This window comes from Delphinapterus leucas, chromosome 6 (assembly GCF_059928025.1).
Source record: "Delphinapterus leucas isolate spDelLeu-1000000601 "Yukka" chromosome 6, BTC_Dleu_Yukka2, whole genome shotgun sequence".
Lineage (NCBI taxonomy): Eukaryota > Metazoa > Chordata > Mammalia > Artiodactyla > Monodontidae > Delphinapterus > Delphinapterus leucas.
The window spans coordinates 29,652,661-29,796,839 of NC_143134.1; the positions used below are offsets into that span (position 1 = coordinate 29,652,661).

General features: G+C 49.1%; 1 protein-coding gene across 1 annotated transcript; it reads right to left on the minus strand.

Annotated features, from left to right (window-relative positions):
• Positions 1 to 82,405: 82,405 nt before the first annotated feature.
• On the minus strand, positions 82,406 to 86,381 carry GADD45G (growth arrest and DNA damage inducible gamma). The gene is made up of 4 exons (XM_022560682.3): positions 86,203 to 86,381; positions 85,840 to 85,941; positions 85,498 to 85,711; positions 82,406 to 85,411 (listed from the first exon to the last, which is right to left on the minus strand). The coding sequence occupies exons 1-4, from the start codon at positions 86,253 to 86,255 to the stop codon at positions 85,301 to 85,303; spliced, it is 480 nt and encodes a 159-aa protein (XP_022416390.1). The 5' UTR covers positions 86,256 to 86,381; the 3' UTR covers positions 82,406 to 85,300.
• Positions 86,382 to 144,179: the final 57,798 nt, after the last annotated feature.

Below are 144,179 nucleotides of genomic sequence, written 5' to 3' on the forward strand. Positions count from 1 at the left end.
GGCCACCTTCTTCCCCCCAAACAAGCCATGTTACTCCTAATTCTGCCTTTCATGATTCAACCCTCCCCTGGGGAGTTTTGCCATGTGAAAATGAGCATTTCACCCAACACAGTCCACTTAGAAACTGCACAGGAATGCCAAAGACACATTTCCAATGTGGAAATGAGGGCTAAATTTTTCCACAAAAGCTAACTACATCCTTGATTTATAGGCAGTGCTTTCCCACAGAATCTTCCCTGGGGACAGTTCAGCAAATGCATGTCAGCTGAATGTTTTCCAGATCTTCTTCTGCAATATTCAATGTTCTGTTGCTCCCAAGATGTCTTTGAAAAATAATCAAAAAAGCAATGGACGTCCTTGCCACCAAAACGTATACAAGAATGATTTTTTAATTTCAAAAAAAAAAATCTCTCTGAAAATTCTGTTTCATTTGGCAAAGAGGGAAAAATCTTTTTAGCTACAGAATACACACATGCATGTTAAATTTCTCAAATACTTCTTTCCCAATTGTTTGGCTTACATATTTTCTTTTACAAAACTGACCTACTTTCACAATTATTAGCATAATAAGGTTTCAATTCACTAATGGTTGTAGACTTTCATTTCACCAAGTTTACTGTAGACATTAAAGAAAAATGAGTCCAGAGAATCAAGACATTTGAGATTACCGGAAATCTATTAAAGAGCATAAACACTGAGCCCAGGTCCTCTGCCCCAGCAGGGATAAAATGAAGAGTCATTGAATGAATCTGCTGTTTCCCACATTGGTCCTCTGAAGAGTCGGCACCTAAGAAGGGGAGATGCAGACCATGCAGGTGGAGAACTCAGGGAGGTCAGGAGACAGGGAGGTGAGGGTAGACCAAGGGATGCAGCTGCAGCCCTGAGATGCTCACCTCGACCACAGTGGGACCATTCTCCTCTTCAAACACAGCAACTCCCATGCAAACGGGAGCTAAAACTTATGTAAACTGTAAAGTCCATTGTGCAATGAAGGGGACCAGCCTGCCCCTCTCAAGAGCAGAGTCGCCACATTCAACCACTGTTCATGGTATGAGTTAGGAATTGTCATAGCCTATACCAGAAGCAAGTTCTCACCAATGCTTTTGATCCAGAAAGACTTGGCAGAAAAAGCCTCGCCTGCAAGCCACTGCTGACGAAAGCTCGTGGCAGGGTTCCCAGAGGAAGCTCTTTCCCAGTCCCGGAGAGCCTGACAAGATCTACAGTCCCTGCCTCTGTCCTTCCCATGAAGTTCTCACGAAGTCAGCAACAGCCACACAGCCTCTTCTCACCCTTTCCAGTCCTGTCCTCAACCCAAAAGGGCAGAGACATGGAAAGCTGCTGTCCTGTGTTTGCTGGATCAGTGAGCTCCTTGTCCTGCCCAAGGCACCGGCAAAAGAGGGAGCCTGGTGGGGGCCACAGAGCCATCCACCCTGAGCCTGGAAACAGAGCCTAATCATGCAGCCTGGGGTTCACTAATGAGAAAACAGTCTCCAGAAAATAAATCAAAAAGGTAAAATGAATAGTAAAGGTGAAAAATCATCTAAATGTACAGTAAGAGAGTGGTTGGGTTAATTACGGTACATCAATCTAATGACATAATAACAATTGTAAGATGCCACAATTCAAAATAAGCAGGAAGACCATGAACTTGGAAAAGCATGTAGAATATTGCAAGTAGAAAATAATACAAAATGATATTATTCTATGATTATAAATTCTATTTTAATTTTCTTTATATTTCGACAGGTGATTGATACATGGTAGTTCAAAATGCAAAAGACATACAAGGATACATGGAATAGGCAGAGAGCTTCCCCTGTTGCCTTGGCAACTGTTTGTGCCCATACACTATGAGCATCCTGCCTGGTTTATGTGGTACATACCAATCAATGATGAGGATGAACCATGGAGTAGGTAGTCACCATACAGGGACATTTGAGTTATTTCCAATGTTTCGCTTTCCATACATTGATGTCATTTTGCACAAGTCTCTCTGCAGTAACTAGAGGTAGAATTGCATTTGTTATTTTGATAGAGAATGTCAATTTCACTTCTCAGATTGTGCACCAATTTACACTCCCACCAGCCCTATATGAGAACGTCATATTTCCCCACACCAAGGTTATCACATTTTTTTTTATCTCTGGAACTTCAGTGTAGTTCAATGTTTTTTTTTTTGCATTTTTTTTTTTTTGCGGTACACGGGCCTCTCACTGTTGTGGCCTCTCCCACTGCGGAGCACAGGCTCCGGACGTGCAGGCTCAGCGGCCATGGCTCACGGGCCCAGCCGCTCCGCGGCATGTAGGATCTCCCCGGACCGGGGCACGAACCCGCGTCCCCTGCAGCGGCAGGCGGACTCCCAACCACTGCGCCACCAGGGAAGCCCTAGTTCAATGTTTTAATGTTACCGTTTCATTGAACTTTGTATTGAGGCATAACACACATGCTGAAGACTGAAGAAAGTGAATATACAGAATCTAACATACTTGCTTCTTTCCAGGTACTACCCACATCCCACCCAGCCCAAGTTGACCCAGTCACATGGTATCAGTGCTTCTGAAATGTTCTAGAACCATGTCATTGGCTACCATGTGGACCTTCCATGACTTGAATGAAGATAAGCCCCAAGACCCTTCACTTGCCCAGGCCACCCACATATTCAAGGAAATTTGGCAATGGAGAAACGTCATGTTTTCTCTTAAATTTGACAAAGTAAGGCTCTAAGTTTACACCTGCTGACTCTTCACATCCCTCCTCCCGCCTAGCATGTGTCATCAGCTTTTTGTGTTGTAACTTTATAGACTTTTATGCAGTGGCCCCCAAATCATATAAACATCAGGCCTGCAAAACCTGGACTCACCCACTTCTCCTATCCAGGAAGCACCAACTAGCATTCTGTATGGATACCAAACTCTCACAATAATCCACATACATGTCACAGTTTGTAGATGTCCACTAGGTCAGCCCAGAACCAAAATCACTCCACAGCATGCAACAAAATCAGGGAAAGGAAGTCTGTGGGAAAACAGGGCCAATTCTAGCCTGTATTTAGTCATCCAAGACTTAGGCAATGAGCTGAGTGGCCATCCACAGGGGTAAACCCATGCAGTCTCACTGAAAGCCCTCACTAGTCTCCACTGCCCACCAGCTCTGAGGGCAGGGTGAGGGGGAGGGGCAGGACGAACCAGACCTCCAATCTGGTTAATCCAGGTGGTGGCCTCACCTCCAGTACACAGACAATCAGGCCTGGAGTCTGCACAAGCGGCGACCCCACGCTTGCCCACACCTGGCACCTGGGCAGCCACCATTGCCGTGGGGACCTCAGGGCAGAGCTCCCCTCCAGCCAGCCAGCTTGCTCAGTCCCATGGGACTGTCCCAACACCAAAGCATGGCCTAAGAGCAATGACATTTTCAGGGTTTTCCCAAGAAAGGCTAGTCAGCCTCGCCTGGGGAAATTACAGAGCCATCCCTGGGATGCACTGAGTACAAACAGCTTTGCATTTTCTGCCCCTGATCGCTTACCACACACATTTTACCACTTCCTGCTCCCTCCAGCATCACACTAAGAGCCTCTTTCATTTCAGTGACAATAAAGGAAGTTAGAAACAGGGCAGAGGGGCAGCCCAGCACTCTCAACACTCTCAGATTCCATTTCCAACCTTCACACCTAAAAAATGCTAGAGAACTTTTCATGTGCAGTTTAGAGCATGGAAAAGTCAACCGTCAGAATATTCATGGCCTTTAGCCCAAGGCCCAGAGCTATGGGGAGATAGAAATATGCTCAGCGTCTCCTAAGGGGGTTACTGAAGAAATTCTAGAATTCTAAGCCTTCTGATTCCCTTTCAAATGACATGAAACCATTGCACCATTGGAGACTCTCTAAAGTTAGCAAATGTGAAGAGTCAGCGTAAAATGCAAATGATGAATATTGTCTCTCAGTTTGTCCCCAGTGGAAAGATTGCTTTCTAAAGGTCACATTTCTGACAAGGAGTAGCTCTCTGTTTTCTAACCAGAGACGTATCCAATGAATTCAATTTTTTTTTTTAAGTTTCCAAGTCCATTTAATGTGCAAATGCTACAGAGCAACTGTGGCCCATTGTAAATTGTGCTGTAGGAGTCAAAATGGATTATTTCTGAAGTTGAGAATATTTGTAAATGACGAGCAGCCAGGTGGATATGTGTGGAGAAGGAGCCAGAGATGGATACTTACAACCTCTATGGCAACTCCCCCGGCACTCTGAGGGCCACTCCTGAGACTCTGGAGAGTGACATGGGCATATCAGGGACCTTCCAGCTAAGAAAGAAAGTGGTGAAAAGAAATGTGCATGAACAAACAAATGTGAGAGAAAACTGGGAGGTCCTTGCATCCAGCTCTGAGTGAAGAAAGAAGACAGGAGTCCACAGGGAAGGGAGTGAAGGTCTCAAGCCCAGAGCCTGTGGTTTACCTGGAAAGGATGCACAGGCCTAGTGAGGCTTGGGTGGAATTTGACGAAGGGTTGGAAAGGATGGTGCTGGAGGATGTTAGGTAACAAGGCAACTTGTACCCAAAGCTCCACATATGGGGACACGTGAATCCTGTGGATAAGACGGTGATTCCGGTCATTTAAAGTGGGTGGAGTGGAGCCAATTACATCTTAGAGCACAAGAAGGGAAGGGCCATATCAAATGCAGTGAAGGGCAACTCCTATCTCAACCCAGTTCCCAATGGCCGAGAAGACACCACCCTACAGGGTCGGTATTGTCTATTGTCACTGGAGAAAAGACCATGGAAATGGGAGTAAAGTGTGGGTTTGAGAACATGACTATTGACTTCCATCAGGAGTGTGTGGGATGAGGGGGTGATATGGAGGGTGTCTAAGGCATGTTTAGAACCTGAGGGTAGGAGGGTGGGCCTGAGAAACACAAGTTATTAACACACTCAGCTACAGATGTTCCAAGAATCCAGAGCATATGCCTGGGAGCCAGCTGGCAGTTTCTTTGTAGACCCACACAAAAGCAGTTAATTGCCCAGTTTACCAAACGTAAAACCCACGGTGATGACTGTGTTTAGGGGGACATCCTCGACCTTGTCCATTCAATTGGTCATTAATTAAGAACACATCGACTTTTTTGACAGGCACTGCTACACATGTACAACACAGCCCATAACATTAAAGAGTCTCCCATTAGAAGATAAAAATCATGCAAATGGAAGTCAGTAGACAGTAAGGATTTTTCCCTATTCCAATTTGCGTCCACAATTCGAAAGCTGGCTTTTGTCTTTATCAGGAGTGTCCATCTAGACCAGAGCATCGTGGCTCAGTGTGGTCTGTAGAGGAGTAGTACTGGGAGCCTGTGTGACATGCAAACCCTTGGGCCCCACCCTGACCTGCTGAGTCAGCATCCTCATTCCTGCAAGATCCCCATTAGTCATGAAAGATGCTTGTCCCATGGAGACACCCATGCTTCCCCTGCCTGGAAGAGAACAGGAAGCTAGCTGGGGTGCTTCAGTCCCAGGTGCCCCCTTTCCCAGGTCCCTGACAGCAAGGCATGAGCAGAGACCTGCTCCCAAGTCCAGTCCAGCTCTTGCCGCCACAGGACCCTCACGCTGAGCTCCAAGCGGGGCCACAGCTGCCCACCTAGGCTGTTGCTGGTCATCCAGGCACCTCACAGGATGGCAAGGAAAGTTCTCCTTTCAGAACCTTCTCTGGAGCTTTTCCCCAACAATGGGCTCCATTAGCCCACCCTTGGGTCAAAGTAGCTAATGAGCTTTCCCCATGAATCTCCTGACAGGCCTCTCCTGAGCCCCAAGACACTCATTCGCCCAGGCTCCAAAGGGCAGCTGGGCTCCGGCTCAGCAGCCCGCTTCTGGGTGCCCTTTTGCATTTGCTGTGGGAGCAGAGACGACTAGTAATGCAAACTGATGACCCGTCTCTAAGCAATGGGCATCTGGCAGTCACAGGCAGCTGAGTGGTTACCTGCAGGTGTGCTGAGCTCCTGGGCATCACCTGGGCAAAGAGGAAAGAGGAGATCACCAGCTAAGTTCCATGGGGGCCCAGATCCAAGTGATGGGCACTGCATGGCGTGCAGCATGCACAGTTCACATCCTGTGGCTGGGGTGCTGTAGACGGCTCCCAGGGCTCTGCTGAATTTGAAGAAGGCAACTTAAAGTAAAACATGTCACCTCAAAATAATTTTCTCCAAATTTGGGGCCTTTGACCATAGCTCCCCATCCCCAAAGAGACCAAGGATTCAGATTAAGCTCTTTGATTTCCCCTCACTTTCCTCAATAATACAGTCCAGTATTGTTTAAATCAGTGATGATTTTTGACCAGGGCTTTAAAATGCACTCAATTATTCTAAAGTGCCAAATGTAAAACTTTCAAGTCTTTGGAGTCAAATTAAACTTTATTCACCTTAATTACAAGACTGTGAGCCACCCGTGTGCATTTGGAGGTGGGGGGATGAGAACATTTCAGAGCTGCTCATGCGCTGTGTTCTGGAAACTAAGCAAACCAGCAAACTCTGCAGGTCCCTCCTTGTCCATGTGGATTTTGTTCCCAAATGCTGAGATCCATGATGAGCTGTGCTGTAGGTAAGTAGAGACCTTATAAGCCTGATTTGGGTGGGCCCGAGGATACCAGGATCTTCTCTCATAGTCCCACTGCAGTCACCAATCCTGGTGCAGATGAATTTAGGGACACCTACCAGTTGCATCGCATCCACATGCAATGAGCCCAGCCAGACCATCACCTACATCAGTGGTTCCCAAAGTGTGTTCCCTGGGCAACAGCATCATTTGGGGACATGTAGAAATGCAAATTCCTGAGCCCCTGCTCAGACCTGCTGAATCAGGGTCTCCTGGACTAAGGCCCATGGAACTTAGCTGGTGATCTCCTCTTTCCTCTTTGCCCAGGTGAGTTTTAACAAACTTCCAAATAGTTGCAAGCCTTGCTAAAGTGTAAAGACCACCAGCCTCCATCATCCCATTTCATCCTCCATATACTTTTGTGATTCAGGTGTCTTTTAGCCCAGAGAGAATAAAATGAGGCTTAGAGTCAGGGTTCTCCAGAGAAACAGAGTCAACAGGGCATGTATAGAGAGAAAAAGAGACTTATTATAAGGAATTAGCCCACAGGATGGTGGAGGCTGGTGAGTCCAAACTGTGCAGGGCAAGGCAGCAGGCTGGAGACCCAGGAAGAGCCAATGGTTCCAGCAGGCTGGAGACCCAGGAAGAGCCAATGGTGCAGAAGAAATCCAAAGGCCATCTGCTAGAGAATTCTCTCTTGCTTCAGGGAGACTGGTCTTTTTATTCTTCGACTGATTGGATGAGGCCCACCCACATTGAGGAGGGCAATCTGCTTTATTCAGTCCACTGATTTAAATGTTTGTCTCATTCAAAACCCTCTCACAGAAACCCTAGGTTAATGTTTGCTCGAGTATCTAGGCACCCCATCACCCGGCTGGGTTGACACTCAAAATTAACCATCACAGCTGTCCATGTACCCAGCCAGTGGGGGTGCCAGGATTGGATTCTGGGAAAGGTGGCTTGGCAGCTGCTGCCCATGACACCTCTAGCTGTTCAAGTGGTCCCCTTTCTTCTTGGGGTGACAAAAAGGCACAGCTTTGTACAAAGGTCCCAAGCTGTGCTGGAGGACAAATCAAACCACAGCCCTCTCTGCCATGTGCCAAAGGTAGGGTCCTGCTCTCTTCAGCCCCAGAATCCCATCCTGAGGAAGGGGAGAACACAGGGGTCCAGACTGGAGCCAGGGGCTGATTTGCCTCTTATTTGCATAAATTTGCATGTCACCTCCCAGTGCATCCACCCTAGTTGAAGTAAAGAACCCTGAAATGCAGCTTAAGATTAGACTGGAGGCTCTGCCTGAGGCCTGGGTTGAGCAGGTTGATTACATCACTCCTCGGGAGGAAGGCCAGGGGTCAACGTTCCACTGGATGGCCGCCTGTGCATAGATCACCCCTCACTCTCCATAACCACAATAAAGGGGTTCTGGGCACCCCTTTCTTCTCCAGTTTCCTCTGATGTGAGCTCACACATGAGACAGCAAAGAAAGTCTGAGGTTCTTCACTAGAGGCTGTCGCTTGGTAACCCCCACCAAACAAAGTGCATCCAGCCAGCAGCCCCGTGCCCTGATAAGGGTGGGCAGTGGCCAGAGCACAGGCTGCCATGAGCCCTGATCGCTCCAGACCTGCACACACTCCCACGAAGGCATCCCTCCTGCCTGGCAACAGAGTCCCCTCCTCAAGTCCTTTCCCACACCCTCCCTGCACACAGACTTTCCTCCCTGGTAAACAGCACACCCAGCCCTGTCTCAGGAGGCAGAAAAATGATAGTAGGGAATTCTCTCCCTAGTGACAACTCACCTTCTGCCCTGCCAAGAACCGAAAAGGAAATGGAAATCGGTGCATCTACAGCTATTTCTGATGGTTAATTTTCTACCCCAAACTCATACCAGATCTGCACCCCGATGTCCCTCGCCCTCCAGCTCATGCAGCTTTCATCTCCCACCCCCTGGATCCTCGCAGGTGTCCTGTCTGCTTGCACAATCCTGTTTGGTGTGTTTTTTGGGCTGGCTGCCTGGAAGCAGGGGGCAGGTGGCGATAAGAACAGTAAGCCCGCCTCTCAGAGTTGGGTGCCCACTCCTTTCTCTCTCCACATCATCCCCATCCCATCCAAGTTCTCCATCCCCCCTCCAAAGCTTTGTTCTTGGGCTTTCACTCCTTAATCCTCTGAATCAAGAAGAAGTTTGCCCATTTTCATCTTTCACCCATATTTCATACCATTTTATCCTCTTCATCTCATCCATGCTCACATCTATTCAGTTTTCTGCTTGTCCTTCCTTTTTTTTTAAAAAAAAAAAAAAAGGCTCACCCACTCAGCTATAAAAAGAAATGAAATTGAATTATTTGTAGTGAGGTGGATGGACCTAGAGTCTGTCATACAGAGTGAAGTAAGTCAGAAAGAGAAAAACAAATACCGTATGTTAACACATATATATGGAATCTAAAAAAAAAAAAATTGTTCTGAAGAACCTAGGGGACAGGACAGGAATAAAGATACAGACATAGAGAATGGACTTGAGGACACAGGCAGGGGGAAGGGTAAGCTGAGACGACGTGAGAGAGTGGCCTGGACATATATACACTACCAAATGTAAAATCGATAGCTAGTGAGAAGCAGCCACATAGCACAGGGAGATCAGCTCAGTGCCTTGTGACCACCTAGAGTGGTGGGATAGAGAGGGTGGGAGGGAGACACAAGAGGGAGGAGATATGGAGATATATGTATATGTATGGCTGATTCACTTTGTTATACAGCAGAAACTAACACACCACTGTAGAGGAATTATACTCCAATAAAGATGTTAAAAAAGAAAAAATCCAACCACCCTTCTCTTACCTACTCACTCCCTTAGTTTTTCAATATAGTTTCTCTCTCCGTTAAATCAGGCCACCACCTGTACCATCATCCACTGATACAACTATTTTCTTCTTTTTTGACCATTTTGACTATAAATTTCTGCTCGAGAAACTGACCAAAGATCACCTCCAACTCCATCTGACTATGGCCCTGTAGACCTCCTTGACTATTTTTCTAGTGTTGTTCTCATGTGCAGCACTGACCCATTAACTCTGTCAGACCCCAACTCTGACACCCCAGTCTCCCTTGTTTTAATGATCAATATGACTGCCTTAATGACACCTGCTGGGATGAGAATTAATCATCTTTCGGTCAGTATTCTGTGACAGGTATTATATCTCTAGCTTTCCACTTGGAGTCTAAGAGAGGAGTAAATCTCTTTCTAGTTTTAGACACAAATTCTATTTTCTTCTTCAACTCAAAATCCCCAGTGATGCCCATTTGACCCCAGGATAGAGTTCCAAATTCCCAGGGCTCAGATCTGCTGGCCACTTCATCCGAAGTGTGGCCCACTACTCTCCAACGTGAATGTTGACTAAGTACTAACCTATTGTCATTCATTTGTATTTTTAGTCAACTCTTCCATAAGTGCATCTTGTCACCTCAATGAGCTTGAAGATCCTAGTGTCCAGAGCCGTATTCTCATTTACAGCATATGCTGCACAGTGTGGAGCACACAGGGAAATCTCAGTGTGCCCTGTTGAATGAGATACTGGATTTATAAATATTTGATGAGCCTGGGCTGACTTCAGTGGATGACACAAGAGGATTCATAAAATACTGCCACTCATTACGGCAGTATTCTCCCAAAATATTTTATTTGATTGATAGAACCACAAAACCAAAGAGAAATTAATGATCCAGAAGAACCATCAAGAGTGTAGATGCTCCCTTCTCTGGACAGGAAAGAAGCCATCTCAGTAAAGCTGTTGCCTAGGCAAAAGAGAAGTCAAAACCAGAAAAGTATTTAACAGTAACCACAGTTTAAGGTCAGTCCTCCGTCCTTGTACTTTATCAAATTCTGCCCTGCCCAGTGACAGGAAACTTCTGGAGAGCTTTGAATTCTTTACAAAAGGCTTAAAAATGGATTTGGTCTTCTTAAACTCCTAGGATCTGAATTTTATCCTTTTTCATTTTCTGCTTTCTTCACTGTAGATAAAAATATCTAATTTTTTAGGAGAATGTTTCTTAGACTTCCCACAAACACTGCCTGTGTGCTGGATTATTTGAGATATGTTTTCTGCAGCTGCTTTTGATGGTTAAATGTCATATAGGTCTTCAGTCCCATAGTATTTTGTAGTGAAAAATCTATGACCTTTTGAGATACTGAAAGAGATTTGGTGCTGTAGTAGTTTGAAGAAGCTTACAAAAATCTTGGTAGGATGGATGGATGGATGGATACATGGAAAGATGAGAGGGAGGATCTGTAGATGGGGGTGGGTGGATTGATGGTTGCTGGAAGGAGGAATAGGTAGATGTATGACTAGGTGGGTGGGTGGATGGATGGATGGATGGATAGGTGAATGGATGGATGAATTGATGGATGAGTGGATGGGTAGATGGATGGATAAAAGGCAGGATGAGTAGATGAATGGGTGGATGAATGGATGAGTAGATGAGGAAGGCAGAAAAAAGACAAGGAGTGATGGGGGAAGGAAAGAGGAGAGGAGAGGAAAGGAGAAGAAGTCAGATAAGCTGGTCACATTCACAGTTAATCTTGGTCTATCTTGGTTGATCAGCCCATCCCAAGCAGTACAGTCTCCATGCAGTCAGCAATCTTTCTCTCCTGCTATCAGCACAATTGAGTCAACTTTGACTCAGTTCTTAGAGTTGCTATTTTGAGAACTCATTAGCGGTTTGAATTTACAAATCCTGTGGTTTTACACCTAGCTACAGAGGTCAATATTTATAGCATGCTAACAATGTCACACACTCATGGAATTTCTCTCAGCCAAACCTCAAATCCCAGATAAATATGTGACTAACATTAAATACATTCTGCAGGTTCAAACAATACAAATGAAGACAAAGTGTAGACCAGTAGGTGTCCAAAGGAAAAATAAATTAAGCAGAATCTTACTTGAAAGCAATTTTGCAACATAGCGTTTTTAAAATGTTTATATATGTTGACCTTGTAATCCCCTTTCTAGGAATATATCCTAAGGAAATTATCAGGAACTAAGATTTATATTGTAAAAAAATGTTCACCTCAGAATTTGTCATAGTAACGTATATTGGAAACAATCCAAATATCCAATGTTAGGAGAATTATTATATAAATTATGGCACATAAAATAATGGAGTATAATACAGTTATAGTCTATTTACAAAGGAATCTGATGTCATCAGTAGGTGTTTACAATACAATCTAGCATTTAAAAGAGAAAACATCAAAAAATATATACATAGTAATTATTTAAGAGAAATTACCATATTGAAATTTGAAAAATGCCAACAATGAGAATCTTAACTGGTTATATCTCAGTAGAATTGTGGATATTTTTTACTACTTTTCCTTTTTCTATATTTTCCAGTTTTCTACAAAGACAGATTTTTTTATTATTATTTTTATGAAGTTCACAGTACATCACTTAATAAAAGAAGAGCTTATGATGAAAAGGCAAGAGTCTTGCACCCTGTACCCGCCCTCCTCCCAGAGGAGAACCATGGAAGAGTTCTGGTTTTCAGTCATCTGTGATTGCCTGTGGCTTATGCATCTGTTTTCATAAGTCATCAGCTTTGGGTAATGCGGGTTGGGTTTCCAGTTGAACAATGAGGTTTGTAACTTATACTACCTTTAACTATTCTGCCTCTACCATTGCTAACTTCTACTACCCTCTGGTCCCAATGTCTGGTGCTTACACTTAGTATTTTAGTTATTTTATTTGTTGCCTCTGGAACCCGAAGACTATTCCTAAATGCGTATTTCTATTTCCATCAGAGCTTCCAAAAGTAACTCCTGGCATCTTGCTTTATAAGATCAGAATAACAACTCTCCCACCCTCTTTTCCATCCTTCTTTTTCACTACTTTTTACTTGGACATTGTCCATGTTATTAACATTTACCATTTTACTTTAGTGAAAAACAAGTAACCACTTCGGTATTTATTATTTCTAACAATTAAAAACCAACCAAGTGTTGTCTGTATTATTGTAACTATAAAACATTGTTCAGTTCTGCGCCAAGCAGTGCCAACTTCGGATGGGCGTCCTTCTCTGCAGAACCCATTTCACACACTGCAGGCTGGGGACAATATTCCTAGCATTGAGGTCAAGTTCTCATTTCTTATAGCTCTTTATGGCTTCATCTCATGCCACTTTTTCACTTATCTCATATTTGTACCACAACTTTCTCTGGGAGCCTACTGTTTTTCTCCTTGTGACAACTGTCTTGATTATTGTCTCAAAATTGTTCCAGGTTCAGAATCACAATGTCTCATCTATTGGGCCCTTTTTTTCTGGACATCTCTTTCCAAGGCCTTGTCATTCAGGGATCCTTCAACTAATCTTTGCTCAGGAGGTGTGCGCAGCTGGGGCTGTGCCCTGGGTGGAAAGGCGGCTCCTCTCAGAGGACCTCTGCAGAGGGCAGGGGGCCTAGGGTATTCTCATTCTACAAATGGGGAGGAATGCTTGTTCCCCAGGACATTTTGGGCTCCAGGAGCACTCACCTTCCTTTGCTCCCAAGGCCCTTCTCAGCGTCTTCCCAGGAAGCACAGAGGGCTGAGACCAAGGTCATGTGAGCTCACACTTGACATCTCTCTCTACCTGGCACATCCAGCAAAGTCAGCAGGACCCAGGAGCATCCAGCAGCCCCGCTCCTGTCAGGCTTTGCACCCGTGTCTCCACTGGTCACCACCTGAGGCCACCTGGAAGAGGATGGCCTTGGGCAGGGCAGCAACAGTAGCAGAGGTGATGCTGTGGTCATGACAGCTGAAGGCCCTCTGCTGACCACATTTCCTGCAGCTGGGACAACAAGTCCTTCCCTGAAGGGAGCCTAGGAGCACATCCCAGGGTCACCGCAGCTTCCAGTACCTGTCACATCATCACAGTCACAGTAAAGTCTTCCAGGCTATCTTCATTCGTGACTTTATTTACCAAGTGAGAATAGGCCTGAAGAAACATTGTCACCCAAAGAGCAACTTTGTCGTGGGCCTCAAAGAGAGATATGAGGAAATGCCCCTGCAGTGGAATTGCTTTGGGAAGTGTATGGGTCCCAGGTCTAAACCACAGTCCCAGCAGTCCCAGCTCTAACCCACCAGGCATCCACTCTGTGGAGGCGGCAGCACAGGGGCCCCTGGAGCAGACAGGGCAGGAGGGCCAAGGGTTCCCCAAAGGGAATCCTTTGTTCAGAAGGCACACGGCCCTCAGAGGTGGCACAAATCAGAATTCAAACTTGAATCAGTCTATGCAGAGTAAGGGCGAGACCACAGAAGATTCCGTGTCTGCTCTACCTGGGATAAATTTCCACAGTGGCCAGGTCCCTTCATGGGGAGAGAGGGAGGTGGCAGGGAAAGGCTGCCAGCTCCCTGGGGGTGAGCTCCTGCCCAGGAAGGCACCTCCACCAGGGGTGGCGGGAGGGGATGTCACAGTGTCTGTCTGAGCGTTCTGTAAGAGGCTGAGCAGAGCCAGCTCGGTGTGAATTAATGGAATCGCATGGAGTTAGAAGTAGGAAGAAGCAGCATTTTATCATCCTGTCAAAAAATAATAATGTTCTTGAGGCTTCTGTGAGTCTTGGTGAACAGAAAAGCATACATCCTCCTTTTCTCTGCAGATCGACAGCTAGATCCAGCACACCAGGTAGGTGGGGAATTCCATCTCAGGAGTCACCGGTCTCCCCCTATCCTGCCCCAGAGTTTGCCTGAGTCTCTGAGTTTCATCCAGGGCCAATCCGTGGAGAAGCCCATCAGAGGTCACCGGTAGCCATGTCCCGACATATGTGGGCCCCCAGGCCCTCTTGCCAGGTCCACTACTCTGCCGGGCTGGACAAACCCTCTATGGGCCTGGAGGCCTAAGGTGGAGCACCCATGCCCACCAGATCCCCAGGCATCACCAAGGGACAGGGCACAGGCCTCCTGACCAGGGACACACAGACAACCCTCCCTGATGTCCAGTGTCAAGGAGAGACCCCCAAGTGCCCCCCCCACGCCTGTCTGTGGGTATAAGCAAGTGTGTAGGAGGAAGGAAATCACAAAGGCAGAAGTATGTTTAACTCCATCATGAAATCCCCAGGTCAGGTCAGATAAAAAAGATTTATTTTTGATGCAGGGAAATAATGCATAAAGGCATTCGTACCATGTGTGTCTGCCTTTTGTGTGGAATGAACGCATTATCCCCATGACTGGGACCACAGAGCCATTCTTCGGTGCCTGAGAAGGGAAGCCTGGGCCAGCTCCTGTGGAAGGACAGCAGTCTGAGCCATCCCTTAGGCCCGCAGATCCAGGGCCCCCTGGAGGGCCCCAGCCTGGGTCTTGGTTCATGTGCATGGATCAGTGGGGCCAGCTGCCCATTCAAGACGAGCTCATACTCTAGAGAGGTCAGCTCAAGAAACGCTTCTAAGGGAGAGGCAGACACTGACCAGCAGCCCCCTGGGACTCCTCTCTCCCCTGGCTCTCAGCCTGAGCCAGAGCTCCTACAGAACTTTTAGAACAGAATGTAAGCATTTCACTTTGTCTGGAGGGCTCTAAAGCACCAGGATCTGGCCTTAATCAAACAGCACAGAAGATCCACCCCTGGCATTCTCCGGACACCATCCTGTTCCTGCCAAAAGCACAGTGAGAAGCCTGCCCTTACCCCCCACCGTCCGGTGGGTTCTGTCCCCCAGGCTTCCTGGGCCCCATCCAGCTGCCAACAGATAGGCTATACCCAGAAGAGGACAAACCGTCTCACCCAAAAATTTATTATGCAATGACAGTAAAATGTACTACATGCAAAAGACTTTTCTTAAAAAACAAGTATCGTGGGAAACACTGAATATTATGTTACTGCCTATGCTGTATGTTCAAATACTTAATTTTCCTGGACATAAGTGCCAGGAAAGTAAGTAACTTGTCTCTCCTGAAGAACTGCTCTGCCATTTTTTTCTTAAATTCAGAGCTGGCACTTTTAAAAACTTCTCACTGCTGAGAAATTGGAGTTAAATGTTAACTCAGTTCCAGTATCTACTTTATCTCAGGTTCCTGATGTATTCATTTCACTTCCCCACTTTTCTACTAAAGTTACCCAATTTCCTTGATTTTATTTTAACCTCTTGTGTGAGCTGCCAAGGCACATGCCATCCCTTTGAAAGCAGGAGAGAAATTAAAAGTAAATAAGCGAAGAGGCACTTGTAAATAAGCAAGCACAGGGCATGGCATTTGTGTCCCATCGTATGAGCAGGCCTAGTGGACAGCCAATATCAGGAGATGCAGAAGAACTCCTGGGCCATCTAGTCTTAAGTGTCCACTAGCCGTCCAGGGAAGCATTTGGTTTCCGGATCTGGGAGTGGAAGCAGTTAATAGTAGGGAATACCAAGTATTCTGACTATCTCTCTGTAAAAACCACCCCAAATCTAGTGTCTTAAAACAACCACAGTCATTTTCTGATTTCTCAGTTTGGGAGGGCTCAGCTGAGCAGCTCTGGCATAGGCCCTCAGCAGCTGTAGCCAGGCGGGGGCTAGAGTGTCTGGGGGCTGGCCAGGCCCTCATCATGTGGTCTCAGGCCTCCACCTGTGCTCACTCCCACCGGCTGTGTTGTGTTTCCTTACAACATGGCGGCACAAGATGGTAGGATTTCCTGCATGTTGGCTCAGGGCTCCAGTCCTCAAAAAGAGCCTGGATTCAAGGGGAGGGGATGGAGACTTCACCCCTCGATGGGAGGGGTGCCACAGAACAGATGGACATATCTGAAAACTGCCACACCCACACCCTGGCATGCAAAGTTCTGCTGGCCCCAACTGGAGCCATTTCATCTCTCCTGCTGCCCAGGGAGCATCTGCTGCCCAGGGAATGTGCCTCTATGGAAAGGCAGAGCTGGAGAAGAAAAAAGTGCCACACAGACCCCTCTCAGAGCCCTGCCAGCCCCTCGCCCTCAGGCCAAGCATATGCCAGGCTGCTGGCTGGAATCTCTGTGCCAGAGAGAAAGGGGCTGCCCATGGCACCGCTGCCCCCTCCTTTGCCAGGAGCATGTTTAGCTTTTGCTTTCCTGAGAACAATGGAAAACTAGAGTCTAATTAGCCTCTGGCTCTGAGGCTAAGAGGACAGCACAATATGTGCTTTCTCACTGGAAAAAAAAAAAAAAAAAAGCACAGGAGCCAATTTTCTACTCTCAGACTCATGCCTTTTGCTGCACATGCTGGAAATAGTACCCTCAGAGGCTGTGCTGGTTTGTGAGGACCTTGACACTGTGGGCTGGATGAAAGTGAATGAAGGGATTTGGGTACCCTGTGGGCCACAGAGAGGACACCATACCGAAGAAACGAGTGTACACCTCCTTGGGGGCATGGCTGAGCAGTTGCAAGAAAGTCTGCACCTTCTTTGAGTGTTGCCAAGGCTTCTGTTCCGGGCTCTGTCTATGCCGGACATCCCCGGGGCCTCTCTCTCGGCCTCCCAGGCCCCGTGCCCCAGACAGCCCAGGCCCAGTTACACTCATCCCATGCTGGAGCCAGCTTGCCTGCCCACACAGGCCACTCCCAGCATGTCCCAACGCTGAGGCCCGAAGCAAAGGTCTCAGCTTCTGCAGCTCAGAATCCCACAGCCAATGGAAAACGCAGGAGCAATGCAAGGAAGGAGGCGACACTTCCGCACCTCCCAGCCATCTCTGCCACCTCTGGGGGACACCACGTGCTGATACAACTGCCATGTCAACTCTCTAAGACCTCCCAGGAAGGTTGGAGGGAGGAGAACACAAGAGATTTGGGCCACGAGCCTTAAGCCACACTCGAGCCAACTGCAGCTGCGCCCTGGGTCGCAGGGTGGGTGGTGAGCGTGTGCTATGACGGGCTGCCTCCTTCACTCTGCTTTTCTTAGGGTTCCTCTTTGCAGGCACTGCACACACAGAGTCCACGCACACGCGAAACACATGCAGCTCCCGCTGTGTCGCCATGTGGTGCCAAGGACCATTTCTGGGCAGAGTTTCTTTCTTTCGGGTCCTTCTCTTATGCCGCACAGGGATGACACTACTCAGCCTCTGGGAGCCACACGTGGTTCCAGGCACTGAGCAGGCAGCCCGTGAGATCATGGCCCCTGCAGAGCAATGGGCTATTCCTGTCCCCAGCCCATGGATGAGGAGACTGAACAGAAGAGAAGTAACTCCAGGTCTTCGAGTCAGCCGACGCCTGCCCTGCCACCAGCCCGGCTGGCTGCAGGACCATGGCTGAATTCTGTCTTCGTGAGTTGTGTCTGTTACTTTTTATTGAGCACACAGACTCTCTCCAGGGCTATCAGCACAGCAAAGCAGAGCTTTCAGGTGGCACAAACGTCACAGGACAGAGAAGGTTTGAATTCAGACAGACAAGGCTGTGCACGGAGTCCGCCTAAGGGAGCTTTGCCATGTCTACTGTGCTGAAGAGTGCAATACTGCTGCATCTGAATGGAGGGGCGTGTCCCCCCCCCACATCCTTCGGGACATCTGGGCTGGAGGCAGGGCTCTGTCCCGGACCCCTACACTGGGGCTCCCTGTGGATCCCTGGTGGCGGGCAAGCAGGGGTCAGCCGGCCTCACCTGCCGCCCAGGATGCCAGAAGCCGGTGCCTCGCAAATAAGCCCTCACTCCAGCCAACGTTGTCACCAGCAGCTGGTGCCTTTGTGCCGGAGTTCCCTGGTGTCCTGTGACCCACCAAAACCCCTGACACCCTGCATCCCTCCCTCAGCCTCTGAGAAGGATGCCCGTGCTGAGGTAGCAAGAACACCACTGCACAGAAGTGGCCAAGCTGCCCACCAGCCCTACGCAAACCTGCTTATCACTCAAGCCACCCGATTCCCAGAAGCAGAATGAAGGACAGGGAAGGAGCTTTCTTTGCTGGCCTTTCCTTTTCCTTAAAATTTCCAGGGACACACAGCCCTTTCCAGTGGTGTAGGCAACACCTCAGCAGGAAAGGTCTGCACGCAAACCCAATGTATTCTGTGACATTACAAGCTGAGGGTTTGAAGTCTCTCAGAGGAATTGAAAATGACCTTATCAAAGTAGCAGAACAACGTTTTCCTTGTTGATAACTTTTATTTCTTTTTCAATTTGGTAAACTACAGTCCCACTAACTGCCCTATACTTAAAGTTCAACCCTACTTGCCTCCATAGACCATTTTCAAATATATTTCATATACATGAGATTAAGTTTTGCATGAGATGCCATTAGGAATGCACCGAGCAAGCACCCCTTCATCATCTGGACTGATGTGGACTGAATGTTCGTGTCCCCCCAAAATCCATATGTTGAAGCCCTAACTGCCAGTGGGATGATGTTTTGGAGGTGGGGCCTTTGGGAAGTGATTAGAGTTATATGAGGCCATGAGGGTGGGGCCCCCATGTTGGGATTAGTGTCCTTATAGGAAGAAAAAGAGACCAGAGCTTGCTCTCTCTGCTACATGAAGACACAGTGAGAAGCTGGCTGTCTGTAAGCCAGGAAGAGGGCTCTCTCCCAAACCCAACCATTCTGGCACCCTCTTCTTGGACATCCAGCCTCCAGAACTGTGAGAAATGAATGTTTGTTGTGTAAGTCTACAATGAAGACTAAGACAGGACTTGAGGCCCAATCAAGGGACCGCATCCTATCATTCATTGTGCTCCCCCCAGCAATGCTTCAATTGCCTTCCTGTGTGGACAGAGCATATTTCCATGGTTTCAGAGCAGGCAGACAGGCTACGCAGATGCCTTCAGAAGCGTTCATTTCTAAAGAGTTCACTTTGAGACAGTACCCTTACGGCTCCTCCAGATACTCCTAGACGTTTCCTCCACTCTCCAAGGAGCTGGGCGGGTACACATCTCATGGCCACTAACCCAGGCAGAATAATTGGTGGACCAGCTAAATTCACCTGTTGTGGAAACATTCCTGCTGCATCTGACATTGTGTAAAAACGCATACAGGAAATGACAGTTTTATACTGCCCTACACATTCTGAACAGAAAGCAAAAATAATGCCTGTATGTCCCAGAAACCCTACAAGGAAGAAGTGATTAAAATTCCATCACTAAAATCAATTGAGAGGAAAGGGTCTGAGAAGCCTTCTTGCAGGGCTCGTGCTCTGTACCAGCACTAACATCGGGCCCTGCTCAGTGAGGTTTAGGGGGAAACCTCTGGGTTCTGTATCGCCAAGACCCATCCATGCATGACAAAGATGCCTTGTCTCCTTAACCGTTAGCGACTGAGAGCATGTGCTTTCACAACGTGTCCCTTGCAATACACACTTCATTGTTGCCACGTGTGCCTTGGCGCTAAGCAAGGGTTGGGATGGGGAATTTAAAGGACACAAGGCTCTCAACATCAGCCTTCGTGTGATGAAGGTTCAAGCCAGCATGGCCCCACGCCTGACCCTGCCCTCAGGACCACTCCAGGCACGGTGAGTGCGGGTGTCACATCCCTGCTCTTTTTTTTTGTTTGTTTTTTGTTTTTTGTTTTTTGCGTACGAGGGCCTCTCACTGTTGTGGCCTCTCCCGTTGCGGAGCATAGGCTCCGGATGCGCAAGCTCAGCAGCCATGGCTCACGGGCCCAGCCGCTCCGCGGCATGTGGGATCTTCCAAGACCGGGGCACGAACCCGTGTCCCCTGCGTCGGCAGGCGGACTCTCAACCACTGCGCCACCAGGGAAGCCCCCTGCTCTTTTTAAGAACATAGCCAGGTCTCTGAGACCAACCTTCCAGGACCCCTTTGCAGCCCAGAGTGCACATTCAAAACCGCTAAAATAACTTATTAAAGCACAAGGTTGCCAGCTTCCCGCTCACCCACCCTCAATGATTCTGATGTAGGTGTTCTGGGATGGGGCCTGGGCATTTCTTACTCTCCAGGTGATACAAATGTATAGGCAGAAGTGAGAAGCAAAACAGCAAAAGTAGTTAAGCTTAGCTTAAACTTAGTAGGAGGGGCAGTTAATTGAATTTGATAACGTGGTAATGACTCAAAGGATGGAGGGGAAAATGTACCTCAGATGCACCTCAGAGACAGCACCTCAGCTGTAGCTCTCACATGGGGTGCACGGGGACATCCCTGGGATGGGTTTCCTCCCTCTGACTCCCCGGGGAACCCCACTCATGTCTACGTCTACATTTGGCAGCCGGAGGCCTCCGTCCTCCGCCCCCGGGAGACCTTCCCACCCAGTGACCTGCCAGCCTCCCATGGCCACAGTCACCCGTGCTGAGAGGCCCCAGGACTGTGGACTTTCAGTGCACCTGGGCGGGTGCGAGAGGGACCCCTCAGTCTCTGTGTCCCTATGGCCTGTCTTTCCGTCTTAACATCTGTATCTGGGCAGAATCTCAGATTAGAGGAAATTGGCAATAGTATAAAGAGCTACCATAGCACCTTCAAGCGGGTTTCCCAGATGTGAGAGATACCACTCTATCCTTCCTTCCTCCTCTCTCCCTCCCTTCTTCCCCCTCTTTACCCTCTCTCCTTCTCTCCCTGTCTATCTCTCTGTCTCTGTCATTCTCCCTCACTCTCTCCCTCCATAACACACACACACACACACACACACAATTATTTTTATGAATCATATGAGAGTCAGTTGTAGGGGTGATGCCCTTTGCCCCTATATACTGTGTATTTCCTTAAAAGGCAGGGGCAACCACAGTACAATCACAAAACTCTGGAAATTAACCCGATGCAATGTTAAGTATCTAATCTGCAGACCTCACTCAGATTTTGCCAGTTGTTTCAACAATGCCGTTTATAGCAAAGAACAAAGCAGAGTGTGGGTTGCACTCAGCGGGCAATCTCTCTGGCATGTCCTCAGAATTTCTCTGCCTTAGGATGACTTGAGAAATACGGCCAGGCTTTCTGTAAACTGTCCTCAGTGCGGTTTGTCTGTTTCCTCTTGGTGAGCTAGAGTAAGCTATGCCTTTGGGGCAGGAATATTTCAGAAGTGAGGCTGGAGTGCAAACCCAAGGACCCTCACCCTTGCACCACCACCACACCCCGAGGCTTCAAGGCACGTGGGAAGCCCTGAGGTCATTCCTGCTGCATCTTTCTTTCCGTGGTGCCCGTGGCCGAGCCTTTCCCAAGACTTTGCGGATAGGCCGTGCGCTCTCTCATGGTTAAACCCTTCGCATCATGCAGGGAGGACCACGCACCCCTCCAACGCACTGTTTTGTCCATCCATCACCAGTCAGCAAGAGGAAACAGCCATCGGGGAGTGTGGGACGTCCCACCTCGGGGGTGAGCCACAGTGCCCACCGTCCGCGGGCCTGCTTGCCTCCCCAGCAGTCATCTGTGGCTTCTTGGCTATGAAGTGTATTTAATTTAGCCTGGTACATAAATTAACATCCACACAGCCTGCAGCAAAGGCCTCCCGTCGTGGGCTCCGGCTGGAACTGCATCAGCCCAAGTCGGGGGCGGGCGGGTGCGTGCCGAGCTGGACACTTAAGGGGCCAGGGCTTCTGCACCCGCCGGGTTGGGCCCACGATTGTTATGTAAACACAGAGCCCAGCGCGGGGTGGCTGGCCCATCTGCTCCGAGGCACACTTCGTGCTGCCGCGTGCACTAATCATTTTCCATCCTCTTAGGTGAAAACTTGGACAATGTAAGGGCTCTCAATCTCCTTTTCATTTGCAAACGAGTCATTTCAGCTAAGCGTGGCCCCCTATTCTTCTCCCACATTTGTGTTTGTGAAAAGAACCGTCTCAAATTTCTGCAGCAGGAGCAGCTGCTGCGAGGCCTCTTTTCACTCAGCCAGGTCCCCCACCCAGCCCTCTGCCCCCTCCCCCCTCAGCCCTTTTGTCTCTGGCAGAGCCAGCTCCCCCTCTGACCCCTGGCCAACTCGGAGCCTCCTCCTTTGTCAGCCTCCCCAGACAAGTTTCACCCTAAATCAAGCATTGTTTGGGCTCCTGAGGCCAGCACGTGCCCATATCCCCTAATCTTTTAATTTCACCCCAGGAAACAGCAGCTGTTAGTGATACCCAGCTGTCGCGGGGCCTGCTGCCGGCCCTGGAACAATGACGGAGGAGGAGGGAGGCTGCAGGCTGCAGTAATATGTACATCTCCCCTCGCTTTCTTCTTAGGGGTGGTGTTTTTTCTTTTTGCAACAGTTGGCAGCACGTGCTGTGAAATGCCAGGAAAGCCCCCCTCCCAGCACCGTTTTTGTCTAAACCCGTTCACTGCCGCACTCTTTGGTTTGCACTTGGGCTCTGGAGGACCAAACCTTCCGTGTCAGAGATCCCCGGCGTGTGCCATGGTCCCTTTGCTGCAAAAAATGATCATCTGATAAATTACAGGGCAAGACCCTGAGTGGGAGACAGAGGCTGCACCCTCACAGCGCATGAGCCACGCTGGCATCCTCGGCGGGGGTTGGGGGGCGGCAGCTCAGTTGCATTAATGCTTTTCAGGAGTCACGGCAATAGGTCTGATGTGGGGCAAGTGTTCCCCACACACGTGTGACAGGAAGACACAATGGTTCCCTGGAAATATATACCACTGAGGCCGACCAAAGCGAGCCCAGGACTCTGAAGGCAGGGCGGTGAGGGTGTCCAAAAAGGCATTTCTGGGGCACCCCATCTCTGCACACTTGATTTTGTGGAGGCCTTTCTCTGGACACACCTGCACCCCAGGAGCCTGAGCACTGAGGAATGAGGATTCAGGAGACCAGCCACTGCCCTGAGCTACCAGGTCACCTCCCTGGTGCCCAGCTTGTGAAAGTGGGCGTCAGAGGGACTCTCCACAGAAGCACTGCCCCATCAAACTTCCTGCGACCACAAAAGTGTTCTCTCTTGGCACGGTCCAAGACAGCCATTGAACACTGAGAAGCTAAATTTTCAATTTATTTCAAATAACTTCAGTGTGAGTGTCCACGTGTGGCTGGTGGTTGTTGTGTGGGGCAGCAGAGCTCTGAACTGTGGGTTCTCAAACACTCTGTTGCGTCATGTGAGCAGCAGAGCGTACAGATGCCTGGTCCTATTTCCTGGGTGTTCAATCTCATTCTCAAGGGTGCAGCCTAAGTACGGGGATCTTCAAAGCTCCCCAGGGGGATAGGAGGGGGAACAAAGTGGGAGGCCCCCGCCTTAGACCGTCTTGCAGCCAGAGTCTGGGCTCTGCAGGGAAGGACGGTGCATTTCAAAGGCACCTGCCTAATTTAGCCATAAACAGAGCTCTCTGAAATACAGAGGGTTTTAGAAAGAATTACCCAGTTTGTAGGCTCCTCAAAGTAGGCTGCAGCTCCCCATCTCCCTGGTCACTGACTTCTGACCTTGCTCTACCTGCCATGGTCGAGGTTTCAGGGCTGTCCCGGATCCAAAGTTTCAAACAAACCTGTCAGTGCAGAGCAAACAAATGCCCAGAGGTGACTGGTGCAACCACAGGCTGGTGTGGGCCCCTTCCACCCACTGGATCTCACCTGGTGGGGAATTGAAAGACGCCGGCAGAAACCCGACCCTGGCCAGAGCATATGGTGAGCTGCACACCTGTCTGACGTGGCACCTGCTGGGCCTCCCAGGGCTGTGGGGCGGCGGGCTCAGGTGCCCCAGGCCACCGGCAAGCGTCCGACTCATTTGCATACTCGACGTGGCCACATGCCTGGATGCCGGGCGGCTCTGGCACAGCATGCCACTGCTTTTAAGTCTGGAGAAAGCCATGCACTCAAACCACAAAGCCAGCCGGCAGCCGTGCACGTGCTCCCATTTCACCACGAGAGCCTCTGCCCACAAAGTGAATGTCATGGATTAGGAAGCTGTAGAGGTCGGAACTTGGCCATTGAAAGGGCAGTGGCCGGTGAGTCATCTCCTCGACTTTTGTCCTGCAGCCCCCCTACGGTGGAGGCCGAATCTCCCCTGGGAGAGCTGGGCACAGCCAACGTTCGTGTAACTCGGGACAGGGTCCCAGTAGCTTCTGTTCTCTGATATCTCCTTTTCAGATAAGAAACCCGTCTATTTTGGATCCATCTGTACAGCTAAGCCAAAGGGACAATAGCCACGTGTTGGTAAATTATTACCTGACACTGTTCCTGAGGGCGGTGATTGCACACCACGGTTAAGCTCTCAACTACCCCCGCAGAAGAAGTGAGCTCTCTTGCTGCCATGTGAGCCCTTCTTGCCCTTTTGTGCCCTCAACTGCACCAGCAGATAATAAGAAGGCCAAGTGGAAAGGGCCATTTCTGATGGCTCTTCTTCCTGTAGGACCTGGCCCTCAACCCAGAAAGAGTTAAAAGTCAATGTAGCCTGAGGGCACTCAAGTCATCCGGGCACCTTGCCCTGCCGCCTCTCCTCTCAGGAATTGAGGGCCAAGCCTCTAACCCACCTCAGGCACCCGGGCCATCTGTCACAGGCACGAAGACAACCATGTGCTTGATTGAGGTGGGGCTTGAAAAGACACAGAAGCCAGGATGTGTGGCAACCAGGCCGGGTCCCCAGTGGAAGGGGGAGGTGCCCCATAAAATATTTCGCCAGACCAGTGGCTGCAGTGAAGTCTGGGAAGGGTGACCTGCCACCCCCGCCGGCTCTTCAAGTCAGAGAGATTGAGGCTTTCCTCCTCGGCCCTCCGCCAGCAGGGGAGGAAAGGTAACAGGCAGGCACGTTGTAAGGCCATTAGCAAAGAACAATGGGAAGCTGAAAGGGTAACCTAGTGAATAGAAGAATGAAAGTTGGCTTGTGCCAGCAGCAGCGGGGTGAGCTCATTATTCCAGACAGCAGATGGAGGGTGGCCCGGTTGCAGGGCAGAACTCCCGGCTGCCGGGCGGAGGAGGCAGGAGCTGACAGTGGGCGCCCAGGACCCCTCCCATCATCGCGTTGCCCTTCCTCCCAGAGCACAAGTGGTGAAGGAGAAAGCTGTATTCTCATCATGTTGGTTTCAAGGCAACCCACTGCACACCCTCGCCTGCCCCAAGAGCCTTCATGACCCTGGGCATCTTCACTCAGCTAGGACTGCCTGACACCAGCCAGCGGGCCACCCCCGCCCTGAGCAATCTAACCACGGGGGAGGAAGTGCCCAAGGAAAGGCAGTCTCACATCCTTCAGCCCAAAGTTTTGTTTTCAGCTTTACACAAGTGGCTTTCACTCAAACAAGTCATTTTTATGTACAGATGGAAGCTGAGCCTGCTGAGACCCCAGGGGGAGATATTGACTAAGGAACATGACATGGTGGTATGCACACGAGGATGTGCACACAAGAGATGAGCACGCTGGCTGCGTACTTTCACTCCCGGTGACATCTGCAAAACTATGGAAGGGGCACCTAGTTGCCCTGGATCTCCTTTCCACAGAAAGGTGCACCTTAAACCTGGCCACATGGAAAGGCTGCCTTGGTTTTGGATGGTAGATAGTCCAAAGGAGGAGCCTGAGATGTCCTCTCCTCCTCCTTGCTTGCCTGCTCTCAAATCTCAATCCTCCTTTAAGCTCCTGCTACCGGATGGCCCAGAGGAATCGTTTGCTTCTTAGAATTGCAGTGCTCAGGTTTGCACCACTGAGTGTCCACTCTGCTACAGCCTCTTCAGCCAAAATTGAGCACAGACCTGGGGTCAGCTCTCTACTACGTCTGGACAACCAAAATCCTTTTTGGGGTGGGGTCTGCACTTCAGCTCCTGAGCAGGCAAGACTCCAGATGTTTGATCAGCTTCCTCAGTCTCTGTGCTGGATAAATATCATTTCAAGGAAACATTTCTGTGAACTTTCCCATCTTAATTCAGCCTATTGCTTAAAAAGCAGTCATCCTGAATAAACATGCGTACTAAACACACACCAAGGGCTGCATAAAGAATGCAAGTACAATTGACAGTTTTTCTAGATTAAGGGTTAACGACTACGACTTTTTCCAGGGGGATCCTCGTAACCCACTCATCCAATAAAACTTGTCATGTGCCACATGGCAATACACCCACAAATGTTGGTGGCGGCTTCCTGACAAATGCAATGCTGGCATCAGCTTGCTTCTGTTCCCTCAGTGTCTTAATTCCTCCAGCAAAGCAACACGGAGCAGTGTCCTTTGTGCACCTTACGTCTGTATTACGGTGACTTCAAGAGCTGCTGTAGACAGCAGGCAGAATCTATGTGAATTCTGCAATGCTGGTTACCCATCAAATTCTGCCCAAAATGGTTTCATCTAGATTTCTCCTTCTTAGCACTGAGTATTAAAGTAGCACAAATTCTTTGAAAAAGAATTAACAGCCGTAGAAGAATATTTTTTAAAAAAAATCAGTCTCCTGAAGATGATAAGAACCTTTCCAATTTGGAGAAATTCTCTTTTACATCACCTGTGTAAGTTTCCTAGTGTTGCTGTTACAAAGTACCTCACACTGTGTGGCTTACACAAGAGAAATGTATTTTCTCAAAGTTCAGGAGGCTGGAAGTCCAAGACCAAGGTGTTGGCACGATTGATTTCTTCTGAAGCTGTAAGGGAGCTCCAGGCTCTTCCCCCAGCTCCTGGTACTTTGCCAGCAATCCTTGTCATTCCTTGGCCTGTAGATTCATCACCTCAACATCTGCCTCCATCTTCACACGGCATCTCCTTGTGTGCATGTCCAAATTCCCCTTTGCTAATAACGATACGAGTCATATTAGGTTGGGGGCCACCCTAATAACCTCATTTTATCTTGATGGCCTCTATAAAGACCCTCTGTCTAAGTGAGATCCCATTCTAGGTACTGGGGGTCAGGACTCCAACATATGAATTTATGAGGGACACAAATTGACCCCCATCGGTCTGTCCCTGTGGTTGTGTCTAGATAAGGGGTGAAGCGGTCAATTCAAACAGGAATACTTCTTGTCTGAAGGCAGACCCTCAAAGCCAAAGAGTTCTGGGTGAGTCTGGCCTCCAGGTGCTATCCTGGGAGCTGCCTCCCCCCACCAAGGGCAGAGGAGGTGGGGACCAAATGCTGGGTCATCCCCCACCCACCCACTCTCTACCATGGGGGAGAGTATGGCTCACACCTCCCAGACCCAGGAGCCACTGGAGACTCTGATTCTTGCATACCTGCACACCTGCACACCACCTTCTGCCTCACCTGCAGCCTCTCCCGGCTGCTCTGCTCTCTCTCCCAGGGATCTCCCTTTGGGTTTCCTGAGCACTCCAAGCTTTCTCCTCCCAGAGGCTCCACAGTCATTTCTCGGCCCTGGCACATCCCAAGACGGTGCCCTCTCATTTTTTCAGGGAAGCTGACAGCAGGTTTCCCCTGGCCTCTAACAGCCAACACGCATCCCCCATCCCTCACCTTGTATTACTTTCCCCAGTGTATCTGTCATCTCACCTTACATTGTTCCCTGACCAGCTTCCTGAGGGCAGAGGATGTAGGCACCTTGGTACTGTTACCTCCGGGGTCTAGGGTGATGCCCAGCACAGGCTAACAAGCCAGACTGAAGGAAGGGACCCATGGGATTGTTGCCCCACCCCTCCCCCTACACTTCTTTTCTATTGGTAAATGTCATTGGATGAGATACTTTTAATCATTCTGACTTCTCCTCATGAACTTATAAAGGCCCTAAGCAGTCCTACCAGATGGCCGGTCCCTTTCCAAGCACATGTCTCCTTGGGACCCCACCACCAGTTTCAAAAGACCTCTGACTTCAGGCTCTAGCTCCAAGTGTCCCACAGGGCCTCTTCCTGCAACCTTTCCTTGGCTGAGTTGCTACTTCGATGTTCTTTGTCTACACAGGTGATGCTGTTGGTGTCCCAGGCATGGGTCTCTGTGCACATTGCTCTACAGCACACCAAGAGCACCTGGCTGCATGCACCTGGAACTCTCCACCCAGGCTCTCCTTAAGCCTCAGCTCAGTTCATCTAAGGATGCCAGGAAGGTAAAGCCTTGCTCAGAGTAGCACTGGGGCGAGACAAGATGCTCAGAAGAAGAAAGGGATGGGAAAGGAGTTATGAGCTAATTATTGCTCACAGAAGGAAACCAATAAAGGGTTTCAGTAAAAGAGGAGACTAAAGTATTATATAAAGGGATTCTTTTTTGCACATGTGTCCAAGCAGTTGTCATACAATCCCCTCCAGACCACCATCCCCACCACCATCACCATCATCATGACCACCGTCATCACTACCACCATCGCTATGACCATCACCACCACCGCCACCATCACTGTCACCATCATCATCACCACTATCCTTACCACCAATCTCATCGTATCTTATCTTTAAAATGACCATGCCAGGCGTCATTTTAAGTGCTTTATCTAAATTAGCTCACCTAATCCTCCTTACAGATTTCCAATGCACATACTAGTATCTGCATTTTACAGGTATGGAATCTGGAGCACAGAGGGTACATTGACTTATTCAAGGTCACACTAGCGGGAACTGGCAGCCAGGATTTGAACCAAAGCAGTCACGCTCTGGGATCTGTGCCTTTAAGGGATATTCAGATAGGCATTGCTTTCAATAGCAAAAGCCTGAAAACAATCCAAATAATTCCTACAATGGAATACTATGCAGCAGTGGAAATGATTGGGCGACAGGTCTATGCCTCAACGTGCATGAGCAGAAAAAAGCAAATCACAGGATTTATACAATATGATTTTATTTGTAAAAGTTTCAAAAACTGGCAAAATTTAGCAATCTATTGCTGAGCAAGACTTCCATAAACAGTAAAACTTTAAACAAAATGAGGTAACGATTAACAGAATTCAGGTCAGTGGTTTCTGAAGCTAAAGTGAGAAAAGGAGTGTGCAACACATTCTACCATTAGTCTGGGCCACCCCCCAGGCGTATGGTGTTTTTCATTATTGTTCTTTCTAGTGTACATATAAATTAGACTCGTATGTACAGTATATTTCAGATTTATTGTACACTTCTTAATCTCCAACTGGAAAACAGAAAGTATGATGAGGAGTTTCTAGACCCTTGATTCCGGCCATGGAATCTTTCCAGTAGGAAACCCCCTTCTCAAAATGTCTTCTGTGCTCACAAGGGTGTCACAAACCCAGAGCTTTTCCCTCAAGTCAGCCCCTGAGATGACTCTCCAACCCCAGATGCCTCTGGTAAAATATCTGTAAGCTGACGCTCAACCATGGACCTCAGATATCACTTCTCATTATTTTTGTTTAAATTAGCTTAAAGGTAACTCTAGGCCCCGTCTGTCTGAGGGTGTAGGAAACCCAGTCTCAGACTCATTGGGCCTCAGACAACCCCAAGGCCTGGGTGACCCCTTCCGCCAGGACCATGGGTTGTCACAGGCAATGGCAGACGCCCTGCAGCCCCCGCTCAAGACGCAGGGCCAGTCAGCATCCTCCCTGGTGACGTCACACAGCCCTGCCTCCGGGCCCTGCGTAGAGGGCAGCTTCTCCCTCGAGGATGCCCTGTCACTGAGCGCGGCTTCCACGAAAGCCCGAGAAGGTTGGTCTGGGCCCCAGAGCTCTGCTGAGAGGGGAAAGCAGTATAGGGACCTCAGAGAGACAAGCACAGCTTGACATTGTGACAAATGAGCCACCCCTTCTCTGACCCCATACACTTCTGGCTCACGTGCAGACATGTTCTAAGAGCTCAGTGGCAGCACCTATCCCAAAGTTGGCACGTAGGTGGGCGATGTTTTTACTAAATGCATCAGGTGCAGGGTCACCTCTAACCCATGCCCTTCCCCGTCCTTTCTGCCCTTGCAGGCGCACCCACCCTCCCCCACCCTCCCTCCAGATCATCGAGGGGATGATCCACCTGCCCCACTGGCCCCGGGGCTCTCCAAGCTCTCCTTCCCTGAGAGCAGCCACAGCCTGTCCCCGGGTCCCCTCACCTCCCACCTGCGGTGCCTCCCCCTCTGAGTCCACTATCAGCAGCTACTGACCGTTTCAGGCGCTCTTGGCTGAGAGGAATGATGGGGGAGGGGGGGTGCGCTGCAGCCTGAGCGCTGAGAGCTCAGCCCTAGCCTCCCTGCCCCCAACCTGCCTGCCACGGGCAAGAGGCCATCTGCTGCTGCAGCCGTGGAGTGGCAGCTGGGCCGCTTTCAGCAGAGGCCCTGAGGAGGGGGCTAATCTAGGGGTGACTTTTGACCTCACCACCATCCTAAGGCTTGGAGAGAGTACACACACACGCACATGCACACACACACACAGTGTGCCGGCAAAACCCAGGTCTGACTTTCAAGTCTAGTTATGTCAACTGGGTCTGTTTTTTGCAGATCTGTAATTCTTTTTTTTTTTTTTTTTTTGCGTTACGCGGGCCTCTCACTGTTGTGGCCTCTCCCATTGCGGAGCACAGGCTCCGGACACGCAGGCTCAGCGGCCATGGCTCACGGGCCTAGCCGCTCCGCGGCATGTGGGATCTTCCCAGACCGGGGCACGAACCCGTGTTCCCTGCATCGGCAGGCAGACTCTCAACCACTGCGCCACCAGGGAAGCCCAGATCTGTAATTCTTTACCAGTCATTCGAAATCCAGAAAGCTCTGAGAACTGAAAATTGCTTTGTAACTCATTTGCAGACAAAGTTCAACCTGAGTGGGTGGATGTGAGGCTTTATTACCCTGCTGAGTTTCACTACAACATATTAAGGCATTTGCTCTTAGGATGCTGCCAGCACTTCACTGGGGTGGTATGTAGTTCATGGCATGTGCACAGCTGAAAAACTGGTTCCGATCCCAGCCCACATGCACAGGGAAGGGGCCCAGCACCCAGGAAGGCCGGGGTCGCAGTGCAGCCTCACTGCCTTGCCAACTTGCTGGGCGTGCTTGTCACTGGTCAGGTGAGGGGAGCAGAAAACCCACCGAGGAACTGGGACCCAGGTACAAGTCAAGTCATATTTGCTCCAACCTGTCTTTCAAACAAGAGAAGGGGATGTGCCCACAGGCTGGACAGAAGACCCTAGAAGACACAGATGGAGGCCTCCAAATGCCGCTGGGTCTTGTGAATCCTGCTGACTCGCTGCATGGCTGCCAAGGGCCCCTGGGGGCCTGAATTCCTCGTCCCAGCCCTTTGATGACCCTCCAGATGCACGCACACAAACACACATATATATGCACATGCATACAATCATACACGCCAACATGCGTGCACACTCCCACACATGGGTCCACACCTTTACATGCTGGTGCACACAAACGCACATGCACAGATGCACACACACATATCTTTCATATCAGATTTCCCCAGGACAGCTGTCTGCTGGATTCCGCAGTAACCAGTGGTAGCCTGCACTCAGATTGCTCAACTTAGAATCCTCCGGAAAATGGACATGACGAGATTGTAAATGAACAAGGTTTCCCAATTGTTCACCAAACCTGCCAGAATTTATACAACCAAAGGGAAGATATTTGGCAAAGGGGCCTCCTGGGAGGGCCCTGTGCTTACTTCCGGGATTCTTTCCCAAACGGTGTTGGAACCCTCTCTTGGAACTGTTCTCAAAGCTGGTTGTGGAGTCAGCAAAGAAATCCAGCTCCTCCCATACCTGCTACGAGGAGACTGAAGCAGTCACCCAGGTTGGGTGGTTGTTTAAGACCAGCCTGCTCCTTATAGCACATGAAGGCCCTCACCTCTAAGAGAGGGACCCCGGACCAATCAGGAAGTGCTCCGGGTGCTCTTATGTTTTCCTTCTGAAGCATTGGAAAGAACCCAAGGGTTCAACAGGCCTCTGGGTGCTCACTGGACGGTGCCAGCTCACCTTTCCCATTTCCCGTCCTGCCATCTTACCGCCCTGTGTCAACACACATTCCAAACATCACTGAAAAGTCCCAGGGAACCACATGTGTCGGCCCTGGCTTGGGGTCTGCCCCCCTCAGAGCCCAGGGGCCCACAAGCCCCCCTTAGATTCAGCAATAAGCCTTCCATGCAAACCCCTGATGTGGCTGGGCAAGCCACAGTCAGAGCTGGCCTGGATGTCGGGTCGGGGCCCCTGCAGGGCAGGGCAAGCAAGGTCAGAGCAGGCCTGCTGCAGGTGCAGGCTGCCTTTCCAGCAGGGAGGCTCGCCAGAGGGAGGCTGGGCTGCACATCCATTTCCAGCATCAATTTGCATGTGGATGGTCTGATCAATCTGCTCCTTTCATAGCAAGTATTTGTAATAATCCCTTTACTCTTCTGAAGTTAAATAACTGGATAATGTATCTACAACAACATAAGCGATAGATGATAAAGAGATAGAATATAAAATGACAATGTCAATATAAAAGAAAACTGAAGAAAAGTAATGTATAATCTATTTCAATAGTAAATGCTTAGGCACAGCTGCCTGAGATAACATGATCAAGTCCTCCAATACTTGCGTCAAATATAAAATTTCTGGGCTGCAGCAGGTGCAATGCAGCCTGACAGTGGGTGTTGCTTCAGTGATTCAGCCCCCTGGACGGTGGCATCGCTATTGGTGCCGTGGTTTTCTGAAATTATAAACAAAGATTGACAAAGCTCTGAGCGACATGGAGTCGAGATCTTTCCTGAATGTATATGGTAGCTGCATTTCCGGGAAGTTTGGGCCCTGCCCACAAAACACCAGTAGTCCCAAGGATCGTTTCAACCAAACACACCCCTTGGAGACCCACTGCAGATTCTTCCTCCTAGTGAGTACCAACACCAGAGAGAACAATCAGCCTGAGGCAAGGGGGTTGTGCAAAGCCCAGCCCTTGCAAGGTGTGCATCCCCTGGTGATTGATAAGGTTCTGTCCTCCAAGGCATCAAAGCCTGAGTGGCTGAGGGAGGGCCTTCTGTGGACACTCTGAGTTGCCTTTGTCAGCACCTGGACCAGTGTGGCAAGAAGACCCATCCACAAAATGTCAGCCCTGCTAGGTGTGTGGGGTCTCCTGAAGCCACCTGGTAGCCTCTGCCTCTGACACACTGGCCCTGCCACAGCCAGCTCTGTGGGCCCAGACCAGCTCAGGTTCACAGGGAGGTCCCTCATACATTAGCAAAGAATCTGTAAATTACCCATCAGTCCCAGCTCCACATATTCTACAGGCTTACACTTTAGCTGACAGGGCTCTGAATCTGGAAGTCTCCTCCTCCCCCTGAGAGCCTGAGTCTCCCCCTGACCCACAGACTTCACATCCCTCCTGGACATCTCTTTATACCTTACACCAGAACTGGGGGGTGGGGGGCGGGGCGCACAAAGCAGCCATCCAAACCAGCCTGCGGGTGACGGGACACTCCTGCCATTGCCAGGTCATGGGACGTGGACCACTTTTCCAACCTCTGTGAGACATACCTCCCTGGTGGGAAATGGAGCGGAGACAATCCCCAGCTCACAGGGCTGCTGTGACGACGGAACGCAGCAAGGCCTGGGGAGCACTCATAGCCTTCAACAAATAGGAGCTGATGTCATCTCCATTCACAGGCGATGGCCAGGCTGAGCAGAGCCGGATGACCAAGCCCAGATCTGGCAAACGGCAGTCAGTCTAGTTGGGGTCAGATGGAAGTCTTTGCCTCCGGCTCGCCGTGTTCCCTTGAGCTGCGACTTCCAAAGTCCATCCATGTCCCTCAGGCTGCACTGGACCCATGCATGTGGGCAGACATGTCAGAGGGGCGGCACCCTTCCCAGGCCTTCCCCATCAGCCACCCTTGAACTGAGGACGTCCTGAAGCAGCACAATGGACAAGAACCGAGATTTCTGCTTGACCATCCTCTAGCTGTTGTCTGTGGACCTCATCCATCCATCTCATCCATGACAGTCAGACCACAACGACAGAGTCACCTCCCCCAGGGATTGCTAACCAGATGCCCCTGGCTATCCTTCTCACTTGCCTGCCCACATGACTCAGCAGTGAGCATCTTCCTTTTAGAAGCACCTTCAAGTTACCAAATTTAATAATATAGACCTGACAAGGTCTCCCCACCCCACTGGGAAGAAACCAATTCACGTGTGCCAATGGCCTCTGCAGTGTGGCACAACCAACCACAGAGAAACAAGAGACACTGTCTGGTCCTCATGTCCAGCAAGTGAAGATGGCCAACGTAAGGATGGAGGCACACCTCCAGCACCTGTATCCTGTGAGAAGTCGGTGTCTTTGAGAGTCAGGATTCAAAACTGGACTTACTGGCATCTCTAACCTTATCTAAATCACTTCCCTGCTCTGTGATCAGTATGTGGACAGACACACCACATTCCGGGCATAACACGGGTCTCCTACCAAACAGAAGATAAGCTAATGAACCAGAGAGATCGTCCACCCTCGACCTGCTGGTGACTTTAGTATTTGCAGCAGAAACATTAGGCTTAGTGGAGACTACAGATGCACATTTAAATCCAACAAAGTGAATCAGAACTGGTTATAAAACTTCTCTGGGAGTGTCTTCTGGTTTACTGGCTGAAGCGCTTGGCCAGGGCTTGCTGGTTCGGACAGCAAGTCCAATCACTGTGGACAGCAGTCCTGAACTTGAGCAAGCAAATCCATCTCCCTCTGCCTTTAAAGGAGTCTAAGAATGTCACACACACTCATGATTGGGAGGAAGGGAGGCGGGCTGTGAAGGGGAGGTACCAGGTGACCCAGCTGACAGGAAGCTCAGGCCTCCGTGGGCCTCCTCAAGCTGGAAGGCTACCACCACATCACAGATGCCGCTTAAGGGCTCACCTGAGCTCACCTGTGGAGGGCGGGCCTTTCCCAGGTCTCCACAGCAGGGAGCCAGTGCTGGCAGAGGAGGGGGCGGTCCTGCCCCAGCTCCTTCTGGCTCCTGTCCTGGGCGAGAGTGGGCAAACAGGTTCTGCAGGTGGCAGCTGAGCACGTGCAAGCTGGAACACATCGTCCCTCCAGTGTCCTGGACGGCTGCCTTCACCTCCAGCTCAGTGTGTGATCAGAAGCTGACAAATGTGTACGTGGGTGTCAAATCCTTCATGCGTCCCCGAGCGTGACCTGGAGTATACTGGGGGAGGAGGAAAGTCAGCCTCTGTGGAGGTTAAACTCGGCTGAGTTTTCAGAGCAAAATGAGGAGAGGATCGGAGAGAAAGGCCAGAGGCTTTGTGTGGTTCTTGGGACAGCAACATCTGGGAGCCCGTAACTTGGCCCCGCAAAGAAGGGGTCTGGGCAGGTTGGACATGGCACCTGCCAGCAGGGCCCCCAATAATTAGATTTTGGAGAGAAGACCACCTTGCCCAGTTCTTCTCCGTAGTTTTCTATGGCAGTGGTTCCAACTCTAGGAAAGGATTTTAATGCAGATGCCCCAGCCCTGGCCCAACCAGAATCTCTACAGGGAGACCCCAGGAATCTGTGTTTATCAGAGGTTCCCTGGGTGATTCTGAAGCCACAGGTCCACAGAGCCCCAGAGTTCCAGCCCATCCACTCCACGGCACTGGCATAACAAAGCCTAAGGAGTCCTTAAAAATCCCAGTCATCTGGTGAATGTTATCCCTGGTCATTTACCCTTAACATTCAACCGAGTCCTGGAGCAGAACTCAATGAAGGCAGATTTGCCATTGCTTCCTGGCGCCCATTCCATCACCCTTTATTGCGTGTTTATAACCTTTATGTTGTCCCTGCACGGGCTGGCCCTGCATGCACCCGTCTCACGCACTCACTTGTGCAGGATTCCCAGGCCCTATCAGTGGAGCCAGCACCAGCAAGCCACTCACACTTGGACACAGGGCTCAATGGGGGGCCCTCTTGAATTCAACTGTGTGTCACCCCCCACCCCATCTGGAGACCAGGCTTCTGGGGAAGGGGCTTAGTCTCCATGTGCACAGCGCAGCATCCTGGGACCTGTGGCATCTTGTTCTTGTTCTTTGCCCCTTCTCAGGCTACCGTCGGACACTGCAGCAGCTCCACCCTCCGACAGAGCCCTGGGACAAAGCCTGCAACTCTTCTCCAATGGACTGCTCCTAAAAGCCACTTTCACCTCTCTCCCTCCTTCAGTAGGGAAGATAGGAACTAACAGTGGTTGAAATTCACTGCACTCAGGCTTACACATACCTTCTCCCATTTGTGTCTCGGAACATCCTATGAAGGAGGTGATGTTATCATCTCAATGATATGCTGGTTTGCCCAAGGTCACCCAGCTAGTGGCAACAGAGTGCAGATCCAGGCTCCAGGCTGCCTGATGCCTTAACCAGAGGGCCATGGACTTGGCCGGGGCGGGCGGGGGTGTAGGGGGGATACTCTTGTCTGGGAAACTGACATCTCCCCAGGGCTATGTGCCATGGGCAGGCGCCAAGGCTACCCACCACACTTATGGGGGCCGGGGTGGGGCCGAGCCAAGCCAGCCACCTCCCAGGAGGGTGAAGTTCACACAGAGCCCAGCCCCCATCAGCCCTGGAGCCCCAAGGAAGCCTGCTCACCTTACTCCCCCTCTGGCTCCACCCTGCCTACCAGTAGGTCAGAACATTCTGGGGGCAGTGATGGGGACCCCAGGACATACCAGAGCTGCCCAGATGGCCTGTGGAAGCCCCAGGAGGGTGAGTGGAGAGTGTGGCATCAAAGCCCCATTGTTCTGGGGATTCTTGGGCCCCTTTTCTTTATGCACTTGGAGTATGGGGAGTCCCTGGGCCCTTTGTCTTGACACCCCAGCTGATCTCAGGCCCTTTCATAAGTGTCCTTTCGCCTTGAGAATCCTGTCCACATTCTGTTCCTCTTCCCGAGCCCTCAGGGTTCAAACCTGTGGCAGTTCTGCGGGTGACATCTGTACTTTAACAGATGTAACGTCCCAAGGTCAAGCCATGGCCTCCCACCAGGCTCTGTGAGTGCCACCCCCAGAGCTAAAGGTGTTGGTGGTTTGCTGTGCGGGGACAGCCCGGTGTCACAACCTTAGACAGCTTCACAAGCAGCCTGGTGGGAGAGAACCGATGGAAGGGCCTCCGCTGACCGCTTCCCTCCAACAAGCCGTGTGGCAGCAGGATCAGGCAAAGGGCAGGGGACTTGCCTGTCCAGCCAGCGTGGCACAGCTCTGGGTCTAACCTGGTCCTAATAGCCCCCCACATACTACCCACTTAGCCCACAGAGCAGCAACACTGCTCCCCACCTGCCTTGTTACAACCTGGCCACGGGTCGCAGCAGGCCACGAGCACGGGAGCACCACCCAGCTGTTCCCCCACCTGTGAGATGGGTCACACTCACACCAAGCAGGCCTGGCAGAGCACGTGTGGACTGCACCCCATGCACCCCGGCAGGTGGGGACACAGGCTGTGAGCGATGTCGGTGCCCAGGCAGCACCTTCAAGCTGGTTTACGTGCAGTGAGCGATTGATTGGCTCTGGGGGAGGCTTACAGGTGGCCTGCCCACCCAGGGTCAGCAGACGGTCTTCCCGGGGCCGTCAGCACAGGGGACAGATGACCCTGCTGTGTTGTGCAACACATGTGCTCCTGGCCTCCCTCTCGGGATGGCTGTGTGCTGCCCGGAACCCCTTCTGAAGCTGACAACAGCCTGTGACCATTTGTCCATAAACACGGTGAAGAGCCCACAGAGGCGCTGATGGCACAGGAGTCGCATTTCACAACAGTGTCTTCTGCGTTTCCAATTAACTGAGGAGGTGGCTGCCCATGGGAAGGGGGTGGGGCAGAGGAGATGCTGTTTTTCCCCCTGTTCTCGATGTTGTTTGTCAGCACTTGGTCCTGGGAAGAAGCCACTTCTCAGGCAGGCACGGTCCCTCCTCCGAGATCTCATTTCATCTCAGCTGCTCTCCCCAACCTCAAATCTCAGTCTTCCAGGCCCCCGCCCGACCCTGCCCTGGGCAGGAGTCCAGAGGAACTCAAGGGTTGTCCCCAAGCCCAGCAGAGACGCCCTGCTGCTGAGCCGGCTTCTCAGATGTGCCAAAGGACTTGAGACCCTGTGCCAGGTGATCAGCCTCAGTCTCGGTGCAAGGAGGTGGTAACTAGGGATCACGACAGGGAGAGGCCCCTCCAGGACTGCGGGTTGTTACATGATGTGCAGCCAGCCAGAGCAGGGGATGGGCAGAGACTGCTTGTCCCCCAGCTGAGCCAAGAGAGGCAGAGGGACCCGGAGCAGCCACACCCTCCCTCTGCTCAGGCGAGGGAACCACACCAAAAAGTAGGAACACTTTACTCCGTGCCGCGCACACGTCCCAGAGAGGTGGTCTGTGCTCTGTGCTCACACGTTTGCACATGACCGGTCGCTGCAGGGCTCTGTCAATCACACATCCAACTGGGGTGTGTTCCCATTCCCGGTTCTGATTTTCTATCTGTGGAATGCCGCGTACAGAGCTTCCTGGGCACCAAGGGTGTGGCCTCACCACAGTGGCAGCTGCTTGCAGACCACAAAATGCACGCAAGATCTTTCCTCTGCAGTTGGAAGGCCGGGACCAGGCTGCCCTGGAGAGGGTTTGGGCCCTGAGAAACTAGCCTTCCTCCTGCGGCCACCTCTGTGCATGGGCAGGGCACACTGGTCCCGCTAAGGGAGAAAAGTACCACCCCTTAGACATCTCCCTTAGAACACACTTTACTTAACGGTGTACTTCAAACCCAAATATACTTAATGCTGTATACTAAATGCTGCAGGGAGCTTTAAAAGGCAATACAGAGAGAGGCTGTCTCCTGCTCTGCCACTTCCTCCTGGGCTGAATTTCTGACACTTGAAGGTTCCTGTCTGCAGGAACTGCAATAGTACTTCTCTGCAAGGTGAGAATGGAAGGTACTGGGGCTTGATCTCCAACACAAAAGAAATTGTGTTTATAAAGAAGACAAGACTTTGCAGATGCACAATGCAACTTAATGTATATTCCTTTAGCGGGGATAATTCCATTAAAGAATAACCCAACGTGATTTGCCTAAAGTCCGTGAGATGCGTAAAGGAGTTAAGGGGGCTCACAGGCGTCTTTGTGAAGGGAAATGTAACTGCATTAAAATTCTGTGACTTTCACCCTCAGCTTCTCCTCCTTGAGAAGTTTCTCCTTGCCTTCACAACACCTGGAGTTCACCCAGCCGCGGTGACACAGAGCAACCTTCTTTCATCTCCCAGTGCAAGCCTGTCTCAGCATGGAGGACCAGGGAGGGCAGGGAAGGAGAGGGGCTGTACCCCACATCCCATGTCCCGCTGTGAGGATCCCAGAGGGTTTGAAAGAGGAGCCGCTGGTGGGAGTGAGTGAGGGCACCATGCCAACAGGACAAGGACCTCAGCCAGGAGCCTGCTAGGACCCTTCAGGAGGGAGAGGATGGCAGCCCATAGAGGGGCTCCTGTCCTCAGGAGGTTGCCACATACGTGGGACTGCAGATCACAGTTCGGGGAGCCCTGTGTAAGCACACAGCACCCCCCTGCACCCAGCCTGTGGGAAGCCCTGGCTCACATCTAGCCCAGCCCAAGGTCTGGGCCAAGGTCAGGGTAACTATATGACAAAGGCCAAGCCTTCTCCACAGCATTTTCATGGAGCTGGACCAAGTTCCACATAGGCACAGGGCCAGGGGTCCTGGGAAACTCCAGAGTGATCAGTGGGGCTTTGACTGTCAGATATTTGGAGAAGTGGAGACAGACCTACTAAGACAAGCACAAAAGACTCAGATGCCACAGCCTGAAGGGAGGAGACTCACGTGGACACAGCAAGACCAGCCAGGGTTACCTCGGCCCCTTGGTCAAGTGGCCTTGGCACAGAGCACTCCCAAGAGAAGGTGATCCTCCAGGTAGACCAGAGCCTGGACTGGCTCCAAGGCACAGTGTCAATTCATTCAATTCACCTAATTCCAAGAAGGACGCGCCTAACTGTTCTAGAAGGAAGTGGTTCTTCATCTGCCGTCACTGCACAGAAGCTTTCCTGCTCTTGAGCTCCTTAATTAGAACCTGGCTGCCGGGCCCTGGTCCCTCCCTGCATCTCCAGACGTGGACTGACTGGGTCACCAGATGTCAGCATCAGTAGTTCAGGGAGAGGCTTGGTACGGACGCTGATGGAGTTGAGTCTGAGGTCATCGTGGCCTGTGCAGCGTGAGGCAGCCTTGGCTGGGCTATGGAACCCGCGGGGAAGGCGTCTGCTGGTGGTGGTCCACTGGGGCACAGGAGGCTCATGCTGCGGAGGGAAGAAGCGCAGGGTATGAAGTTCACTCCCTCTTTCTTGAAAATGTCCCTAGCAGATGTTTGACCTCGACCCCCAGGTTTCCCCATTTTCCAAGATCCTCCCCAGCCTGCATCCACCAGGATCTCGGCGTCACCGGGATTGGCAGGAGGGAGGTGGTGGCGAGGGGTGTGGTGGGCTGGGCCTGCTGAGCACTGAGGGCCTCCAGACGAGCCGCAGGGCTCCGGGCCAGAAGCTTCACAACAGTGTCTCAGCTGCCACAGCGGCAAACTTGCGGCGCAGACAGCCACGTGGCCCCACACACGTTGTGAGGGTCAAATCAGAAAGGGCAGTGTGGTCACCTGGGGTCGTCGTGCCCCAGCCCACCCTCATGCCCTCTCCTAATGTGGGGCTCAGATCCTGCCCTTGTCTTAAGGAGGGACGAGTTTCAGGCCCCACAAAACCTGATGAGAAGCCACTGCCCGCCGACCACACCCAGGGCCGCAGCTGCAAAGATAAAGGGAAAGCACAACAAGTGGCCCGAGATTTGTGAGACAGAGTAACGCCCGTATACAGCCTGGCGATCTCTTAAACACTCCCCTAAAAAGGGAAACCTCACAAGTTATTTGTTAGCATTTGTTGTTTTATTTCTCACAGTTCATAAAAATGTTGTCATGTTCTTTTACTATGAAAATATGATCAAATTAATTATTTTTAAATGTGCCTTATGGGTCAGGCACCTGTCAGGAAACACATGGCAACGTAAAGGGCTGAGGAGAGAGGGGCTGATGAAAGGACACGTGCAGAGCAGAGTTGGTGAGCAACCAGCAGGGAGGGTGCAGTGTGCACCCTCCAAACAGCAGGAATGACCGGAGAGTAGAGGACAGGAGGGACTGGAGGACAAGGGATAAGGGACTGGGGGTGGGGAGGGAATGGGGAGAGAAACGAGCTACTGCTAAACCCCAAAGGGGCAGGGAGATGGCAGGGAGGATAAATTTCTGACCCCTGTCTCCTTTCTATGGAGGAGGCCCCAGGAAATGCTGCTCAGAGCACCAGCCTCTCCCGGCACAGAGAAGGGCAAGGAGCGATTCTTATTCTGACTCCCCAGACCCCTCTGCAGCGCTAGGTCTCACGCTTCCACGCTGCACACTCACTGCCCTGTACTCCGGGTGGCTCAACATGGGCTATGGAGCATGAAGGATGGCTGCAAAGTCTTTATGCTCCTCCCAGTGGGAAGGGCAGCCGATTTCCCCTCCCTGGGATCCGAGGTGGCTCCCATGACTTGCTCCTCAAGGGGATGCAGCCAAAGAGACCCTCTGATACATCTGGGACTAGATCGCAGGGCTTGCAGCTTCCACCTTCTCTCTTGGAACCTTCTCAGTCTGGTAAAGTCCATGGAGGAAGTCCAAGGACCCTGCAAGGACCACATGGGGGCGCTCTGGTCAGGCACCCCCATCAAGGCCCTGGGCAGGTGAGAGATGCAGTCTTGGATGCCCCAGACCAGCCCACCCACCAGATGGGTGTCACGAAGTTACCTCTATCAGCCCTGGGAGGAGCACGGGACTGGATAAGCCACACCCTGCCCCGATTCCTGACCCACAACATCAGGACATACAATGAAAATGATTGTTGTTCTAAACCTCCAAATGCAGGGTAGCGGGTATGTGGCAATAGATCACCAGGACAGAAACCTCTATCTCACTTTCAACCACCTCCACGAACTTGTCCCCATCCACCAGCCACACCAAGCATATTCAGGGAAGCGACAGCAACACCATCCATGCATAGGGCCAGTGCTCACCCGTGCTGCACCCAGGGACACGTGGCCTTTTGAAAGCAAAGCTACCTACTGCCGTGACAAGTCAGGTGTGCAGATGCATGTTACACATCCACATGCACCCAAGACTCCAGTCAGGACAATTTGCTTGAGCACAGAGGCATTATTAACAAAGACATAAATGTAACTAATTTCAGTTGAATTGCAGCAAACACCTAGAGAGATTTTAACAGGTCCCAGGTGCTGCTTCTTCTTTGCCTGTGGGGACCCATTTCTCACTGTAGCAAGATGCTCTGTCTTCATCACTGTGCACTGTGAGGATGATCAAAACCTCGCCAGCCTCAGCCTTGGTCCTGAGAGCATGAGGTTCTTTCCAACAAGCAGAAATGCCCCAAAGGTGATAAAGCAAATTCAAAGGAACAAAAGAGTGAAACTCGGGGGCTTCCCTGGTGGTTGAGAGTCCTCCTGCCGATGCAGGTGACCCGGGTTCATACCCCAGTCCGGGAAGATCCCACATGCCGCGGAGCGGCTGGGCCCCTGAGCCGTGGCCGCTGAGCCTGCGCATCTGGAGCCTTTGTTCCACAACGGGAGAGGCCACAGCAGTGAGAGGCCCGCGTACCGCAAAAAAAAAAAAAAAAAAAAAAAAAAAAAAAAAAGAGTGACACTCGGCACACTTAGAGAGGTTCTCATGGAAAGGAACAGGCGAGCTGGCCCTTGCCTAGCTCTGATTTGCCAACCAGGGATCTGGACAAGCTGCTTGGCCTCAGTATCTTCACCTGGAAAACAGATTCAAGGACCAGGGCAGAAACTGCACCAGCACGCATGCTGTGCTCTGAGCTTGGCTATGCCCTCAGGGAAATGCGGGGCTGCATCAGGGCAAAAGAGCCCCTCACCGCCACAGTCATCAGTCTGTGGCGTCAATTTCATACTCCACCTCCAAGAGGGAACCCCCAAATGCAGCATTCCGAAATGGGGCCTGTGCTCCCCATGTCTCCTATAGAGTGCGCTTGAAGGCACGCCAGTCATCCCACAATCACCCTCTCTGGGCTCTACCCCCTCGCCTGTGGAACAAGAGAAGTGAACCAGGAGCCCCTGCTGTAGCCCCGCCCAGTGCTGTCTGTGACTGTCATTGTGGACACGGGCCGGTGTTCACACTAGAGCCACGAATGGTCGCCTCACAGGACATCTCCTGACTGACCCAGTTGCACAGATGGTCTACAATGTTCATCTGGAATGGCAGCTCTCAGCAAGTGTTGAGAAGGATTCTGAGCGTACGTTCAGATACCACCATGATTACTTAGTGGCATCTGCCAAGGAGGAGGAAGGAAGTGGTGGTGGCTGTGTGTTGGCGCTTTGCCACCCCAGGTTTATAGAAAGTCAGGGTGGAGCAAGGTTTACAGACAGACAGATAGAGCCATTACAGAAAAAGTCCCACTGAGGGAAGCAGTGCCTCCATCGTGGTGCTGGCCAGTGTATGAGCCTGAAACACAGCTGGTCCTCTTAGTTACTCTGCACCAAGAGGACAAAGGACCACGGTGACCCTGCCTGCACCAGACCTGTGCCTCTAACCAGGTCAGAGCGTGTGCTTCGAGCAGCCAGCTCTCCAGTCACTCCCCACGCTTAGGGGACCAGGAAATCAAAACCTCATGCTGAAGGAGACGGAGCCACAGCACCATGTTCATTCCAGGGCTTAGGGAGAGCATACAAACTGTGCATGTGTGTCAGATCCAACCCAGAGACGTCAGCCCTGAGACATGGAGCCATTGTTCCTCCCTGTGAGAGGTGCTGGGCAGCCCAATCGTGGCACAGCGGTTCTGGGAGCCTGCATTTTTTCAGGGTTGCACAAGGCTTTCGGATCTGGAAGAACAAAATGCATCCTTTTACAAAGAATCTGCATGCAGTCCAGGCAGGGCATCCAGCCACGGAGCCTCCTTGTTGAATCCCTTCAGCTGCAGTGTTAAGGACTGTAACGGGGCAGCCTGACCTCCCCCAGCCGCAGCCTGACTCTCAGTAGGAAGGCCAGCCACTGGCTAGAGGCCCTGGCTGACAGCACCGCCTCAGGCAACTAGCCTCCCTCGGTGCCAGATTCTTAGCGTTGCCGGCACAGTACCTGTCCTCCTCACCTCCCAGGGACCATATGTGCTCTCATCAAGGCCCTGCCCGTGTGAGGTTCCAGCACCAGGGCCTGGGAACTGGAGGATTTGGGCTCCAGCCTCATAAACGAGAGACAGGGAATGGGCGTCACAGAAGAAGAGGACCAGGTCCGGTGTACACAGGCTCTAACGCAGACAGAGAGGAAGGTTCAGTGTTCAGGCAGCTCAGGGAATGGAGCAAGGGAGTGGAGTTGGTCTGGGTTCTCAGGGAAACGTGGGCTTTGTCAGACAGACTAGAGGAAAGGGATTCAAGGCAGAAAGAATGGCCCTGCAAAGTCCCAGAGGTATGAAAGCTCAGACTGAGGAAGGGTGGGGACTTCTGCAGGTCCAGGGGGGAGAGATATGGACAGAAGCTGGAAGTTCACACTCAGCAAGGTCAGGATCCACGGGACTTGCAGTGACAGCAGATGGAGGAGAAGCAGAAATGACCCTGGGGTCTCTCGGGGATACAGAAGAGACAGGCGTTGGGGAGGTAAGGTCTGTGGGGAGCAGGCAGGAGGAAGAAAGATGGAGGGGGACCCCGGCGCTCCAGGGGGAGGGTGTCCCGAGCCAGCTGGAAGGGGGAGTGGCGGTGCCCAGGACAAGGAGCCACGGGAGGATTCTGGGGTGGGGCAGCCAGGGAAGAAGGAGAGAACCCATCCCATTGCTGTTGTGAGGGAGGAGTGGGGACACAGCCAGACACCAAGTGGGGGAAGCGAGATGAGACTGAAAACGTTCCTTGGATGGGAAGCCAGGTGTCCTCACCATGAGTGGGTTGAGCAGAGTGGAAACATCCTCAGATGAAACCCAAGTTCCTCGCAACACACATCAAAATAAATGCCAGTTGGATTAAGTATATAAGTATGCTTTTAAAATATGAATTGAATAGAAAATGTGGGAGGAAATATTTATAAGCTTGGCATGGGGAAGACCTTCCTAAGCAGAACATGACACAGACTGTAAATAGTAACACCTGAGGGAGGAAGATGCACATGGTAAGTAAATGGGTGAATTGGTACTTTCTCTTTGATTAATGTTTTCTGTGTTGTATTATGTTTATTATTTTAAAATAAGGAAATGGATAAAAAGGCAGTAGAGAAAATGGAATGCATGGGGACTGTTGAGATGAGAAAGAGGAGGCAGAATGAGTCCATGGATCCAACGGAGGTTAGAACCGTTCTTGTATCCAGGTATCCCCCTCTTTTCAAAAGTTCACCTTGCACCACTTCACTTTTACGAAAGACCTGCATTAGTACCTGTTTTCGCTCACCAAAAGATATCCAAAGAGGATTTGCACTTTGATGAAAAAAGGCAAAAAGTGAAAATAGCGTTCGGCATTTGTTTTGCAGTGGCCGTTTCAGAGGCACTGTGTACCCCGAGCAGCGACAGTGGCCCCTCCAAGCTTCTTCCCAGGAACCACACTCAGCATCTCAACATCAAGCTGCCATAGCTTTGAACTGTGTCTGGGAGCATCTGTGTTTTTTCTCAGTTGATTTTGTGCATCTGTTGGCAAAATGTGTCCTAAGATAACTGATTCCTCACTTTACACCATTTCTGCTTGTGAAAGATTTCATAGGAACACTCTACTTTCAGATATCGGGAGAAACCCACACTACGTTTTCAAGTTTGACCCTGAAGAAAAGCAGAGATGGGAGAAGCCTGAAGGGCAGGGTATGTCAAGGAGGTAAGAATAAACTCCAGGATAAATACTACACCAAGTGTAGCTATATAGTTCCTTCCTGAAAGATTCCACATAAATCTAAACCAAAGAAAATATGAGCATTTTCACATGCAATCAGTCAAGTTTCCTAGCAGCAAATTTACTATTTGAGTTATGCACCTGCCTGATAGTTTGGCTGGGTATAGGATTTCAGGACGCAGATCACCTCCCCTGCCAGTGTGGAAGGCATCTCTCCACTGACTCTCATTGCTGCTGTGAGGAGGCTTATGGCATGCTCAATGCAAATCCTTTGTACATGACCTTATTTTTCTCTCTCTGGAAGCTTTTTAGTGTCTTCTTATCCCTGGTGTCCTGAGTTTCATGATAATATGCATTGATGTGGGTCTTTTCGTAGACTGTTGTGCTAAGCACTTGGTGGCTCTTTCAGTCTGGAAACTCCTATTCTTCCGTTTTGGTTACTGTCTCTGATCATTTCCTCTCCTTTTTCTTTGTCTGGCGCTCCTATTTGTCAGATGTTGTACCTTGTTGATTAATTCTTTAATGTTTCTCTTGTGACTATCTTTGTCTTTCTCTTCTACTTCCTGGGAGATATCCTCAATACTATTTTCCAAAATTCTATTGATTTTTTTTTACTTCTGCTACATAATTTTAACTTCTAAGAACTCTTTCACATATTCTAAATGTTCTTTTTAATATCACATTATAGGTTCATGGATATGTCTTTATTTTCTGCATTGTCTCTCTTTCCTTGAGTTTCTTCTTCCTATCTTTTGTTGTTATTGTTTATCACTGTCATTCCCACTAGAAGCTTTCCTCAAATGCTCAGGTGTCTGGAGTCGTCTCTCCCCTATTTAAGGTCCTAGCTGGCTGGTTGGAAGCTCAGTGTGGCTGAGCTTGCCATCTGGTCATTTCACTATCAGGTGGGTGCTGGGCTATTTCATTGAGCTACCCACTGATGTCAATCCCATAGGTCTTTTCTCTTTGCATTCTCAGTCTCACCAGAGAAGAATCTGTCAACATTCTGCCTGCAGGGTGGCAACATACCTAAGTTGAGTCGGGAAAAAGGACTGAGTGGGAGGGGATCTGACTATTTGGAAAACAGGTTTTTAGATTTTTACTTGATTCATCTTTTCAGTCTGGGTTCTCCATTCTCAGCTCTGACTGGGGCTTCAAAGTTCAGAGCCTCACTAAGTCAGTCTCTCCAAAGAGTAGCCCTTCTGCCTCCTGCAGGGTGGTTATGCCCTCACTCTGGCCTTCAGAGTATCTGATGCTTATGATTTCAAATCCCCTGGGTTTCTGCATGGCTCCAAAATTCTCTGACACCCTCACATTGAGAGGTGAGTGTCTATGGACCTTTCTTTTCTACCGGCAGTCTCATGACTGCTTCAACAACAGATTATGTCCAAAGCGAGGCTGTGTGACTCTTGAAGGTAGGTCACATAAAGCCAAGCAGCCTCCATCTGGCTGTCCTGGAATGTTCTTTTGAGAACTCAGACACCATGCTGTGAGGAAGCCCAAGCCACATGAAGGGCCATGTGAGGTGCTCTGGTCCACCAGCCTTTGGGTCTCCCCAGCTAAGGCTCCAGACATGGAGGAACAGAGATAAGCCAGTCCCACTCTTCCCTGTCTGAATTCCTGAGCACTGAATCCAGGAGGATATTATATGCCTGTCACTATGGGTTGGTTTGTTGTGCACCAACAGTAACTGGAACAACCTTAAATTTCCTTATTATTATCCCATTACTCATCTCCCACACACACATGCACACACACCACACACATGTGCACATCCACACTTGCTGGCACGTCGTGTGCAGTTGATCTATTCCATTAAACCATGTACTTCCCATTTTCCAAAATTTTGTTAACATGTCCAGTCTGCTGTTGTCACATCCCTCTGGATTTATACCTTTCTGTATTCATTTACTATAATTTTATGATGATTCAGAGAGAACAAAGAAAAACACACATAATTAATCTGCCAGTTTCAAGAGAGGTTGCAGCAAACCTTCTGTAGTGATTCTGAATAACTAAACCCAGAGCCAAATTAAAATGCTCCAAATTTAAATCATCTCGGGTAAACTGAGGCCAAACTTTGGGAAACAGGTGTGTCCCAGAGTTTCATCAGCCTCTGGAAACACTGCTGTGTCTCTGATAGGCATTCTGAGTCCAGTGGCACCTCACCCACCTTGCCTCGTGTATATACGTTATCAGAACAGAGAGCTCAGGATGGAATGATGAGGTGAGCATGGGTCAGCTGCAGCCACTAGGTGTGCAGCCACCATGCACACCCAGTGAGCTTCCCAGGAATGATGAATCTGACTCTGTGGAGTTCAACAGGAACCCATGCTAGGAACCGCTTGGTCTCAGGTTGAATAACTACCTAGACCAGGGACTTCAGACGAAGAAGAGCCTTTCCAGTGTCACTGGCTACATCCGTACACCTGGTCAGCCCTGTCAAATGCTGCTCTGCTGTGCCTGAGTCCGCAAAACCTGTCACAGCTCCTGGAGAAACAGTTCCGAGCACATCTGCTGGTGGCACTTTGACCTGGGTAAGAGAGAAAGCACATTAACAGTGGGTTTCAGTAGCTTAAATGGTACCCGGTGCAAAGAATTGCTACCCTGAATGACTGACTGCCTCGGCCTTTACGAGTCTTAGGAGAAGCAAGGGAATAAAGAAAGAGCCCCAGCCAAGGACTCAAAACCCCTTGGCTCTAGATTACTGTGGGCACCTGAACGCTGTGTGTCGTCTCTGGGGTGAATTGCTTTCTCTAGGCTTCCCTCATGTCAAATGAGGGGTAAACCAGTGCTTGTCAACCTGGGGTGGTGCTGCCCCACTCCGAGGCTCTCTAGGGATGTGTTGGGCCTTGGGTTTGTCTCAGCGATGAGGGATGCTAGGAGTCAGTTCTGGGGCCACAGCTTCTAACTGTCCTTCAAGATGCCGCCTGGGCCTCCACAGTAGCTCTTTGCTTCCAGGAACACGCATCACGGGGCCTTCAAGCCCAGGTAGGTGGCCCTGTCTCCACTACAGTATTCCGAATATGTGATCAGGACAGGACGAAGAAATGAGTGAGTGATCCTAAGGGACCTCGCAGCTCTAAGAACCCCCAACATGTTATTGTGAACATTTCTAATAGACAGAAAATTTGAAATAATCGCTTAGTGAACCCCAGTGCCTAGATGTCACTGTGAACATTTGCTGTTCTTGTTTTCTGTCAATTTCAACCATCACTGCAACATATTTTTTGCTCATTTCAAGGTAAGTGACAGACATCAATGCACTTCACCCCAAGCATGTCTGCACAAGTATCATTTACTTGGCTCAGAGTTTTGGATGAATTGGGGGGTTTCTGGTGAAAAGTGCATAGAGCATCAGAAGCATGGCATGATTTGGTTACTTCCAGAGGGTCTGCTCAGCCCTTCCTGGCACAGTGAGAAGGTGGGCTCCTGTCCTCCGTTGTATCTGAGGAACTCTCAGAGGTGGTGCTGAGATTCAACAGCCATGTGGTCTGGGGAAGGAAGGATGCCAAGCACCCACGAGCAGGGGCCAGGCCTGGTTACATACAAGATCATGTGAGCCAGGGAAGCCCCGCCAATTCCTAGGCCTCTGTTTCCTTATCTTTAAGACAGAGGTGATGATGTCTGCCTGCTCTGGCCATGCAGTCGTGGGCGGCTGAGACCTGGTGAGCCAGCACGTGAGATAGAGCTTTACGCTGTGCAGTATCATAAAAATGGCATGTACTGAGACAGGAAACTGGTTTGTTAACTGGCCAGGGCCAAAGAATGACTCTCACATGGCCTGTGTCGGGCCCAGTGCCAACCTCAAGCCTGTTCCCAAGGCTGCTAGTGGTTGTGGTCTGATTGGTGGTCTGATTGGCATAGGCTTGGGAGAAGGGAGAAGGGCTGTTTGAAGGCAGCAGTTCCTTCTCCAAAGCAAGAGCTGCCTCCTGGATGGGCCCACACAGAGCTGTACTGGCCCTGCCGACAGCTGACATCCTGTAACTCCATCGCAGGTCTGGGCTGTCACCAGGGAGGCCGGGATTCCTCACTCGGAAACAGAGAAAGACCTGCGGGCTATTGTGGCGGGTGATGGGGCAGATCTCTTTTCAAAAGAATGTTCCTAACTCCTTGCTATGAATCCTGTGACCTCACCACCAGCCAGAATGTCTGAGTCCTGGCCCCAGGGGTTCCCACAAGACCTCTCTACAGACCGCTCTCCCACAGCCCTGCAGGAAGCCAGGCTGTGCTAAGTCCTCCTCGAGTGGCCAGGGCGGATGCCTGGCCTTACCACAGACTTGTAATTCTCAGCCAAAGCCTCCAGGAGTGGCCTCAGCCAATGGGTGTGGAATGAGGGGAGGGATACAGCAGCTGGACCACACCGGGAAGGCCTGAGGCATTCCCCAGCATCCAGCCCAGGTGCCCAAAGCAGCACCTGGGAGCTCAGTTTGCAACAAGGCACCCCTTTTATGGTTCCACTTCCCCTCCCCGTCTCCCTGCTCCCTTCCCTGAGCAGGACTGTCTGCAGTCACCTACCAAATAAACCATTTGTATCAATGGTTGATACCTTGTCTCCATCCTGCTTCCAGGAGGCCTCACCCTAGACACACACACACTGATCAGCCTGGGGAAGCATCTTCCCCTCAATTTTGCTGTGAAATTAAAACTTGTCTAAAAAGAAGTACAGTCTTAATTAAAAAAAAAAAAAGTAGATACAGATGGAGGCTGGCACAGACGGTGGAACTGGGCACCTTCCTTTTTCTCAGAGGACAGCAACGCCCTACCCCTGCTGCCTCCTGTGGGTTCACAGCCTGAAACAGCAGCATCGGCTCTGGACTCGTGTCACAAACAAGGAGCCACAGGTAAGTGCTGAGCAAGGGGCACACGCCAGGGCCACCATCCCACGGTGAGGCTGAGTGTGTGCGATGGCGCAGCTATGCTTCCTACAAACACGCACTGGAGCATGGCAGGGATGTCCACGATTCCTGGGACAAGGATGCCAGCTGGGCCTTGTGGGGCGGCCTCATTCCTCCCTCCATGGCGTTCTCCTCCTTCCCCCATCTAAGAACTGCCCCAACCCTCATGCCCCTGACAATGAACCTCAGCTCTCCCAGGACGGGGCTTCACCACCAGCGACCGGGCTCCCGGGCTCTGAGCCTTGGCTGTCATGAGCAGCAGATGGTGAGCAGCTGTAAAGGGCTTGGAGGACGGTTGCCCTTGGAAATTGTCACACTCGTGTTTGCTATTGTCCTTGTTATCCCGGCCTCAGCCCTTACACCCAGCAAGAAGGGAGACCTACCTGGGTCCTGGATATTCCTTACTATGTGACAGGCCATCCCACATTAAAACAGCAGCCACGCTCTTGGTGCTGTGTGTGAGAATTCAGTCAGGGTACAGTTCTGCTGCCCAGTGTCTGCATCCCCAGCTGAGGTCACCAGAAGTGCTGGGGGCTGCAGCCCACTGAAGCTGGAGCCTGGGGTGGGATGGCATAGGCTGGGACTGCCTTGAACCTGTACATTGCTTTGGGTAGTATAGTCATTTTCACAATGTTGATTCTTCCAATCCAAGAACATGGTATATCCCTCCATCTGTTTGTACTGTCTTTAATTTCTTTTATCAGTGTCTTACAGTTTTCTGCAGACAGGTCTTTTGTCTCCTTAGGTAGGTTTATTCCTAGGTATTTTATTCTTTTTGCTGCAGTGGTAAATGGGAATGTTTCTTAATTTCTCTTTCAGATTTTTCATCAATCATTAGTGTATAGGCTGGGGGCCACGTGGCTTCTCCATGTGATTTGGACTTCCTCACAGTGTATTGCCGGGTTGAGAAGAAACATCCTGAGACTGATGTCCCAAAAGGATGAGGCAGAGTTGCTGGGCCTCCAAGGTCACCTACTTTCCCTCCCACCTCACTAGGCTATTGGGTGAAACACTTACCAACCCACCCAGAATAGAGGGAGGGAGTCAGAGACCCCACTTCTCACTTGGAGAAGTATCAAAGAATTTGGAGTCCCTGAAACAACAATGCACGTGGCTGCCCATCCCAGGGTTGCCTCAGCCCTCTGCTCCTTGTCATCATGGCCTTGGCTGCGAGGTTTGCATTCATACTCAGTTTAACTGAGGTCTTATGACTCCCAGTCTTGGGGAGTGGGGAGATTTGGGGCAATGCAACCTCCCCGGCATCATCACTGCTACCCCTGCCTCCCAAAGCTTGAGAAAAACAAGTCTATCTGCTGAAAAGAGCAATACATTACTCCACTTGAGCCCAATCATCCTCCTTAATGCAGCCACGGCTCTGAAAGGGATTTGTCTCCCACAGGAGGAGTTAGCAAATATGATCATAAACTTGGAATCTACCGGTCAGAGGATTTTGAAGAAAACCTTAACTCCTGTGAGACACATTAAAATCTAATCTCTGAAACATTCAGCATTGAAATGTGACTTGCTATGGCTAGGATCGTGCCCTGCTCTTTGCAGACGCAAGCATTCTTGGCACAGTGCTTGTGTCATAAAAACTTTAAATCAGACCCTGTACACTGAAGAGATAGAAGGGTATGCCCAAGATCATTCTTGCAGCTCAAAATGAAGGTACACAGAAAGCTTTTGGATGCTATCTGTAGGAGATTGCAGCCCCATCTTTTAAAAGCTCCTAATCTACTTTTGAAAATTGAGCATTTCTAGCATTTCTAGCCAGTAAAATTTGTATGAGTATAGACCAGTACAAATACACTAACCACAGCACAGAGCCAGGCCTGAAATTAAGCTAATTGCATGTGGGATAGTTGTACCTCTCCACGTCTCCATTTAAAATTTCCCCTTTGAACCCTCCTACACTGTTGGTGGGAATATAAGTTGGTACAGCCACTACGGAAAAGAGTATGGAAGTACCTCAGAAAACTAAAAATAGAACTACCATACAATCCAGCAATCCCATTCCTGGGAATATATCCAGACAAAACTATAAATCGAAAAGATACATCCACCCCTATGTTCATAGCAGCACTATTCACAATAGCCAAGACATGGAAACAACCTAAATGTCCATCAACAGATGAGTGGATAAAGACGATGTGGTACACACATACAATGGAATATCGCTCAGCCATAAAAAAGAATGAAATAATGCCATTTACAGCAACATGGATGCAACAAGAGATTGTCATACTGAATGAAGTAAGTCAGAAAGAGAAAGATAAATACCACATGATATCACTTATATGTGAAATCTAAAATATGGCACAAATGAATCTATCTACAAAACAGAAACAGACTCAAAGACATAGAGAACAGATTTGTGGTTGCCAAGGGGGAGCAGGGGAGAGAGAGGGATGGACTGGGAGTTTGGGGTGAGTAGATGCAAACTATTACATTTAGAATGGATAAACAACAGTGTCATACTGTATAGCACAGGGAACTATATCCAGTCTCCTGGGATAAACCATGATGGAAAAGACTATAAAATAAGAATGCATGTATGTGTATAACTGAGTCACTTTGCCGTACAGCAGAAATTAGCACAACACTGTAAATCAACTCTACTTCAATAATTTTTTTTTACTTTTTTAAATAAAAAAGTAAAAAATTTCTACTTTGACAAGAACATGCACTATAAAAATCATTTAAGATGTTGGAAATCTAATTGTTCTAATTCCAAATACACCAGCTCCAAAAAACAGATTTCCATCATAGTTTTCCACTTGGCATTTTGCACGTTCCTTTTCCAGTTGAAACAGTGTGATTGATGGCTGTTTATGAATGTCAGCTCTGATGTACTGGAGTTGACTATGGTGGGTGCTCGTGGGCAATCTGATTCTGGACAGGCTTGTGAGGCCCATAGGTGCATGTACCTAGAATGACATTTTTACACACAGGGGAGAGGGACAAGTTAGTACCTTTATGGATGGGTATGTAAACACATGCAGAAAATATTCAATAATACACTTGCCTGCACTTCAAGTTTGCATACATAATGCTAATAGAGAAACCCATCTGACCTTGGTCCTTTCCAGGGGTGCCTTGATTTTTGTCTACAGTTGCAAACAACCAGATTTCCTAAAGAAATCTTTATAGTCAAGGAAGGGACTCGTATTATATAAAACATCCTCACTCACTTATTTTGCTACTGCCAGTTGTGGTTACTGACGAAAACAATTCAGTCTAAGTAATGCCGCCTGACCAAGACACAGTGCAAAATAGGTTGAAAGAAAGGTAAACACTTGGAAATACATCCTGCTCTGCCTGCCCGCCCACGCAAAAGGCTGACCCGCTTCCATAACTCTTAGGAGCGCTCTTCTGCCATAAACGAGGGACAAGACGCAAGGAGCTTGGCGGGCTCCGCTTTCCCATTCAGTGTTTTATCTCAGCCCTTTCCTCCTCCTTCCTCTTGCGGAAACAAATGAAAGGAGACACTGAGCACTTGCTATCCCAAGTGAAGTCACACTTCTCTTCCACGCACTTATTCTGTGAACATTACCAACTAGACTCTGCAAAGACCAGGACAACTCAGAAACGCACCTGTCCTCCAGGCGTGTCTGCAGGTAGGCTAGCCAAGGCGAGTTGTAACAGGATAAGAGTTTGCTTTCCCCCCCGCCCCAGTCCCATGCAGGTAGGGTAGGGTGCCTGTTCCACAGTCATCTGGGAATCGGGCTTCTCTCCAGAGGCCCTGTCACCATCCAAGCCCCCCATTTCCCTCCAGTACAAGGGAGGGGAGAACACAAAGGAAGACGTGTTCCACCCAGTCCCATCTGCAGAACCCGGTCCCAAGGCCATATCTCCCTGGGGTGGGAACTGGTGCTCAATATGGAGAGGGGGGCACACACACTGCCCCTCACAAAAGTCGAGCTGGCCCCACCCAGGGAACAGTAGAAACTTTCCACTGGAAGCTGCTCCAAGCGACAGCGCTGCTCTTAGCAGGGGCTGATGGGAAACGGGCACACAGCTGGACGTTCAGAGCCAGTGCCTAGAACTGCAAAGCCAAGGGCATCCTTCCATTTCAACCACTTGGCAACTTGCTTTTGTGAGTACAAGTTTTTGTTTGTATGTTTTTTTCCAAATACATTTAAGCAGAACAGAGCAAAGTTTCAAGCAGGCCTATAAAGTGCTTTCCCGACAGGGAACAGCTTTTTTACTCTAGTGGATCACCTAATAATTGAAGTTTTCCGTGGCAAATGTATAATCTCCTGCAGATCACATATGAATATTTAAAATTATTTTCTAGATGTCCAGGCAAACAGGTAGGTCAGCAGTCTCTTTCTTCTTATTTCCAGTGGTTTCTGGTTGGAAAAGGAGAAAAATAAACTAGGAGCCCAGGTACTAATATGTGCTGTGCATGAGTGAGGTGCCAGGGGGACCCAGCAGAAGGGTATGCATCTCAGTTTTGCTTTCAGTTTTATCAAAGATAAGATAGCCACATCCAAAAACCTTAGAAATCGATACCTAAATGGTCAGTGGGTGCAACAGATATTTTATTCATAAAGTGAAGCATATGGTCCGGATTTTTGGAAGAAGCTTCATTGAGCTAGGAAGTCTCAGCCTGCCTGCAATCTGAGATCCAGTAATGCAAGAACGGTCTCCTTTCATTGCTGGGGACCTGCTCGGGGTGCAATGGCTAAGTAACAAAACTCAAAATGTAGTGTCTGGACATGACAGCAATCTCTATTATCTCTCCCGATTTCCCTGAGGCAGGAATTTAGACACCGCTCACCTGGGTTTTTCCGGCTCAGGGTCCCAGGGGCGTCAGTCAGGGGACAGCGGAGGCTGCAGTCACTCCCGGAGGGCAAGTTGGATGATCCTCGAGCTACTTGAATGTCCTCACAGCAGGTCAGCTGGCTTCCCCCAGAGCAAGCGAAACCAGAGGGGCAGCCGGGCAACGTCTGTGACCCCTGATGGCCTCAGAGCCTCACAGCGAGACCTCCAGCACAGTTCACTGGGGCGACAATTTCCAGAAAGGTGTAGGAATATCAAAGTCACACTGTCAGAGAGCTAGTGGGTGGGATGGATGCTGGTGTGACCCCTTTGGAAGGTAGAGTTTGCCCCAGGGCTTAGCATGCAAATCTTTAGGTAAGCCTAAAAGATGCCACCTGGCTAAGCTCGCGCAGGGAAGGGGTAGGGGGATAGCCTCCCCGGGACATAGGTGGTCTGGCTCCGAAGCCTCACCCCCAACATTCTGCTAGAAAGTTCCACTCAGGAGGAGTTGTTTCTTAACACAACTCTCTCAGTGAGCACTGGGTTGTCAGCCCTAACTGAACAGGAGGCACCAACTCAGAGGGACAAGAAATGGGTAAACTCTGAAAGTCTGTATTATCAGCACCAGTGAGCGATAAGCACTGGCCAGGCCCGCAGCGCCTGGTTTCTTTCTTCTCCTCACCCAGACCCATCACACACCTTCGGTTCAGATTCCCGCCATGATCAAAGGCCTGAGGCAGCAAGCTGGGTGCCTTTAAAGAAGAGAAAAGATTAACCTTGGAGACTGTTAGACAGAGGCTGCCAAAGAGTGGCTGCGCAGGCTGGCTGGAGGAAGGTATGAATTCCAGTGGCCCTGCCAACAGCACTGCGGTCGCGGGCCTTGCTGCTCGGTGACTTGGCACTTGCCCTCTGCCCTCTCAGCCCCCAGGTGCTTCCTCTGCAGGTGACATTGCCTTGGGCTGGGGGGGGGGGACGGTGGACAGGGAATGGGAATGATGCTGGAAATAGACCTCTGACCTCAGGCCTCCAGGAACCTTAGTATAGAAACACTAACACTTGGGGTTCAAGGAATGCAAAGGCCAGGACCCCACCCCAGCCTTGCCCTGGAAAGCAGGACTCAGCTCTGGCTGTAAGAACTCCACAGAGCCTTTCTGGGGTCTTGAAAGACCGCATTGTCTCTCCCCCAGCCCCCTACTCCACTGGACTCTGGGAATAATTAGGGATGGGACCACTGGGTAGAGGATAACTCAAGAAGATTATAGGAGTGGACAGAGGCCTCGCCATCTGACCATCACCCCACAGTGAGATACGCAAGGTGCATCTGGGTTGGGAGGGAGGGGCCCTTGTCCTGATAAATGCACATTGAACAGGGAGACACTGAGAAAGACTTGTTTACCATCTCCTCTAGATGCCAGTCTGGGCAGCTCTTGTTTCCTTTCGCAGCTTGTTCCAATAACTGGGCCTGTTGACCGACTGGGGGAGGCACCCCCTGTGCTGGGGGACAGGCAGCTCCCCTCGAGCTCTGACTCCTTGTCAGGAGCAGTGTGGATGGGACCTTGAGCATGCAAGGGTGGGGCATGGTGTTCCTAGGGGAGGGTCCCGATACCCAGCAGCCAGTCACCACTTCTCCTTACTGCCCTGCAGAAACTCCCTCCTGGGTCTGAAGTCAGGGTCCACTTGCAGCTGCAGATGCCCTTCTCCTGATCAAGGGCAGCCCCACCTGGAAATCCAGTCACCTGCATGTCCTATCATCGCCTGGCTCAGGGCAGCTGGGTCTCGGAGGAGGCTGAACAACAGAAACAGAAAGGGAGGTCACCCACCCTCAGGACAGCAGATTCCATGCCTTCTAGAAAGAAGGCAGCTGACCAAGCACCCTCTGTTATTTCCGGGGCCCACAACAGGCCTTCAGCCCCTCCCAGGAGCCCTGGGTGGTGGTGATTTGTAAAGCTACCCAGGAGTCTATGCGGAAGGCCAAAGGCGCCACTAAGCCCTCCTCAGCACTTCTCCCAGGCCCTACAGCCCTCCTCCATCCTTTCCTCCCGCTCCAGCCATAATGACCTCTGCTTTGGGTCACCGAAAGGAGAGAGAGGAATTTTATCGCAGGGGCTGCGGGCGAGAGTGCTGGCCTTCAGGATGGAAAGGTCTCTGCTCCTCCCTGGGAGTTTGGGACTGCCTGTTGGCTGTGTTTTTCCTGCTACCCGCACTCTTGTCATCAGCCTGGAGAAGTGAAAGTCTGATGTTCCTCATACCCACAGACTGCAGTGATGGGGGAGCCTGCCTGCCAGTAAAAGCCAACCGATGGGTTCTTGGATGCAAGGAGGGCAGACTGGAGAGCATCCAACCCATGTGTCCTGGGAGACCCAAGCCCCTCCCCAGAGAGCCTGGAGACTGAGCATCTCCTGGACTGGCTTGTTCTTGGCCTTTAATCTGTGACTTGGGGTAGGGGTGGGATTTCTGCAGCCTGTGTTGGGGGGCAGGGAGACCTGCAGCCTGGGTCTCTTCCCTCCTCCATAGCCAGGATGGGGATCAAGAAAGGCAGAAGAGGAGGGATGCAGAAGTCAGGGAGGAGGAAGGAAGGACCAGGTGGTAGAGACCCAGACCAGCAGCCACAGCTGCTCTTTGGATGGAGCCCTGAAAGAAAGCTTGTCAGGCAGCCGGATGGAATGTCAGTGAAACTAGGAGCTCAGAAGCAACTCTCTGTCCTGTTACACAGTTCCCACTGGTGACCCTGCACAGGCCAGGTTGGCTCAGAACATTCGATACAAATGCCGGACTGCCCGCTCGTCCCTAAAAAAACTCTCTCGGATGGCACCAGGGCTGCTTAGAAAGCAACTCCCTGGAAAAGGAACAGAGTCCTACCTACACTTGGGAGAACAAAGCTGGCCGGAAGCAAGACCTGCTTCCGTGTGGCCAGGGGAGGACACGCCATACAGGAAGTGGGAGGTGATGGCCAGTGTGACAGCAGCCAGAAAGCTACTGGAGTGGGGCCCCAGAGGATGCTGGGACAGAGAGCTGCAGGAAGGCATTCCAGGTTGAGTGAGTCTCACCACAGTCATTTCCACGGCCGTTTCTTCTGAAATCCACGTCCTCTTCTCACTGCAGTGTTGATCCCACCTGGTCCCAGCATGGGTCCTGGGGCTGCATAGCGTGTTAGTATGTGGGATGCAGTCCCAACACTTGGAGGAAAGAGGCAGTGCCCTGGAGCCTCAGTACAGTGACTAGTCCATTAGCAGCAGCAAGTTTACAGGGCTGAGGAGGAAGGAATTCTGAATGGGAGGAAGGGAAAGAGCAGAACAGATTCCTTGGCACAACTGATATGCCCTTGAGTGGACAGGCTGCTGCAGGATAAACCAGTAAGCTTCCCGGTGGGCATGGGTGCAGGGCTAGTAAATGACAGAGAAAGGGCTGTAGACACTCCAAAAAGAAAACCTATTAACTGAAGACTCCCTGCTGTGTTGCCCTCTATGCACCGAGAAAGCGCCTGTGAGATGCTTGCAGATCCCTCCAAGGATGTATGCACTTGTGTATCATTCCTTCTTCCCACACTGTTTACTGAACACTGTAACAAGAACATTTACTGCTCTTATTAATGCAACAGTGAACAGCTACTGTGTCCCTCCTAAAGGGCCAGCATTGTCCTAAGCACTTTCCTCACAGTTTCCTCTTTAAATCACACAGTAATCTTAGGAGTTAAGCACTGCTCTTACTATCCCCACTGTGCAGATGGGAAAAGTGAGGCACGGAGAAGTGGCATAGCTTGCTCCAGGCCAAGCAGCTGGTGATGGAGGCCAGGCTTGAGAACCTCTGCCCAGCACCCCGTACATGCTACACAGGGGTGGCTGGTCAGAGCCTTCGACATGCGCTCACCTGCTCATTCATTCAGTGCCTGGAGGGCTGCCCACAGGCCTCCACCCCGTCTGCAGTGGGAAGTTGAGAAGGACAAGGGGATGGGGAATTCATAGTTGGGAATGGTGAGCCACTGGAAGGTCCCTGAGTGGACCCCAGGCCACCCACTCCACCTCTGCCAGGGCTATCCTGTCATCTCCAGCAAGTCAGTGGGCTCTCGGGGCCTGGGTTTCACACCCTGAGGATGGAACGCTGGACGAGGTGCGCCAGGCTCCTGCAGCTTCAACTTGCGTTTGATTCAATCACCAGATATTTACCCCGGAACTGCATTCTGCTCAGAACATGGCATTTGTTCTGAACAAGACAAGATTCTGCCCTCAGGGTCTGCATTCTAGCAGAGGGGGAACCCATCATAAACAGAAAACACTGAAGAAGCAAGTCCTGTAGAATGCAGACAGCAACAAGCTGCCAGGAAAGGGAAAGCAGGGGGTCCAGGGACAGGCAGCCAGTCTCGTGGGAGCTCGTGTTACTGAGAAGGTGAGATGTGAGCTAAAATGGGAAGGCCCTATGGGATCTGGCCAAGTGGACAGAGGGGAGAGGAGGAGGGAAGCAGAGCAGAGGGGCTGGGCATCCACCAGGCAGCACCTGGAGACCTGCCCTCTGCTCACGTGCTCTCTGACATCATCGCATCCCTCAGCCAGTGAGTCACCCAAGCAGTGCTTATTGGAAAGGGAGGTCAGACAGCGAAGCATAGTCCGCGGACTGAAAAGACACAAAGAGAAGCTGCACCTGAGTGCTGGGACCTATGTGAACCGGGCCTCTTGTCCCCACCTCCCAGAAGCAGCCCCGGTGCCTACCCCGTGGGCCATGGTCCCTAACTGGCTTGAAATCATGACACTTATGCCAGTTCAGAGTTAGAAGGTGACACTTCCCAATGCCTTTGGTGGCTGCACAAAATGCCCAGGTTGACAATAAGGAGGGGTGGGGAGCGTGGAGACTGAAGACTGCTTACCCCTCTGAAGGCACCGCACTGGACATGCTCGAAATGCAGGAGCAGAAGTTGAAACTGTCTGGGAACTGAGCCATGTCCTCCATCCCCTGAGGCTTCCAGCTTAGTGGAGGAGCAATCTCGATTTACCTCAACCCTCCTGAGTAGCCTGAGAGAGGCAGTGGCAGGCCGGGGCCAAGGACTGCACAGCCCCATGGCTGCAGGTTCACGTGGAGGGAGGCTCCCCAGGAGGGCTAATCTGAGCAAGGACAGAGCCGACTCAGGGCTCTGGGTCAGGGGACGGTCACGACCGTGGCCACCTTGGGAATCTGGAGGAGAGAGCCTTGGCACTCTCAGATCAGCATACAGATAATGCATTCAGGGTCATGTTTGGATAGTCATGCTGCTGACAGCTTGAGGACTGCACCACCCAGCATCCTGCAGGACAAAGGGCTCAACTTCCCAGGCCTCTCCTCGGACTGAAGAACCCAGGTCACAGACACTGGTCTCACACCAGCAAGGGCACCCAAACACACTGCCCGCTACAGCCAGGCTCATCACTCACAGGAAAGGAAGGAAGCCCCCGGCCAGCTCTCAGAGACCACCATCTGGTGAAAGCCATTAAAAGGCCTGGGTTCCCCGGTCCACGTAATAAGGAGGATCAGCCACAAGGTACAACAGAGCCCAAAAAAAAGAAGGAAGAAGTGTCTGCAAACGCAGAACCACCTTCAAGTTTCTCAGTTCTCGACTAAAGTATTTTTAATGTATTTTTAAATGTTAGAGGAAAGATCCTCATTTCCCTTAATGAATGATATCTAGCACAACCCAGGGATTAAAAAAATCAATCTTAGGGATTTACTTAGATGAAGGGAGCTAATCAGTGGGAAACTGGCAGCCAGATAGATAGCTGACTGGAAGAGGCAGAAAGCCTGTAACTCAGTAAAAAATCCACTGATTCCATGAGCCCCACGGCTGCATGCTGCATCCGCCATCAGTTAGGGTTAAGGTTAGGTTAGGGTTAGGTCTCTCCCAAGGAGTCAGGAGCCCTTCTCAGTCTCCAAAAGGAGGTTTGCTCTCCAGGGCAGGGCTAAGCCCTCAGTCCTTGGCACAGGGAAGATTTTGCACACATCCGCAGGTTGAGAGAAAGGCCATCAGGGTTTCCACACTGGCAAAGCCACTGGCAGAAGTGGAACCATTCCCACAAGGTCCGGCACAAGTTTTCCAGATCCAGGGTGTTATTGGGGTTCCATGAAGCAATGAGTGCTTGCCAAGAACTGAGGGGAGTTGGAAGGAATCTAACAGCACCCTATTGTTTGTATTTCTTTAATTTTAATTCTAAAATCTATGTCGATTGTTATCTATGGTCATCAGAAGTTAATTCATTGTTGATTTTAAAGGAAGCTCACAGGAGAACAGGGAGGCATGGTGCTTTCTCCAATTTGATGAGTCAGATCAAAGAAAATCTGCATGGATCATGGCCACAAATCTACGAGAGCATGACATCTTTGGCAGCTTGTGCCCATTTCAATAGATCGTCACAGCTACTAGGAGAACAGTCCATGCTGAGCACAGACCTAAGTCTAAAAATTGATGGTGACAGGCATGGTTAAAGAATCGCCCTGGTTCATCCTCAGAAGAGCTGGTACCCTCTTCAGAGCCTTCCAACAGAGAATGGTGGTTTGGCCAACATTAGCACCCAAGCCATAACCGGCCTTCAGAACTTCTCTGGACACACTGGTCAGTGCCTCCAATGGCACCGTGGAGGGATGACAGCCATGGCCTGGACCCTGAAATACTTGGCACTGATCAAAATCCCAGAACTTTCCTTATTGTGGTTTTTAAAGATGCTGCCCACAAAGACTAATCCCTCCAACCACCAGGCAGTCTGTTGGCCTAACTGCTCTTCATATGGCTCCTCTAAGCTGGCTGGAGAGGAAAAGCAAAGCCTAGACCCTCTGGCCTCCCATAGACAGTCTCGGTCTGGTATGAGCCACCTGCAGTTTATGGGGCATCTTACCCCAAAATGGCAGGTGTACCAGATGTCCAGGCAAGACCCACACTATGAGGGGGCTGTGTCCATGCTGGCCTGTTCAGGACCACTTGGATTATCTCTCCCCAGCCAGCCCAGAACCAGCTCCATCCCTCCTACTCCTGAGAAGAGCTCCGGGTGGCTCCAGTCCTACTTCTCCAGGCAGAGCCAATCTGAGAGGGCCACACTGGGGTTGTTTTCTGAAGAGGTTGTGTGATGGTTAATTCTATACGTCAACTTGACTGGTGAAACTATTTACCAGATACCCGGTGAAACATTATTTCTAGGTACATCTGTGGGGTGTTTCAAAAGAGATTAGCATTTGATTCCGTGGACTGAGTAAAGATCACCCTTGCCAGTGTGGGCGGACATCATCCAGTCTGCTGAGGACCTGAAAGGAACAAAAAAGGCAGAGGAAGGGCGGATTCCCTCTCTCCTCTTAAGGAGGGACCTACTCCTGCCCTCAGACATGGAGCACCTGGTTCTCAGGCCTTGGGACTCAGACTGAATTCTACCAGTCTTTCCTGCTCTCAAGCTTGCAGACAGCAGATGGTGGCACTTCTCAGCCTCCATAAATGTGTGAGCCAGTTCCTATAATAAATCTCCTCTTACATCCATCTATCCATCTATCTGTCTATCTTATTGGTTCTGTTTCTTTGGGGAACGCTTACAGATAAAAGTTGTATGTTTTCAATATGGTGACACATAGATGCTGCCTCAGAGTCATCCATGCGGGGATCAGGATTTATCCGCCAACACTCAGCTCCCACTAATTGCAGGCTGCTCTCAAATCCTGGAGTCCCCAGCTCAGCCCCACGGCCCAATGCTTCTTGCTGGAGAGAGGGAGCCTATGGGCTGCAGGTGCGTGCCCAGAAGCCACAGGCAGGAACTGTGGCTGAAGGAGGGCTTGCCTGAGTCATGTGCACCCACATCAGCCTGCAGCCTGGTCTTCTTCCACCTTGTGATGGGCTTTGCACTGCCCATCACTGTGCTCCCCGGTGCCCCGAGGGCTCATCTGCGGCCTTAGTGGGCTTGCACGGAGTCTGCACACCTCCATCTGACCAACCCTACTGCTCTCTGCTCCCTCCTATGGTGTTAATCCCAAGAGCACCCCAGGAATCTCCTCCTGGAAGCAGGTTTCCCTGGGATGTGACCTGTGTTTTGTCTTCCATGCCAGAGTATTTTGCAAGCATTTTACTTCTCATGATCTCTGATAAGACTGACCCTTGAACCCACCCGCCTTCCCCCCAGCCCTTTCTGAGGCAGAAGTTTACAAAAACCTTTAATCAAACATCACACAGGATCAACATGAGCTAAATTCTCTCAACCTTTGCTGGTGTTCTGCCTGCCAGTCCTGGAAATCTCCTGCAGAAAACATTCCATTTTCTTGTAAAACAGAAAAATTTCCCTTTCGACAAGTTGCTGATAAGTACGTGCAGCGTGGAGGTTAGCCAGTTAAGCTCAGGCAAACAGCCGAGCATGCTGTGAAGCCTCCACCGAGCTGGAGCCTTGGAAACTCTGCACACTCTGCATGGTTTCCAAGCTTGGCCTCGTAAAGACCTTATAAGCAAATGCCAACACTGTCGGTTATAAACCAGGTCTCACATTCTGAACGAACAAGGAGTCCAGAGTGTCTGAGACCCACATTAGACTCTCTCATTTTTGGACTCCTGGGTGACTTTCAAGGACGAGGACGTGCTGGCGAGACACCCTGAGGGCTCAGAAAGTCCCCAAGCTACTGGCTGCCTGGCCTGGCAGCCTCTGATAAGCACTGCAAGGTTCTGGCACATTAACTGTGCCCCAGCCCCCTCAGGAGGACAGTGACCGAGGGGGCCACTCAGGCCAAGATGCAGAGCCTTCGGCTGTACCTGTCGAAGCCTGCGGTGTCAGATGGAGTGTGGCCGACAGCAGCTCAGAGAAAGGGAATTGCGTTCCCTTCCTGCAAGCACCTCTGCGGGGTCCATACCAAACCTTCCCTATGAGTTCCAGGCTTGATATCCTGCTTATTTTGAAAGGAAGAGAGAAGGAGCATGCAGAATGGGTTCAGTCATGATAGAAACAGCCCCCTCCCCTGGGCTATAATTTTGTAATTCTTATTCGTCCAGTTGGGGCTGAGTGTTCCCCAGCCTTGCAAAGATGTTAACATTTACAGATAGTTAGAGGGGAAGGGCAGCTACAAGGGGCTGTTCACGTGACCCATCTAGTGCTTGGACACCAATAAAGCCCATACCTAGAATGGCATCACCCAGAGGCCCAGCACTACAGCTCACATACGAAAACCAGGAGACACTCGGGGCTGCCACTGTGCAGACGCTCCCGTGGAGGCCCAGGCCCATGGCGGAGGGCACGCACCACGCAAGGCTGGTGGCTGGCACTCTCAGGTTAGCTCAGGAGGGCAGCGGGACCCTACTGGACCAGAGCAATGTTGTCCCCAAGATCCAGCGAGCTGGGTGAGGTTCCCTCCACAGGACACTCTCAGAGCAGCATTTTTGTCCAGTGTGGAGCTTGCCAGTACTTCAGAGATCCTCTCATTTCCAGCAAGACAACTGTGCCTATAACTGGGGCAGTGCCACCAAGCAAACAGCCATTTCTGCAGACTGGGTGCAGGAACCAGCAGGCTAGAGCTTCAAAGGGCCACACACAACCTGGCCACCCAAGGATGTTCTGGGCATGCCAAGAATAAACAAAATAGCAATACCCATGTAAATGCCTCCAAGTCACCAAGGGACAATTCCATGCCTTCCTCACTAAGCACCAATTGTTTCAATCACTTCCCAGCCTGACCCTGGTGTTTGTCTTGCCTCAGGAAAGCATTTACCCTGAATCTTTTCCACCACATTAAACTTTACCTGCCTGTAGCTTGTTACCATATGCTATGTGGTTTTCCTACACCAAGTTCTCAGCAGACACTGACTGGGTGCCCTACAATTTCATTTCATTCTGACACTCTCTACCTGGAGATAGTGTCACATCCCACAGATTAAGTGGTCATTCCCACTAGACCGCCCTCCATTCAGATGCCAACTGCAAGTTCAGGTGGTCACTTGTGCTTCTGACCAACCAGCCATAGGTCAGAGGTTCCCATTAACCTTGCGTCCCATTAACTTGCTAGAGAGGCTCACAGAACTCAGGAAACCCATTTACTCACTAAATCACCTGTTAGGGCGAGGTCCCAAACAAAGGAGCTTCTGTCCCTGTGAGTTTGGGGTCCGGTCCAGCGGCACATGGAAACATTCTGATTCACCAACCCAGAAGCTCTCTGAACCCCGTTCTTTTGGGTTTTTGTGGAGGCTTCATTACACAATTACAGTTGATTAAATCATTGGCCATCGGTGATTGATTCAACGTCCTCCCCACTCCCTGGAAATCAGGGCATGGGACTGAAAGTTCCAACTCTCTATTCGTGGTTGATTTCCCTGGCAACAAGCCCCCCATCCTTAGGTGTGGTCCAAAAGTCACCTCATTAACATAAACTCAGGCATGGTGGAAAAGGGCATCCATTTCACCTTTACGGCTCTGAAGCAATTTCAGAAACTGAGGACAAGGGACAAAACATTATAACAAAAGATGCTTCCACTAATTGCTCAGAAATTCCAAGGGTTTTGGGAGCCATGAGCCAGGAAACCGGGCAAAGCCCAAACTATGTATTTATTATAAATCATAATATCACACTCATCAAGGGGAAAGTGGGAATCTGTGCCTCAGGACTCCCTTTCTCAGCTCAGAGCCCCAGGCCCACGAATACCAGGCCGAAACCGGGGCTTGTCAGCAGGAACGGCTGCCTCGAATTTCTGTAGACACTGTTAAAGGAGAAAGGGATGGCCGCAAACGTGAGAGAGGACGAGCTTCCTTCACCGATGAGGAAAGAACTCCTGCTACACAGGCTGGCTTTGAAGAGTGTTGTTATTAAAGCCAAAAAAGGGGGATTCAAGGAATAAATTTCATATTGGCTGCCTCTAAGGGGCATGCGGCTTCCAAATGGGCAGGGAGCTTGTCTTTTACGAACTGACTTCAAAAGATGGCTTTCTGGGACGATACCTTTTGTATTTACTAGGTGGTCAGGGGTTTCTCTAGAGCTGGGAGCACGAAGGGCACAAAACAGAAACGGAGCCACACATAGTGGGGCGAGGAGGCTATGGTGAAGGGTCATTTCTGGAAGATAAAAGAGTCAACAGTAAGAAAACCAGTTGGCTGCCAGCACAGGGCCTGGAGCTCCAATTCTGGAAGCAGACTGTTTGGGCGCCCACAGTGGGTGCTGGGGTTCCCTCTTCCCTAGTCTTAATGATAAGCAGTGGAATCTGTGCTCTGGGAACACTCTATCTGGGTCCAATGAGTCCCAGGGATGCCTCTTATTACTGGCAAATTTCTGTTTTCCAGAAAGAAACTGCCTGAAAGGAGCAAATTAGACCTGGGAATGTTCCGCCCCCAAGATCTTTTGGGGGTTTCCATGTGGGGACAGGAATGGATTGGCATGTGGGAACCTGGGACCACCGCCTGGCCCAGGCCAGCCCCACCCCAGGCTCCTGGGGCCCCCAAGGACAGCCTAGCTCTGTCGGGGTTCAGGGATGGTCAACGGTGGAAGAAAGGGCAGAAAGGAGGCTTATAGGGACAGACTTTGCTCTGTGCCAAGTCTGCGTGACAGAGACCACGGGTTCAGCTCACAGTAGTTAGACCAACGGGACCCAGGTCTCCATTGCACAAAGGAGAAAGCAAGATTAGTGAGCTTACCCTGCTGGTGATCAGGGCGATGGAGAATACCCAAGTTTCCCCCGACACCGAAGGCCCGGCACCCTCCCAACGTCCTCACCCCCTGGACCTAGCGCCTCCCTCGGCTTCCCCCTCCCCAACACTCTCAGGGGCAGTAAGCTCTCCAGGCCACAGAGGAGGATGAGAGGAGAAACCTGAGGCTGCAGGTGTGGGAAGCTCTGGGCTGGGCCCGGGAAAGTTCGGGGCAGAAGCAGGACAGGGCTGGAGACCAGGCCCTTCTCAAGGCAGCGCAGCCAAAGGACAGGGAGGCTGCCGAGGACCAGGGCTGTAAGAGGATGAGTAGAGAGGGGCTTGTGATGTCAGGCCTCCTGGAGTGAGGCCAACCAGGAAGCAGGCTGCAGAGAGAGGCACAGCCCGTGGGTCCCCAGGCCGCCGCCTGCCCTCCCTTCAGTGTTGTTGGCTGGTTGAGGGACTCAGGGATTAAGGGACTCCTTCTCAAGAGGCAGTTGTGATAAAGCAAGGGGACCATGCCTGACCCCTGTAGTGATCAGGGAATGGCACTTCCACCCCCTTTTTAACAAAAAAGGACAGCAAAAACGTCCCACCCCACTTTCTCTTCTAATCCCAGAGTCCACCCCCAGTCAATAGCAATTAGCCCTTTAGGAATGTTGGGAAGATGCAGCCTCCCTCCTTTGGGGGAAAAGACCCTCTACCCCTGTCTTACCCCTGCCCCCAGGCTGCCCGTGACTGGTGTGACCCACTCGTATGGTATGTTTGACATCTGCCAGGTCCATACCATGATGTCTATAAGACCACAGCTTCACTCTTCTGCAGGATGCTCTTTGTGGGGTACCAGGGGCTGCCCGGTTCCTTCCCCCATGCTCTCTTCTTCTTTTCCTTGCCACCTATGTATGTGCACGCACTCACACACACACACACACACACACACACACACACACACACACACCGGAAAAGCAAGTAGTTTCATGGACCCTTTATTTAAAGTAAATTCCTCTTGGTGGCACCACAACAGCACGAGGCTATTTCCGCCCCCCTGCTCCCCGTCAGTCCCTTGAACAGGCCAAGAGTCTCCTGTCCCAGGGCCTTTGCACATGCTGTCCCTTCTATCTGGGATAACCTTGCACACACACACATCACCTACATCCCTCCCACTGGTCCTTCAGCTCTCAGCATAGTGTTCCCTCCTTAGCATGTGCCTTTATGGACTTGTGACACCTTGTAATCGTGCGCTTACTTCTGTCATCACCTGACACGTGTGATTCTTTGCCCCACATGTCCATCCCTCCCAGGGCAGGATCTGCTCCCCCTGTGTGTCTGCTGCTTCTAAAACAGCACCTGGTATGCACTAAGTGTGTAAAATGCGTTGGGTGAGTAACAGAATTCAGGGGCTCCTTAACTGAAGCCCCAAACCTGCACTATCACCCCTCCACTCCCAGCCCCTCCCCATTCTCTGTTTACACTATAGGACCATACATCACTGAAGGCCAGGCCCTGCAGCATCCGGCACCTGTGGGATTTCCTGTCCTCTCCAAGAGGCAATGGGAAGGAGGACAGTTTCCCTTTCAGGATTCCAAGCTCTGCGGCTGACCTTGTCAAACTCTATTTCCCTCTGACATCATGCAGGCTGATATCAGACCATGAGACAGAGCTGCAATATAAGGACCACTTCTCCCACTTCTCAGAATAGTTCTGTTGGCCAGTAAGTCATGCCCTACGGGCTTTTTCACACCCGCCTGAGTGCTGAGTGTTCCCTGATTTTCAGAAGAAATGTGATCAAGCTCAGACCTTGACTCTGGTAGCCCCGATTAACATTCATCCATAGAGTTTTGTGTGAATTTTGGGCCATTCTGCCCACTGGTGAGCCTCCAGCCCCATCAGTTGGGCTGCAGGAACTACCCGTGCAAGACAGGAGCCCTGAGGAAAAACAAAAATGCCCAAGCAGGTGGACACTGAAGAACAAACAGTGTTGCAGGCATAAATGATGTGACTTCAGGAGGGTGCAGCCTCTGGGGTCCCCTTGCGCTATGGGACTCTATCTCAGGGCTGCACAGGGAGCCACCCAGAGGCCACGTCCCTTCCTCCAAGGCCAACAGGCAGAGTGGGATTTTCAGCCAACATTTGCCATCTGCGGGAGGTGAAACCTGCCAAGGGCAACAGTGAGCTGGGTTGGTCCTGCCCTTCAAGGAACCACATAGACATGACACAGACAGAGAGACCAGGAGAAATAAGACATGCCAGGGAGAGTCCAATGTGGAGGCCAGTTGGGCAGTGGGGCCTTTCAGGACCAGCCCAGGGGCTTGGTCAGCACCAGAGAGACCCACGCAAGGCCAGCCCCAGATATAACAGGAAGACCACTCCAGGAGCAGAGTCCCCAGACTAAGGAGACATCTCTACCAACTGCATGAACCCTGGAAGGCGGTACAGTGCCCAGCACATCTCCATGTGGCCATGGGCAAACCAGACCTGCTCACAGGGAGACCTCAGGCCCCCCACATGCACACACAGGATCCAGTGTCAAATGAGAATGAGGGGGGCTTCCCTGGTGGCACAGTGGTTAAGAATACTCCTGCCAATGCAGGGGACACGGGTTCAAGCCCTGGTCTGGGAAGATGCCACATGCCACGGAGCAACTAAGCCTGTGTGCCACAACTACTGAGCCTGCGCTCTAGAACCCGCGAACCACAACTACTGAGCCTGCACTCTAGAGCTCACGAGCCACAACTACTGAGCCTGCGCTCTAGAACCCGCGTGCCACAACTACTGAGCCCATGTGCCACAACTACTGAAGCCCACGTACCTAGAGCCTGTGCTCCACAACAAGAGAAGCCACCGCAATGAGAAGCCGCGCACCGCAACAAAGAGTAGCCCCCGCTCGACGCAACTAAAGAAAGCCCACACGCAGCAATGAAGACCCAATGCAGCCAATAATTAATTAATTAATTGTTTTTTTTAAAAAAATGAGAGTGAGGGGCACTGCTCAAGGATGTTCAGAACTGCAGGGCAGTGACGACAGAGCATCAAGCCAAGCACAGGCTCAGAGTGACTGCATAGGTTGCAGGCTGGTCTTGGACCTCAGTTTCTCCCCATCTTCCTCACTTTCAGTTCTTCACTCTAGAGAATCTGAATTTAGAAAAGAAAAAGAAATCTGTCCCCTGATTTAAGCTGCCCTGTATGTGGCACTGAGATGAATTGTGATGGACCTAAAAAGAAACTTTCGGAAGCACGGAACTGGCTGGCCTTGCAGCTATATTTACTTCACTGAGCTTGTTAACAGCACCACGGCTCAGCAGGGGCACAGCCAGAGAGCCTGGCGGTGGGCGACGCTTATGACTTATGACGGAGGAAATGTGGTGGCAAAGGGCAGCCCAGTGGCCCCTGCTCGGAGGTATGGGGCCACACAGAGCATGTCGTCAGCTGGGTCCCTCACACTGAACTGAGCTGCAGCCGAACAGTTAAGGGGTGCATACTAGCAAAAAGCCTTGTACTGCCTAACGGTGAATAAGAAAACCTGTGACTGAGCCAAAGGAGTAGACAGAAAAGTTAATGTTTTGTTTTAAGCTAAAACAACGCTAATTATTGACAACCCTTAAAAAGGTCAATTTATTATCCCATTGCTATGTGCCACATTTCAACAACACCGAAAATGCCCAGTGAAGGGACAAAACCACCTAAAATGCATGGTGCTCAGGGTTCCACTGACTGGCAAGGCCAGCATCATCCCAGGAAACACCGAGTCAACCCAGGCACATGGGTGGAGGCCCCGTCTCCCTGACGCCCCTCAGTCCAGCTCCCACAGCCCGGGCAACCCATGGCCACCTCATGCACAGGGCTCCTTTACCTGCAGGCTTGGCTGCTGTCGTGGTCACTTGGCCTTCTCAGAGCAATGACCAAGGTGTTGATTACGAAGTAAGCTATCGCTGTCCCATTTGAACGGGCCCATCTCTGCACACCTGGATATCTGGTGGAGGTGGCCACCTTCCTGCTGATCCTGCAGCATCCACAGTGCTGTTCCCAGCTGGTCCGAGATCATCCCCTCCCCCGCAAACCACAGCTACTGGTGGACAAGACAGACCCTCAGCTCCCCGAGGCTAGGAAGTAGCTGACAACCTCAGAGCCCCACACTGCCCAGCCCAGTCTGTCGCCTAGAAGGGGAGCTCCCAAAACATCTGCAGGGTGACGACACCCACCTCTGCCCCTGTCAGGGATCCCCAGGAGAGAAGTCTGTATTGTCCTTGAGAGAAAACAAGCCCCAAGGGGAGCTGCAGAGAAGCCAGGGAGCCTCATCTCTTCACTCCAAAACATTCCACGGGAGCTAAGGGGAAACAAGCTCTCCATGCAGGGGCTTTGACCTAACCACTGTAAACGTGCGCACTGGCCCAGCAGAACCTCCGGGAAACAGGTCCCATCCATGCCATCTCTCCCTTTCGTAGCCCTCCTTCCAACTCCTCTTAAATTCTTCCATCAAATATACCAGGGGGGGTGGCCTCAGATTCATCCCTTTTCAGCCTGTGAAACATCCCAGAATGGTCCATGAAACAAAAAGATAGAATGAGATTTCTGCACTGTCTACTTGGGTTTTGTCATAGTTAGTAGTTTGTCTCCAGAACTACCTGAGGTCAGCTCATCTGTGCTGGGCTCTGCATGAGCCACCACAGAGAATGCACAGCTCCTGTTCATGGGGTTCACGACCCTGGTCAAAGACATGCTGAGGCAGGCCATCTAGAACCACATTATAACACCCACTGGCAGGTGTGGGGCTCACCCTCTCTTTAAGGACCCGTGGAAATCATGGAAAATCAGAGATGAGCCGCAGAGGCGCTGGAGACGTGGATCCTAGGCTGGTAGAGATTAGGACTAAGGGAGCTCTGAGCTTCCCTCCAAATCCCAAATCCCGCTTCCCAGGAGCCCCGCCCCTGGAGCTGCCCCCTCTCACCTGTTGTGCGTTGAGCTTCAGTTCTCTTGAGCGAGGCACCCAGGGACAAACTGAGCCCCACAGCTTTTCTTCACACTGCTGAGCTGGCCTCCAAGGCAGGTCAAAAGGAGGCCCTCTGAGCATCCCCCCGGCACGTCAGCTTCTCCCATTGGCCTCCCGAACAAGCAAATGCCCTCTGGTAACTCATGGCCCTGGCAGGGTGGTGGCCACAAGACCAAGCAGCCAGCCAAGCAACCACCACCTGCTGGGGGCGCCCTCTCCCCCGTCTTTGGAGGGTGGCAGGGTGCTGGTTGGCAGGGCTGCCCTTAAAGCTGCCACAGGCTGCAAGGCACACTTTGTTCAGAAGTAATAACAGCTCTTAGGCTGCATAATTGACCCAAAGAGGCAAGTCATCGCTGCGAGAAACAAAGGACGCTCAGTACCGCCTGGCTGCAAACCAGCTGGCCGTGGGGTGCCGAGGGCCTCTCATATGGGCAGCAGTTTCCTTGGCCCACGAGGTGGGGGGTGGTTGTTTCTGATCCTTTCCTCCTGGACGGCCTGTGTATGGAACACGCGCACATGACCCAGGACTGAGCAAACTGACCAGGCAGGGCCCTGGCGAGCCACTCTGAAGGGACATAGCCTGACAGCGGCCAGGAGCCTACAGGGCCCACCTGCTTTTCCTGCACTTTCTCAGCACAGCCCACTGCTGGAGGGGGATCCTGCTGGCAACCTCCTGCCCTCCTCTTGCTACCCCAGGCCTGCCAGAAAGATTGGAAAGGCAGGCAGGTGTGTGTCTTCAGTGCCAAGAAAGAAGGCAGGAAGGGAAGATGGCAAGCTGTGCTGATGGAGAACCAGAAAAATAAAGGTAAAGTACCACTTAACACAGAGATAAAGATATCAGCAGTACACGAGGTCCTGCCAGCAGAAGGCTAGAGGGCAGTGTGAGGACAAGGGCAGGTCATCCCAAGTCACCGAGAGAGTTGGCTCCGGTTCCCCCCTCCTTCTCACTCAGATTATTTCCCTCCCTCTCATCTGGCTCCTTGATTTCAGCAGATATCCAAGAAGTCCAGTTGTGATACACAATTCCTGGACCAGCTTGAGAAGGGCCACAAAGCTGAGCCCCGGGAACCTTGCTTCGATGATCTTTCAACAACAGCAAATGTGGACGTATGTGTAATTTCAGTTGCTCTCTGGCTTATGACACAGTAGCTCTGCAAGGCCTCTGGGGACTGCAGAGCCATTCCATCCCCATGTCTGGTGGCCTTCACTCTCTGCCAGAAAGATGGTGTGACACACCAAGGCTACCGGGAAACCCTCTCTCCTTTCGTTTTCCAATAAAACAGAAATGCCACCTCACCATGTACCACAAGTACTTTAATCCCTTTCATGATCAGCTGGGCTGCCTGTGGCCCAGCTTCCTCACCCTCCAGAGTACGTGTCTCTCCTGGTGGCTTCTCTGTCTCCTGAGTTCATTTGCTGTTGTCCCCAGCAACCCCAGTAGATCCTCCTTCCAGGAAACCTCCCATGGTGGCCGTGTTGAGAAATACACATTTCCCTGATGGTGAATGATGAGACACAGACAGTCCTACTGAACAGCTTCCCAGAGCCCCCGTGCGTTCCCTGAGAAGTGAGCCCTGGGGTGGTCAGGATGCATTAATGGGAAAGGTTGACCAAGGCGAGGTTGCCCCCGGGGGTCAGCCTGATGGCCATGCAGACGTAATTACCCCAGGGTCAGGTTGTGGGGTGGGGAGTCCCTAGGTGAAGCTGCAGCCTCACGTTCAACGTGCAGTAGAAAATCAGCATTGCTCACGTTCCAGGTAGGAGAGAGGGATCCAACCTTTACAGGGCGTCCACTATGGACAGGGTCACACGGGGCACCTTCACGTCTTTACTCAGTCGGCTTCAGCAGTGGCCCCACAAGAGACGTCTGAGTGGGCTCAATGGGCGGAAGAGGAGACGGAGAGGCTGGGGGCCAGGATCAGTTAGTGGGGCCAGCCCTGGGCAGGGGCAGCTTCACTTGCTAGGGAATCTGCCTTCCCGCAGGCTTGACCTGGAGCAGACCCCAGCCCGAGAGTTTTCTTCCTGCCCCGCCCACCAGAAAGCTTTATCTGGGGAGCCTCTGCTCCCTGAAGATATGCAAACGGCAGCTTCCATCTTGCTGAGGTGAGCTTGTCAGCCAGGCACACAAGCAGCACAAGCAGTGCAGGCAGGGCCGGCTCTGGAATCTACTCTCTGCGCCAGAACCTGGCCCCGGGCAAAGGAGACAGGCTCCCAGGGAACCCTGAGAGCTCAAGTTCTCCTCACTGACTGCTAACCTGTGCAAGGCCAAGCACGAGAATGAAAGCCACCAACCTGCAGCTCAGAACAGAACATTCTGTGCACCGGCTGTCTATCTATCACCTTACCCTGGTATTCCAGAAGTCGCAATGTTCCCATAGTTTAATCATTTAGTGGAAACCAAGCGTTCCAGCCATTACTTTTTACGTACTAGCTTGTTTATTTGAAGTAATTTGCAGCCCTGAGAAAAACAATAATAAGGCAAGTGCTGTGGACAGAGAATGCTTGTAGGAAAGAGTTGGGATGAATAGTTACCCTGTGGGAAAGGCAGAGACCTTTTGGATCCTTCAGCTCTGAAATAGGGTTGCCTCCCTGCATTTTTTGAGACAGATGTCAGCCTCCACGGATAGGAGCAAAAGCAAGGAAAAAGGAATGCAAGCACTGAGATTTTGTGCAGCTCGTGGCTTGGTGACAGTCAGAGGAAGACAAGGGTGAGAGAGTACATCTCAGAAAGTGCAGCCTGGGAGAGTGAAATAAAATCCAGAGAAGCACTGTCTGTTGTTTTCCAGCGCTCACAATTTTAAAAACAAACTGCCAGGCATGTTTGAAAGGCTCTCGCAGGACACGGCCATGCCATTGAGCCTGGGGTTCTTGTCTTTCTCAGGGCACCTTCACCCTCTGAAAGGGAGCTTCCCTTTTATTCATGCATCCTTGGCCGTCTGAAGTCGGTAAAGCAAAGCCTGCTGACTTCATTTCATAGCTGCAGGTCCGGCAAGGTTGAGAGATTGGGCCTCACAACAGAGGACTATGGAGATGTGTGTGTGTGTGTGTGTGTGTGTGTGTGTGTGTGTGTGTGTGTGTGTATGAGTGAGTGTGTGGGTGTGTTGGAGGAAGCTGCTAATAGAACAGATTTTTGTGGGACCGTAGAAAGTTGGAATCTTATAACTGTGAGACTTGAAGAGCTCATGGACTTCAATGCTTTGTTTAAGAGCAAAAAGGCCTCTAGCTTGTTCCTAGAGGCACTGAGTGACTGAGGCAGGGACTGACAACAACCCAACCAGACCTCAGGTCTGGAATCAATAGGTGCATTAGGTACCTCTGAGCCCACAGGTACTGTGCGAGGTCAGAGTTCTTGAAAATATGGACATCAACACTCAGAGAGGTTCCAAGAATCCTGAGGTCACAGCTGGAAAGTGGTCCATGGTCAGGAATTCAAATGCAGGCCCCCAACTCCCCCACTCTCCAGGCTCCTAACACAGAGCCTGGCCTCATGCCTAATAGGGGCAGGGGCCTGGGACCAGCTCCTGCCTCATCAGGTGGCTGGCACCTCTCTTCTTCTCCATGGCTACCTCTACAGGGTCCAATCCACAGGGTGGGGCAGACCCCTTTCCTGCCAGGGGTCAGCCAGAACTAGCACGCTGTGGGCCGTCGTGTGTTAAATGAAAGCAGAAACTCCCATTCAGGGTAACTTTTGGGTTAGCCCCCCCGAACCTAAGGGGTGCAGGGGGGAGCCTCTGTGCCCTCAGAGCTCACAGCATGATCCAGGGACCTGCAGCTGCAGCACTGCCCGGGGCTTGATGGGAAGGAGAAGTCTCCAGGGCCCCAGACGCTGTACAAAACCCCAGGAGATGGGCAGACGCTTGCGGGCTGCTCTCCCCAGGGCCAAGAAGAGCCACCAGACAGAATCTGGTGGAAGCCGGCAAGAGTGGCCCCTGGGACCCTGCTCGGGGTCCCTAGCCTTCCTCTCAGGCACATTTCTCCCCAGTCCCCAAAGGCAGCCCTGGAAGATCCCCTGCCCCCTCTGCCTCACTGGCCACGGCCTGTCCCTCGCCACATCTGAGCAAAGAGGCCTGTGCCACAGTGGACAGCAGGACCTGGAGCCACGCCTGCAGGTGGCCTGAGCCTTGGGGCTGAGCGACTTTTTGAGCTTGTCATTTAGTGCCCAACTGTCCTCCTGTCAGCAGAGAAAAGTGCATAGGAGGGCTGCACAATGTCTCCAGTTCTGTTGCTTTGTATAAATGGGGGACCTCCCTAGTCCTTAAAACCACCAAACAAGCTGAGGTGGCTCTGGCCATGTCCTCTGCAGGCCTCGTCCTGCAGGCTTGCTTCCAGGCCCTTTGCATGCATTTGCCCCTCTGCATCCTCACACCACCTGTGAGGTGGTCCTGCCTTTCAGATGACCCAGCCAGTAAGCGGGGGCATTCCTCCCCAGACCCTAGAGGCTGACACAGGGCCTCAGTTCAAGTGACTGACGGGATGCTTTTGGGAGAGGGGTCATGAGGAGGCTGGAGAGCACTGGGGGGCCTCTGCCTGACTCCCTCCTGAGAGCACCATGTGAGTCCCACATGGATGCCATGGAGTGGCCCTTCGCACCTCCTCTGTCTGAGGTCTTCCGCTGAGTCTGAGGAGAGGCAGCCTGCCCTGGCTGAAGGCACCCTGTGGCCAAGGGCGATTCTGCAGAGCAAGAGTGGCTGGTGCACCTGCTGGCAAAGGGGGTCCGAGTGGGTGCCACCGATAGTCAGGTCTCAGCGTTGGCCCTTCCATGCAGGCACGTGTCGGGTGTGCGGCTTTCTGATTTAGGCACAGTCGCAGACCTTGCTTTGGCTAATGACAGGGGAGAGGAGGGTCAGGTATGCTGGGCTCAAGGCCAGGTGTTCTCAGGGGAGGTGGTCAGCCCAGAGCACATGGGGAGGGGCTTCTGACATAGGTGCGATGCAGGGGGCAGGGCACTGCCAGGGACAGGGCTCCAAAGCAGGAGGGAGAGGGAAGAAACACCGACCTCTCCCCCCGACCCTCCGGTTGGCCAAGTCCAAGGAGAAGCCCTGGGGCAGAGCCTGGGCAATGCCCTCTTCCAGGCACCGACCAGAGGGGGCCCAGGGATCCTGTGCTGGAGAGTGCCAAGCACAACTGCACCTCGACTCGATTCCAGATTTTAGCATATTGTACTAGTTGATAGTTTTAGTACTCAAACCTAAACCATTGTATGAAATTACCTTATTTTTTCCCACCAAAAAGGGAAGAACAGTGAGTTAACAGAGGTCTGGATTAGAACTGAAACCCCTTCCTCACTGCACCCGGAGGCGCACGTCCAGCCCCGGCTGACTCCCAGTGCGCGAGGGTCTCTCGGCCCCCGCTGAACGGCTCCTCTTTGCACAATCTGATGGCCTCCCCATCACTGAACCCACTCACTGTCTAACAGATGCTCAGACCACCCAGATGTTTCAGATAAAGGATCCATCTTTCAGAAATGTGAAGCCATACTCTCCATGGGGGAACATCTGAGGGGACCTGGGTCAGGGTGGAGGTGCAGGGAAGTCAAGTCCTGGGGCTTTGCTTGGGGGGGTGGCAGGGTCTGGCCGGGGAAGGCTATGGGGAGGTGGGGCGGGGCTGATACCACATCTGCAAGGCTGGAGGGCGCAAAGCCTGGCACCCTCGGGTACCAGTAAATTGTCCATGTGGACCACAACACACCCTCATGCCAACTTGCTGAATAACCATGCACTGAGCTGAGGAGGGGGTGTGTCTTCTGTGGAATTTATCTAAGCAATTTTCAGTGTTTGTAAACATCCTTTAAAGAAGACTTTTCCTAGAGAAGAGCAGCAGCGCTCACCAACTAAAAGTTTATGGATGATTACATTTTGTACTTTGATGTTGTTCTTCCCTCGGAGTGGGTTATGTCATTTAAATACACCTCCAAGGGACTCACTAGCTCAAACCTGACTCCGAAACAGGACTCCAAGCTACTCTCCAAGAGGGCACCCCGGGACCACCGTCCCAGGAATCACACTCCCGTACTTAATGCAGGCCTGTGGCTCCAGTGAACCAACAGAATCTAGCAGGGATGGCACCACGCCTATGTAGGATGCTCAGGGAGAGGCCGCATGGGGAGGGAGAGCCGCTCAGACATCCTGGCACCTTGGCCAAGTCCAGTCTTCCACCAGGCCCTCCAGGTACCATCTCAGGCAGCTCCAGGTGGAGCAAAAGGATTGCAGAGCCCAAGCGAGCCAATCATGAGAGACAGTTTGGGGATGGTTTGTTCTGCAGGGAAACTGAGACAATTGCCAAAGTCCTCAAGCTGCTGAGGGACCCCTGGGCCTACCTTCACTTCAACACTTGCTGCTGCCAGGTCTCCCCAGGCCCTAGGAGTATCAGACACACTGGAACCTTCAGAAGCCATCCTGTCCCCCCAGGAACACCCCACACCCAGGTCAGTCCTCAGTGGCTGACTGCTGTTCCCATCCCCATGAGGCCCCATCCTGCTTCTATGCAGGATGCGCTACGGTTTCCTGCTTTCTGCAGAAGAGAGCCAAGACCCTCCCACTGTGTAGTCCGTGTTCACAATTTCACTGCCTGCTCCCTGCTCTTCCTCTTGCATCCTTCTTGAAGTGAGTGATTCTCACTGTTTGTCTTCCTATTGATTTTTTTAAAATTGGTGTTGCTTCTTGTAAAGTTTAACATCTTCAAATTGTCTAGGATCTATATTCCGATACCAGATGGGCACTCGGCAAATGTGCTTGGTGATGATGGTGACCATGGTGATCAAATGATGACGATGATGATGAAAGAGCAAATCCTACCCCAGCTCCTACGACAGACACCAAACCAACGTTCCTGCTTACATGGCTCTACTTCTCCCTCTCTCATTAAGCATTCAAAGTGCAGTTGTTATAGACTACATGGCAGGATGTAAGGGTGATGTGCGTCCATCCTCCAGAGAACACAGCTTCCTTCCACCCAGTGAGACCGTAGAGTGAGCCTGTCCCAAGTACCATGATGGAGTCAAGGTATTTCAGGTGAAACCCTCTCCCTCTCTGTGAGGAACACTCAGGCTTGTAAACAGATCTCCACAATATGTAAGAGGAGACTTGAGAGGGTAGAGGAGGAGGCCCGTGAAGAAGTGGGAGGAGATGCGCCTGATGTTTGGAGCAGGGAAGGGCAGTGAAGCAACAGGAATCTGTTGGTCCCAATAGTCTCCAGGGAAAGGGGGTAACACGATGACACCGGTGTCATGAGAAGGTAATTGACTGCCAGCAATGTGGGAGGTGGGGATGACAACAGGGGGGCAGACAGGCAGCTCAAGACCAGCACAGAGGGGCTGGAGGGTCTAGATCTGAGAAGAGGAGACCCTGCACAAAAGGTGTGGAGGAGAGAGACAGGTATGGAGGAGAGGAAAAGGTGGGGAGGGAGGGACAGGTGGGGAGGGAGGCACAGGTAGGGAGATAAAGAGATGTTTCTGCAGCAGGAAGGGCAGGTCCAACTACAGGGGCACTGCTGGCGGCTGGTGACCAGAGAGGGAGCGAACAAGGTCTAGCCCAGGCCTTGGCCCATCGGCCAGGCTGTCATGGGAGCTGAGAGGTACAATAGTCCCCTTATCGTGGAATAGGCTGCCGGAATTGGGTGGACAGCTTCTTCTCCAACAGCATAATCAGGATTGGTGCAGGACAAGGGCTTCTGCTTGGGCAGAGGAGTCCCTGATGGCCAAGGCTGGGTGGCCCAGCAAAGGCACAGGGCTTCACCCCCGGCCCACATTTCCCTCTGGCTTCCTCAGCTGCACCTGGGTGGGTAGTGGTTTCTCCGCAGTGTTCTCTGTGCTTTTGGAGAACCTGGGGGCCCAGGGGCCTGGAGACCATATGGAGGGAGAGTGCCTGGTAGTCCTGGCCCTGACTGCACGGGGAATGGGAGCATGGGCTCTGAGGCTGCCCAGTAGGACCCCGATCCCCCGGCTAGCCAAGCTGAGCATGTGATGACTATGGGCCAACCAACACATCCGTGGGCTTTATCTCATCATTGTTTTGGGCCCACAGAATCAGAACTTGAGTGATTTGCAGAAATCCAAGGACAGAAAATGAATGCACAATGGTTTTTAATGGGTCTCCCGATAGCTGTGCCTAATCCACCATCAGTCTCCTCCTTCCTGGAATTTTAGCATCGAATTCCTCTCCTTGCAAAGAGTTCCAGGAATCACTTTGCTGCTGTGAATCACTCTACAGAACTTTGATCTTGCTGAGAGAGAGGATGCTTTCTCCAGTCTGTTTCTTTTCTTTCCATTTTGCTATTTATTGCTATAATAATGTTGCTGCTTACAATTCTATTCACCTGTACTTTATCATAATAAAAATCCAACAAATTTGAAATCATCCTCCAGAATTACTCCCACTCAGGAAAGACATGATGTTAAGTGAATGTCACCTAGGCCACCATCACAAAGTTGGGGGATAACTGCAGAAACCACAAAAAAAGCTGAATCACTTCAACCACCAACCTGCATAACCAAAGAGCTTGCAAACTTCAACCCAAAGCAAACCCCAAACACTGAAGAAAAAGAATCATGAAAACCGGCAGCAGATCCCACCTCCCCTTGAGGTGATAAAGTAAAACCACATCAATCACTTGGTATGAGATACAGAAATGCTCAGCAGTTATAGGATTAGAGCCCATTTGGAGGGAAAAAAGCTTCTAGGTCTTTTGAACAATGTTCCCATGACTGATTTTACTGTCTCCACTGAGGTTTTCAGACCACAAGAAACATGCTTGCTTTCCTGTATTTCACTGATCTGCAGTCCCCACATCCAGAAGCTGGAGAGAGACAAATGCATCTATTCTGTGCAACAGGAAGCCACAGCAGCAATAAGAAAGAGAACTTGGCTCTGACCAAAATATTACATTACCAGGCAATTAGGCCAGGTTCCAAACGTCACGGGCAGGTAGACCCCACGTTCTGATCACATACTCCCAGCCGCCCTGGAAGCAGCCCCAAGGTGCCAGACAGCCCTTGGCCAGCCTTGAAAACAAGGATCCAATGGGTGTGGGACACAGCTGGACGCCCCCCTCCCCTACCCAAACACTCACCTGCAACAAGCCACTCAGGTCCACAAGAACCCGTCAGGAGTCCACACCTAGAACTGTGCTCCAAACAGTAATTGCCAACTGAATGAATGAAGGAACCAATGGACAAATGAATGAGGGAATGAATGAATGAGTAGCCCATCTCCCACCCCCAAACCCAGTAGCCAAGGGCCGTGCCCACCTCCCCACCATGAGGTGGAGAAGCAGCAGCCCCTCCCAGGCCCAGCTCACAGAGGCTCTAAAGGTCTTTGCTGCCTGTTGGGCTGGAATCTTGCAGCCCTGGGGGTGTTTCCAGCAGCTTCCAGCAGGAAATCCACCTCCTGGAATCCAGACTCTTGCAAGCAGCCCTCACCCCTCACAGATGACTGCTGGCCACACCCTCCTCGCCGCCTGGAAGAGAGAACATAAATCAGGAGCTCTTCATGTGCACACCTTATTTGCCAAGAGAAGAGAAATATCTCCTGGAAGATAAAGAACAAAAGTTTGAGCTAGATTTGAAAACAAGGCTGCTTCCAAAGACCAAGTATAACTTTGCCCTACAACAGAAATCGAAGGCTCCTCGTGGGTCCAGGCATACCCCCGTCCCCAGCTGGTCTCTCCACACAGGATCACACCTCACTGCCCCAGTGAGGCTGTCAAGTGTCTTCTCAGTGGCTGGGGAAGGACAGTTTCCTTTTGACCTCTGGGGGGACACACCCCATGAGGAGTGTACGGGCTGATAGCTTGGAGAAGCCAACAGAAAAGCTCAAGAACTCTGAAAAGAAGGGAAAATAAATACCCTGAACTGACCTCACAGCCTTGCTTTGTTTGCCGACACCCTTGCTTTGCTTCCAAAAAACCCTGTCGCTGTTTTTAAATGGCTCTCTGTGAGCCTCGAGAGCGATACCCATTGTGCCACTGAGGCTAATGTTTTCATTAAATGTATAATACCTAGAATGACAGCCTTTAAAATTAAAACAAATCTTGGCAATCATTTTGTCCTCTTGTCTTACCAAAGAGAGAATGGAAGCCCCAGCTCCTTGTGTGTACGAGGGTTGCCTGATCCCCAGAGCTACTCCCTCTTTCATTTCTGTATTCGTTTCATCTTTACAACAGCGTTTCTGCCAGTGCAATTTTTTATAGCCATGATCAGATGCAAACAATTTTGTCTGAACTAAAAGATGAGCGTGATTGACACTCATTGCCCTGGGGTGGGCACAGCCTTGCTTCAGGGCCTACAAACAGCTGGCATCTGTCTTGCTTGGTGAGGCCTGTGGGGTAAATAGGGCTCCCTAACCAGTGGGCGCTGTCACTCCTGTGCTGGAGCCTGCTGCAGCGCTGAAGACCCTGACCTCCAAGGTCACTGAGTGACATGGGGGCATGCAACAGAATGTCAAGGAAAAGAAGCAGGAGACAACCAAATGCAGGGGAAGATGAGCTTCTTAAAAAATGTTGCATGTGGTTTTGTATATTGCATGGTATGTACCCCTCAGAGATGTAGAAAATGCGAGAAGGAAATACACCAAAATGTGGAGACGACCCATTACAGCACTTTTTTCTTTCCTGTTTTTGTGTTTTACAAGTTTTCTGCAATGAATACATAAAACTTTTATAAACGTGTAAAGTTATGAAAGTAAGTCTTCCTTCCCAGATGTGTGGCACAGCAAGTAGTGTTGGGCCCTGGAACCAGACAGCCTGGTCCAAATCCACCAGTCCACTTGATTTCTATGATCTTTAACAAACTCTTTCATCATAAATACAGTATTACTGTCATTAACATTCATCCAGTGCTTTCTAGATGCAGGGCATCGTGCTAAACAGTCTGCATGGATCACCTCACCGTGCATGCGATAATTAGTTTATCTAAGCATTACCACTTAGAGTTGTTGGAAGTATGAATACGATAATGTGTTTATAAGCACCGTGCATTTTATTACCTATCCTATGGAGTATTTCATTTTAATAGCATTAAATGCTTGTTCACACCTCCCACAAAAAAATTAAGCACAAGCTTTGGGGCTGGCACTATGTCCAAGCATGCATTTTTTTTTCCCTGTAAATTTTCCTAGCCCCTGGGGCTCCAACAGGTGCCCCTACTGTAAATTCTAGTCCGAGAAAGCCAAGTTTCTTAAGGTCTGCCAAGTGACTATTCTACAAGGTTCAGTGGGCCAGCAGGAGGGTCTGCCGCCTGCTCTATGCAATGCTCTGCTACATTTACTCATTGAAGGGTACATTTTAAAGTAATTATGCCCCATTTGTGTTTACTATAGCGTGCTGTGGCAAATGGTCATTAGGCCAGAATGCAGACTGCTGTAGAGACCCACCCTGCAAGGCTCCACTTCAACCAGGAAAACTCAAGGTTTTGAGCAGCCGTAGGTGAAATAGGAATGAAACTTGGGCACAAACACAGCTGAATTATTTCACTGGGCCTCTGTCAAGGGGGATTTTAAGAGCTGGTGAATGTGAAACAAGACGTTTTCCTTACAGTAGAAATAATTAAGTTTGTACAGTCCTGTTCTGTTAATTCTTTCACGATTTGGAGAGCTTAAAAAGTGGCACCCAATCAAGCTACCTAGGACTGCTGAAAAATTGGTAGAATTTTCTTCTTAGAAAAATAGCACACTACCCCTCCTTTGCCTAGAAGGCTCAATGGACCCCTGGGCAGCTTGCTAACAGCAATCTAGCCCCGCGTATATTTCCCCTGCCAAAAGCGGTGTAGTCAGGCACCAGCGTGAAATCAAAACATTGGTCTAATAAAAAAGATTGATTCGCTCAGTACATTCCCCCCTAGATCCTCCTTAAGGAAAGTCTTTGCCAAAACAGGTTTCAATTATTTCTCTCCTATAAGTCTTCCAAAGCTGCTGTGAATAGCAGCAGTCCTCATAACTCTGATGTGGGCAGCGAACACTCAAAATAGTAGATAGCAGATGCCGGCCCCACTCAGAATTGCTCACACCTATTTGTGTAGATGCTGCCTTCCCATTTTTGCTCAGATCTTCTGAGTTCTATCACAGCCATGACAAAATGATGACTCACACTTAAATGCAGTCATCATGTCATATGCGATATTAATACCTTGATGACATTGCTGTAAAGTGCCATTCCTTTAAGAGGAAAAGGTTCCTGAGAGCAGTCTGCCACCATCCTCAGGGACCACAAAGGGCAGCGCCTGCAGAAGGCAAAGCTCATTGTGCAGGAAGGCGCTGGCTGCATCCTGCAAGCTGTTCTGATAAGCAGCTGTTGGAAAGGAGGGGGCAGAAGAGAGAGAGGGGCAGGGGAGGGAAAGGCCTCTGTTATCAGGTTGGATGGCCAGCTGCTGCACTGATGTCTTATCCCAAGTATGCTCCTGTCTTGAGAGTTTAAAATTTTTCCTAAAGGGAGAGAAATAGGAGCAGGGCTCAAGTTCTGCCCTAACACCCAGCTGGCGTCCCCTCCCCCACTTCCAGCACCCCAGGAGCCTGTAATTCAGCCCCAACAGGAAGATGGAAAAAGTGCCATCGAGTTCGTGAATTTCAGAAGTCAACAGCCCTGCAAGCCACCTCCCCGCAGACAAAGATACCCTGCCTTCAATAAAGAGAATAAGTTTGTTTCAGTACGTTTATTGTAAAACTCAAAGCTGCAGCAGCATAATCCTTTAGAAAATGAAGCATCACCCGTGTCCGTTTTGAAACAGCAGTGCATACTGCTAAATCCGTCAGAGCTACTGTAACTGTTGTACAAGTCCAGGCCGCCTGGCCTTGCCTTTCTCCTCCTTTCTGCCGGGGTACAAGCTGCTGAGTCACTCCTGCCCGGCCAGTCCGTCCTTCTCGGCCGCGCGGCCAAGGTCCCGCCTCCGGCCTTCCTGGGCGAGCAGCCGCTCCCCACACTTGTAGAGTCCTGGGCTGGGGCCAGCCTGCCCCTGCCGCCGCCGGGTCCCTCCTCGGGAGGGAGCCGCACCTCCTCGCCGCTCTCCACGCGCCCCCGCCTGCCAGTCTCCACGCCGCACTCCGGCGCCCTCGGAGGGCGCATCCACAGAGCCAGCCCCGCGCTAGGCGCCCCGGGGCGTCACCACGTCGATCAGACCAAGGATACCCGCGGGGCTGTCACTCGGGGAGGGTGATATTGGGCACCCAGTCGTTGACGCTGCGACTCTCCTCGCAGAACAGGCTGAGTTTCTCCAAGGCGGGGTCCTTCCATGCATCCTCGTTGGGGTTCTGCGGGGAGGGCGCAGAGGTCAGCCTGGCTGGCCACTGGCCGATGACGGGGGCGGGGACGACATCGGGACGAAGGCGACACTCACCGAAATGAGGATGCAGTGCAGGTCCCCCGGCGCACCCGCCTCGTCGCCGGTACCCACGATCGCCGCCAGCCTCTGCACGTCGCCCACGCGCACGATGTCTATGTCGTTCTCACAGCAGAACGCCTGGATCAAAGTGAAGTGGATCTGCAGCGCGATGTCACCCTCGTCCTCCTCGTCGGCGGCCAGCACGCAGAAAGTCACGTTGTCGGGGTCCCTGCGCGGGCGAGCAGGAGGTGGTGAGGTCGGGTCGGGGAGCCCGGGGTGTCCCTCGCCGCCATCTCCCCGGTCTCCCTGCCGCTCCTCCCGCCCCGCTCGCCTTGCCCGGGCCGCGTCTATACTCACACGTTCAGAACTTTGGCTGACTCGTAGACGCCGGCGGTGAGGCAACCCTGGCGTTGCGCAGACAGCAGCAGCTCGTGCAGCGCTTTCCCGGCGCCCTGCATCCTGCGGACGAGCCAGCGCCGTGAGCGGGGACTAGCAGGAGGGTGCACCGGGATCCTCAGGCCCGGGGACGCACCCCCAGCGCCCAAGTCCGGCGCGCCAGTTCAGTGCCGTACCCCCGGCCCAGCCGGCACACTCGCTCCCGGCTCCCACCCAGCGGGGTCCCACCCCAGCGGGCCCGAAGACTGACGCCCAACCAGCCGCGGCCAGGGCAGGATCAGGATCCCCGAGCCCAAAGACGTCCGACGCTCGGCGCCGAGCTACCTGGCCGTGCTTTCGGGAACCGTGTCCTGGCCGCGAACTTCTTCCAGAGTCATGTTGCGATTGGCGAGCAGCAAATTATCCACAAGAGAAGAGGGCGGAGCGGACGCGAGCGAAGACAAGAAGGTCTACTGCCCAAACCGGCGTGCCTACCACCAGCTAGTTAGACTCGGCGCCGCCGCGCGCCCTTATATAGGCTGGGCCCTTGGCACAGCCAGCTGGCGCGAGCCTGCGCGCCCATTGGCCCGCGCCCGCTTTCTGATGCAAATGAGGCGGCGGCCGGAGGCTCGTGCCAGAAGGCCACGTGGGGAGGGGTGCGGGGGATGACAATGCCTCAAATCTGCCGCTTTTGTCGGGGTGTTACCAGGCAGACTGGAGCCTGCAGATTTCATCTCGCCTTTTTGTTTTTCTTAAGTCCTTAAAAGGAAAAAGTTTTAAAAAAAGAAAAGAAAAAAAAACCTTGCTGACTAATAGTACGCTGCAATTTGTGAAACGCACCTTTGGGGAATCTAATGAATTTTTTTTTGCATTTATTTTTGTTGCTACCTTTCTATTTTTTCTTTACTTTAAATTTGGAGTCTATGAGACCATTGCTTTTAAACGGGAACCTAAAGTAAAAACACGCAGCGTTGGCTTTAAGCTTGCAAAAGGCCTGAGTGCAGCCCCCTCCAGCTGACACTACGGCCCAGAGCGCGAGGTTCTCCTAGCACAAACAAGGCCCCTACCCGAGCGAGCTGAAAGGTCCTAGCCAACCTCCCCGCCCGCTGCAGAGCGCTGCGGGGCGCCCGGGCGCGCGAGCAGATTGCGGCCGGCGCACGCGGCTCGTTTGCATTTCTATGGAGGGTGCATAATAGCGGAGATCTGGCGTGTGGCGGTTTGTAGGAGGGACAATCGAGGCTTTCTCTTCATAGCGACACTGTCCACCTGCCGCTGGGTGGGGTAGGAAGGGCCCGCCGCGCGTGGAGGTCGCCAGGCTGCTCGGCGCGTGGGGGTCGCGGCCGCGTGCCGCTCCTGTGCCCCTCGATGCGCGCCCCCTACACGGGCCCTGCTGAACGTTTGCATGTAATGCCGCCCACCCAGTTCTAGCACAAGTGCGGAGCAGCAGTGGGAGTTGGAAGGGACACCTGGCTGCTGCACCGTCTTCATAGACGGGTGCGTTCCGCCCGGACCTCTAGGCTCCAGGCCCCAAGAGCTTGGGGAACGCGGCTCGGAATCCCTTTCCCGGGGCGCCATCTACAGGCCGGCCGGAAAGACCCTGACCATCTCCCTCCTCCACACTTTCATTGACCTCTAGGGACTTGGCCTCCGGCCCTCTGGTCGAGAAACGGCCCTGGTAGGGTCGGCTGAGCCCGGTCCAAGCTGCACATTAATGAAGGCAGAGTAAGGACTGTAAAACCCACCCAGGGAGGAGGTGGGGACGAAAGGAGACCCCAACCCAGTCCTGACAGAGGAAGAGCCCATAATTCTTAGTCTATTTCGAAATGTTTTATTGACTTAAGTATGCATATATTAAAAGCTCGTATTCCAGTAATAGAAGAAGAAAACTAAACGAGAACTTGAGAGCGTTTAATAGACATTGCTTGGCTGTGACCATTAAGGACCTATAAGCCTGCACCTTCAGACGGTTCACTCACTGAGCTTATCACTTTTGGTGTCTGCATCTCTCTGCGCTACACTGAAATGCGCGGTGGGGTGCATTCCATTGCACCTCCCCCCTTTTCTAGATGAGGCCTTTGAGACTGGACAGGACAGTTGGCGGGCGGAGCGGGTTGATTCGCTGGGAGCCCAGACTGCTTCAAGACAGAGGAAATAACAGGTAAGGAGAACAACCGAGTGTGCTGGCATCTTGCGCCCCCCGGTGACCAGCTGGCAGAGGACAACCGCAAAAGCAGGCCTCTTCCTAGATGCCAAGAATTGGGTGTTTGCTCACCTAACATCCCTGAAGTCCGAGGTGTCTTTTTTTGGGGGGGGGGAATATAGCTGATTTACAATGTTGTGTTAGTTTCAGGTGTACAGCACAGTGAATCAGTTATACATATACATACATCCACTATTTTTTAGGCTCTTTTCCCATACAGGTCATTACAGAGTATTGAGTTCCCTGTGCTATATCAACAGTAGGTCCTTATTAGTTATCTATTTTATAAATAGATAGTAGTGTGTATATGTCCATCCCAATCTCCAGTTTATCCCTCCCCCCCTTTCCCCTGGTAACCATAAGATTGTTTTCTAATCACAGGAGCCAGGCAGCACCATGTGGCATTTATTTGCTACCGTTTCCTTTCTTTCTTTGTTGGTGGTATATAAAATAATGGTGTGCCTTGATTGGATAAAATGTATTTATTTTTAAATGATTGAGACTTAGGTATTGCTCTTTTTAAAGTATTAAACATTTCTTAAAACGCGTTACTTCCAGGTCCGTGGGAAATGTTGCAAAAATGAGACTTATCTGACATCTTAGTGCTTACCCTCCCCGCCCCCCATTTAAACACTAGAAATCTCCCCACACACCAGCCTCAGCCCCTTCTCCCAGAGGAAAGCCACTGAGGAGCAGGGACAGGAGACAGCATTTCCAGTTGGCACTGAGCCAACCTGGAGGAAGAGGGCTGATTGACAACCCCCTGAGGCTATTCAACTTCACTCACATTTTTAAGGTATTCAGTTTCAGGAAAACTGCCTTTCTGACACAGGATATGGCTTCACATGGGTTTATCAGGTCAGTCTGAATGGCCCGAAAGCCCTCATCTCAATTAGGAAGGAAACATTTTGTCTGAAGGCTAAGTTGGTCCTCCACCAGACCTCCACCCCACCCCACTCCTGCAGTTTAGACAAGTACAGAGGCTGTTGGGTCTGGGACAGCCCATATCCAGTTTGCTGGTCAGACTATAGGAGAGGGGTGGGCAAAGCTGGCACCCCAGTCCAGGTACCTTCAGACGCCCTCCTGGCCCACCCTGAGATAGAAGACAATTGATAGCAAATGCCCACCTGTCCCCCTCTGTTCACCATGCCCCCAAACTGCATTCAACGCATGTGTCAGCCTGCTGCAGACCCCAGCCCTAGGAGCCTGTGATGTCACCCAAGCACCCCTAAATCTTCCTCTGAACCTTAATCGTGAAGGGGATGGTGACTTCATTAACAGGACATCCTCAGAGATGCTCTGTTTTAAAAGCCCTTTGGAAATGTTTAGATTTAGCTGCTTTTATGAACACTTCTCAGTCACTCTCATGGCCTGACTAAAATGTTGGTGGAGATCACCGTTCATTTGGGTATGGAAAGTAGTAGGTTTTAAGTAAGCAGTAAACTTATGAGACAGTCCCTCTTGCAATTTCTGAAATTATTTGCTTTTGGAACATGCACAAGCCCTGCCATTAAATTGCAGGTTCGTTCCCTTTATGAGGACCGGCCCCACAGAGGCTGCAGGGCACAGACGGGTTGCTCAGAGCTCTGTGCTGCCTGCAGGTAAGGTTCCTTTAGCCTATAGGATGTCTTAGGAAACGTCCAAGTCATTGCCCCCTTTCAAAAACCAGCAACTCTCATGTAAAATCTGGATGTCCAGCTTCTCTTGGAAAAGATGAAGATTTGGCCACTGTGTGCCTGCAGCCAACACCCCCACCCCCACCACCCCGGTAACCACAAGGTGGAGGGGGCACTGGGACCCCCAGACTGAGCACTGCTGTTCAGTTCAGCAGAGGCCCCCCCATGCCCCTGCAAAGACACCCAGATGTTTTGTTCATGTATGTTACCTGCTTGTCCCCTTTGCATTTGCAATCTCTGAGAAGAAACTGAAGTTTGAACAGCAAAATATAGGGGCCAGGCTCTTAAAAGATGAGCTCAAATGGAGTGTGCACTGTTTGTGTCCCAGATTCTGCAGGCCGTGTCTCCGATGTTGGCCCAGGGCCGTTGGAGCAATCTGCGTTGGCCCCTTTCCACGTGGTCCAGACCTTGCTCTCACTCCCCCGACCCCCACCCCATCCAACCCCTTCTCTAGGCCTTCTTGAGTTTTAAGAAGAGTGTTAGGTTTTTTTTCCCAAAAACTCATGGATGGTGGGGTGAATAGCAATAACTCAGTGACAATACTACATTAACTCAGTGAAGAAAGCAAATCTTGGTGCAAGACACAAACCTATTGCTTAAAACCCAACAGTGTCATGGCAAATGCATCCCAAAATCTAACAGGAAAGGTACGGTGCCGCCACCCCTGCGCCCACCCACTGCCACGCCCTGGTAGCGGTGCAGGCCCCCCCAACCCCAGGTGAAATTTGAGGGCTGTAGATGTGGAGGCTTCAGATGACAGCTGGGACAGCAAGCAGGAAACGGAAAAAGGGAAATCCCCACATAGCACAAGCCGGACATCTGTGGTCAGTCCCCGTGTGGAGAGGGCTTTCTGGAAGGAGCAGTTATTCTTGGGTGAGCAATTGCATAGCGTGCGCGAGAGTCTCATTAGCTCAGTGAAATCCTTGAAATAACTGGGAGAGGGGCGATCATTCATAGATTTGGTACTTTGTCTATCATGAGTAGGAAATGATCTGCGATACGTGTCACAGCCATAGTCAGTGACACTAGCTGAGAACCCTGACAAGCCACGTATGTGCTGTCCTTCCAGGATTAGCCATGTGCCCAAGTCTTCTGAACCTCAGTTTCGCCCCCTATGAAATGAAGACCTGCCCTTTGCCCTTCGTGAACCTCAAAGGGTGTTTCTAAAGGTCACAACTGGTCACCATTTGGCTCACATTCGGGTTTTGTTTGGTGGGCAGTGTTCTAAAACGACTCACAAATTCAGGTCTGACTTGTTTGTTTGTGTAGGTGGGAGTGGATGGCATGCACTTTCCATATCACTCTAGACATCTCCCAAATATCACATTAGGCCTGCTGACACATTTAGTCCCTGCCTGGCTCCAGTAGGCATTTCAGTTTGGGGTAAACTTTCACCAATATACAGCTAGCTGGAATGCTGTGGTCATCTTTCTGAAAACATCATATTATAGATTACTAGAGCCACCGAACTTCCTAACTCAAAGCCCTCCTTTATGTTCTGAAAGACAATTTAAAGTGCCTAAATACCCAGAAAGGACAGTAAGATGTTGGAGGCTGCAGTTAGCAGAACAGAACTCGAAGCCAGTTTTTGCTGCTTACTTTACTTTACTTTGACCTTAAGCAAAAAGTTAGTGAATGGTTTAAAGTGTTCATGCTTGTCAACTCATTACATCTACTTTTCTTAAGTTCTCCTAAAGAATTGCATTCAAAAGTGTATATTAGGGACTTCCCTGGTGGTCCAGTGGTAAAGAATCCGCCTTCCGATGCAAGGGACGTGGGTCCAATCCCTAGTCAGAGAACTAAGATCCCACATGCCGAGGGGCAACTAGCCCCTTGTGCCACAACTACTGAGCTTGCACGCCTCAACTAGAGAGCCCACAGGTGGCAAACTACAGAGCCCACACACTCTGGAGCCCACGCGCCACAACTAGAGAAGAGAAAACCCACACGCCACAACTAGAGAGAAACCCAAGTGCCACAACGAAGAGCCCCTGTGCCACAATGAAAAGATTCCGCATGCCTCAATGAAGATCCCGTGTGCCTGCAACTAAGACCCGACACAACCAAAATAAATAAATAATTTTTTTAGAAAGTGTTTATTACAAGGAAATGTTTATTGCAGTATTTCTTTTAATGGTGCAACTCAGGAGCCACAAGAGAGGCTGAGTGTTAATTCATGGTGTAGGCGTAGAGGAAACATTACAAGACCATAAATAAATTTTTTTGTTTGTTTCTTTTTGTGGTACACAGGCCTCTCACTGTTGTGGCCTCTCCCGTTGCGGAGTACAGGCTCCGGACGAGCAGGCTCAGCGGCCATGGCTCACGGGCCCAGCCGCTCCACGGCATGTGGGATCTTCCCGGACTGGGGCACGAACCCGGGTCCCCTGCATCGGCAGTCGGACTCTCAACCACTGCGCCACCAGGGAAGCCCTAAATAAATGTTTTGAAGAGTATTTCATGGCATGATAAAGCCTCAGATGGAACTGGGAAAAGCAAGATTCAGATTTGTGTGTTTCTGATTGTGCAAAAACATTTAGTGCACATGACTATCATTGTACAAAGAAATCAAAATAGAAATGGTGGTTATAGCTCAAAGTAGTGATATTATAGATCATTTTTTTTCCCTCATGGTGGTTTTCTGCAATTAGATATTCTGCAATTCAGTTTTATATAATACAAATTGAAACTTCTCACGGATAATAACCTCATCAACCCAACTCCTGCTTCAGGCATTATTCCGAGCGATTTTTGACCATATGGTAACAGATCAAGAAGGCAGCCGTCTGTGGGGCTGTGCTTCTAGGGAGGGAGAGGCAAGAGCAAGACATTTGACTCCTGAGCTACTCATCTTGCCGTTTGATGCAGGTCTGTTCCCAGCTGAGTGAAAATGGTGATATTGCACTCAGAGGTTAACTCTGGAATGACTGGGATGGAGTTTCAGGTCACACACCGGAGGCACGCAGGAGGGCCCAGCAGGCAAATACCTGGGCAGGTGCCGTTCTGCAGACAAGCTGTTCACCAAGGTGTGCATCTTAGCAAGTAGCAATGGATAAAGTTCTTTCACTCCTTCTTTGGCAAAAAATTCTACTTTCCAGAAAGGAATTACAGCAATAAATTAGGAAAATATTGTTTACATAATATATCAGGAATTCCAGAAGTTCAAAATATTTAAGTATCCTCAACCTATTTTGGACTCTTGTAGGTACAATTTGATTATTAGGTGTTGAATGTCATTTATTTGAAAAGAGTGGGGCAACTCTTGAGTGTGTTCTTAGTAGTACTATTGGTATTAAGGTTTTACTTACCAGACTTTTATAGGACTTGCTATGTGCCAGGCACTATTCCAAGCACTTTGAAAACATCATTTAAAACTCACTGTGACCCTCTTAGGGAGGTACTTTTGTCACTATTGTTGGATGAAGAATACAGTGAGGTTAAGCCAGGAAGTGACAGAGACGGACTGCGAACCCAGAGGGGCTGGCTATGGAGTTCCTGCCCGTCACCAGGAGGGGTGAGACAAAATTCTCTGTAAAACCTTTTCTAGAGCCTTTGGGGAAAACCACTTGGTCCACGAAGGATAAGGATATCATCTAATGAAAAGATTTCAAAAAAATATTTGGCTCGCCTTAGGCGCCCCTATGTGACGGTGCCTGTGGTGGATTTCATGATTGCAGGGTGCCATCTTGTGGTCAAGGAGAATATAGCTGGATGCCCTGAAAAGTAGCCTCTTTACACCTTGATCTAAAGCCTTTGTTTCTAGGGAGCCTGCAGACTCTGGCCACACACTTCTGTTAATTTGCAGAAGCAGCGGCCTCATCAATGTGCAGCCTCTGAGAAGTCAGGCAGGTGTAGAGGACGCTCCTGTAGGTTTTTCTACCAGTAGAGATGCAGGGCGTGAACATACAGAGACACACCAACAAAGGGGAAATCAGAGCCAACCACTGGGAACATTGTGTCAGCTGTAATACTCCTGCCCACTTTACAGATGGTAAAACTGAGTTTCAGGGAGACTAACGGCATGCCCAAGATCATACAGCTAATCACGGAGCTGGGATTCTGACTGCCCGCTGCCAGACCTCATGCAAACCTCCTGTTTATGCCACTGCACTGTGGGTAGAACCTGGGCTCACCGCTAGACAGCTACTCTGAGACACAGCCCATATAGCACTTAGCCATGCAGGGGGGAAGCCCAGTGACTCATATACCTGTTTTCCGTTCAAATTAAAAATGCTCTGAATCTCCCCAGGTCCTTTGGTGTTCTGAACTCCCCTCATCAGCCACATGAAGTGAAATATATGGATTACTTTTTTTTTCTTACCAACTCATAGGCAAATTTAAACTTGAAGGGACCTACAAGGTACCTTTCTCCAAAATAGTGCCAATTTTGAGCACAGACAGAACCCCACAAGATGTCCACCTCAGAAAAGGGTAGCTCCACGGGCTGGTGTGCTCCTGACTCATCCGCCTCCATCTGCGATCATACTCTTGGCAGTAATAGCAGTGCCAGCTCCTTCATCTCCGAAGGACTCAGCTCCAACCCAGACCTGCAGCATCAGCTTCCCCCAGGAGCTTGTCAGCAGTGCAGAGTCTCAGGCTGTGCCCAGCCCTCCAAACTGAGAATCCTCATCTTAGTAAGATCAGGGTGATGCCTGTGGCACGCAGGTGTGTGATGCTCTGCTGGAGACACTGGCCAAGGGTGATGGACGTGAACCAGGCCAAGAGACGGGGTGGGAGAGGGGACTTACCTGCCTTCCAGGTGGCAGGAACACCAGGAAGGCACTGTAAGGTGAACGGTGCAGCACAGGCTGAGGACAGAAAGGACAGCTAAAATCAAGGAGCCATTCCGGACTATAATAGGTTTGGGATATTTGAGGCACCCAGCAGAGGCCACAGTGGAGCAGTGGTGGACGTGGGACATCTGAACTGGATGCACAGCCTCGAGACTCATCAAAGCCATGGCCATTTGCCAAATGACCTCTGAATTGGAGAAAGGGGAAGGTGGCGAGCAGCTAGTCCCCCCTCCCAAGTCCACTCTCCCTTATTCCACGGAATAAAGTTCCGCCTTTGCAGGGGTTCTCCCGGGTGGACGTTGCATTCCCGATCTCCCTTGTCACCAGACCCTGCTCTGGCCAACGGAGTATGAACTTGCATGTCACTTGCTCAAACAGGAATTGCTTTCTATCAACATCAGTTTTTTCCTCCCTGGGGCTGTGGTGCAAGAGGGGAGAGGGCAGCATAGGGACAGTCCTGGGTCCCCACCTGACCATGTAGACCCAGGCTGTCATTGTGGAGAGGGACATAAGCTGTGTTCGGTCGCTGTGTTTTGGAGATCTTTTTAAACTTTTTAAATTTTGATGAAACTTCAGACACAGGAAAGTTGCAAGCATAGCACAACAAAGCATTCCTGTGTATCCTTCAGCCAGTTCTCCCATGTCACTACATTTGTTTCATCCTTTTCTCTCTTCCTCAAATATACATATTTTTCTGAACCACTTGAGGGTAAGCCTCGGGCACGCTGCCTCTTCACCACTGTATATGTCAATATTTCCTACAAACAAGGATATTCTCCTGATTCCATAAACCATAGCAAAATAATCAAAACCAGAAAACTAACGTTGGCAGAGTTGAAGCTACCATCTAGTATACAGACCACAGTGCAATTTTGTCGATTGTCCCAGTGATATCCTTTACAGCAAAGGAAGCCCAGGATCACAGCACCGTCCCTTGTCATGTCTCTTCAGTCTCCTTTAATCTGAAATAACTCCTTAGTCTGTTTCATGACATGGATCTTATTTGACATCAAGGTCTTAAGAGTCCAGCCCCTGATGTTGCAGACTGTCCCAGGACTTGGGTTTGTCTGCTGTTCCCTCATGATTTGATTCAGGGGATGCAGGTGGCAATGTCTTGTCCTCCTCCGGACAAGTATCATTACGTGCTTTCATCGGTCTGTTCTTATTCATGGTCCCATATTGGTGGTCGTTTGATCAAGGTGGAGTCTTCCATGTTTCTCCAACGTAAAGTCACCATTTTACCCTTTCCAATTCATGAGTGCTCTGCAGGGAGATGTAGGGGCCATTCAGCAGTTTAGACAGCACAGTAACTACTGCAAATGCAGAGACTCTGCTGACTCAGCAGCAAATCCAGGCTCCTTGGCCTGAGGACAGTTGTTAGGAATCTTATACATTCACATCCCTCCCTTGGTATTTTGGATAGGCAGGAAATTTTTCCTAGTTTCCCTGGACTCCCATTAAACTTTAATATTAATTTTTTAATAGCCCAGAAGGGAGCCTGGGTGGTATATTTCCATTTTGCCAGAGAAGTCCACAGCAGGACAGGCATAGTTTCTGGACAAGAGGACTGAGAGCCGCTCTATCCCTTAGGATGCTTTCAGCCTCCACAACAGGTGATGCAACCCCGAGGGACTGAACGGGGCTGCCCCGCCCAGCTGGTCCCTTTGTCCTGAAACCCCATAGGGACTGACCCCTCTTTTCCAACAGTCCCACCTGGAGACTCAGCCCCAGTGGGAGCAACGTTCATGCTGGCCCAGGAAGCGAAGACAAACGAGGAAGAGGCCGGCAATGTTATCGTATCAGGTGGCTAAAGACCAAACGCTGGCTCAGGGCCCAGGCTTCAGCCCCTGCTCCCCCACCATCCCCTCCCCACTCAGCTCCAGCAGCCTCTGCTGTTCCCCAACTCTCAGCACATTTTGAGGTCACCTTTGCTTCTGCTGTCCCCACCTCTCCCCTCCCACACCTCTCAGTGAGGCCTGGCACAGGCCAAGTCAGGACACTCTGCCCCAGGGGGAGGGGGTGTCCTGGCCTCTCTCCTTCCCTGATGGTAATGCCTCCATCATGACGATGATGTGCTTGGCCTTTGACCTTCACATGTCCCTGGATCACACCCCACACCTAGGCATCTCCTCCTGCAAAGCCATCCAGCCCAAGTCCTGGCTAGAAGGGAAAATCTAGTGTCCTGATCACCCTGGGGCACCCCCACACACATGCCTTCCAGGGCACACCACCAGCCTGCGTGACCATGTGTGCCCAACATGACTCTGTGTGTGTGTGTGTGTGTGTGTGAGAGAGAGAGAGAGACAGAGACAGAGAAAGAGACAAGAGACAGAGAGAGAGAGACAGAGACAGAGAAAGAGAGAGAGACAGAGAGACAGAGACAGAGAGACAGAGAGAGAGAGACAGAGAGACAGAGACAGAGAGACAGAGAGAGAGAGACAGAGACAGAGAGACAGAGACAGAGAGAGAGAGACAGAGAGACAGAGACAGAGAGAGACAGAGAGACAGAGAGAGACAGAGAGAGACAGAGACAGAGAGAGAGAGACAGAGAGAGAGACAGAGAGACAGAGAGACAGAGAGACAGAGACAGAGAGAGAGAGACAGAGAGAGAGACAGAGAGACAGAGAGAGACAGAGAGACAGAGAGACAGAGAGACAGAGACAGAGAGAGAGAGAGAGACAGAGAGAGAGAGACAGAGACAGAGACAGAGACAGAGACAGAGACAGAGATGATGCTTGCAACACAAAGCACATCAGCCCACCAGGAGGCTAGGCCACCCGCACTCAGTGCTCTGCCAAGCAGTCTGCAGGACACTGTTGTCTTCTGAAGTGCAGCCCCATTTGCCACCCCCAATAACCCAGAAACCCTGGGGGTGGGTGCAGAGAAGGCCCCATCCAGCAGCTGGGTGAGAGCAAGCCTCTGAGAAAGTTCGACTGTCCACCACATGGCTGCTGCCCTCCCCAGCGCTCAGAAGCCAGTGTGGTCCAGGGCGCTGGTCAGTTCAGAGCCCGGAGGCCCTCCCTGTTTCTAGGGTGGGGGAGCATGGGTCCCTGAGTCCCGCTGCCGACAGAGTTTCCACGGGCTGAACTCTGCAGGGTCAGAAAGCATTTCCTAAGGAAGATCCATGTGTCCCAAAACAATCCTCACTGGTCCTCCCCAGAGGCCAGCTCTGCTTTAACCCAGAGGACAGGAGCAGGCAGACAGTCCCGCCCACCTTGGCCATAATCATTAGTTGAGCACGTACTACGCTCAAGGCAGTGAGCTGGGGCTGGGGTTGGGCAGGACACAGGCTCTGACTGCAGGAAGTCCACGCCCAGCACCCCGATCCCTGCTGATCATCACCGCCTCCCTCTTCTTGCAACCCCTGACAGGAGCTCCCCAAAGCCAAGGAGGCAGGCATGGAAGGGGGTAAGGAAGAGGCTGAAAGAGGCACAAGTGTCAGGTGAGGGACAAGCCACACTGCTCCCACAAGCACAAACTCACAAAGTTGGATTCAACCTGGCAGGTCAAGGAAGGGACATGTGAACGGGGTGGGGGGTGGGGTGGGGGGAGGGGTTCTGCCACACCCAGGGGAAAGATAAAGCTCTGGATCAACTTCTCAAACTAATGCCTGATGGAACCCTCCCCGGATAGAACGGATGGTGGCAAGAGACATGCTCCATTTTTTTTTTTTTTTGCGGTACACAGGCCTCTCACTCTTGTGGCCTCTCCGATTGTGGAGCACAGGCTCTGGACGCGCAGGCTCAGCGGCCATGGCTCATGGGCCCAGCCGCTCCGCGGCATGTGGGATCCTCCCGGACCGGGGCACGAACCTGTGTCCCCTGCATCGGCAGGCAGACTCTCAACCACTGCGCCACCAGGGAAGCCCACATGCTCCATTTTTAAATAGGTTTGGGAAATGTGGCGTTAAAGGAAACCTGGTGCTGCCCTGCAGGATTTATCAAAGCTGTTATCCTATCACAGTGTATCTGGAATCTCCGAGAGAGAGGTGAGGGCCTGCCACAATGCCAGACTTACTTGACCGCAAACCCTTTGTCGTGGATCATACAACCAGGGTTCCATGGGGCACAGCATGGGGGTACAGGTCCCCAGTGTCTCCCAGCCCTGACACTGCGAGGTGTTTGTCCCCGGGCATCCCCATCAGCTGGGAACTTGCTAAAAATGCAACTTCTCAGCCCCACCTGAACCTCCTGAATCGGAAACTCTGGATGTGGGATGGGCAATCTCTTACAGCAAACCCTCCAGGGGATTCTGATGCCGCTTCGGGCTGTGACACCCTCCTCATGGAAGCTGGGATCTGGAAGATGGGGAGGAGTTCTCCAAAAACAATAACAAGGAGTAAATGAATTTTAGGGGCCTTTCCCTTGAGCTGATAGTAGGTGGGCGAGGGGCCATGCCGCCAAGCACAGGGCCACTCTGCGGGGTGATGCACTGCCCACCCCCTGGTGCTGGGTCCCTATGGCCACTTCCCTCCCTCATGCAGCCAGTCACCACCAGGACCAGGAAAGCCTGGGAGGGGCTCTGTGCACTCTGGACATCATGCAGGGATGGAGACTTTCCCTCCCACAGGGTCAGGACTGCAGACCTCAGTTCACATGGGCTCAACCAGCTGGGAGCCCAGCCTGAGCCCCAGCTTCTGTCTGTGGCGTGAGGCCTGTGCAGAGAATGTGCCCAGTGAGAGAGGGAGCAGAGCCGACCTCACCCGGACTCCCAGACACAGATGTCACCACCCCCTTCACCCCACGCAAAGTGCACGCTCTGATGGAGCTTTTATTGCTGATAATTGGGCCAAGCTAAGCAGAAGTAACATGGTGACCCGTGGCAGGCTGCTTCTGTGGCAGCTGCTCAGGTGACATCCAGGGGACAATCTGAGGCTAAGGCCAGCTGTCCACTCCCCACCCCCACACCTCTCCCCCAGGCCAGGCAGGGGCTGGCTGCATGATCACCCCACAGCTCAACTAGCAAGGGCAGGGGGACATTTTGCAGACTTCATGGATGTTAAAAACAAAGACCACTCTAGCACCTTCTTGATAATTTCTTAAATCCCAGAAGGTTCCAACAAGGGTTCCCTCCACCCTCAATCGTATGACTTATTTAGAAATTCTCCCCTTAACACAAGGGGTCTGATATTTGGAAAGCATTTCTCATGATTTTGGTCTAAATATACACACATACAATTTCAAACAGTAGCATTCACTCAAATTTTTAGGAGCATGTTGGGAAGTACAATTTATACCCTGATGCCCACAGACATTTTTTTGTTTTGTTTTTTGTGGTACGCGGGCTTCTCACTGTTGTGGCCTCTCCCGTTGCAGAGCACAGGCTCCGGACGCGCAGGCTTAGCAGCCATGGCTCACGGGCCCAGCTGCTCCGCGGCACGTGGGATCTTCCCGGGCCGGGGCATGAACCCGTGTCCCATGCATCGGCAGGCAGACTCTCAACCACTGCGCCACCAGGGAAGCCCCCACAGACATATTTGAACTCACCAAGGCAGGGACAGAAATAAAGGCACGGGGAACACAGTGGGCCCAGCCACAACCTGCCCAGAGACCTCCATGACCACCGCCTTCAGCTTAGACCGGGTGGCTCCAAGCCTCAAGTGCAGCCAGCACATGGAGCCTCCCAGGTGGTGCCACTGACACCCAAGCAGGACTTAGGATGCAGAAACCGAACAGCCTAGATGTCTGGGAATGGCAGAAAAGATAAATTTTAAATTGCACATTCCAGGTCATTTTTGTGAAAGCAGGGCAGCGCTCCAGAAACAGGTGGGCAGTTCTCACCACGAGTGAACCTCGCATTCAAGGCTCTGGCCTCTGTGTGTGCTTAATTCGAGACCCTGCCCCAGCAGCAAGGTCCTCTGGCCCCTGAGGGGCCAGCCAGGGGCACAGCCTCCATTCTGCCTGCGAACCATGGGCAGAACGGGTGGGTTGGCAGCAGGGTCCCCAGACCCCCCCTCCCCTGTAGGGGAACACCTGGACCTTGGATTTTGTCCACTGTGAATGACATTATAGAATGTGTGCAACTGGACTAATTCCTGTAAAGTGACAATGTTGATAGCCTTCACATCACATCCTCTTAAACGTTTGCAGTTGTTCCCCTGAATCCAACTGGAATAGATTCTCCCTGAGTCAAGAAGGTCCTTCTGTGACGATATTTCCTTTCTTTATGCCATTCACAGCAACAATAATAGAAATAATTATGTCAGTTGAGCACTTACATATCAGGTGCCGTGCTGACCGTTTTACATTCATACTCTCACTTAATATTGATAACAGTCCAGTAAGGTAGCACTCCTATCATTACCATGCCAATAAATGGGGAAACTGAGGCTCATGGTGTTATGTAATGTGCCCAGGGCCCCAGCAAGTAGTCAGGACTGAGCCCTGGCTTCTGACCCCAGAGCCCACCTCCCTTCTTCTTTTTTTTAAATTGAAGTATAATCGACATATAACACTGTGTAAATTTGAGGTGTACAATGTGTTGGTTTGATACATTTGTATGTTGCGATATGATTACTGTAGTATCACTGGTTACCACCTCCATCTTGTCACATAATTATCATCTTCTTTTGTGTGTTGAGAACAGTCAGGATCTGGTCTCTTAGCAACTTTGATGTTTAAAAAAAAAAAAAAAAAAAAAGCCCACACTCCTACTTATCTTGGTGTATTGCCAGACTCTTAAAGTTGGAAGAACTCTTGTTTGAATGCATAATCAGAAGTGAGAGAAGCTGGGTGATCATTTGTTCATTCATCAAATAGTGTGAGAAGCTGGTTAGACATGTGTCAGTAAGAGGAAGGGCCACAGTGCTGTCATGAGCAGATCTAACACCACGGGGCTTGGGGATGGGGAGTTCATTTCTCTCTCAGATGAGCTCTGAGGCGAGCAGGCCAGTGGGACCAGGTTAGTCCTGGGTCATTTTCCACCATCCCCTGCAGCAGTAGTATCCAAAGTGGCTGGTCTGAAACTAGATAAGAAACTTGCACCAGACATGAATCGACACAGTGCTTCCTTCATCGAGAAAGTCCTGTTTACAAAGAAAGCATTACCTGAACTAAACAATGTACTCGGCAATGCAGTTGCTCTGCATTCTTGCACTAGCTCCATCTCTCCTCGTGGGTGTAGCAGTTACAGACTAGTCCAAGGAGCATACTTTGTGTGGACCCCACGGCACCCCTGTCCACCTGGGATTGCCACACCCTCTACCCAAGTTCACAGGTCACTTCTGCTCCTGTATTCTGTGGGTGCAAACTTAGACATGTGTCACAGCTCACTGCAAGGCTGTGAAAGATGAGCCATGTGTTGGATCAAAAGAGGTCACCTGGCCCAATGGACCTGTGTCCAGGAGGAGAAAAGTCCTGAGGATCCCTGTGTCTCTTACCTGTTCCTTTCTGCATGTTGGCGTGTGGCTCCCCACTGCAGATGGATGTGGAGGACATTTCTGTTCTACTTTCCTTCTAGTCACCTAGGAAGATCACACTTCCTGCCACCTTGAAGTTAGGACCCTAAATCCAATGACTGGTGTCCTTGGAAGAAGAGGGAACTTTGGACACGGTTGCACAGAGGAAGAGCCCACATAAAAACAGAGGAGAGATTGGAGTGATGCAGCCACAAGCCAAGGAACACCAAGGCCTGCGGGAGCACCAGAGCCTGGAAGAGATTCCGTGCTGAGCCCCTAGAAGGAAGCAGACCCACCAGCACCCTGATTTCAGACTCTGGCCTCTGGAACCTGAGAGAATAGCTTCTTGTTGTTTAAGCAGCCCAGTCCATGGCACTTCGTTGCAGCAGCCTCAGTAACTCATACACTCCTTAAAGGACCTTGTGGTGGTCATAAAACATGTCCAAAAATTCTAGACATGACTTCCAACAGAAGATGGAACCCATTCCCCTCAGCTCAAACACGTGACTTGCATCTGAGGAGCAGGGCATGGTAGAAGAGATGCCACGTGTCTTCTGAGGTCAGGGCATAATAGGTGTCCCTAGGGCCCCAGCCACCGTGCTCTGAGGAGGCCCACACCACAAGGGGAGGCCACACGTCCTGGCCAACAGTGCCAGCAGAAGTCCCAGCTGAAAGCCAGTGTCAGCCTCCAGATATGGGAGTGGGGAATCAGAGATGACCAAGCCACAGTGGCCGTCACACCCTGAGGAGCCCTGAGAGGATGCACCCACTCGGCCAAGGAGCCCCAGCCCACAGGGGTGGTGAGCAAAGCATTGCTGTTGCTCCACAGCACTCGGCTTGGGGATATTTGTTATACGGCAGTGAAGAACTGAAGCAAGGGACCCACCACGGAGAAGAGAACAGGAAAGACCACAGAATTACGGTCTTCATCATAACAGGTGCACGGGGGAAATTACAGGACATGCGGAAGAGCACTGACTGGAGAGGAGAAGAGGCTGCCAGCCAACATCCAGTGTGCAGAAACACAATCCAAAGACAGATTCCAATTCTCAGAAACCCTACCACCTAAATCCAAGGGAAGGAAATGCTCTCCTAGTGGCCCCAGTAACATGGATGCCTCCTCTCTCACAAAGAGCCAGGAGTAAGAAAGAGCCTCCCAGGTATCCCCACCTCCATCATGCCAAGGCCAGACTGGCCCAGAAGACAAGGCGTGTCTGCCCCACAAAGCATGTATCAGGTATGTGCTGTGTGCTTCCAGAGCAGAATCAGGGCGTCCAGGCACAAAGCACAACACAGTGTGCTGGGTGATTTGTAGCCCAACCGTCCTGGTGGCTAACTCCTCCATGGGCAGAATATTCTTTGAAGGTCTGCAGCTGGCCTGGGGCCCAGGGACATTTAAGCATAGACAGTAAAAGGCTGAGACACATACACTTACTTATTTGTCTCCGGAAATACTTTGTGGCAGCTTACAAATAAACACACAATTCTGTGCTGCAAGATGAAACATAACTACAGTGAGAAATTTGAGGCAAAGGAAAGCAAAGAAAGACTGGTAGGTGGCGGCAGTGGCAGCCCAGTGCCAAAGGACAGAAGCAGGCCCAGAGAAAGATCCAGGTAGCATCTACTGTATGCTTAAGTGCCAAACATGACATCTCACCAGAAACACAGAGACAGAGAGACAGCGAGAGAAAGAACAGCACAGACAGACTCTCCAAGAAAACCAGCCCTAAACCTCGACCAACCTATTTCCCCAGGATCTCAGAAATCCATTCAAGGTAAGTCCTACTGAACAGGGACTGTCCCCCTGAGACAGGCCAGCTTGAAAGATGGATTTGATTCCATCTGGATTCCAGAGTGTTAGGGAGACTTTAGCAACATGTCTCAGCCTTGCTACACTCTTTTAAGTGAGATGAATTTCTTGTAACTTTTTCCAGAAAATGAGTCAACATGGAGTCCTGATTTTCAGGCAGTGTGATATGGAATCCCAAATGCTTAAAGTAAATGTCACACAAAAAATAGTTTAATGGAGAAGCAAAATGACAGCCATACTTCTTACCACCCTGAGCTGGAGGTGTCCCTTAAAACAGTATTCCCCAAACCTTTCTGACACCAGGGACTGGTTTCGTGGAAGACAATTTTTCCACGGACCCGGGGGGAGGGGGATGGTTTCAGGATGATTCAAGTGCATTACATTTATTATGCACTTTATTTCTATTATTATTACATTGTAATATTTAATGAAATAATTACACAACTCACCATAATGCTGACAGGAAGCGGAGCTCAGGCAGTAATGCAAGCAATGGGGAGCGACTGCAAATACAGATGAAGCTTGGCTCACTCACCCACCACTCACCTCCTGCTGTGCAGCCCGGTTCTGGTACTGGTCCGTGGCCAGGGGTTGGGGACCCCTGCCTAAAAACATTCTTCAGTTCTCAAGTAACAATCACCAGGATTAATGTTAAATGGGTCCAGATCCATCTTATTCCAGATTAGATTCATGGCAGGTGTCCAGGAAATGGCCATGATTTCAATTGTTATTGTAAAGAGCATTATTTAAAAATCAATGTACTCCATTTAAAAAGCATCTTCTGTCCACTCTCACCACTCTTCTTCAACATTGGAGGTTGTTCGATTTTCTGGGGCTGCTGTAACAAATTACTGCAAACTCAGTGCCTTAAAACCACATATATATGTTTTAATATTTATATATTTATTTTTTATTTATTTATTTTGGCTGTGCCAGATCTTAGTTGAGGCCTGCGGACTCTTAGTTGCGGGATGCATGAGGGATCTAGTTCCCTGAACAGGGATCGAACACGGGCACCCTGCATTAGGCGAATGGAATCTTACCCACATTTAGTTTTTAACTTTTTATTTTATATTGGAGTATAGTTGATTAACAATGTTGTGACAGTTTCAGGTGTACAGCAAAGCGATTCAGTTATACATATACATGTATTTATTCTTTTTCAAATTCTTTTCCCATTTATGTCGTTACATAATATTGAGCAGAGTTCCCTGTGCTATACAGTAGGTCCTCCTTGTTGGTTATCCATTTTATTTTTATTTTTTTAATATTTATTTATTTGGCTGTGCTGAGTCTTAGTTGCGGCATGCTGGATCTTTAGTTGCAGCACATGGGATCTTTAATTGTGGCACGTGGGATCTTTAGTTGTGGCATGTGGGATCTGTTCCTTGACCGGGGATTGAACCCAGGCCCACTTCATTGAGAGTGCAGAGTCTTAATCATTGGACCACCAGGGAAGTCCCTGGTTATCCACTTTAAATACAGCAGTGTGTACACCTCAATCCAAAACTCCCTAACTATCCCTCCCCCCGACCCTTCCCCCCCCCCGCTGCTAACCATAAGTTCATTCTCTAAGTCTGTGAGTCTGTTTCTGTTTTGTAAATAAGTTCATTTTTATCATTTCTTTTTAGATCCTGCATATAAGCCATACCATACGATATTTCTCTTTCTCTGTCTGACTTACTTCACTCAGTATGACAATCTCTAGGTCCATCTATGTTGCTGCAAATGGCATTATTTCATTCTTTTTATATTTATTATCTTACAGCTCTGTAGAGTAGAAGTCTGACACAGATCTCACTGGGCTGAAATCAAGGTGTGGGCAGGGCTGGCTCCTTCTGGAAACTCTTGGGGAGAATCATTTCCTTGCCTTTTCCAGCTTCTAGAAGCTGCCCACATTCCTCAGCTCACCGCCCCTTCCTCCATCTTCAAAGCCAGCAACTGTGGCCCAGTCCCTCTCACCCCATCACTCTGACCTCCTCCTTGCCAATTTCTTCCCTTATCAGGACGCTTGTGGTTACGCTGGGTCCACCTGTATAATCCAGAATAATCTCTTGAAGTCACTGGTTAGCAACCTCAATTCCATCCACAAACTTAATTGCCCTAGGTCATGTCAGCTAACTCATTCACAGATTTAAGGATTAGAACATGGACATTCTAATGCCATGATTCTGCCTACCACAGAGGTCCTTGAGAGAAAACTAAATAAAAGACATATAGATTGGAAAGGAAGAAATAAAACCAGCTTTATCCACAAAGACGTGAGACTCTATGTAGAGAAATCTAAGGAATCTACAAAAAAGTTGCTAAAATTAACACGTGAGTGTAATGAGGTTGTAGGATACAAGGTCAATATACAAAAATCCATTGTATTCATATATACTAGAAGTACAATGTATTGGAAATTTTTGTGTGCTGGAAATACAATGAAAAATTGGAAAATTAAAAAATTTTAAATCCCATTTACGATATCAAAGAATATGAAATACTTATTTCATATAAGTGTTTATATAAATTTATATAAGTTTATTATTAAATTAAAAGATGCACAAACTATAAAACAAACCTGAGAAAAGTTAAAGAAAATTCAAATAAATGGAGAGATATATCATGCTCATGACTTGCTATTGTTATGCTGTCAAGTCTCCCCAAATTGATGGGTAGATTTGGTGCAATCCCAGGCAAAATCTCAGGAGTCTTTTTTGTAGAAATTGAGCTAATTATAAAATGTATGTGAAAATGAGAAGGACGTAGAATGGCCAACCCAATTTTGAAAAAGAAGAGCAGGGTTTAGGACTCACACTCTTGATTTTAAGATGTACTAGAAATGAACAATTACCCAAACAGCATGGTAATAAGGTCTACGGGAAATAAACATATAGATCAATAGAAAAAAAAAAATAGTTCAGAAATGGACCCACTCATACAAGGTCAATTAATTTTTGGCAAAGGTGCCAAGGCAATTCAATGGAAAAACTATAATCTTTTCAACAAAAGGTGCTAAAACAATTGGCTATCCCCGTGTAAAAACAAAACAAAACGATTAAACTCAACCCCTACTTCACACTATATAGAAAGACTAATTTGAAATGACTCATAGATCTAAATGTAAAAGCTAAAACTATGAAACTTTTAGAAGAAAACAGAAGAAAATCTTGGTCTCCCGGGGTTAGGCAAAGATTTCTTAAATTGGACCCCTGAAGCATGAACCATATATTTTAAAACTTAGTAAAATAGACTTCAAAATTGAGAATGTTTGCTCTTCAAAAGATACCATTAAGCTAAATGAAAAGGCAAACCATAGACTATGAGAAAATATTTACAAAACATATAAAAGATTTCTAGCCAGAATATATGAAAAACTGTTACAATTCAATAATAAGGAGATAACCCACTTTTTTAAAAGGGCCCAAACAATTTGGACAGTTCACCAAAGAGTATCAGATGGCCAAGAAGCCCATGAAAAGATGATCAACAACCTTAGGCATTAGGGAAATGTGATGTAAAACCACAATGAAATATAACTATATACCCACCAGAATTTTAAAGACTGATGATGCCAAGTGTTGGTGAAGATGTGGAGAGAGAGACTGGAACTCTCGTGCACTGTTGGGGGGAATGTAAAATGGTACAGCCACTTTGGAAAAACCATTTCGAAGCAGCATCTTACCAAATTAAACATATATGAATTATCTGACTCAGCAATTCCTCTGCTATGTATTCATTAGAGAAAGGTGAAAGTATATGTCAACACAAAGACTTGTACGTGAAAGTTTATAGCCGTTTTATTCATAATATCCAAAAGCTAGAAACAACACAAACGTTCATCAAATGGTGAATGGATAAATAAATTGTTGTATATCCGTACAATGAAATGCTATTCTCCAATATAAAGGAACAAATTACAGAATCACGTGACAACATGGATGAACCCTAAAAGCACGATGCTACAGAAAAGAGGCCAGACACAACAGATCACACATTGTGTGCGTGAAACTACAGAAAAGGCAACCACTGATAAAAGCAGATCAGTGGTTTCCAGGGGCTGGTCAGGGAAGAGGGCTGTCTCCAAAAACATATGAGGAAACTTATCAGGGTAATGGAAATGTTCTAAATATCAACTGTGGGGTGGTTACAAGACTCTATGTATTTGTTAGAACTCTGGACTGGATTGTGTGTAAATTATACCCCCCATAAAACTGACCAAATAAAGGGAGGGAAAGGTTTAAAAAATATTCTTAATTTAGGGTCAGTTTGGAGAAAGTTGAAAGGACACTCATTTGAGGATCACATTAAATTCAAAGGTTTAAACTTTAACAACAAATAAGTAATGTTAGGGCATCAGAAAAATTGGGGGCACAGCACCATCTAATGGTAGAACTGCGCATTTAAAATATAATCTGTTGAAAGATGTTAATGTTATACGTTGACATGAAAAGGTTCTAATTTAAAATGTTTCACTTAATGCCCCAAAGTAAATTTTATACCATTTAACATCTACTAGTAGTAAAAAGTTGAGAAATCTAAAAATCTAATTTTGAGCGGCAACCGGTATCATACTTCAAAGACATTCTCATTTTAGTTAGAAGCAAAACAAAATTGCCTGTTATCACTATTATTTAACATTTTTCTGGAAGTTTCAGCCGATGCAGAAGATTAAAAAATAAAACAGGAACAAGACATACAATTATTTAAAAGGAGAAAATAAAAGTATTACAATTAGAAGATAATAGAGTAACGTACTGAAAATTAAGAGAATCATCTTAAAATTCTTATAATGTATGAAGTGATAATATATAAGAATAAAGAATAAAAAATTAATATCTTATCTTTTCTATAACACAACAATCACAGAATATAATTTATAATGGAGAAAGATTCCATTAATAGTAGCAGAAGTAACAGCAACAAAAATAGAGAAAATACCTATAGATAATCCTAAAAGAAGTGTATAGTGCCTAAGGAAGAAAACTATCAATATTTACAGAATAGAATACAAAAAATGTTTGTATACAAAAAATGTTTGTATACAAAAAATGTTTGTATGGTGAGACATATATTATCTCTTGATGGAGAAACTTAGTAGAATATATATGTCCCTTCTCTTCAATTTATCTTATATGTTTTATAGGACTTCAGTCAAAATCATCACCATATTGTTTTTGGAACTTGTTCACATAGTTAAAGTTAATCCAAATACTACATATATACATATCCACAAACAACGGACCACAGTGTATTGCATGTTTTTTTTCTTTGTATATTTGGCATCATATGGAATGCAACTTTTTGCAACTTGCTGTCCTGAGCACGTAATTACCACTTTGAGATACATTTATGTCATTGTATGTGGTGTTCTATCACAGGCATGTACCCCAGTTTATTCATGCTCCTGTGGGTGGACATTTACATTTACATGCACATGTACACACATCTGAGAGCAGACTTGCCAGGTCACAGGCATGTGCCCATTTAGCCTCAGAGAGATGAGGAACTGCTCTCCAAAGGGGTAGTGTCCTCCCACCCCCAGCCATAGAATTATCTCCTCTTTAAAGTCTAGATATGCTCTATGGACTGAATTGTGTCTCCCAAAATTCATATGTTTGAAGTCCAATGGAATGGTTCTGTAGGTGGAGCCTTTTGGAGGTGATTAGGTTTAGGTGATGTAATGAGGATGGAGTCCCATGATGGGATTAGTGTCCTTATAAGAAGAAACACCAGACAGCTTGCTTCCTCTCTCCTTTCCATGTGAGGACACAGCGAGAAGGCAGCCATCTGCAGCCTGGGAGAGGGCTCTCACCAAGAACTGAATCTGCCAACACCTTGATCTCAGACTTCCAGCATCCAGGACTGTAAGACAGTTAGTTTCTGTTGTTTAAGCCACTCAGTATTTCTTTATGGCAGCCTGAGAAGACTAATACAATATATCTCAGCTATGTAACTATGCATTTTGTTGGTAATGACTAAAATATTACTGCTTTAATTAATAAATTTTCCCAAAAATTGTTTTCTTACTTCAGTCAGATACATAGTTTGCAAAATGTTGATTCCATAAATTTTAGATTGCAATGACATACTCATATCAATATTATTATTTTTTAAATTCCATTAACTATATCATGTCTGAAAATGTTCAATTATTTTTAACTATGCAGTCAAAAATATTGCAGATTTTTAGGACAGGAATAAAGACGCAGATGTAGAGAATGGACTTGAGGACACAAGGAGGGGGAGGGGTAAGCTGGGATGAAGTGAGAGAGTGGCATGGACATATATACACTACCAAATGTAAAATAGATAGCTAGTGGGAAACAGCTGCATAGCACAGGGAGATCAGCTCGGTGCTTTGTGACCGCCTACAGGGGTGGTATAGGGAGGGTGGGAGGGAGACGCAAGAGGGAGGAGATATGGGGATATATGTATATGTATAGCTGATTCACTTTGTTATAAAGCAGAAACTAACACACCATTGTAAAGCAATTATACTCCACTAAAGATGTTAAAAGAAATATTGCAGATTTTTTATAATATTTACTAAATATTTTTCATTTGCATTATCAATATCCTTCCATAATTTTTGTCCTCGAGTATATGTCAAATGTTTTATTGTATGTAACCAATTCATAATGTGCCTTTATGTTTTTGCATTGATGACTACAAATTTTCTTTCTTTGAACCATGAACTTACCAGTACATTACTGCCAATTCTGATAAAAATGTGTTTGATAATTTCAACTTTGGTGACTTTCAAGCAACAGATGCAGCCAACATTTATGACATTAAAAACAAAAATAAGCCACTCATTTTTTTTAAATTAGCAAGCATTTCATGCCACAAAAAGATATTGTTTGTTTCACTGTAAGGTATTGCAGGCTATTACATTTTTTGTACCAATTACAAATTTATTCCAAAACCCTTCACCAGAAATATGAATCTCTTCTCAGTGCATCCAGAAACATCAAGTATTCCACCAGCTGCATTTTTTTTTCTTGGAAGGAGTCTTTCTAGGACCTTCCTCCTGCTGCTGCTCCCTCAGGGTGCTCACTCTGCAGCCTTGGTTCACAAGACCCTCAGGGCACCTCAGGTAACAGGTCATTGTGAACATTCCTTTACCTCTCTCTTACTTCCTGGACCTCCTGTTTTTCTCTTTCTTGACTTGTTCCCTCATTTTGCTGGAGCATATTCTCTAGTAGCTTCCTGAGAAAGGGTATCTGCTGAGCAAGTTCCTCAAGAACTTGCAGGACTGAAATGTCATTTTTCCGTCCTCCTCCTGACTGCTTGCCCTTCTGGGTCTAGGGTCTCTGCTGGACATCATTTCCCTGCAATCTCTGGAAGGCACTCCTTCACTGCCTGTGAGCCCCCGCCATATTGTTGGGCTTGGGTCCCATTCCTCCCCCTCACTGTAAGGTGTTAGGATTGTTCTTGATCTCAGTGTTTGCGTTTTGACATTCCAAGTTTTGTGCTTTGAGGGGAGTCTTTTTTCTTCCATTTTGCAGGGCACTCAGTGGATCCTTTCAAACTGGAAACCCAAGTCCTTCTGTTCTAGGAACTTTAAGTGATTTCTTTGATAAATTCCTCTCTCTTTTCTCTCACCTCCACTAGTGGGGTTCCTTTGTTCAGATGTCAGATCTCCTGGAGTACTCTTCTAATATTCTTCATTTTTCTCTCCCATCTTCTTCCTAATTTTCTTTTCAAGTCTATTTTCTTGGAGATATCCCCTAGTCTCCTTCCATCACCGCCACTAAAACTCTTCGTTTCTATGTTCATATTTTTTTAGTTTCCAAGACCTGTTTTCATGCTATGAACATTCCTTTTTGGTTTTTAACCTGCTTTGATTTCTTAGGAGCAATATCTTCCTTTATTTCTTTAAGAATACAAATCATAGTTCTCAGGAAATTTTATTTTTTATTTTTACATTGTTTGTCTTTTCTCCCAATTTTTCCAGCCCCCAGCAACACCCCCCTGTGCTCTATTTACTTTGGTTTCTGTTTCTTTTGTTGGAAACTTTCTGTCTTCAAATGTCTGATTCATGGCCCTCTGACCTTAGAACAAGGTACAAAAACACTCACTGCAAAGTTAGGAGTAGGGGCAGGGACACTTACTCAGCTGGTGGGCTTTTTGTGACTTTCAGTCACCTGGGCTATTTCATCATCTTTTTTCTTGGGCTGGTGGATTTTTCTGGAGAAGGTCATGGGGTCTCCTGCCTGAAGGGTATGCCTCTGGCTGCCAACGTTCTTGTACTCTTGTGGAGAAAGGGGGCAGGTGAGATGACATTTCAGTATCAACCCCCCTCGGCGATGCTTGCTTCTGAGTCCAGCCTCCCTCACCTGGTCCTCGGCAGGGAGCAAACTTTCAGACATTTCCAGAGCCAAAGAGGGCGATCAAGGAGCAGCAGGGCAGGGGGACAGGACTAGAGGATTTAAATGGCTCCCCATGCAAACTTTCTAACAACCCTGCTTCCCACTGCACCCACTTCCCCACGTCAGCGGGGTCTGATGCCTCTGATTCCTAGTCCTTTCTGCATTCCAGTGTATGAATTAGACCCGCTTCTCAGCTGGCTCCACATTGCCGAACAAGAATTCAGCTTTCTCTGCACTTCAGTTACCCTTTGTCCATCTTATCACCAGCATCCAAGATGCAGTAACTGCCATTTGCCTGCTTGTCTCTGTGTCCCTCAGGGTTATGCCTTCTGTCTAACCCTTTACAGTCTTTTCTTTTGGTCACGCCGTGCAGCTGTGGGATCCTAGTTCTCTGACCAGGGATTGAACCCATGCCCTCAGCAGTGAAAGCACAGAGTCCTAACCGCTGGACTGCCAGGGAATTCCCCTTTACAGTCTTTCTTAATTCTGGGAAGGAAACAGAGGTAAAAGTAAGTCCACCATCTTGTTTTCATACTTTGGATAACTTGCAGTACCTTGTCATGAAATACTTTGTTTTTCCTGAAATGAAAAGATATAGCTTGCTAATTTCAAGAAAAACAAGTGGCTTACTTTTGTTTTTGTGATACAGTTGTTGGATGAAATGTTACTCAAAAGTTATATGGCTAAAGGTGGAAAGTGTTAAACATTTACTTTATCAGAATGGGCAGTGAGAAATCTCCCAGTTCAGAGAGACAATTTGTAACCATCGATGAGAAAACATGTAATAACATTATAAGTTACATATAATAAAGCATTTGGGGAAAAGCTAATCAAATAATATTCATAACTCATATTAACCTTTAACAATCACCATCACAATTTAAAAGTTTTGCTGTGTAGTTAAAAAATAATTTGGCATTTTTAGACACAATACATTTAATAAGACAAAAGATCATATTGATATGGGCATATCACTGCAATCTAAATTTATGGAATCAATTTGCTGCAGAATATATATCTGACTGAAAAAAGAAAACAATTTGGGGGAAAATATATAAATCAAAACTGTAAAATTTCAATTATAACCAATAAAACTTCAACCTTTTGGCAAAAAAAAGTCATTTTAATAATTTACTTAAAATGTAAAATCTAAGATTTTCATGGTAAATAAATGGTTTTGTGACACTGTAAGATATCTGAAACAATATATCAAACTTTATTGTCAGTGCTCATAAAATATGGCCTCAGAGTGAAGTATTTACATCCATGTCTATTTGATCCTGTCTAGGCGATGGAGTGCAGTATTGCAGGAAAAATATGGAGTTCCAACCAGTAGATAGAAAATACTAGGATAATTTGATCTGATATCAGCCATAATGCTGCATTCATCTCTGAAAAATAAAATTTAAAAATACTATAAATCAACTAATTGTCTTTAACTTTTCTCAATAAGCTTTATATTTACTACCATATAGCAAGGAAACCTTGCTATATGAGGATTAAATAACATATGTAGAAAAAGGGAGTTAAAATAATGGGAAATGGAAAACAATGTTGGGGTCTCCAGACTGACACTGCAAAGATAGTTTGGTGGCCCTCTCCAGCCTTTTGGATTCCCTCCTACAGGAATTGTGAAGTTGCAGTCATTAACCATCAGAACAGGAAATCTTTTCTAGAGATGTGGCTGTAATGGAAGAAGTTCCAGTTGTTAGAACAAATGGATCAACCTGAGGAATGCTCAATGTGATCAAACATACAAAGCAAAATATATTCGTGAAAACACAGCACAATCTATCAGAGCACTGAAGGACCATGATATTCCAATCAAAACAAAGCAAAATGAAATATCATTTCAAAGAGAAAAACCATCTGGTGGTCTGAATACATTACACAAAAATGTATGTATTGTGTTATAACAGAAGTGAAAAGTACGCTGAACCAAAAGTTCTTCCAAGTTATTGAGTCATAAGAGGTGGCCAAATGACAGACTGTGGGCTGAGGGTGAATGAAAATTGATAAAATTAAGCCAACTAAATAAACCTTTCATTCCAATAAGCAATTCTCACTGATGTATTTGGTCGTTTCTAAAGAGCAGTATTAGAGCTAAGCCTTATTGAATGTCACCGCAGTTAATTCAGCAGAATTTGAGCAAAGTCCTATCCCAGGATCAATGCTGTGATGTCAGAAGATTCTCGGTGAGTGTGCCCTCGGGTACCCAAATGACTGTGAAGGTAGGTGATGGTCCTTAGAAGACTGTGCAGCTCATCAATCCAACAAGGCACAGACGTGGGACAGGTAGTGACAGCCAGGGAAAACCAAAGACGGCACCAGTCATTTCAAAACTTCATTGGATGATGTGAACATAATTAGAATCTTTTGCTAAATGCTTTGCACTACTGATTTTATCACTCCATAAACAATACATATATTGCTTAACCTTTATAGAGTTCAGTTTATTTAAAAGGTTAAAGACAGAATATTTTTAATTTTGAGTGTCTACCTTGATTTATCCATCCTTCTGCATTGCAGTGTCAGACATCGTGAACACCTGACTTCTCCAGCCCTGAGTCCGCCAGCTCCCTTTGCAGGTTGTGCCGGCCACCTGGACTTGTCTCCTCTCTTCACAACATGTGCTCTCCCTGGCCCTTGGGCTCTGCGGTGCTGATTCCTCTCTCCGGCACACTTTACTGATTCTCACTCAACCTCCAGGTGTGATTTAGAAATCCATCCCCTGCTGAGTCTTCCCTGACCCCGGGTCTGGGGCAGACTGAGAGTTCACACCATGCTCTTCTATCAGAGCTCAGCTGTGCTGGGTTTTCTTTCATATTGTCCATCTCTCCATCTGTTTGTCCTGGTTATGAATGAGTCACCTGGATGGCCAGGTGGGAGCTCAATAAAGATTAACCAGTGTCTGTAGGTCTGTGTTGCTCAGTCAAGACACTGCCAGCCTGGGCACGGGACTAGCTGTGGAGGGACCCCTCTCCTTCCGCCAGATCCCTGAGGTCTTTCTGAACAAGCTCCATCCCATCCAGAATCCCGGAAATGGTGCCAACTCTACCTCCAAGGACTGCTTCCTTCATCCTTCCAACTCAGGGAGACTGCCCTCTCATATCCCTTTGTTCCCTCTAGATACCCAAGCCTGACTTAGGGGTTCTTCTAGAAACTCCCATCTTCCTCACTGACCAGCTATGTTTGACTACCCAAGTCCAGTATGTGTCACTGCCCACATCTCTCCTGTCCCTCTGTCTTAATCTGCTCAGGCTGTTCTAACAACATATCATAGACTGGGTGGCTTAAACAACAGAAATATATTTCTCACCATCCTGGAGTTTGTAAGTTTGAGATCAGGGGGAAGAGGGGGTGAGAAAACTCCATGGGGTCTCTTTTCTAAGGGCACTAATCCCATTCATGAGGGCTCCATCCTCATGACCTAATCACCTCCCAAAGGCCCCACCTCCTAATACCATTACACTGGGCATTAAGTTTCAACATATGAATTTGGGGGGACACAAAGTTTGAGACCATAGCACCCTCCCTTTCTGCTATCCTTCCTCACTTCTCAGGGATGCGTGTAATTCCCATGGGCACCTTCTGCCTCTCCCAACTTGCTGCAGGATTCACTCTGGTGCTGAGTTACCTCCAAATGATGCAAAACTGGTCAGGTCATGTGCTTGATTGTACTCTAGCTGACTAGGTCAGGCTGGGAGTGGTGTCCCCAGCATTCCCTTCCTTGTGGTTGCAGGCTAGTGTTCTTCACTGACTCCCTGAAAATCTGTGTGATCAGATAAGGTAATGAAGAGACTTGGAAGTACCAGAAAGTTCCAGCTTGCCCTCCCTCTCCTCTGTTGCTGCTGATCACCAGACGCTTCACGGCAAACCCACATAGGAGCCACAGAGAGAGAGTGGCATTGCATCTTCCTCTGTGGGCTCCTCTTCAAGGTCCCACTTTGGAATTGCCTGCAAGCTCCAACTTGTCTACCCATGCACACCCTCCAGCAACCCCAGACTGTGTAAGGTCTCATTCCCTGTTCCATAACTTGCATAGTGGGTTTGCATTCCTGACTCATTCTTGGCTAACACAGGTCATTCTCCTAACCACATGACAGCCAGACCAGAATACTTGAGGTTCCCTGAAGCACTTGTGCTTATAAGTATGCTTTCCTTGCTAATTGGAATTCTCAACCCCACCCCCTTGTAACTGACTAACTCCTGCTTACCTCCAAAACCCACCTTGAGAGCCATTGTCTCCTTGATATTTCCTCTGGGAGAAAATACTGTTGACCAAGAAGAGAATATCAACATGGCCCATTGGTTGCAAGCAACAGAAATTGAATCCAACGTACTTAAAACAAACCAAAACTATTGGAAGACCATTTGGCAGATCATAGTCATGGAAAAGCTGGGCAGCCAGGACTTGGGAAGCCTGGGGTGGTCAGTAGAAGCCACATAAGCCAGCTCTTTGGGACATTCTACAGGACGGCTCAGCTCTAACGCTTCCCCACTATGTGTCAGTTCAAGATGCAAACTTCTGGGAGGGAATCTGGCTGGCTATCTTGGGTCCTGTGTTCACCCCGTAATTAGGAGGATCAGTGTGTCTGCCCCTGTGGAGGGGACAGGGTGCTTCCCCTGCCCAAGGAAGGGTGGAAGAGATCATCAAATGTTTACCATAAAGAGAATGGCTTTGGAGGAGCTTCCTGAATTGATATTCCAACTCTGCCACATCTACCCCACGAGAGCTTAGGTGAGCCCTTTTGCATTTCTGAGTTTCCTTTTCTGTTTAATACGTGTGCAATGCCTGCCATGCGGAGTTAATGAGAGAAGCAGAGGATGGCATTACTTCTGCTTCTTGTGGTGGCCAGTGTGGTGCTCCATGGGCTGCTGCACAAGCTTGCCTTCCCAGGGATGACTAATTAAGACAGCACTGCAGATGGGACTTCCCAGGTGGCCCAGTGGTAAAGAATCCGCCTTCCAATGCAGGGGACGCGGGTTTGATCCCTGGTCGGGGAACAAAGATCTCACATGCCACGGGGAAATTAAGCCCACACGCGCCACAACTATTGAGCTCTTGCGACACAACTGCAGAGCCCACACAACCTGGAGCCCCCCTGCACCACAACTAGAAAGAGAAAACCCACACGTCGCAACAACAACATCAAAAGATCCCACATGCCTCAACGAAGATCCTGCAGTGCTGCAAATAAGACCCGATGCAGCCAAAAAACAACAATTTTTTTTTAAAGAAAAAAATGACAGCACTGCAGAAAACTCAACCAGTAAAGAGAAGACTTGAGATTCATTTCCATATGCAGGAGAAGAGCTGGGGAAACATGAGAAAATGGGTGAGTATGAAAATAATGGTTTTTATGTCAACCATTAATTAATTATAATTTGCTTAGCAATGTTATATGGTGTAAGAGATTTGATTTTATTGTATTGAATGGCTTGTCTCAGAATTATTTAGTAATCTGTTCTCACCACTCCTATGCAATGTCTCTTGTTCCATCAGAGATGTTTTTAGCCACGTGTAACAGAAAACCAGAGCCAATGGGCCTAAACTAAGAGCAAGAACACACTGCTTCTCTGCACACAAAAGCCCAGGGCAGAGAGGCTTCAGGCCCGTGTGACGGGAGCTCTGCCCCACCTCCCTGGGACATCGTGGCCCTGCCTCTCTCCATGGGTTACCTTCCTTCTCTAGATGCTGCCTCATTGGAGCAAAAAATATGGCAGTTCTGTTACCAGAGTCACAACCTCACATCAACCATCCAGAAGAAACAGGTCTGTGTCACAGAATTTCCAAAACTCCCTGAGCTCCACGCAGGGAACAGGGACCATGTCCACTTGTGAACAGTCACTGTGGTCCCTGGCACAGGATGAAATATTGACCTTGCCAAGAAGCAAGATGATAGTGGAATTAGTTTCCCCAGAATCACATGGATTGATGGTGGAAGGCGGGAGGGATGAATAGATGCTAAGGAAACAAGAAGTAGGTGTTCACAAACACTCGGCTTCTCAGGTGAAATCTTGGAACCAGCAGCCATGACCTCACCTGGGAGCTTGTTAAAATGTACCCCAGACCTGCTGACTCATAATCTGCATTTGACAGGATGCCCAGACAGTGAGAGTGCAGCCCGGCCCTGGAGGGGACAGGAAGGTGCAGAGGTAGACCAGTTGATTGACATGAGAGTAGAAAGTCAGTCTTAACAGTACTAATTTGTAACAGGGGTGAAGGCAAGGTCATCAACCAAGAGAGATGTAAAGAAAAAAGAGTAGGACCCTGGAGGAAAGTAGAACGGCTTAGAAAGCACTGCAGGAGCAGGACAGACAGCTGGCCAGGGCCACAGACATGGAGGACTCATCTGTACTAAGGACACATGGCAGTGAGGACTGTGATTTTGTCCCCAATCCATGAAGCTGGAGATTTCATCAAGCAATGCACACCATCTTAATTCCAGAAGTAGAAGCGGGGTTATTGGATGCAAGTTTGGGAAGGTTGCAGAGGAAAGGCAACACAGGCCTTAATTATGCTGGCAAAACCATGGTTAAAATTATGCATCAATTCTGCAGGGAAAGAACTCACCAAGAACTCACAAACTAGAAGGGCCATTAGACCAAAGGGCTCAGCTATGTCGAGTGAGGACCTTCCAGATCCAAGGAAATGAGAGTGCTAGAAGAGCAGGGGTAACACAAGACATGGTGCATTGGATCTCACAGCTCAGAGAGGAAGCAGCTGTAGGCGATGAGGTTCAGCAGTTCAAGGGTCTTGTTGGGGTGAATAAAGGTTTTCAGAATTAGGGAAGCCAAGGAACATTGAGGCCTGGGACTGGTCCTCAGCATCAGAGATGCAAAAACATCAGAGGAGATGCACTTTCAGGGATGGGCCTCCATTGACCAAGACTGAATGTTTCAGATGCTGGATGCAAAGTGGTGACCATGACAGCCCAGGTCCCTGACTTTGAGCAAGTCATTCAGCTTATGACCAGTAGCCTGGGTGGTACAGGTAGTGACCTGATCTAGGGTTTATCTTTCATGGTGGAAAAGCTGTCCCCTTCCGAGTTCTCACATCATGGGACAATGCCACGAGAACGGCCCATTCAGGGCTCACACTTTGCGCAGGTGTGTGTGTGTGTTTTGTGTGTGTTGTGTGTGTTGTGTGTGCGTGTGTGCTAGCCCACACACTTAAGCACGTGTGTGTATAAAAGAAAGAGAATGAGTGGGCACGGGTGTGTTATGGGTGGGTAGGGGACGAGGTACTGCTACTGGGATAGGCCATCCCACCTGCTGTCTTCAAAGCTTGCTCCTAACTTCGCCTTCTGCATCGAGACGTAATATGGCATACATTAAATCAGGGCTGAACAATATCAGAAGAAAACAAGTCCACTAGTGGAAAACAAGAAAGCGCACTGGTTGGGGGAGATGATGCCAGCCTGGGCATCGGTGCCCCTGGGGCCCACCCGCCTCCCTCCCTTTCCACGGTTTAGCTCTGGGAACCGGAAATCTGTCTTGTGCCTACACTCATGCCTGTGGAGTTCCAACACTCCCAACCAAATGGGCATGACTTCTACACAAGTTACAAGAACAATAAACTGTCCCCTGCCTTATTTCAACATTGGGTAACATTGTGTCAGCCATGGATCTGATGTTAAATAGAATCTGATGTTAAATAAGGGAGCTCTCTGTACACTGACTGTTTTGGTTTTGGTTTTGGTTTTTGCTGCTAAATGTTGTTTCTCATTTAATGGTATGCCTTTCCAGAATCATGCTGTGTTATCTATGCCAATTTTGATATAGTATTTGTAAGAGGTTAATATAAATACAATCACACACACAAAACTCAACAGAAAATGTTTCAGACTCGTTCTAATTTGAAAACTGTGGTCAGTGTGAAGGTATCCAAGAGAAATAACTGCCCCCAAATTAAACGACAATGTTGTTTACTATCATTTTCCTGAATTCTATGTATTGTAAGAGACAGCTAAGTATTCTTAAAATTAAGTTTATCAAAGAAAGACTTAAACTGCCCATATTCCCATCTTGGCACCAATGGTGTTTTCCTTAGGTTTTATACATCAGTTTTTCATGCGTGTAATCACGGTGTGCTTATCATTTCACTGGAGCTATGAGGGCATTTTGCCATGTTTGCCATGTTTTCATGGCCTTTGAAACTACCCTCTTTACTGTTCTCCAATATACTTGGGCTGCCCCCATTGTTGACCTTGCCAGCCAATTGAAATTGTTCCCCTGTCATAGAGAACGCCACAAAGAGCGTCTTCCTGCAGTTATTTTTTTCTTTCAGTTGTTTCCTTGGGATAACTTCCCAGGCACCACACTACTGGGTCAAACACTGTGAATGATTTCCATGGTCTAGATAAGAGGCTTTCAAGCTGCCATGCCAACCGTGGCCCGGCCACGCGTGAGAATGAGAAATTGGAGGTGAATCAAGTGCCCACAATGGAGAAGCAGCCAGATGAAATCTGGCAGAGCCACACCCAGACCCCAGTGAAACTCCTGAAAGAACACTGGAGTGGACTCTCTCAATAAGTGCAGGTGTGCCCACGAGCAAGTCAAGGTTCTTATTTTGTTTTGTCTTTTTTTAAGAGCATCAAATGGGACTCCTACACCTGATTACAACTGAGTGAGGGAGGATGATGGTGTGTAAGCCCATTGACAGCACTGAATAGGAATCCAGGGAATAGAAAGAAAGTTTGGATTTTACAAGGCACTTTTTTTTTTTTTTTTTTTTTTTTTTTATGGTACACGGGTCTCTCACTGCTGTGGCCTCTCCCGTTGCGGAGCACAGGCTCTGGATGCACAGGCTCAGCAGCCATGGCTCACAGGCACAGCCACTCCGCGGCATGTGGGATCTTCCCGGACCGGGGAACGAACCCGTGTGCCCTGCATCGGCAGGCAGACTCTCAACCACTGCGCCACCAGGGAAGCCCCAAGGCACTTTTGTTTTTTATGTTCAGGTTGTCTTTCTACACTGATGCATCTGAGCCTCCTTTTAAGTTTCCTAGAAATTTCGGTAGCCTGAGCCTTTCCTTGGAACCCCACAGCTGCATACCTGGGCAGCCCCACTCTGCAAGGGGACAGAGATTTCCCCCACCTCATCTTCCTGAGGTCAGCAGCCTAAAAGGAGCTGCTTAGCCAGCGGGCCATGTCTCCCCTAATTCCCAAATATTCTTAAATCCATCCATTTCTCTCCAACTGCACTGCACACCCCAGGTCAGGAAACCATTATTTATCCCCTGGACAACTGGGGCAACATGGCTACTGGTGTTTACATGCTCACATTGGAGCCAGAGTGACAAATAACAAATAACAGACACAGATCTGATTGTGGCATCTGCCTGCTCTAAATTCTTGATCAGCTATGCAGGGTGATCAGATATGAGGGATGGGGGGACTCTCTCTAAACTTACTTAGCAGGGTTCTTGCTAAAATTGGGCTAGAAAGGTCAAGGACAGAGCAGGGTAGGGCCCAGAGGAGCCTATCTAAAGTTTACTCAAGGAGACAATCTGTCACAGATCAGCCAGAAGTCCCCTGAAGGTTCTGAGAAAGACAGGGCTGCGGGAGGTGGAGGGTCCCTGGCCCCCGGCCACTTGCCGTCCTCTCTGGGTCCCATGGTCTCCGGTGTCCACGGGCCTGAGAAGCTATCTGATGTTCTGCCCTAGCTCTGAAAGTCAGACCCAGATCTAAGACATTTCAGCAGGAAGTTGTTTCTCCAGACTCCTTCAGCATCAACTCCAGGATGTGGGCGTCTGTTTGGCAAACTGGGTTTTGTTCAGTAAGTGTGTCACGAGGGAGAATTGGTTTCCCAAGGCACGTGGACCCCTTCAGGAAGAATTCAGGGGCATTTGGGTGGACCCGCTTGCTCCCCTTTCTCCAAGCTCCTCCCATAGACACAATACCTCTCCTATGAGAAACGTCCCAAGTCCAGGTTCTTCAAGAAAAAAAAAAAAAAAAACTGCCTGTTTACCACACTTTGTCCCTTCTCAGGGCATTTAAAATAGCAACTCCCCGTGCCTGCACCTCTTCTGTTGCTATTTTTCTCCTTGACCCTCTTTGCCTTCTATCGCTTTCCATAACATCATTATGACTATGATTTTTAAAGTGTAGCTTGTAAAATTCCCTGACACACTGTAACATGTTGTGAGGCCAGGCCAGAGTTACTGGGTCCTCCCCTGAAGTTAGATGTGTGATGTCACCTAGGTCCCACTTATAAATGGCAGGAGCAGTCAGTGAGTCCATTCTCCTGCTGCTACTACAACCCAGAGTATAGCCTGAATCCTGTCCTCACTAGAAGACAAAGGGCTGGGTGAGAGCTTGCGTGATGCACAGCGACCTCAACTAGTGGCTGAGCTGGGCTGAAACACAGCCTTCTGCAGGGTCAGAACACCAGCACCAGGCCAGCTGCCCCTTCCTGCATCCGGATGACAACCCCGCCTCCACTTGCCTTTCTGCTCACCAAACAGTGGGCTAAAAGCCACTGAACTTCCTTGGGGCTGGGGTGCAGACTGTGAGCCCTGGACTGCCCTTAGTCCCATATGTAAATCCATCCATCCTTCCAGAACCACCCCCTCCAGAAAGTAGACCCCAGGCCATCTCTTGTGTGACTGGTCCACACAGCATACAAGCTCCCTCTGAATAGCACCCATCCTGCAGGTTGTTTGTTTCCTTGGTCCTGTTTTTCAAAGTAACATTAACTGAGTTCTTCTTATGTCCCAGACTCTAACGAAACATATCAAGTGTACTTTCTTGTTTAATCTTCTCATACCTATGACACAGGCACTAGGGTCCTTACCTTACAGATGGGGAAACTGAGGCCTGGAGGGGAGAGAGATATGCCCCATCCTCTCACTGTTTAGTCAAGATTCAAACCCAAATCAGGACAGGAGGAGAAGAAGGAATCTCGAGAATAGGGGCGGGTGTTATGGGCCAGTGCTCAGCACACAAAGAGACGGCTATGGGCACACCTGGAGGTGTGAATCTATACAACAAAACAAAAAACAGCGTTAAGAAATTTAAATAAGGCCTAAGTAAATGGAGGGATATTCCATGTTTATGGACTGAAATTTTCAATATTGTAAAGATGTCAATTCTTTTAAAATTGATCTATAAATTCAATGTGATTCCAATCACATTTCCAACATTTGCGCGTGTATGAAACTTGACAAGCTGATTCTAAAATTCATGGCAACGGAGCAGCCATGAAACTTGAAGGTGGAAAGACTTGTTCTACTGGACCTTGTTCTACTGAGATTTATTATAAAGGCTTGGGAATTAAGCCAGTGTGATATTAGCACAAGGATTAAAAGAAAACAGGCTGATGGAACAGACTAGAAAGCTCAGAATGACATCATACAAGAATGACCCTTGATTTCTGAGGACAGTGGTACTGCAGCTCAGTGGAATCTTTCCAGTGAGTCGTATGGAGGCATTGGGATCAAATGTGAGCCCTGGTCTCTGCCTCACACGGTTGGGGGCGGATGGCTGAAAAGCTCTGTGTAAAAGGTCAAACAATGGAGCTTTACGAAGTAATACGGGCTGCCTTCAAGACCTCTGGCCAGCAGGGCCTTCTTAAACTGGACATAAAAAGCACTGGCTATCAAAGAAAATACTGAACAACCTGGACTGCGTTGAAATTTAGAACTTTTGTTCATCAAAAAAGACCATTAAATAAACAAAACGGGCAAGACTAAACAATAGTTAGTGTTTGAAGATGGTGCTGAGAGGGTAAGGAAGTAATTATCATGAACATCTGAGCAGCCTGCAGGGTGAATAAGGAGATGGTGGTGGGCAGGGAGCCAGGGTGGGGAAGTGGGGGGCCCTCAGAGGCAGGCCACGTGCAGTTTCTTGAACTGGGTGATGTTCATGGGGTTTGGTTTTTCATAATTAATGACCGCATGGCTCATAAGTTTTCTGAACTTTTCTGAACGTGTATCATTTCACAATAGAAATATACAAAAACACATATGTAATATCTCACTGTTTTAAAAATTCCACTAGCATGGATGAAGTGGTTTATTTTTTGAAATAAATGGTAATGGTATGTGAGCTGTATTTTTAAAAGGAGAACGTTCTTCATAGCCTATAAAATTCTTCCCCAAAGTATCCCAATGTCCCCCGCAGGAAGCTCTGGAAGGAAGGTGCTGTCACAGGCACGATCCTCAGAGAAATGCTGAGTGCAGGGCAATTGGGTTGGAGCACCCATGGTGAAACACCTCTTGCCCCATTTACGTCCATCTGCCTGGTCTCCACAAGGACTTTGCAGAAATGAAGATCCGCTGATGAAATTAATCATGCCCGTTCATGACTGCTCCACCCTGCACTCTGCAAGACTGCAGTGAGACACCTAAGAGTCCTGGAGACGCCACTCAGCAAGAAACAGTGACCAAGGGACAGTCACCCGTGCAGGGGATTCTTCAGCCTTGTGCCTAATTCTTCTGGTCAGCTGGCACACAGTCTGTGGAGGAGGAACAACACAGAACAAAAAGTTATAGTCCACACTGGAGAAACTCAGTGTTTTCAAGGACACTGTGACCGAGCACAGGCAAGGCATGCCCAGCGGGTGCAAAGAGCCGGCTGCAAGCTGGGTGCGCCCAGGTCAGCAGGCAGGCAGGGCGTCCCGGATCTCTGCATGGACACAGGCCTTCCAGGTCCTGTTCGAACAGCCCAGGGTTTCCTGGGGGCAGTGCCAAACCTGGGGTAAAGATCACAGAGCAAAGTACTGAATGAAGAACCCCTCCACACACCCCAAATTATTAACAAGGAGAAAAGCCTTGCTCTGGCCCCAATGTCCAAAAGGACTTTAAGACTGGGAAACTTTCATGGTGTTTTCATCACCTCCAAAGCCCAAAGAAGTAAAGCTCAAAAAGCCAAAATTTACTTGGCTCTGAATTCAAAATTTGCTTAGGAGTTGGACAGGGGATGAGAAATAATTTATATACATATATATATTTTAGGGGAATTGAACTTTCGTGGGTGTTACTATGACCTGAGATAAGAAGGTATTAAGTAGGGAAGCGGCAGTCTGCATTCCCCTCACTATGGAAGGAAATGAAAACATAGTTACTCTTAAAGCATAACCTGAAAAAGACTGACAACTATACCAATTTAAAATAGAAAAAAGAAACAAATATAAATGTTTTAAAAGGCATGCAGGAACAAGTGCTGATAGGGATGTAGAGCACCTGGGACCCCCATACACCACTGACGGGAAAGTAAAATGGCACAGACACTTTGGAAAACAGTTTGGCAGTTTCTTTAAGAAGTTAAACATCAACTTATCATATGACCCAGTAATTTCACTCCTAGGAACCTACCCCAGAGATAAGAAAACGTTCGTCCACACAAAGATTTGTATGTCGACAGTCAGAGCAGCTAAATTCACAATAGCCAAAAGGTAGAAACAACCCAAATGTCCATCAACCAATGAATGGACAAATAAAATCTGATATGTTCACACCATGGAGTATTATGCCATGACTAAAAGGAACAAACTAATGATTCATGCTACAATACAGATGAACCTAAAAACCATCATGCTACATGAAAGAAGCCAGGTGCAAAAGACTACACAGTGTATGATAGCACTAATATGAAATGTCAGATCCCTAGAAACAGATGGCAGATCCACGGTTGACTAGGGGAGCAGTGGCAGTGATGTCTGACTGCAAATGGGCACAAGGGATGTTTTGGGAGTGTTGGAGATGTTCCATTATGGGGATGGCTGCATAACTCTACAGAATACTAAAATTTATTGAATCATACACTTAAAGTGGGTGAATTTTATGGTATATAAATTATGCCTCAATCAAGCTATCTTTCTGAGAAAAGAAGTAAAGTATACCAATGAAAATGGAATGGATTATTCAACAAATACTGAGGGGATATTGGTTAAGTAGTTAAGGAAGAGAAAACAACTTACATTTTGACTTGTATTGCACGCACCAAAAGACACCTAGTTTTATATTAGCTAAACCATAAAAGCAATTAGGTGAAAAAAATGATTAATAGGTAACAAATTTCAATGTGAGAAAAAGCTCACTAGGTAGAAAGGCAATGGAAAAATCCATGAAGGACGAGAAATACTGTATTTGACTGTGGAAAAGGTTTATGCTTTTATGTAGGCAAAAATATATCAAATGAAGTTGGGAGACAAATGACAAACCAAAAAGATATTTTTGCTACAAATATGACAGACTTCATTCCTCTAACATTTAAAAATAGGAATCAGTAAGAAAAATACTGACCATTCCAAGAAGAAAGTACCCCATCGTCAGCACACCTCCTCCACCCAGCATGTCCTGTGCTTCCGGCACAAACATTTGTTCAAAACCAGCCTCAGAAGAACATGGAGCTCCTGGTCACTGAGGGCTCTGACCACACCAAAGGCTGGGAGTGGGGACAGCAGGGTGACCTGTGTCACCGAGCTCTGAGTCAGCCATGATGCCCCATGCTCTCCCCAAAGACCCCCCTGGCCCTGGGTATTAAGGGCTCTGTACCACGAACATACAGGAGCCACCTCGTGGTAAGGAGGCACGTACCAAAAAGTGTAAGGTTTCAGGGCTTCCCTGGTGGTGCAGTGGTTGAGAGTCCACCTGCCGATACAGGGGACACGGGTTCATGCCCCGGTCTGGGAAGATCCCACATGCCGCCGAGCAGCTGGGCCCGTGAGCCATGGCCACTGAGCCTGCTCATCTGGAGCCTGTGCTCCGCAACGGGAGAGGCCACAACAGTGAGAGGCCCACGTACCAAAAAAAAAAAAGTGTAAGGCTTCAAGCCTTATTGGTGTTTTCGCTTTAGCTTAAGTTGTATAATATTCTGTCTAAAGACAGAGAAACAGATGGGAGGGACAGATTCAACGTGCTGGGTGTTCATCTGGGATAATACATTTGGGGAAAGAAGCGAGGATTAGAACATGTGGCGGAGGAAGGCAAGGACCCTGGGAAACTAACCGAAGCTGGTATGAAAGTCTTCACCACACTTTCAACTGTGTGCAAGAAAGCTCACGTTTCTTTATTTTCTCCAGACCCACTCAAATCTGGCTGTGAGCTATCATTCCATGGGCGATAAAAAATTCAGTCTCCCCCCCCTCAGCCACTCTCCCTCCCTCCCCCTACACTGGGTGTGCCAAGGTCTCGGGGACTCACAGGCATGGATGTCCCTTCCCAGCATGCACCCAGCCTGGGATGTAGGCCAGCATCACCCTTTGGTGAAGATGGAAGCCATGTCTGCCTGGGCCACCATACCATTTTCCTCAGAGACTTTGTCACTCTGCAGGGTGCCGTTAGCACCTGGGGCATGGGTCTACACTAAATCATGGCCCCAAAACCCTCCCTGCCCTCTTTCTTCTCCTGGACTCTCCCTCCTCCCATCAGTCCACCCAGCATCAGCTGTTCAATGAGGGGAGGATTTGAAACACATATGCGTATACACTGCCCCACTCAACACACACACATGCTCTCCACTAACTCTAAGTAGCGCCCAGTTTCCCCCTTGCAAAAGGTGATAAGGCAACATTAGGACTTGATGTTTTGCTTAGAACAGGGGCAAGGAAAATGGAAAGGGAAAAAGTAAAAATCAGTATCTGATGGACGATCCTAGCATTGGCACTGCCTGAACTCCATGGCGGATTTCAATCCCAGAACCCCTATCCCCAAACCTAGGAAGGAAACAGCTGTTATTTGGTTTTCATCCAGCACTTTATAAAAGGAAAAAATGTGTGAGGCTCAGAGGAGAACCAAGGGTTTGATGAGAAAAGCTCCAGTAAGAGCATAGATAGACTCCTTAATGTCCAAGAGGCTTAGTGTTGAGAGAAATGTCCACTACCTTTGGTGTTTTATCTAATATACAATTTACTTTCCTTAAGGGGTTAACAATCCCTGTAGAGCAATGGTTCTCAAACATGAGCGTGCATCGAGACCCCTTGGGGGGTTCATTAAAACACACTTGCTGCCCACCCCCAGAGTTTCTGACTCAGCAGGTCTGGGACAGAACCTGAGAATTTGGAGACCAGACTTTGAGAACAACTTCTCTAAACAAGCACGACTCTCACAGCTGGTAAACAACACGTTCTAAGTTAAATCAGATGTCCCTAAAATTTGATTGCAAACTCAAACTCTCCTAAACATTTAATTAAAATCACAAGGCGACAGTATCAGTTGCTCTTGAATGTTTTAAACAAACAGCAGGTGAAACATTTCCACACGCATGACGATGATTACAAATATAATCAGCACATGTAAATATTTACAGAAGTGGCAAACCCGTGGATCTCAATTGGCCTTTTCATGCTCTCTATTCCAATTCTGATTTCCACTTCTATTATTTCTATTCTCACTTCCGCCCAGGGGCACAATTTGACTCTGCCCACTGGAGAGATGGGCTGCAGTTTCAGAGCCTGAAGCTGCAGTTGCCTCCTGAAATTCAGTGACTCAGGACAAGAGAGGTAAGCGCTGGATGCATCTTCCCAAACAGTCCTCCCTGAGCTGTTCATTACCTGGCTAGACAGGCCCCTTTTTGTAGTTATAGTTAGTGTGCTACAGCAGAAACACCCCTGACCAGTTGGATTGGCATTGAATTGTGTGCCCTGGTCTTTCCTCCTGTATCAGTTTCTTCCCAGCGTCTTAAGCAGCAGGGTGCTGAAGGCAGCTCCTACAGATCCCATGAGCCAGTGGCTGGATCTGCAGCTATCTCATGAGCTGGTTGTTAAATACAGCCATCGTGAAGAATTAGGTTATATAAACTTATAATTGAATTATATTAAAAACAAAGGTAATGGGACTTCCCTGGTGGCACAGTAGTTAAGCATCCACCTGCCAGTGCAGGGGACATGGGTTTGAGCCCTGGTCCGGGAAGATCCCACATGACACGGAGGAACTAAGCCCGTGTGCCACAGCTACTGAGCCTGCACTCTAGAGCCTGCGAGCCACGACTGCTGAAGCCTGAGTGCCTAGAGCCCGTGCTCCGCAACAAGAGAAGCCACTGCAGTAGAAGCCCACGTACAGCAAGGAAGAGTAGCCCCAGCTCGCTGCAACTAGAGAAAGCCCACACTCAGCAACGAAGACTCAACACAGCCATTAATTAATTAATTGATTAATTTGAGAAAAACAAAGGTAATAAACACTCAAAACCCACCACTTCTATGTTTTTCTAGTACCTATGCTCCTGAGGACACATGTCTATTGTGTCTGTGTGATAGAGATAATATACAGTAGTAAGCTACTCTCCCCAACTCTGCCTCAGTGATACCATGTTGGTAGCTTGAAATCAGCCACAGAGGAGCTATTTACACGACAGAAATCCACGTGCTCTGTAAGTCAGCTGGCACCTCCACCTGCCCAAGAAATAATTAAACATTTATCAGTACAACACTGATCCTACAGTCACAGAAGACTATGACAATAAGTCTACTTTAAAACTCTATGTTCTGAGAGTCTTCTTTACAAAGTATAGACAAGTATCAAGCCTTTTTTTCAAATGCTGGCTCTGGGGGGATCAATTTGTTTCCCTGAAACGTTTCTTCCTCATCAACCATAAAAACCCATGGGGTCCAAAGACTCAGCCCTCCATCCTCCTTCCTGACCTAGCAGGCAGGAAGCCCTGAGATCAGTCCCTTCATATTTAGAAACTTCAGTTCTCTCATCTGTAAAATTAAGATCGTGACACTTATCTCACAGTGTGTATGTCAAGTCCAAGTGAGAGAAGGAATAAACGAAGTATAGGATGCTATTTTAAGAGATTGTTGTCTATTAAAATCTATCTTCCAACAAAGATACAGATATGGAAAAGGAAACTGATTAGAAATGAAATGATGCTGAGGAAGGAGGTGCTACCTAAGTGCGAATAGCAAAATCATACTTGGGAATACTGAAATCTGATTTATAAAACCAGATAGGAAATACAATGGAGTTAAATCAAATAAGCACCAATTCACCTGGGGGAAAACAGTCTGAAAGCCAATATTCTGTGTAAATACCTGGAAACCTGCCTGGCCAGTGAAGTTCTTGAGATGCAGCAGCTGTGGTAACATTATGGCTGAGATGACCATGGAGGAAAGAAGAGTAAGACTGAAATATGAAGAAGAAAAAGGTGAGAGAGAAAGAAAGGAAAGGATAAAAAAAAATGCCTCAGTCAGCTCAGGCTGCTTTAACAAAGTCTCACAGATGGGCAGCTTAAATAACAGACATCCGTTTCTCACAGTCCTGGAGGCTGGAAGTTCAAGATCAGGGTGCCAACATGGCTGGGTTTTGGTGAGGACCCTCTTCTTGGCTTGCAGATGGCTGTCTACTGGCTGTGTCCTCACATGACAAAGAGAGAGAGCTCTGGTATCTCTTCTTATAAAGGCACTGAACCCATTATAGGGGCTCCACCCTCAGGACCTCATCTAACCCTAATCACCTCCCAAAGGCCCCACCTCCCAATACCATCTCATTGGGGATTAGGGCTTCAACGTGTAGATTTGGTGGGGGGACATAAACATTCAGTCCACAACAGAAAGAAAGAAAGAAAGAAAGAAAGAAAGAAAGAAAGAAAGAGAAAGAAAGAAAGAAAGAAAGAGAGGAGAAATAGAAAGGGAAAGAGAAAAAGGAAAATTAAATAAACCCTTTGCAGAAACCTTCAACTTTTGGTAGAAATAAAACACATGGTTGCAGTAGCACAAGAGAGAGCAGGGTCAATGGAATTACTCTCAGTTAAGTTTCTTGCATTTTGTGTGAAGTGACACACTACTCATCATATGGAGACTGTTTCCAGGCTGCCCTGTCCAGGTGGAAAAAGGCCTGGACTGAAGTTAAGGATGCATTTTCTAATCAAATTCTAATCTCTGGATCCCCTGTGGGGCTATTGTTGGTTCTTTTTGCTTATTCTTATTAATCGTGTCTCCTATCACTTCGGGCTAAATTTGATGGTTTACTAGACACTGTATTTGAAAATTACTTCTAGAAATAGTTTGAGACCCACAGGATTTTCATTATTCTCTTGAGGCTCCTGGCTGACTAGCAATCTGGCATTACATAACTGTCTTCAAAAATTGAGACTCTCTAAGCCCCTAGATGTCTCAGCCTGAGACTACAGCCTGGTGAAGGCTGTCTTTTGCCTTTTTTTTCTTTTCTTTTTCACTTTCCCTGTGATTCAGTGTTACTCCCAGAGTGCAGACTTTAGAGCTCCAACCTAAGTATAGGAGGTGACCACGGGCATCCTGTCACCCCAGCATTGCCTCACCCACACCTCCCTCCAGCATGGCAAATGCACTGCTAAGCTCTTCAACCACCTCAGGGCAAAAGTGACCAGATCCAGGCCCACGTCTCTGAACTGCTGTCTTCCCCTGAACCTCAGTCTTGTTGTTCTTTATTCCTGGCTAGTTCTCTGATGACCCAGTCAAAAACTTAAAAATTATTTGGCCAGCTTTTCTGCTTGTCTTCAACCCAAGGATTGGCTTGGATGACCAAGTCTAACATGGCCAGAAATTCCCCAAATCAAATCTTACTATTCTGAACATTGGGGAGCTCTCGGTGATGTCGCAGGAACTGACGGAAGCTCAGATGCCAGGTGGTCCCATCAAGGTGCTGTTCTGAGGGTTCTTAGGGGCACAGCTATTGCCCTTAACAGTGACCCTTGACTTTTCTCATCCTGAAGATGTCTTCCAGTGTTAACAGACTATAGCGGTTTCTTCTGGTCATCTCTGCAGATGAGAGCAAAGGCCTTGTGATTGCCAAGGAGTCGGGAAGAAGGGTTCCCAGTCCATGGGGAAATCTAGGGGCCAGTTGACTGACCTAGATGTTCCTTCACACCCCAGAGCCCAGCTAGGAGCGTATCCTCCTGTGAACCCAGCAGGCCCACAGCCCATACCTCGCCCAGGGCTGCAGCCCATGCCCTCTCCTCCAGGGAGCCTCCCCACCCCTGCCCCTGCTGTGCCTGTGTGCTGACAAATATTCTCTCTGAAAACCCTCTCATTCATAGACACACCCAGAGGCTGAGGACAATACCACCTTCCTGCAGCGAGGATGTCTGTTCTTCCCTGGCCTCAGTTCAGTGTCAAGGATGTTCTGGGGATGAACTGGGAGGTGGGCTGCAGGTATGCACGGGCTACTTGACTTCCCAGTGTGCAACCCTTTGGGGTCCTAACCTGAAGTATGGGCCATGCCATCCCCCACCCACCTTTGCCCGCCCTGTGTAGGCTGACTCAGGAAGTTGCACAGCCCGGTGGCGGAAAAGCAAAACCCAGCACTGCGTGCAGCCTCCTGGGTCCCAAGCCTCTTCCAGAGCCTCACCTACTTGTTGGCTTCCTGCTGCCCCCAGCACCGCCTTTTACATTGTGTCAGCTTTTCTGGTTGTCCTTGTAAGACAGGTGATCAAAAGTACCCGGTCCACCAATATCAGAGGCAAAAGCTATCTTCTTTATGGAAAAGTTTTCAAGTCATATGAAGTGTACACAGCTAAAGTGAAAATTGACCCTTCAAAGTCACAGCTGCTGCCACCAAACCCATTTCTGCAGGTGACGGCTGTTGGCAATTTGACGGACATCGTTTCACAACCTGTTTGTGCGTGTACATACATAAGTAGGCTTTTATTCATCAACTACACCTACTACTCTGCAACCTGACTTTTTTTCTCGTAATATTAAAACGCAGGGGCATTTCCACATCAGCTGTAAAGCCTTCTTTCAGCTGCACACTGCTCATAATATACATGTTTCATAATTCATTTAACTAGTCCTCTGCTGGGGGCAGCTAATTCCTCTTGTTTTTTTGCTTTATGAAAGATGAACACTGTATGTACGTTATTGGCAAATGTGCTGGTATTTCTTTTGAAAGTTATTCTAGAAATAAAATTCCTGGATGGACGTGTATATGCATTTCGAAGTTTGAAAGATACTTAGCGCCTAAAAGTGGTACCAATTACGTTGCCTTCAGCAGAATATGGAGTTCCATTTCCCCACATCTTCACTATCTCTATTAAACAACATCTTTCAAATTTGGTTAATCTGATGGATTAAACACCAAATAGTCTTGCGCTGGTTTGCTTTTCATGGCTCTAGTGAAGTTGTGCTCCTTTTATAGAATGTCTATTGGCCATTTGGATTTGCTGTTGTTGGTTTTAGTTGTTGCTCATATCCTCTGCCCATTTTTTAACGGGCGTTTCAGCCTTTATTGATTTTAAGTACTCTGGGTGTCTTATGGCTGCTCACTTCTGTAACGTAAAGTTAGTCCCACTCACTGCTTCTCAAGGAGGTTGATTCAACGACGGGATGACAGAAACGATCAGCTGCTGAATTGATAGATACTTCCCCTTACGTTTTTGCCCATCCAGAGATCCCAAATTTTACTTCTGGGATAGTTTCCAGCGCCACAAGATGCAGCAAGATTGGTTGAAGCTGGGCTTCCCTGGTGGCACAGTGGTTAAGAATCCTCCTGCCAATGCAGGGGACATGGTTCAAGCCCTGGTCCAGGAACATCCCACATGTCACAGAGCAACTAAGCCCGTGAGCCACAGCTACTGAGCCCGCGTTCCACAACTATTCAAGCCCACAACTACAAGAGAAGCCACCGCAATGAGAAGCCCGTGCACCACAACACAGAGTAGACCCCGCTCGCCGCAACTAGAGAAAAGCCCTTGTGCAGCAATGAAGACCCAAAGCAGCCATAAATAAATAAATTTTTTTTTAAAAAATCAGTAGCCCCGAAAAAGGTATTAAAAGAAAGAAAAAATAAAAAGATTGGTTAAAGCCCATGAGGTCACATCAATGCCTTACAAATGTGGAGAAGGAGTGGGGGACCGGGGTCCTGTTTCTGGCCCATGAGTTGGGAGGTGGGAGGCCTTGGAGAAGACCTCCTTCACCAGCCTCCTTTCCATCCAGGAGGGGATTCCATGTGCAACTCAGAGGGAAACTGGGTGTGGGGGAAGTGATGGGCTAGAAGGAGCAGGGTCCTTGCTCACCACCGAGCACAGCACCAAGCCCTGGGATCACCATCTTCAGGGCTTCTTCTGGCAGAAACTGAGTCAATTCCCTGAAGTGGAGATTGTTGTCACATCGTAGATGGAAGGGTGAAGGATTTGGGGGCCGGGGGATCCAGGAGCTGGGGCGGGGGAAGGAGGCAGACACAGCAGGGAGAAGGGCAGGGAAGGAGGAACTGTGTACTGGGTGGGATGTTGCAAGTTGAGAGCTGGGTGCATGCAGCATGGGCTGGGAACCCCCAGTCTGTTCCTGGATGTGTGCCCAGAAAACCCACATTGCTCACACAGGCAAGTGGCCCCCAAGGGCATTGGGGCTGGAGGACCCTGTGGGTGTGCACAGGGGTGCAGACATCTGGGTTAGTGCACAATGAAAAACAGAAGCCTCTCAGGGACACACAGCCTGGTTGGAAGAGGCAGTGGTCTTTCTCCCTGTGAGAAGTATCTGACACCTCCCAGCCCAGGTCCTTTCCTCCAAGACATGTGGGGAAGACACACAGCTGCAATAGGAAGACATCCTTCTCTTTTGCTCAGATCACTTAATAAATGCAGCTGATAAGCATTTGCCGTGGAGAAAACACACAGGTTGGGGAGTGTAGTCCAGCAGGCTTGCTACTGGTGTACTGAAGGCTCACACTAAAATGGAATTGTCGTTTCACTTAGGGTGGGTTTGTGCCCGTTTCTTCCTCATCATCAAATGAGCTGGGAGCACACACATCAGGCCAGACCAGTCAAGTCTTCTGTTACATCTTAACCGTATTATTATTATTACTATTACTAAACACAAGTTCAGGTACTCAACACATAATGAGGCCAAACAAACCAAGACGCTGGAGTTTGGAGCAGAAAAAGGTTTATTGCAGGGTTGAGTAAAGCAAATGGGGGTGAGGTGGGGGGGGATGGCTTGTGCTCAGAATACCCCAAGCTCCCTGAAGGTTTTCTTGTCTTATTTATTTATTTATTTATTTATTTATTTATTTATTTATTTATTTACTTTTGGCTGCACCGGGTCTTTGTTGCAGCATGCGGGATCTTTAGCTGTGGGATGCAGTCTTCTTAGTTGTGGCATGCGGGCTTCTTAGTTGCGGCATTCATTCGGGATCTAGTTCCCTGACCAGGGATCAATCCTGGGTCCCCGGCATTGGGTGCGTGGAGTCTTACCCACTGGACCACCAGAGAAACCCCTCCCTGAAGGTTTTCAGCATAGCATGTTTTAAAATTTTTTATTTTATATTGGAGTTTAGTTGATTTACAATGTTGTGTTAGTTTCAGGTACAGCAAAGTGATTCAATTATATATAAATGTATATCTATTATTTTTCAGATTCTCAGCAAAACATTTTTAAAGGCCAGGTGAGGGAAGGGGGGTGACAGAGTATGCGATCAGCTCATGCACAGTTGTCTGACCGGTTGATGGTGAGGTAACAGAGCAGTGTCACAGGGGTTAACATGATCAATCCTTAGGCACCAGAAGGTCTGGGGGCTACGTGATCATGGTCATCAAGTAGTTAATTTCTTCCATTTGGTGGTGGTTTTTAGCATCTGAAAAACTCAGGAAATATGCATCAGATACTACTATCTAGGTACTTCAGAGAGGAGCTAAAGCAGAGGATATGGGAGAGGGGTCTGTCCCCAGGAAGGCCCCATGGGGTCCTGCTCGGTAACATCACCATCATCATCATTATTATTATTCAGCACAGTCACACACATACATCCACACATTTTTACAGATGCTGGGGAAGCAATGGTCATATGTAGCTATAATTTGGGAGAAGGACACCAAAACACAAGTCCAAGGTTTTCTTCATATCACATCATGACATATGATATGTTACATATACTTTGTGAACTCCCTGAATCCTTCCTGCAAAGAAGGAGGTATCATAGTCTGGGTTCCTCCGAAAGCAGGGCCTGAGACCTAGCCTTGAATGCATGCAGTCTTTTTGGAATGTGAGTCCAGGAAGCCCAGGGGGGAAATGAGCCTGGGAAGGGAGAACAGCCACCAAAGACCCATTCATGGGCAGGTCACCATCGTGGGTGATGGTGCTTGGTCCCACTGGGGACCCTCTGAGAAACTGTGTGGGGAGCACCCAGGATTGTCCTGTGTGTGTGATGAAGTGGATTGTTCCAGGGTCGCTAACGTCCCTGCACTTCCGCATCCCACCTGCTTTCAGGGGACATTTCCCCGGATGCTGGGAATGCTCTCATCCAAGGAAGAGAGGGACATGTGCTGGAGACAGGACACTGCCCACCTGCTGTGGCTGCAGAACTCAGGTGGGCCATGGGGATTCGGGGTGAGGCACCGACAGCATCAGCACTGGGTTATATAAAAACCAACGAGGCACCAAATCAGTGGTCCTTTGAAACGGGCTGTTTTAAGGATGTAAATAATCAATCCCAGCCTTCTCTCATTGCCACAGTAAGCCATTCCAGAACTATCTGCTCACATTAATCTACCTGGTAGGAAGCGGGCAAAGCTTGTCTCAGGCAGCGTCTGCTGCACAAGCAGGGCGTCTTCAGGCTGTCTGGGGAGATGAACTCCAAAGGCAAAGTTAGCAGCAATCCTCTGCAGAGTGAAAAATAGAAAAGTTGACCTTCTCCAAGAGAAAAAAGGCAACTCTATGCAACAACAAAAACAAAAAAGCTGCAGGCTCTCCCACCTACTGTCTCAAGGTTGAGAGCTGTGAAGCATAGTTTCACAGTCTTAGAGAGTTAAGACGGACTTCAGTTAAACAGGGTAGGATCATAATCAGCTACCTCCCTGGACACCACTAAAATGACCAATAAGGTCAGGAAGATATAAACCTACATACACCGAACCAAGGACTTGTGTCCACATATACAAAGGACCCTGATAAGCCAATAAGAAAAGAGCAGACAGGGCTTCCCTGGTGGCGCAGTGGTTGAGAGTCCGCCTGCCGATGCAGGGGACACGGGTTCGTGCCCCTGTCCGGGAGGATCCCACATGCCGCAGAGCGGCTGGGCCCGTGAGCCATGGCTGCTGAGCCTGCGCGTCCGGAGCAGACAACACAACAGAAAAAAGGGGAAAAAATTTGCGTAGGCTCATAAAACAGGATAACTCAATGACCAGTAAGCAGTGAGGATTTAGAGCAACTAGAATGGTCTTGTGTTCCTGATGGGAATGTAAATTGGTTCGACCACTTTGGAAACCCCCGGGCATATCTACTGAAGATGAACATATGCACACTTTATGACACGTCCATTCCACTCTGGTGAATACTCAGAGACGTGATCATAGTCACCCAAAGACTTGTCCAGCGCAACACTATTCATAATAGCTAAAATAATCCTGTGTTTTATATTTGAAACTTCCTAAGAGAGTAGAGCTTAAAAGTCCTCATCACAAGGAAAAAAAACCTTGTAACTATGTGTGGTGATGAGTGTTTAAACTTACGTGGTAATCATTTCACAGTATATCCATACATCAAATTATGACGTTGCACACCTAATGTTTTATGTCAATTGTATCTCGATACAAACAATAACTAAAAACTGAAACAATTCAAGTGTGAATCAACAGTAGAATGGTATATATATAATTGAGTATGATAATACACTAGATCAATTATGTCATAAATTATTTATAAACCATAAGTAAGATTTATGCACAATAAATAATATAAATTATATATCACATGGTATATATAGTATATATCATTTATTATATAGCTGATATCATATTATGTAATCATACACACAAATATATTTTATACAATATATAATTTTTGTACAAGTATATTATACTTATTTATATATTTAAGTGATATTTGCATTATGCATCCAGCACAGTCACACGACAGAATGCTTTGCAGCGATAAGAATGGATAGACCCAGCTGTTCATATAACCACCTGGGGGAATCACACATGATGTTGAGTGAGAGGGTCCAGACCCAGGGACACACTGGGATTCCAGGGACAGGCCACACTAAGCTCTGTGACCACGTTCTCTTTCTGGGGGTGACGTAAGGCTCCTTCTCAGGAGAAATGAAACCAGAGAAATGAGGCAGAGGATTCTGGTCCTCCTTCCAAGTCTGTGGCTCTTAAAACTCTGTGCATCTCTCACCTTGGTAAAAATAAACATTAACTTTTAAAACACTGTGAACAAATCAGCTCAGGCAGTCAACAACGATTGTGGGATGCCAAAAGCAGGCGGCCTGAGTGGCCAGCAAGACCCAGGAGAACTCCGGCGGTCCCTGCACCACAGGAGGCCAAGGCGAAGGCAGCCCTGGTGGCCGGACGCTGGGGTAGGACATTCTCCCAGCATGATGCTGCAGCGCTTGCGCTCGGATGCTGTTCACCCCCCACATGGGGGGAGTGTTTCTGTCCTGTCCACTCAACCTCATTTCAAAGACCCTGTGTAAACATCTGACCAAGACATACAGAGAGATGCACTTGTGAGCAAAGGTGGCACCTTAGGGTTTGAGGACACAAGGTGTATGTATACACAAGAGAAGGAGGAGCATCTAGCTCTCCCCAATACACACGTTCACACAATGCATGCACAAGTACATGCACACACAGGCATTCACCCACATACACACAGGCAAACACTCACACATAAACAATGCACACATATATATGCACACGCGCACACACAGAGGCATGCACACGCATGCGTGCAAACACATAACACATGTAGCTGCACACAGACACACGTGCACACACACATGCACGTTTGCATGCATACACGAGCACATGCTCACACATGTGCATGTACACACAACAACACGCACGTGACACAGGTATGCAGGCACATACACATATACACACTCCCCAGCTGCACCGTGCATGTGCTCTGGTAAGGGTTTGCAGTCACACATGGCAGACCTAGGAGCAGGGCTGACACACTGGTAGACCCCAGAACCCACGCTGTAGCACTGACCTTTTTTCAAAGACATCATCCTCCCCAGTTCACTGAGGGACTAGCCAAGGCTCCTGGAAGTGACACGCTCAGATCTAACAGCTGTGAGGGGCAAGGGGCCAGTATAGCTTTGTCCTTGGCCTTCTCTCCTCCCGCTCTCTCCCTGGCCTCAGGTTCCAGGTCAAAGCCAGCCCTGTGGCCCATGCAAGGGAAGTGGGGAGCCAGCCATGCCTCAGCAGGAGGCGAAGGTAATGAGGGCAAGCAGCCTGCGGGCATCACACCGTCCGGCTTCTCACTCCCTGGGGGTGTCTTTCTCCCTCGAGCGCACCAGCTTCCCTGAAAATCAGAAAGGCTGACCCTGCCTGGGAGAGGAGCTTGTCACTACCAAGTCCCTCCCTCTGCTGATGAGCTGCAGACAGCGGATCCCTACACCTTCCCGGCTCACCCCTCCCACACCCAGGGCCCACCTCTAAACATCTCGGCACACCTGTGAACATGCAGATGTTCGTGGAACCAAAGCCAAAATGGTCTCCTGCCCGGTCCCTCAGCCATCTCTCGCTGACCTGCAGCAACCCTGCCCCTGCGGGGTCTCAGCTCTGCTCTCTGTGGAAGGTTGAAGGAGAGTCTGTACCACACACCCACTGGCCGTCCCTTTTGGAAGGGACCTCACTGCCCAGCCCGACCGCCTTGCAGCAAATACAGCATCATGGCTATCTCCTGGAAAATGGTAGAGGTTCAGAAATTTGCCAAAAGACTGAAAAGGAGAGTGGTGCCCAACTCTGCCTGCTAAGCCCACAGTTAATCCCCGGGGACAGGGAAAGGGGCACGACAGGCTGTGACAGCAACTAGAGGTCTTGGCTGGGCTTCTTGTAAAGGATATGGCTTTGCCTCAATTTAGAGGTGAACCTCTGCTCCCTACATTAATACAACATAAATGCTTTGTAAGAGTATTAAGCTAGGAGAGAGCCCTGTGCCTGCAGCCTGGGCCCACCCAAGAGTGTGCACCTCTGCATGGAGCGGGGATGGTTTTGCAGTTCTAAAAGAGCAGGCGTACAGAGTGAGCAGCGAAAGCTGCGCATTGTCAACAGTGGCAAAGACTACGTCTGTGTACCTACTATGTTCAAGAAAGTGCTGGGCCCTGTGGGTGAGACAGGAAAACATGATCCCTGCTCCTGTGAGCTCAAAGTCTAGGAGAGAAAAGGCAGTTCCCTGAAGTGTAAGACCACAGTGGAAGCACGTGACTAATGGCGCAAATCATGCAGTCACAGTTATTTGACGTGTCTTGCCTCCTTGGGGCTCCCACCAGCTGCAGGAGAGGAGGTCAGTCCTGTCGGGGTCCCTGCAGCTACTTGCACAAGAGCCCTGTGTATTAATACCCGCTGTTGTCTGAATTTAATAAGAAAGGCTTATTTTCTTCCAAATGGCCCCATCTCTTTTAATGACCACTCTTCAGAGGGCTCTGAGACTTTACTATGAGCTATGGAATTTATAATTGAAGGGAAAAAAATAGGTGTCCATGTGGAACACTCAGCCTGTGGCTTATGAGTCAGTTTTTGTCTTGGACACAACCCACTGCTATTCTAGGTAACAGGCAAAATTGTGTGTCTGAACTTCCTGTCCTCTTGTGGGTTATAAATGGCATGAGGGCACTGAAACACACTTGTGTATTTTTGGAAGAGCGGGAATTGCATTTTATTTTCCTCAATATGATGAACGCCGTAACAAAGAGGAAACGGCCCAGAGTACCAGCCAGGGGAATTCTGTCATCGCGCATAACCCAACACCACTGTCTTTCCCATCGTGATCACAAATGGTATCTGTTTACAACAAAAAGACCTGGGCTTTCCTTTTGCTTTGAAGACAGGAAGCAAGAGGAACATCTGGATTATAGATGAACACCCCACAGAGGTTTGTCTGCCATCTGCAAAGCGAGGTCTTTTCCAAGGCTTTTTCCTGGTTTGGGGTCCCACTGTGGACAGTCACTGAATGTCCCTCTAACAGTCCAGACAGAGGGCCTGGCGCCGTTCTCAGGGTGAAGCCTGAGCTCTGTGTCAAGAACCTCAGCTCTCTCTGCACAGAAAGCCTACCCGGCTCGGCCTGATTGTCTCTTCAGATTGTCTCTTCGGAAGCCCGAATGGGCAGGCACAGCCTGCAGGGTACTAGGCTTCCAGACAAGCCAGGACATATGGCAGTCAGAGCTCAGAAATGACCACAAAACTGAGATGAGCTCTCCCTGCCCTGAAGGCTACAGAGGCCAGTATGCCAGGCCAGGGGCCCAGCACTGATGAGCTAGCTGTCCTGAGACGCCTGCACCCACCCACCGATGAGAAGAGGTACAGATATTTCAGGGGGTTGTTACATGAGAAAACAGAGACAGCACTAGGACTGGGCCTGGCCTAAGTCAGAGTGCAGTAGGTGTCTCCCAAACTCCTTTTCTTAAATTGCTTTACTTATTTAAAACATAGAGAAACATATGTATAGAGGTGTTACATACATACATACATATATATATATATATATGTTCATTTTTTAAAAAGAAAAGCTAAAGTTGAATGCAGATAAGCTGACATTAAAAAATAAAAAAGACAAGAGAAAAAGAAAAATGTGAAAGAAGAGAGAACAAGAAAATTCTTGTGTTTTCACCTCCCACATCTATTATTTCTAGCAATTTTGTCTACTTTCTTCCTGTCTTTACGTGTAGACACACCTATATGTGTGAGGGGTGTGTGTGTGTGTGTTTGTTTCTGTGTGTGTGTTTTACCTTCTGTATTTTCACATAAGGTCATGGATATCTTTTGATGCCATTACATTATATTCTTCAATGTTACTTTAAATGCCTATGTAACCCCACCTAATATGGATGTGTCATAATTTATCCAACTAATCCCAATTCTGGTATTCCCTCTTCTTTTCCTATTGGTCCACTTTGAAACCATCTTTTCTATAAACTTTTATTTTATATTGGGGTATGATTGATTAACAATGTTGTATTAATTTCAGGTGTACAGCAAAGTGATTCAGTCATACATATACAAGTATCTATTCTTTTTCAAATTCTTTTCCCATTTAGGTTATTACAGAGTATTGAACAGAGTTCCCTGTGCTCTACAGTAGGTCCTTGTTGGTTATCTATTTTAAATATAGCAGGGTGTACATGACAATCACAAACTCCCAATCGATCCCTTCCCCCACCCTTCCCACTGGTAACCATAAATTCATTCTCTAAGTCTGTGAGTCTGTTTCTATTTTGTAAATAAGTTCATTTGTATCATTTTTTTAGATTCCACATATAAGCAATATCATACGATGTTTGTCTTTGTCTGACTTACTTCACTTAGTATGATAAGAAACCATGTTTTTAAATCATCTTTTATCTGATGAAATCAAAGTCTGCCCTTATGCTTTTATCCAGAGTTCCTTGCTTTGTTTGCTTAGGACTTTTTGTTCATTCTACTATAATACCAAGTGAGCTAAGTAATCATCTACAAATCCCTCCATAAAGGGAGATGCGGGCCGGCATCCCTCTACTTACTGCACACTCACCAAGGCCTATTTCGTGGGCACTTGGTGCATTTCTTAGAGCTCCTCACTCACCATCCTCTCCTCTCTGCCCCACACTTGCCTGGACTTCTCTCCACCGCAGGTGTTCCCCGCCCCCTCGGGTCTCAGACCTCCTCAAAAGCCTACATTTGAGTTCTTTGAAGTCACTTTATGACATCCTGGCAGCCACTGTCAGGACTTCCTTCCTGATGTGCTGAGGGACACCTGGTGTCTCTTCCGATTCCCTAGTCATTTGAGGCCCTCCTTGGCATTAAGCGTGGGCATCCACGGGGCTGCTTTCACTTTTCCCTCTGCAGACTCAGAATTTGGGGTCCCCGGGGGCTCAGGGGCTGCTGCCTGGAACAGGAGCTCCTGGCTGCCATGAGGCACCGAGAATACATCTTCTGCCCACAAGCCTCACCCGAGCGCAACCTTCCAGGAACAAAAATGTGCCTGTTAGAAATGGAACAACTGTCAATAACGTGTCGAGATCACAGTGTGAAGACTGTAATTTTTATCTAAAATGAAAATTAAAACTATCACCCTCTTGGGGCTTCCCTGGTGGCGCAGTGGTTGAGAGTCCGCCTGCCGATGCAGGGGACATGGGTTCGTGCCCCCGTCCGGGAAGATCCCACATGCCGCGGAGTGGCTAGGCCCGTGAGCCATGGCCGCTGAGCCTGCACGTCCAGAGCCTGTGCTCCGCAATGGGAGAGGCCACAACAGTGAGAGGCCCGCATAACGCAAAACAAAACAAAACAAAACAAAAAAACAAAAAAACAACTATCACCCTCTTAATTAACTATTCTGCATTTATTTCCACCCTGAAACCCAATAAAACTCAGACATATACAGAGTCCTACATACAAACACACACACACACACACACACACACACACACCCCCCTACACACACAGACGCACACACCCATTGTGCTCATTCCAGGCCCTGCAGGAATGCACCTCACACGGTGTGAGCAATAGTGTAGACAGCACTATCTCGGCAACAGCCCTGACTCTCAGGAAATGGGGCTCCTCGGGCCCAACAAGCTGGAGGCTTCCTGGAGGAGGGGACGGGGCTGGCCTTGAGGGGGTAGGGAGAGAGTCACCATGTGCCGCCCAGAGAGGAGGGCAGTGGACACCAAGAACAGCATGAGACACTGGCCTGACAGAGGGGCGGGTGCTGGGGACACCGGGAGCCTAATGACCCACTGGAAACTGAGATCTGGGCGAAACGGAGCCCTAGAGGTGTTTAAGCAGGAGTGTGCTGGGCAGATGGCAATGTTTTCAATTTCCAATATTGTTTTTGGTATTGTCCATTTTAACTATCATAAATCATAAACCGAGCAAACATGTGCAAAATTAAGTTAACATATGTCCATGTATGTCATTTGAGAACTGGAAACACACACACACACACACACACACACATGCACAGTGCTCACCGTCTACATGAGCAGGGCTTTGCTCTCACACCATTTTCATTAGCATCCCTTCCCTATTCCAAGCAAATAGCTTAATTATTCATGACAGGAACTTCCCAAAAGACCCATCTTTGATAGAGAACATCCACAGACAGTTTGCACACTGAGATTCTGGGAATCCTTCACCTTGCTGCCCCATGAATCCCAGACCCAATCCTAATGGAGCTTACCGTAAATCAGGCGTCCAATTCTCATTAGATCCCTCCCTTGCCACCCCTGGGCAATGCCCATGAA

Bases quoted from the DNA above. Each gene is read 5' to 3' on its own strand.
- GADD45G (XM_022560682.3), bottom strand. From the start codon at position 86,255: ATGACTCTGGAAGAAGTTCGCGGCCAGGACACGGTTCCCGAAAGCACG. The intron at 85,942-86,202 runs GTAGCTCGGCGC...GCTCGTCCGCAG, and splicing joins GTTCCCGAAAGCACGGCCAG to GATGCAGGGCGCCGGGAAAG. The intron at 85,712-85,839 runs GTGAGTATAGAC...TCGCCCGCGCAG, and splicing joins TCAGCCAAAGTTCTGAACGT to GGACCCCGACAACGTGACTT.